Below are 144,179 nucleotides of genomic sequence, written 5' to 3'. Positions count from 1 at the left end.
CAAGTGGAATCGGAGGTAAGGCTTTTTCCTTATGATGTTATTCCGTATAGAGTAATAAATAAGTTACAAGACAGTGAGCTACTGCAACGTGACCTCGATAATGTTGTGAAATTGACAGCAGGCAAAGGTATTTTGATAAACGCGGTTAAAAGTCAGGTTGTGCGTTTCAAAAATGGGAAAAGTTTTAATTACTGCGTTGATGGGGTGAAAGTTCCTTTTGGGGATCATTGGAAGTATCTAGGTATTAATATAAGGAAAGATGTTCATTGGAGTAATCACATAAATGGGATTGTAAATAAAGGGTACAGATCTCTGCACATGGTTATGAGGGTGTTTAGAGGTTTTAGTAAAGATGAAAAGGAAAGGGCAAATAAGGCTCTGGTAAGACCCCCAACTAGAGTATGGTTCCAGTGTATAGGACCCTCATCAGGATTACCTGATTCAAGAACTGGAAAAATTCAAAGAAAACATCTCGATTTGTTCTGGGCGATTTCCATCAAAAAGTGGCGTTACAAAAATGCTGGGAAGAATTGGGAGAAAGAAGACGAGCTGCTCGACTAAGTGGTATGTTCCGTGCTATTAGCGGAGAGATGGCTTGGAATGACATTAGTAGACGAGATAAGATTGAGTGGCGCCTTTAAAAGTAGGAAAGATCACAATATGAAGATAAAGTTGGAATTCAAGAGGACAAACTGGGGCAAATATTCATTTATAGGAAGGGGAGTTAGGGATTGGAATAACTTACCAAGGGAGATGTTCAATAAATTTCCAATTTCTTTGAAGTCATTTAAGAAATGGCTGGGATAACAACAGATAGGGAATCTGCCACCTGGGCGCCTGCCCTAAATGCAGTTCAGTATTGATTGTTTGATTGATTATTATTACTTCCAGCGCAATACAGATACAAAACTAACTGACCTGATGAAATTGCCACGAGGTAATCGGGTTTGTTTGAATTAAGATTGGTTTGTATTGTATGTGTTCAAGCGATTATTTTGTATATTCAGTAATGATACAGTTACTTATGTTAGTGATTTGGTTGTTTCTGCTCGAAAAGACGTGTGTTTGGTAGACGAAACTCCGTTTACAAAACAAAAAGAAACAAAATATTTAAGGAAAAGACTCGTATCAACACCGCACGGTGCGAAAGACAGTATCCACTTATACTATTCAGCCAACTGAGCGACGCTCACACCTCATGCACGTTAATAATCGTTTCTGTGTCTGCTATATTTGCCCTGGCTGAGATCCAACTGAAGCGTGCGTCGAGATGCTTCGAGCGTAGTGACGTCACTCTCGAGTATCTCAAACGAGAATTATGCCCAACCGAGACCAACTACAAGGTGTTGGCCGGAGCCCCACCGTCTCATTCCTAAATACTTCCTGCTCTAAGCTATGCGGTTAACATGCTGCTCATCGTGAGCTCTTAGTGTCACAAACCTCGCCTAGGGGCGCCATTCTACGCACCCAACTTATCTCCGTACTCACGTAGTTGTGTTCCAGTGCGTTTGCATGGAGCATTTATGTTATGTGTCTCTGGTTGTAAAATGATGAATTATTGTGTTCTTCTCTGTACATCATAGCAAGAAATCCAAATTCTTCAGGTGTGAGGATTATTGAAATCCCCCAATTAAAGAACTTTGGGAAAACTGGCTTACGCTATCTAGGCAAGAATCAAACAAGACTAGTCAATCGATTCCATTCGATGATTCTCGTGTTTGTAGCCTGAAGTTTAGAGGTGGAGATAAAAACTAAAACAAAAATATATTGAAAACAGAGAGCGTGTCTAGTAGGTCTTCGAATTATCCCCATTACCTTCAAACCAAAAAATAGCTCCACGGAAGACCAGACAGCGACAAGACATTTCTTCGGAAGAAATTTTTGATGAAAAAAGCTCTTCAACCGCAGAAAATGCATTGGATGACTAGTACGAAATTCATATGTACAACGATGTTTCAATACTAGTCAGTATTCCAACGAGTAAGGATGAGAGCAGTGATCAGAAAATCAGACATTAGAGGCTCCAATCGAGAATTCTGAGACTGCTATAACAGCTGATGACTGACCATAATGAAGTATAAAGACTACATTCGAAGACAACCAAGAAGTCTGAATAAAGGAAAGGAAGCAGCTAAATATAATAAAGAGACCTCTTATCCTTAAAATCAAATCGATAATTTTCGAAAGACAAATAACGCACGGTCAGAACAAATCACACGGTACAATGTGGCGCGGGAAATAGTATCCCAAACGGTTACGAATGTGGCAGGACCCTTGGTCGAGTGTCAGCTCCGTCACGAAGTAATCTGGATAGGTAGCCTAAATGGAGAATGTTGATATTGTTTGTCGGGATTTCCCAATCAGTGAAGAAAAGTCTTAGAGCTGAATGTAAAACTCTGAAGCCAGCAGCGAGGAGTGTAACAGTGATTGCCTATTAAATGGCTAATTAGGTACGGCTCCTCTACGCCCGAACCAGCGACAAGTTCGTTTGCGTGGTCAGTGTTGAAGGTGTATGAGGCACATATATTGGAAAATCTCCTGCTCTCACGAATGAAGTGTTGTGTTTTCCTGTAAACGGAATTTCCTTGTTAAAGGCAAGAAGTCTCCGATCTATCCCTTTTTGTTCAGAAATGATTAATGCAGCTGACTGACAATCATACACCACTGTTTAAACATTTTGGAGAAGGAAAAGTGAGAATCTGTGTGACTCATGCATGTTATCCTATTCGTAAATTTCTTTTCAGTTTTCACTATTACCATTTGACAAATGAGAGGTGCCAGTTCCTAGACAGTGAAATGGCAGCAATGGCAACATCATCACCTCCAAATAGGTGAAAGAAGTTTATCGCCTCCAGAGAGACTTGACATCCAAGCCTGTTCGGCTTTCTGCTGTACAAATATTTCCCCAGCGGTCACTGCTGCTATTCCATTCTTGAAAGAAAACCATGTCCGTTTATAAAAACATGTTTAGACTCTTTATACGCGGAGCCAACGGGGCGTTTAGTGGAATGAATTTACAAATTTTTCACATTCCACAACGTCATTGACAGAACTCAGTATATTCGGAAAAATAATACAGACTGTGTGCATTTCTATTCACCAGCAGATAAAATACTTACAATGGTTGAACGTTGACTTGAGCGAGGTACGTTAAAATAATTCAGTTAAAATCAAAATGTGAAAGACTGAAGTGTCTGTCTAATGATACGGTAGATGATGTCACGCTAACAGTGAAATCTATAGTGGAATGTGTGCCTTATCTGTTACAAAATTGGTTATTTTATATTCTCACTGGATTATTATTTGGAGACGCAATAGAAGTCCTATTTAGTGCAGTGAGATTGGGTGGCGCATATAATGACATGCCGGACGCACGCACTGTATTATGTGCTAAACATTTTATCCTGAAATCTGTTCATGAACAAAGGATCAGCGAAATATTGATAGAAAATATTTTGCGTCCACTGCTGGTAAATAACAGTAAGAAAAGGACAGAAAATGTGCTCCGTTACCCGTATCGAGAAAATTCTGAATTTGTTATGTACCATGATGCAGTGGGATGATCCTTGTATATCTGCTGTAACTGGTAAGACTTTATACATTTTAGGTTTCTATATTTTAAACCAAGCTCAAATGTGAAATGTCAGTTTTTGTATGTGCATTATCTACTCAATTAGTAACATGTTAAGGATTATTTTTCACTGCATATTGGTGTTAAGGACGAAATCTTATTTTACCAACATGTGCTCTGGGTGCGGTAGGTGCTGCCATCTCCAATGTCGCTGTAAACACCAATTCTCGCGGCACTGAGCAGGCAGTATTTAGAGATTGAGACGGCGGTGGGCCAGACAAACGAACATCATCCTCGCGATTTCATATCCAACCTCCTCAAATCAGGCTACCAACTGCCTTTAAATATTTCGTGTTTGGTGTACCATCCGACAGTTCACATTGCTGAATTAGTAACCATTTTTTAAGCGCATGTAACATTCAATTTTAACTTTTTTCCTTTCAATCACGGTATTTACATCAAAATCCCATTCCTTATTTGTGGTACCGAGCTCGATAGCTACAGTCGCTTAAGTGCGACCAGTATCCAGTATTCGGGAAATAGTGGGTTCGAACCCCACCCTCGGCAGCCCTGAAGATGGTTTTCTGTGGTTTCCCCATTTTCACACCAGGCAAATGCTGGGGCTGTACCTTAATTAAGGCCACGGCCACTTCCTTCCCAACCCTAGACCCTTCCCGTCCCATCTTCGCCATAAGACCTATCTGTGTCGGTGTGACGTAAAGCAACTTGTAAAACTTATTTGTGGTCCGGTCTAGTTCATTTTCTTAGTAAGCCGTCGTGACGGATCGCACAGACGTGAAGACTTAGAACGGGATGTCCCAGTGTTCTGTGTAATGTCCAGATAAGACAAACGTAATAAAACATTTATTAACTAATTTAATCGTTTCCCGCTGTGAAATAGTCTCACTAAAAAGGCACACCTTCCCTTATATTGTGCACCGTTCATTTTCATGTTGGCAACCCGCAAACCAGTGATTGGACGGGACGTAGCGTTTGATTACGATGTCAAAAGTTAATCAAGAAGAAAAAAAAGAAGTTAGCTCGTATCCTTCGCGTCACGCGGTTGACATGCTCTCGCGGTGAAGTGTGTAGCAGTTAACGTTGTTGGTTGAAGTTACTCACTCGGTTACGTTTATCAGTTCTCGTGTAAAGTGAAGTGATCTAATGTGGAAGACAGTGATGGAGATGGGTCTCCTGGCCCAGCCTCAAACAGAAATGTTGGTCATGAAGAAGTTGTGAGATTACAATCAGATACGTTTAATAGGACTTCTCTGGATACTTTCTTAAGGGCTCAAAATAGTAACACTCTATCTCCAGGTTCTCTTGCTACCCAAACTGACAATGTTGATATTGAAACCTATCATATAAATCACCCCGGACCGTATATTGTCTTTGTTCCTGCACAAGGGTCCGATAATATAGGCAATATTCACCCCATGGCCCTCGATCGATTGTTCTATGAATGCGACATAAACGTAAAATGGATCAAGCTCAAAGGACGAAACCGCAATTCAGGTAGAATTTGTCAATGCTCTTCAGGTAAATGCTTTCTTGAGGAATTCCTTTCTGTCTAAACATAAACTAACAGCATTTATCCCCCATTCTAATATATATCGGTTTGGCATTGTACGCGGTGTTGACAAGGATTTATCTGAAGCTGGTATACCTATGCTCCTTAGGAGTGATATTAAGGTAAAATCCGTTCAACGTTAAAAGAGAAAAGCCCTTCAAGATGGTGAGATCATATACATTCCCACTGGATCTATTAAGATTGTTTTCTGCTCAAAGCATCTGCCTAAATATTTCTCTATCTATCAGGTATGCTTAGAGGTGACACCTTTTATTTTTTATCCAATAATATGCGCACATTGTCAAAGGTACGGCCATACTCAAAAGAATTGCCAAGCTACGTCCTTCCGCAGCCGTAATTGTGCATTAAACCATAACACTGCTGACTGTCTGGAAAACGTTCGCAAGTGCTTACATTGTCAGAGGGAGCATTCGATTGGGTCTTCTGTATCTACCATGCAAAAACAACAAATTTAAATCAACAAACGTATGTCATTAGGAAACATATCATTTTCAGAAGCTTCCTCTCGCTTTTATCATTCGGAATTTAATACCGTACTTATGACAATACCCCAGCATTTCCCCCCACTTCCTCAATAACTTCCCTCAACAATAGCGGAAACTCCTCGAAAGAGGAAATTTACACAAGTAATTTTAAAAGAGCCCCCTCCTATTCCCACACCCGGATATTACAGAGCTGGTTATCTCCAGATAATACAACCCTCCTCTGTCTCGAGACAACCTCAGGTACATTCCCAAATTCCTACTACACCCTCTACACAGCATATTCCTTCATCTTCTAGGCAGGGTGTCCCTATGCAATCTGCACAACAATCCATGCCTGCCATGAATATGCACACGCAAAGAGAACACATACAAAGTAGTATCAATAATTTACTTCTTCAGCTACAACAGTTATTGGGCTATCATGCCATTGTACTTCCTGTGTTATGTCAACTTAGAGATAGTTTAAATGTAATGTTTTCTATCGATGGTTCCCATCCTCCAATGGAATACTAGAAGTTTATTAAACAATCAATACGAACTAAAATGTTATTACAGGAAACATTTCCGCAAATTATTGCAGTACCAGAAACATGGTTTTTACATGCAACCTTTTTCATTTTAAAGAAATTTCAAATCGAATGCCATGATGGAAATGGTTATGGTGGGGTAGCCCTGTTGATACATACAACACTCTCCCATACCCTGATGCCAATTCAGTATAAAATACCGAATACCTATGTCATTGGCATTATATATCAACACACATTATCAATATGCATTGCCCTCCCGATATCTACATTCCATATGGTCACTGGATGATATTTTTTCAGCAGTTCACAAATGTCCATAAACTACTTATCCTCGGCGACATTAATATACATCACACCCAGTAGCGGTCCAGTGTTGATACCAGACAAGTTTCACACTTTTTAGAGGCGGCTCATAATCATGATTTTGTAATACTCCATGATGGCTTCCCGACACGGCTCACTCCCCCGGTTCCCCACCCAGCGCAGTTGATCTTTCCCTTTGTAGATCTACTAATCTATCTGTTACCACATGGCGTATATTAGGCGATACCCATAATAGTGATTACATACCGATTATAATTAACTATGGTATAGGGCGTCCTATCCCCACTCTACCACCCGCACCTTCTACTGGATGTGTTATGTCCTTATGTAATTTTAATGACAAGTATTTTCATGCAATCATGGTACAACTGGAGAATATGAAAGGAGACGAGTGACATTATAATCCCTTATTATAAATTATGTACAACTATCTTGAATTCCATCATTCGTTGAAATCACCACCTTCCCACTCCACTCCTCACCAACATGGTTTAAGATGGTAGGATTCAGAATGTCATCAGCTTGTTCAAAATCGACGTCATCTGTTTCGTGTTTATCGCAAAATTTTAACTCCATTTCATTACTTCAGACTGAAGCGACACATCGCTCATACTACACAGATCTTTGATCTTAAGCATCGACATGCCTGGAAAATGTTTATATCCTCTTTCAATGCACATCTATCCGCATCATACTTATGGAATGCTGTACGTGGATTTACAAGAGTTGCTACGTACATACCACGTCCTACCATACCTCCACGTATTTTATCTGACTTTCTCACGCCATTAACCCCTGACTAAGTGGTCCCAGCCTTCACCCCTCTCCATTTCCCCCGTCTACTAATTTATCTGTACGTCTACAACCTAGAGACAGTTTCGATTTTGCATCAATACTTCAACGAAGTAAAAATTCCTCGCCCGGATCAGATTACATCTCTTATGCTATGTTGAAGGCAGTACCTACAAGAACTCAAACTGTGTGATTACATTTATTTAATGATATTTTACGCACCACCATTCCCCCTACAGACTGGAATGATTTTCTTTTTGCTCCCAGTTCTAAAATCCCGTCTACTTCCGAATGATCCTAATAAGTTTCGTGGCATTGTTCTTGGCTCCTGCATACGAAAAACGTTTAAGAAAATCATGTTACAGAAATTTGTATGGGCGTTAGAGTATTATTCTCTCATGCCGAAATATCAATACGCATATTTTAAAGGTAAGCGCGCTCAGGATGCTATAAACACGCTAATTATTTATATCCTACCAGAAAAATCACGTAAGCAAAGTACAGTAGCAGTTTTCCTCCACATAAGTGGTGCTTTCGAATAGATTCCCTTTCATATACTGTGGAAGATACTTTCTTGCAAAGGACTACCAACTTCCCTTTTAACGATCTTACACAATCTCCTCAGCTATCGTAACCTCATTCTCAAACCTTCTCAACTTGCCCTGATGATACGTACATCGACAGTCGGTGTCCCTCAAGGAGATATCTTCAGCGGCATACTCTTTGCGGTAATATATGATTGACTTGGAACATCTGGTAACAAATGTTGTGCGCATTTTCATGTACGCAGACGATGTCGTCATCTATTATACACATAACGATATTGTCATGTCCAGGCACTGTATAGCACACTCATGACTCAAGTTCAGCAGTGGCTTTCTGTACACAGGTTATACTTATCCCCCTCTAAATGCTCTGCGATGATATTTCCAATAAACGCCAATTCAAGTCTGAACCTATAAAGTTTGATACTCATGAAATTCCCATATGTACATGGCATAAGTATCTTGGCGTCATGATCGATCGTAAGTTAACTTTCAATCAACATCTTAATAGACTACGTCATAGCACCACTGCATATATAAAAGTATTGAAGGCCATCACACGTAGATCATGTTGATCCGACCCTGCTATGGCTAAGTTGCTTTATCGTGCTACAGTACCCACAAGGTTTGACTATTGTCCTCATGTCATTGGTTTTGCCCCACACTCTTCTCTCTAATCTATGAATACTTCACAGTATCAAGCTCTACGTATCTGTTTCGGCGCGTTTTTCTCCACCCCAACCAACGCTCTCTTGGTGGAAACTGGAGAGACTCCACTACATCTTCGCCGTAGGCTTCCCTCATCCAAGTAACTCTTGAAACGATTTTCGGTTGTTACGAATTCCTTGTTACCCAAACTGCAACTACTATATACTTATTATCAACAGTCACCAATAAGGAGTAGTCGAGTCCCTGCATTACTTTGGGCATATACAACTATACATACATTTCAGGGCTCCATTATTCGAAACCTGACGCTCCCTATTACACTGTATCATACGATGTGGTTCTGTTTGTTCATACTATCATAATCTATCGAGCTTCTTGTTTTGATATGTTACCATATAAACTGCGATTATTCCCCTCATCTTTCAAAAATCCCGTATTTCCAGTTCCCCTATCGGACAAAACGTTTACACTGATGACTCAAAAAATGCTTGTGGCGTTGGTGCAGCTTTCTATCATGGACAATCTAAACATGTCGATTCGTATCATTTTTCCTCTTATTTTTCAATCTTTTCTGGTGAACTCTTAGCCATTCGTCAAGCATTATTGCACATAAAAACTCATCCATCAGATCTGCAACCATTTACACTGATTCCCTCAATGTCTTACAATCCTTACGATGTACCAAATATGCACTAAACTAGTATTCATTACCCCCGACAGGGGCATGATCCAAGGACTTCTGGTCAAGACTGGTCATCTAAATTGCAGACGTAAAGTTATTTTGAGGAGAGAAATTTTGAAATCAATAAATATCAACATCATTGCAAGAGATGAAACAATTCCTTAAACTTATTTCTGAAAATATTCCGCATTTGCGATATGTTGCACAAACTTTTCTTTGTCCCGCGGTAAGCGAGCGGAAGATTGAAGCCTGTGATATCATGGGTGGGCTGAGTCGGTAATCCACCACGACGGAACTCAGGAGAAGTCACCCCCACCTCACGTTCAAGAAAAGCGGCAAAGGCAAACTTTTTCGAATCGAAATATGGAAGCAATCTTTAAATCAGAATGGCAAACTTGATTGTCTACCCCGTGAGAATTAATAAAATCCATATTCCTGCGTTGCATTTTGATCCAGAAGAGCTGGTTATAAATGGGGCATTTATTTAGAGCGTGTGATGTCCTTTTTGTTAATAACTTACGGATAGAGAAACAATACTTGGTTATATAACCATGGAAAACTACTGGCAACCATCTGGTTTGTGTTTCCACACCTCAAAGGCGCCGCGATTCTCCCCAAAGAGGGGAGAGAGCGAGGAGAACCTTTCATTCATTACAAGAGATTCTACGAACAATGATCGCACGGATGTGTATCATTTACATCAGGTGAATACTGGTCACCCAATTGTCGCACTATTTACCTCTATTGGGCCGTGGATAGGTCATATGCATGTTTTGAGTGGGGGAAAGCCTCCTTCTTGTTAAAAGGACTGCAGAGGGTGCGCCTACAAAGTCGGACTTTTATACTCACGGAGGGCGAAACTACTGTATGTCAGTCGTGCTCCTAGTTTTTCTTTGTTAAATGAATTGTAATCTAAAATCTCAAAAGAAATTGAGTAATTCGAGTGAATAGCGCATTATGTTAACGCATGCGACGTAAATAATTAAATGTTTAAACTGTGTCGACTTGTGAAACACTTAGTTTAACTTGTAAAAATTATTATCATTATTATTATTATTATTATTATTATTATTATTATTATTATTATTATTACGCAAAGAACGGGACGCGTAGTGATAAATGAACATTGGCTGTAAGGTACGGGGTAACTCGGTGTTGAATCGCGGACTCCAATGTGCGCCCGTATCGTAATACCCAGTATCAGCACTCTTTGATTCGGAACTTTGATTATCAAAGATCGCAGCCAGTTGTGCGCGGTGAAGCAGTCGTACGTATCGTAGAATTAAACTCGTGACGTGTTCTGTGCCCAGGTAACTAAAAGGGTCATCATCAACCAAGGACCATGGAGTTTCATCTCAGCAGTGAATTGGTGCTCTCAGCGATCACCTTAGTGCTGATGGAGCAGTACTAAACTCCGACGTGGACCACCTAAGCTGACGAAGGTGTAACCAAGGATGTAGGCTGAGTACTGTCAAATTATAATGCATGGCTATAGGGGACGGGAATTATTGTTCGTAAAACTGTAGCTATAATGTTAGGGTTTTAATATAGATGTGCCAAAGATGATCACGTAGTTTTTCCTTTGTAACAAGTCTGAGTGGCTTTATTTGTAAATATGGAAAATTTAATTTTAAGTATGGGAAATTTATCTACGGGAGAAGAAATTCATTTTATTATATAATTCGGGAACTTCACAGTTTATTATTGCTTTATAAGACCAGTACTTTAATGGTTTCAAGGGTGATAATTTAGGATAAGCTGGAATTGATTCGGCGTAGTTAGTTCTGAATGTGTAGTGATATGACTGTATGTTACACTGCGTGAGGTGTGACGGAGCTACAAGAGACGCCCAACAGGACTGAAACTCCAATCCCTCCACAGATATATTTAGCTAGGGATTATTTCAGTTTAATTTGTGTCGCCTTAATCAGTGCGTGTGTTGCTTTAAAATGCGGCGTGATGATTTAATTATATTACCGTGTGATGATATCATTATGGTTTAATTATGAGTTAATTACCGTGTGATGATTAGATATGATTTAATTACTGGGGGATTATTTAATTTTTTAATTATCATGTATGTGGCACAATTACTGCGTGTGTGAGAGGTAGATCACGCAAGCACGTCAGAGGGCATATAGACTTAATAATAATAATAATAATAATAATAATAATAATAATAATAATAATGATAGTGATAGCTGAGGTCATTAATAATAGTAATACTGATTGCTGAGATCATTAATAATAATAATAATAATAATCATGATGATAATTGATATCATGAATAACAATAGCAAAGGTAACAGGATCATTGATAATAATAATATGAATATTAATATTACAAGCCGGTGTCTTGATGTTTAGAGGAATGCGTGGCAGTAGCTGCCAGTGATTCAGCTGTGTATGAAATACGTGCGGAAACGAGGTTTCTTTTATTTGGAAGTCTTGATGGTTTGAAGTTTGTCCTCATGGTGTGAGATATTGTAATTGCACCTGAAGAGAATTATGAATGAGAAATTGTCCTCATTAATATAGTGTGCGCTACGGTAGTGCGACATAGAGTTAAAGGGACGGTTTGTTACGCCCTAAATGCGTTAGGCGAGGCCATTGATCAGCCGCTATAGGGGATCGGTCGCCCTCGAACCAGATATATTTTTTGTGTGAAGGTCTTGAATGTAGGGACTTGGAACCCAATAGGGGCTTTGCCTGACTGAATGTTTGCTAGCACGAAGCACGTCGATGGAATTATTTAGCACGGTCTGTTTGTTTGTCCTGGTAATGCGACTCGGTTGCTGATATCCAATATTTTCGTTAATATTATTATTGATTCGAATTTAAATGAAGTTAGGATTTTCAGAGCCACCTGCAACACTGGGGTCAGCAGTTCAGTCGTGGGCGTGTATACAGTCATTCCACAGTGGTGGGATGAAGGATGTGTATCTCACCTGATTCATGTATGTAAATGTGTGATTATCTTTTGATATTTTGTGTACCATGTAGTAATTATGTTTAGCGTCGACGATGGTTCTGCCCCATCCGTGCGGCGAATTGTGTATTCAAGTGAGGGTTCGATTCAAACCCCCATGTTTGATCCGTGTACAGATTGTATAATATAAGCTTCAGTTATTCCGTTGGGAAACAATTGTTGTTCTAGAGTAGGCATCACTGTCGCATTGAGTGTAGATTTTATTTGTCCCGTAATATGGGATAGCTTCAGTGTTTATGATCAATGATTTCCGTACACGTAAAGTCATGGCATTCTGCATCGCGATAGTTAGTATTTTGTCTTATCCCTCAACACCAAGTTCTTTTAAACAATTCACAACGAAATGTAGAATCAATTATGCACCTCATTTGTATATACGTTTCATTCCCACAATCATCAGGATTCAATAAACCAATTTGATTTATTTTAAACTTTAAATGAATGTGTTCTCATTCTAGTTAGGTTATGCCCCATCTTCTCCTACCCTGTATGCCGCTAAGTTATTTTAATTTATACGCCCAAGTGATTGAAATCGTTAGCGACACTGTAGAATTATCGCCGGAGCCGATAATGTAGGGGGCGGGTTCATTATACAGTATAATGTCAAACACCTTTTATATACTTTAAATTAATTAGCATTTACTATAACACTTGTCTGGGTTCCCGCCCATAAAGACATACCTGGAAATGAACAAATATAAAATATATAAAATATAATATAATACGGCTTCGATTTAATCATGCGTTAACACCACAGTATAAATTTAGATTTAATTTCATTGATCATTCCCAGTTTATTTGTGGTTTCTCCGATGCAGACGCCAATCATTTAATATTTCAATGGCCTAAATATGATGCTGCACGTCGCCCCTTTTATTCGCGCTTAATCAGCCAACAATAATCTCTACCGACGAATGTGGCTTGTCTCTTACTTACACCTACTAGCAAGCTCTTGCCGAGGATTAATACATATTTGGACGATACAAAATTACAGTATAATGTTTTATTTCTCGTTAGATATTACTTTTACACCTCACGAAACGTAGTCACTGTGTATTCGACAGCTATCTTATTTCATTTGTTTAGAAGTAGCAGGTCAATCCTTACAGGTCGTTTCATTGATTTGAAGTCTTTCCGACACTATGCGTGTTTCAGTAATTCATTTGTTGCTATCTTGTGTTGTATTACACTTCCTTTTGACGTAACCCAATAGTTTCCGTTTCTCCTGTATTCGTTCCCTTCTTTATATGTTGATCCGGTCATGCTTGTCTTGTAGTAAGTCGCCGAGAAAATCACTTTGGCGTGAAGATTTGAACCTTGTGTCCTTGTGATATTCCTGTGTATATATTGTATAGGTTAAGTAGGGTTTCCTTTACATGTTTGTTAAAGTGCCACATCACAGTGTCTTCCTTCTCTTGTTACAGAAATTATCAGGTAAACTTATTATTGAAGCGTCCGTTTCAACCACTGCCGTCTTGATCCTCCTATACTGCCTGCTCTATGCGAGTTTTTTTGCGACTAGGCCGCGAGAAAATTTATACGCTAGATGGCAGGCATAGAAGCACAATGTTCCAAACTTATTCTAATGACGAACACTATGCAGTATGGTAAATGAAAATGATATTGCGTGTGGCTTTTATTGCAGGGAGTGTCCGAGGACATGTTCGGTTCGCCAGGTGCAGGTGTTTTGATTTGCTTCCCGTAGGCGACCTGCGCGTCGTGATGAGGATGAAATTATGAAGACGACACATACACCCAGCCCCCGTGCCACGGAAATTAACCAATGGTGGTTAAAATTCCCGACCCTGCCGGGAATCGGACCCGGGCCCGGTCAGACCAAAGGCCAGCAGGATAACCAATTAGCCATGAAGCCGAACTATGCAGTATGGTCATATGTTCACTGAGGATCGTAAATTATATAAGTAATGTTAAATATCAGCAATATTACCTTTATGAAATCTCAGTTGACTTCTTCGTGCACAACTTGAAGATTTTCCTGGACGAAGGCTTGGAGTGGTACCGTACTTTTTGTGTTCTTGCCAATGCGATACCAGTTAATAGAGGTCTTACGAACTAGGTTAGGATAACATCACTAACAGTTTGCTGATGTTCTTTGACCTCACACTGTAACAAAACGCATTCTGAAAGGAAAAACGTCGCAAGCCCTCGTATTACGCTCGTACGTTTGAAGGACTTCGACAATAGGGCACAGCAGCCTAAACGAACTCCTGCAGATACTTCACCAGAGCAACAAAACAAGGTTTTGGGTATCGAACTCCTCCTCTGTCCTGATGCATAATCAGTTCCATTTAGCGGTTTCGAAGCTCTAGGCCGTGAGATCTTGCTGGCGCAAATGTCACACTCAATCCTCTCTTCAACAACACGAACCAAGTACCCGCAAATTAGTATGTGATTTCCTGTTTCTAGTTTGATTGGTATATTATCGTCTGGATATTTGAGATTGTTCAAAATGTCTAAACATGATAACGTTTGTTTTGTGATTGTCCGTCACAATTCTTATCACAAGTAATCCACTACCCTCCACAGCTTTAATCACTTTCTGAAGAAAACCGCAGCCTGTTCCCGTCATTCGACCGGGTCAGGAATGCAATGAACGATGCCCCATCTAGCGGCGAGGATAAGACCTGTGCTGGCTGCCGAAGCCTGTCGCACTCCTCTGGGGCAAGGATTAATGAATGACAGGTAAAATGAAATGATATTCAAGAGTGTTGCTGGAACGAAATATGTCAGGGAAAACCGGAGTACCCGGAGAAAAACCTGTCACTCCTCCGCTTTGTCCAACACGAATCTCACATGGAGTGACCGGGATTTGAATCACGGAATCCTGAGGTGAGTGACCGGCGCGCTGCCGCCTAGGTCACGGAGGCACCATCACCTTCTGATATAAGGTGTAATGGCACGGATGCGATTGCAATCTGAAGACATCCGAGTACTTCCTTTATTAGGCCCTTGCGTAGATTAAGCCGACAGTCACTTTTCTCTTAATTCCCTTCTAGAATGTATTTCATGGAATCGTATTTTTTCTGGGTGCGAACGACCTTGCCGAGATTGGTAAAATGGTACACTACAGTTGAGTATTTCGGGGAAAGAATCTGAAGTTTTAGTTCTACAAAGAAATATACCTTGAACAAACGGAAGGAAACAAGTACACCTTAAAATCACTTTTGAAATATCTATGAGCATAACATGATTAATTCATTTCACAGTTCTCTACAAAATATCTCTTGTAGGAACGGAAGTGACCAGACACGTTTGCTCATTGTACGAAAAACTCAGCTATCCACACACATTCATGCACCAATAACACAGTTCTACACCCACACTGGCAGCGAATATTGTGCGTCTACTACTGCACTCTTACGGCGACTTGAAGAAATATTGGTAGTCGCGCTTTCCTGTGTTAAACTAGTGGCATAGAGCAGGCACTATAGGAGGATCGAGACGGCGGTGGTTTCAACCAAGTCTAGAAATTGTGGGAAGATAACGGTGATTATAGGTGGGCCGGCGTAAGTTTGCACATGACAGCTGCGCACAATATTGGTCACACTGCAATGGCGCACGAAGCGATGTTGCCGCCGTAACAACAGCTGATTGCACGACACATGGGTTTTTAAAAATATGGGAGAAATGTTTTTAATGTCATCGCGATGATACACAATACAACAGAAATCTGCCGATAAAAATTGAACTTTCAACTCACCGATTATTCATCACACAAAATTATACGAGATTAATATTCTAAGAAGTTCTTATTATCGCGATGTTAGAAAACACGGAAGAAATCGGCCGCCAAGGATCTCACTTCATATACACCTACACCGATAAATGTTAGAATAATATACACCGGTGCTAACACAAAATGTTTCAAGTAAATTCTATAAAATTAACGAAAATTCAGAAACCTTATTTTCATACCCGATTCACAAAGGCAGAGGCTCGATACCCTCCAGTTCACTGCCATCACTACCGTCGCCTTCGTTGTCATTGTCATCATCGTCTAGGCAGATCATCACTTCCTGAGAGTCACTGATGATGCCATGTATTGTCATTGCTGAATTAATGAATGCTGCGACATGGCTAAATTTCTTCCTGCACAAAGCCGCATATATTCGAGCAATACTCTCCCGGAACAGTCCTTCCACTTCAGTAACTGTGAAAGACTTGTTATAAGTGCGTACGTAATGTTTTACTTCACCCCATACCGTACCACCTCAATGAGGTTGAAGTGACAGTGGTACGGCGGCAACCTAATAACCTCGTGCCCTTGTTCGTTCGCTACCTCGTCGATTATTTCTTTTTTTTTTTTGCTATTTGCTTTACATCGCACCGACACAGATAGGTTTTATAGCGACGGTGGGACAGGAAAGGCCTAGGAATGGGAAGCGACCGTTGCCTTAATTAAGGTACACCCCCAGCATTTGCCTGGAGTGAAAATGGGAAACCACAGAAAACCATCTTCAGGGCTGCCGACAGTGGAATTCGAACCCACTATCTCCCGGATGCGAGCTCACAGCTGCGCGCTCCTAACCGCACGGCCAACTCGCCCGGTGTCGACTAATTTAGTCATACACATATGCGCTGGGATATCTCTTTACTGCAGCCATTCCACGTACAGTTCTTTACCATTATTACGGGGTGGTGACGTACATTGTCCATAACAATGACAGAAGGGACTTTGAGCTGTAAAAATCGTACTCGTGTCTTCGTATTGCATCAGCCTGGAAGGAATTAATTCATGTTACAGGAGATAGCTTAATTCGTTTCTTTCCCGGAGTGCTGTGAAACAAGTCCCTACTATCAGCCCCGTTTTTGCTACTGCTATGTACCCCAGTCACTTTTTCCTTCTGTTCTTGGAGGCGAACACCTGTTTGAATGAAAGTACGCTTTGAAAGCCTTAATGTTTGAGATATGCGATCCACAACATGATCTACAGGAACGGAGAGACGGCTATACAAGCGTACGAATTTCGTCTCCCTCTCGTAAAACTCACGAGTTCTCCGCACTAATTCTAATGCCTGACTATTAAGGGACACTCCGCGGCTCTAAGGACTATCACTTCGCGCTTCATGACTATGTTGTCATTTCCGAGACATCGCACTGCATTCGTTAAAATAAAATTTCACAATTATCTCACAATGAAAACAAAACTTTCATAAACGCGCGAATCACACCTGACCACGTGCTAGCGGCAACAGACAAAACGGCAACACTTCAATACAGTAGTCAAGCTACTTATAGATGGCACCACTATACTACCTATATTGCCAACAACAATCAACTGAAAATAGTTCGTATTTATTTTGTAGCTCGCTTAAACCTTACAATATCTTTTAAATGCTCATATTTGTGTAAGCAAATAAAAAATTATGAACACGATACGGAATGAAGTAAGAATTAACATGAATAAAATGCGTAACTGTATCTGACATAAAAAGTAGTCGATTGGGGATTCTGACTGACGGGTGACGTTCTTCATTTCATTTTTGTAGTGGTGCCAACATGACTTAAAACTGTCAAGTGCAACCTTGTGCCGGCCCACCTTATAATTACTCCAAAATATAGTTGCAAGATTCCCCTAGTTAACGAAGTGCATCATTGCAGATTCTGTCCTTCACAAATTCCACTCAAAGTGGTTGACAATTTTCTTATTACATTTATCCAAAAGATATGAAGAGTTAATAAATTTTGTACAAATTTGAGTGTTGTTTGCGAAAATGCTGCTAAATACAGTAGAAACAATACGCGACACTTTCGGATTTAGCCTTGTTGAAATGGGAGACAATTCGCAAGTGGCGCTCCTAGTGGCGTGACCTGGAAATTCGCGCTAAATTCAAATATCAAAGGAAAAGCATATACGGAAATGGATAAATAAATTACGTCTAGAAGGAATGTGTTATTAAGATATTAACTTCAAAGTTCATAAAGCTATTCTGGATAAACGAATGAAGAATTATTTAACAGGTTATTTAAAAATCAAATAAAAAATCAAAATCTCTTTATTTGCAAATGAGGTGTCTACCTCGGTGGCAAATGGTACTTTAAATACATTATTGTCAAGCACTAAATATTAAATTAACAAGAGAAGAAAATTTTCCTATAATACAGTATTATACAATTTACGCTACCCATTTTTTTTCTATTAAACACACAGCTCATCCTTAATAAAGTTATATTGTTTACAAAATTCTACTTATAATATTTCCTGTACTACTTACAAATATAGTCAACTGATATACAGTATGTGGAATTACTTCAAATGATACTATACAAACTCTACATTGCATTTATTTATTTATTATTTTTTACCCATTCTGGAACCTAAGTAGCATAACGACCTGCTGCGTCTTAACCAGAGCCCCTTTTGCCACCACTTTTCAGAGTTCCTGAAGGGCCTTCACAGCTACCGTAGCGGTCCCAGGGCCCTCGAAGTCCCCACTGTCCTTCACCCCTACAGGCAGTCCCCTACTTTGGGTGTCCAATCTCCTTAGACCAGGGGATGGAATTAATTTATTCACACACATTTTTATTTACATTAACCTGCAGTTGTCGAGTGCCCTCTAACATTTCATTTATTTTCTCTGTTGCTGTTCATTCTCTTCTTGAATATCTGTACAGATTTTGGAAAAGGATCAAACACTACCCCTGGTAAACTGTTCCACTTCTTGACACCCTTCCCAATGAATGAAAATTTACCCCAATCGCTTTTGCTAAAATTCCTTCTAATTTTATATTTGTGGTCAGTCCCACCGATGTAATTATTTTCCAACTGAAGCCTCTCACGGATATCTCCCCATGCTTCTTCTCTTGTATAGGCTCTATATAATCCTATAAGTCTAGTTTTCTCCCTTCTCTTACTTAAAGTTTCCCACCCAAGTTCCTTTAACATTTCTGATATACTACTCTTTCTCCTTAAATCCCCTGTTACAAATCTTGCTGCTTTCCTCTGCACACTATCTATTTCTTTTATTAGGTATTCTTGGTGAGGATCTCAAACACTGTTTGCATATTCCAATAAAGGACGAACCGTACTTAAGTAACTTTTTCTTTTAATTCTTTATTGCATCCTTTAAGTAGCCTCATTATGACATGTAACGATCTGAATGCTTTCCAAAAATGTCATCAACATGACCCTTCCAGTGCAAATTACTTTCAAATCTCACACCTAAGTATTTGCTCTTGCCATCTTTTGGGATAACTACCTCATCCAAAGTATATTCAAATTCAGTTTTAAAGCTCCTGTTTGTATAAGTTGTAACAGTTGATTTGCCTCCATTAACCTTCATATTATTTTCTTCAACCCATTGTTGGATACTTTCAAGGTCCCTTTGTAATTCTGAACAATCGTAAATGTTATTTATTTCCTTTTAAACAATTATGTCATCTGCATACAATATTATTTACGTATATTAAGAAAAGTAACGGACCGATTATACTACCCTGCGCAATTCCCTTCCAAACTTTCTCTTCCTGCGATACATTATTTCCTACTTTGACTTTCTGAACCCTTGAATTTAGAAATGTTTTTATCCAACGTGTAACGCTCACGTCCAATCCTATTCCCTCCACTTTCTTTAATAATATTCCATGTTCCACTCTATCAAAGGCTTTGAAAGATCTATGGCTATGCAATCTAATTGACTGAAATTAGATACATAATTAAGATGTGAATTTGACTGCTGTAAAAGGGATCTTTCATTTATGCATCACTTTTTAGCTTTAGCAGTCCTGCCTGAACTTTCATGCCTTGATTTGTCTTCTTTCTCATTTAAAAACATTGTACCATCACATTAAGACACTTGTCAATAACAATATCGACACACTCCTGACACACATGATTCAATTAATTAACATTTAGGAGCTGGGCAATTTTTCTCTGAACTTGAAGCCTACTAACTGAAAGAAAATCTATAAATTTTGCCTCAAAATTTCAAGCAATATCTGCCATTACATTAGGATAAAGCATATTTGCAACAACATTTTGTTTCAACAAAATATGTACATTTCTTTAGTCACCCATATTTTCTTCAGTGCTTGACAACGCATTACGGCATTCCAAGTGGGGTAACTTGGAACACAAGCAGCCACGCATATAAGTACATACATTTTCCTGAATTAAATCAAACCCACAGATAGCACCTGCAACAACACATCGGTATTGAAGGTTAACGGTTGCATTATACAATAAAATAAGCTTATTATGTTTTAAGCCAGTTAAAATATGGGTCACGCATGTCAGAAGTTTAGGAAGTACTATAAAAATCTTTCGTCACTTGAAGAATATGTATGCAAACACAATATTTACTTACGTTTTCTTGTCAAGAGGGAAACGGAAGAAATACCGCGAGTCTTTCTGCACTTAATAGTTATTGCAGCCAAACACAGCACATATCATTCCACTCATCTTGCGAGGAGATATAAAGGTATAACACACGCTGCTGTTTACTATGTCAACTTACTGCAAACGCATAAATATCGCCAAAAACTTCACAAACAAATACACGTGCTCTTATGACAGAATCATTAACTCAGGTCATTCCGCTAGACAGAGCTCTAATCGCTGTCCCTCGATATCTCGCAGAGTGTCACGTATTGTCTTTACTGTATTTTGTGCTACTTATCTATATATATAAGGGAACATGTCCTGACTGACTGACTGATTCATCATCGCCGAGCCAAAACTACTGGACATAAAGAAATGAAATTTTGGGGATATATTCATATTAAGATGTATGTGCTCGCTAAGAGAGGGTTTTTGGATATTCCATCGCTAAGGGGGTGAAAAGGGGGGTGAAATTTTAAAATAAGTGTATATATATCTCAAAACTTTAAAAGTTTACAGATGTAAAAATTGGTATTTAGAATCTTCTTTAAAAATAAGGAAACACGTATTTTTTGTTTTCGGAAAATCCCAATAGAAGGGGTGAAAAATGGGTTGCATGGCTTTAATCAGAATTCCGGTACTTATATCTCAGAAACTGAAGATATTACAGACCTGAAAATTGGTACTTTTTATCTCTTTTAAAAATAAAGAAGCACGCATTTTTTGTTTTTGGAAAATCCAATTAATGGGAGGGTAAAAAGGGGGTTGAATTTTTAAAATGAGTGCATCTATATCTCCAAACTTTTAAAGTTTGCAGATGTAAAAATTGGTATTTAGAATCTTCATTAAAAATAAATAAACACGTATTTTTGGTTTTTGTAAAATCCCAATAGGAGGGGTGAAAAGGGGTGAAAAATTGGTTGAATGCCTTTAATGGGGATACTTATATCTCAGAAACTGAAGATATTACAGACCTGAAAATTGGTGTTTGGGATCTCCTTTAAAAATAAAGAAACACCTATTTTTTGTTTTTGGAAAATCCAATTAATGGGGGCCTGAAAATGGGGGAATTTTTAAAATGCGTGTATCTATATCTCAAAACTTTAAAAGTTTAGAGGTGTAAAAATTGGTATTTAGAATCTCCTTTATAAATGAAGAAAACCGTTTTTTTGTTTTCGGAAAATCCCAATAGGAAGTGTGGAAAAGGGTGAATAAGTAGTTGAATGCCTTTAATGAGACTACTTATATTTCAGAACCTGAAGATATTACAGACCTGAAAATTTTTGTTTGGGATCTCCTTTAAAAATAAAGAAACACGTAATTTTTGTTTTTGGAAAATCCAGTTAATGGGGGGGGGGGGGTGAAAAGGGGGCAAATTTTTATAATGAGTGTATCTATATCTCAACACTTTTAAATTTATAGACGTAAAAATTGGTATTTAAAATCTCCTTTAAAAATAACGAAACATGTATTTTCTTTTTTTTTTCGGAAAATCCCAATAGGAAGGGTGGAAAAGGGTGAAAAATAGGTTGAATGCCTTTAATGAGGCTACATATATTTCAGAACCTGAAGATATTACATACCTGAAAATTGGTATTTGGGATCTCCTTTTAAAATAAATAGATATTTTTTCGTTTTTCGAAAATCCAAATAATGGGGGTTGAAAAGGGGGGTGAATTTTTAAAATGAATGTGTCTACATCTTAAAACTTTAAAAGATTACAGATGTAAAAATTTCTATTTAGAATCCCCCTTAAAATAAAGGAACGCGTATTTTTTGGTTTTCTGTAAATTCCAATAAGACGGCTCTAAAAGAGTGAATAATGGGTTGAATGTCTTTAATGAGGATACATATATCTCAGAAACTGAAGACAATACAGAACTCAAAGTTTGTTAAGGGATCTCCTTTAAAAATAAAGAAACAGGTTTTTATTTGCTTTTGGAAAATCCAATTAATGGCGGTTAAACAGGAGTGACAAATTGTGGTGAATTTTTTGAAAGACTATATCTACAGAATATCTGAGAAACGTAAAATGTTACAGACGTAAAAAGTGGGTATTTGAAATCTCCTGTAAATGTAAAGAAACATAGGTGATTTGTTTTTGGAAACTCGACTTAAGGGGAACTAAAATGGGGTGAAATTTTAAAATGAGAATTTCTACAGTATATCTCAAAAAACTTAACATGTTACAGAAGTGAAAAATTGTATTTTTTATCTCTATTAAAAATAAGGAAACGTGTATTTTTAGTTTTCGGAAATACCACTTGGGTGGAGGGGGGTGGTATAAGTGACTGAAAACGGTGTTGAATTCTTTTAATTAGGCTACTGATATCTCAAAAATGGTGATGTTACAGACGTGAAATTTGGTATTTGGAAATTCCTTGAAAAGTAAAGAAACACGTATTGTCGGAAAATCCAATGAAAGGGGGGGGGGGTGTGTGTGTGAAAGGATTGAAAAATTTATTTACTTAATTGTATGAGAATACACACATCTAATAAAAACTAAAGTTGTTACAGACGTGAAAATTGGTATTTTGATCTCCTTTAAAAACAAAGAAAAGTGCGTTTGGGGGGGGAACCATCTTGGGGGGGGGGGGCGGGAGTGAAAAGGAGTTGAATTCCTTTCATGAGGACACGTAAATAAAAAACTGAAGAAGTTAGGGTCGTGATAATTGGTATTTAGAAGATCCTTTACTATTAAAGAAACAAGTATTTTTTGCTGGAAAATTCACTTGTTTTGCGGGGGGGAGGTGGGGGGGGATTAGTGTGAAAGGAAGTGAAAATAGTTAGTTGTTTTGTGGGGATACTTATATCTCAAAACTGAAAGTAATAGACGTGAACATTGGTGTTTGGAACCTCCTTTAAACATAAAGAAACACGCCTTCTTTTAATTTATTTGGGGGGGGGGGGGTGTAAATCAACTTAACGGCGGTGGGGTGTAAAAGGTGGGGAGACCAATTGATTTTACTGTTCATAGTGTACTTGTAAGGAGCCTCCGTTGCTCAGGCAGCAGCTCGCCGGCCTCTCACAGCTGGATTCCGTGGTTCAAATCCCGGTCACTCGATGTGACATTCGTGCTGGACAAAACGGAGGCGGGACAGGTTTTTCTCCGGATGCTCCGGTTTTCCCTGTCATCATTCATTCCAGCAACACTGTCCAATATAATTTCATTTCATTTGTCATTCATCGATCATTGCCCCAGAGGAGTGCTTCGGCAGCCGGCACGATTCCTATTGCCGCCGCTAGATGGGGCTTTATGCATTCCATTTCTGACCCTGTCGAATGACTGTAAGCAGGCAGTAGATTTTCGATGTACTTATTCTGATCATAAACCGATCATTTTTAATCTTTCCTGGGTTCGTTTACAACAGCCATCTTTTCCTTCGTACAACATTCTTAGATTACCGGTACAGTAGATTCTCCTGGCATATAAATAAAAATGTAAACACATTTGAAATAAACGATAGGAATGAGATTGACCGTCAAATTGTTCACCTCGATAATAAGGGCAATAATGCACGGAAGTATGTGATTCGTATCGCCAGAAATCCCACACACTTGCCTACGCGCGAAAATGTTGCTGGTCACATTGTCAACAATGACAATGGCAGTAGACTTAATTTTCCGCCAAGTAGCGGTCTTGCATCTTGCTGTGGAGTCCAGAACATCTAATAATAATAATAATAATAATAATAATAATAATAATAATAATAATAATAATAATAATAATGTTCTGGACCGTTGTCAAATGTGCGGACCGCGCTGGAAACGGTTTCTGGACGGGTAATGACTAAGAATGCAGTCCGGCCGCGGGTACAATACCGCCAAGGCACCCAAGACGACACCACGCCGGATCCCTTGAAGGATTTTATCCATATTAAAAATGCTTATAGGAAAAGATGGCAAAGAATTAAGGACCCAACTGACCGGGTTTAATACCTGAACCTAGCTCGGGAAGTACGAAATCGATTGCTGGAAAGAAAGATTGAAAAATGGGAGGAAACTTGCCGTAATGTATTAGAAAACGAGTCAGATCGCGTATTTTAGCCGATTCTCGCAGAAAACGAGTCAGATCGCGAATTTCGGCGGATTGTATATATCTAAAACAATAAGCATTGAATTATAAATTTCAATATAATACCGTAGCGAAGCACAGGTATCTTGCTAGTATGTTTTATAATCCTTAATGTGACTGGGTGAATATAAATTGCCCATCTTCTTTGAAGGAGAAGAATAAGTTGGATACGGAGAAGAAGAACTGTGTCTGTATTCACTTGGATTGTGAGAGGGGCGCGAGTGGGTTCGAGGTGGTCGACACTCTTCTGTGTTGAACAAGTGTAGTGTATGTGAGGCAGCTGAAGTGTTGTTGTAATTTATAAAGGATAGTTTTGTTAATATGGCTAAGTTGTTGGGTCTTGATAAGGTTGCGCGACTATTCGAAATTATTCGAAGCAATGGAGGTATTAGGGGGACACTTTCTTCACTGTACAGGTCAGTCGTCTAGATTTGTTTGATATATTGATATAAGTTAGAGAGAACAACTACAGTGTATTTTGCACGAATTTCAGTTTTGCTTGTTAAGAAGTTGTAGCCATAGAGCTTTTCATTGTGCCGAGAGTTGTCTCTGGAAGATTTGTGTGATTATGGGTCAGAAGTCTGCTTTAAGGCTGCAGGAAATGCAGGTACCGTAACCTATTATATGTGACCTAGGGTTGGGAAAAGTCTCAACATTTTTAATAACTGGTCGTGACAGTGGTCAAAATTGGTTTAAACGTAGTTTCAACGGGTGGAAGTAGGTAAATTAACGTGTTTAGTCTCCATTTGAGGTATATTACTTTTATTAGTTTAAATTCAAAATGAAATTGGTTACAAAATACTGTTATTATTGCTGAAATTGTTTTAGGTGTTTCAGCAGTTAACTGACTGAGCTCACTTGTAAATAGAAAAAGTAGCATTAACATGACTCTTGAATTTACTTATTGTTTGTGGAATTAAATTCAAACTGTAATCTGTTACGGTCATTGTTAATTGTTTTATGTATTGCAACAGTTAACTGATTCAGTTCACTTGTAAAGCTATTCAGTATTCGTAGTGATTATTGGTGAATACAGAAAAGGCGTTGATTAGTAAGGACTTGTTACAAATATCAAATAAGAAATGAATTCTAAGAAATTGCATCTTATTCTGAAGGGAAAATGAATCTTCAGAAATATAAGTGGTAAGTGCAAAGGTATAAAGACAAAACAAAATTCATACAATTAAATATAAATTGGAAGCTGAAAATGTATTATTTCAGGAGTGCTCCTGTGCTAAAAATACGCAAGGTAGGAAGTTGAATGTTGTTAATGTTATCTTAGGATAGGTAGTAGTGTTCATTGTGACAGCTGGAAACCCACCAGCCTGCCATAATTAGTATCGTATTTCAACATTTACCATTACCTACCAGAGGAACAATTTGGTTTCATACAGATAATATCAACAGTGTTGCTGTGGAGAATTTGTTGGATCACATTCAACTTACCCTGGAAATGCCAAGAGGCAGATTATATATAGTACCTGTATTCATCGACTCCGCAAAGGCATTTGACCCGGTGAATAGGAGGCTCCACATTGACAAGTGTGAGACGTTAATCGGAAAGTCTGAAATTACAACACTTAGGCTTATATCGAACCTGCTGGCCGAAAACTACATACAGTTTGATGTTTTGAGTGGGAACGTCAAACTGGATGTCGCAGATGATTGGAGTAACTTTCTTCATGGGGACCCACTCAGTCGTAAATTATTCAATGCTTTCACCTCTGATCTAGGGGCAGTACAAAAATGTACATTTATGCAGTTGACATGGCAATAGCGGCAGAGTATATAACAGAGCTGCAACTTACTAGCAGAATCGTCAAACAAACTAAATTATGATTGAGTAGAAAACAGAACTAGTGGTATTCAGAAAAGGTGGGAAACAGACAGACACTGAACAAATATGTAATAATGTTCTTCCTCCAAGAGTCATTATCATCGGATACCTTGGTGTGACCATTCAGACTACAGGCCGAATCTTCTCAATCCATCTAAGATCTAGAATGGTCGCAGCAATAAGAGAATGAATGACATAGAGAAAATTATTCAAATTGCAATTAAGAGAGCTATGGTGCTCTTCAGGGTGAAAGTGTTACCAGTGTTAGTCTATGGGCTTGAGATTGTAAGAAAATTCCTGAGCTTCAGAGATTTAGAGGACTTGTTAAAGGTAAAGTCAAGATAACTAAAACGAGCTTTGGGTGTTTCAGAGTCTACAAAATCGCGGCTTGTTTACGAACTTGTGAGGGATCCTTTTTTATCAAGGATCTACGATGCGGACTTACGCTACCAGCTAGTACCGCATATGACACAGGCTATTGCTATTTCTTCTCAACTGAGTCAAGATTGGCTGGAAGAGATGGACACAAGTAAACTATCAACTGAGGCACGTTGTCACCAGATTGGCTGTTCACGGATTTCATTTCAAGCTATGTGGGAGCATTATATTTCATGAACTGAATGTACAGAGAGAGAGAGAGAGAGAGAGAGAGTTTGTGTGTGTGACCAATTATGCAAAAGATATATTAGTAAATGTAGGTTGAGACTGTTCAATAAGTGGGCTTATTATGGACTAACGCTAATGCACATTGTGCACACTGTATGTATTATTACTACATTTATAATAAAATAGGTTAAACTTTACTAACTAGTTCGCAAAAGAGAGTTTAAGAATCCAACATATCGTGGCTCACACGATGTCGTAGCGTGCAACACATGGTTGCGAACGGGAAAAATAGACACCATGTACCCCAAGCTTTGTAACATTATTAGGCAGCAAATCTTACTTTGAATTCCATTCAGAGGAGAGGTGTGTTCATTTCAATGTCTGGGAATCCTCCATCCCTCCCTCAGAAGAACATTTACTTTCATAAAAACTAGAGGACTGAGGCCATGTACCCAAAGTTGTAATTCAGCTTTCCACCTCTAGCCCGCATAGAATGCGCTGCTATTGCCCTAACACGATCTTAACCAGTGTAGGCGAATGGTGTTTGCACAGGGGAAACTGGAGGTCTAAGGCCTTTTACCCAAAGTTGTAATTCAGCCTTCCACCACTAACCCACATAGAATGCTCTGCTATCGCCGCAACCCTACGTTAACCATTGCAGACCACTGGTCTGCTCGCCTACCGGGCGAGTTGGCCGTGCGGTTAGGGGCGCACGGCTGTGAGCTTGCATTCTGGAGATAGTGGTTTCGAATCCCCACTGTCGGCAGCCCTGAAGATGGTTTTCCATGGTTCCCCATTTTCATACCAGGCAAATGCTGGGGCTGTACCTTAATTAAGGCCACAGCCGCTTCTAACTAGGCCTCTCCTATCCCATCGTCGCCATAAGACATATGTCTCGGTGCGATGTAAAACCACTAGCAAAAAAAAAAAAAAAAAGAAAACAAACTGTGGGCTGCTGCAGCTCTAGCCTTTGGACTTGCGACGCCAGACCCCCTTTGGTTGTCCCCAGATCACTTGTCTTGTCAAGGCCCTACCCTAGCTTATTATAACCAATCGGATTGTCCAGCCCCTTCCATAACCAATCCAGACCAATGGTTTTGTATTACTGTAACTTCCATCTTTTCCTCTCCTGAGTCTTCCTCCCCCAGCCTCCTCCACGATAGATAGAAGATAATCCCCAGTGAAAGTATGGAGGGTGATCATAGATTATTAAATGTGGAATTAAAACAAGTAAAAATCCCTAAAATTTTGTTTCAGAAGAAACCACAGATCAGGATATGGGAATTGGAGGAGGAGGATGAAAGAATAGGATTCCAAGATTGTATAAAAAGGAAGTTGCCTAACACTGAAATACGAAATGAAGAAGAAGAGTGGGGCAATTTAAGACACACATTTGTGGAAGCAGCAATTGAGGTGTGCAGAAAAACAAAAGCAAAGGTTAAGGGAAAGGAGAGACGGTGGTGGACAAAGTAAAATAAGAAATAAAAGGAAGGAACAAGGTGAAGAAAGAAATGGATAAGGAAAAGCAAAAAACGTATCAGAGGGGTGAGAATAAGATAGAAAGGTTACATGTGGAATACAAAAGATTGAAACTGCAAATAAAGAGGAGTATCAAGGAAGAAAAGGATAAATGTTGGGGAGAGTTTACCAACAAAATTGGGCAAGATAGTCGAGGAAATCAGAAACTATTATACAGAGTAATAAAATCGAAAAGAAAAAATCAAGGCATTAGAGAGAGAAGATGGATCCATAGTACATGACGAAAAGGGTCTTAAGAAGGTATTTTGAAAAACTTTATAATGAGGATTACTGCTCAGAAGAAGGAGGATATAAGAAAATGGAAATAACAGATGGAGAATAAGAAGAGAATCCGATAACGTGGTTGGAACTTGAAGGGGCAGTGAAAGCAATGGCCAAAGGTATAGCAAGTGGAAAAGACAAATTCAATGCTGATATGATTAAGGCAGCAGCAAGCAGTGGACTACAGTGGCTATACCGAGCCGTCAGTGTCATATGCAAGGATGAAAGGGTACCTGAAAATTGGCAATAAGGAAGCATTGTACCATTGTTCAAAAAAGGAAATGGGAAGAAGTGCGAAAATTATAGATGTATAACCCCCTTTTATCACATGGGCTGAAAATAATGGAGAAAGTCATGGACAAAAGACTGAAGGATATAATAGTAACACAGTTAGAGGAAGAACAATATGGCTTTAGACCGAATAGATTAACAATAGACTTGATATTTATAGTGCAGACGATAATGGAAAAACATCTGGAAAGGAACAAGGAAATCGTCTTCGTATTTTTGGATTTGGATAAAGCTTATGATATAGTTAAGAGAAAACATGTATGGGAATGGTTACTGGAAAGGAATGTACCAAAATCATTAATTAACATGATAAAAATGTTGTGTCATGAGAGTAAAAGCATTGTATAAGTGGAGAGTGGTGACTCTGAAACTTGTTATCCTACCAAAAAAGTCTCAAGCAAGGAAGTGCACTGTCGCTGTTATTGTTTATTGTATTGATGGATGAAGTCATAAAACGTGTAAAACAGAGTATCAGTACGGATGAAGTGAATGCTGTGGTGTTTGCAGATGATGTGGTGATTTGGGGAATGGGAGAAAAGGAATTACAAAGGAGACTGGACATTTGGAATGAAAATCTGAAGGAGTTTGGAATGGTAATTAGTAAGAAAAAAACTGTAGTCATGCACTGTGAAAAAGAGAAGCGAAGTGAACATACATGGAGAACGGTTAGAGAATGTAGAACAGTTCACTTATCTGGGTAGCGTTAATGGAAGTAATGAAATCAACCCTGAAATTAATAACAGACGAAGTAAAGGTACAACATTTTATCAAGTCAGAGAAGTTTTATGGGATGACAAAGTACCCAAGGGAATGAAATTAACATTTTATAAACAGAGTTTCATACCAATTGTAACATACGGACTAGAAACGCTGGTAACTAATAAGAGACAAGATAGTAAGATCTTGAAATATTTTAGAACATCGGTTAGAAAGACGAGAAGAGATAGAATCCAGAATATTAAAATCAGAGAAGAGCTAAATATAGAACCGTTAGTACAGAAAATACAGAAAGCAAGAGTGAGATGGTTCAGACATGTAAAAAGAATGGGAAAAGAACAGGTAGCAAGAAGGGAATTGGAAAGAGAATTTAAGGGAATGAGACCAGTTGGAAGACTGAGAAGAATGTTGATGGATCAGATTTAGAAAGATATTAGAGAAGTTGAATTGGACGTGGCGGAAGTAATGGAGTAGGAAAAGTGGAAGGACAGAAAGGAGTGGAGGAGGCTTGTTAACCACACCTGGGCAACTGGAGTGGGACATTGATGATGTTTACTGAATCAAATGCTCTTTTGAAATCAATGAATGTCAAGTACAATGCGGCTTGCCATTCATTACTTTGCTCTAGAATTATTCTCAGCGTATTAGATGAACACACCTGAGTTGTCTATGGAAACCATCTTGTTCTTTTCAGTGCTGCTGCTCAGTTGAATCCTTCACACTATTCAGAATTATTCTAGAGAGAATTTTACTTGGTATGCTCAGTAGTGTTATTCCTCTCCAGGTCTTACCCACTGTGGCGTCACCTGTTTTTGAGAAGTTTCACAATCCATCCCTCTTTCCAGTCAGATGGAATTCTTTTCTTTCCATATTAATGGTGGCCTCTTCATTCACTTCTAGTATTTCTGGATCTATATTATCTATACCTGCTGCTTTAACATTCTTTGTTTGCTAACCTAACTTCATCCATTGTTGGGATCTAGCTTTATTCTTGAGTCTTCACTATCTAAGCCTTCATTTACTTCTTGCATTTCCTACTCGTTTCAATTATCTTTGTTTAAAATTTCTGACAAATGCTCTTGCCATCTTCTCAATTGATCTTCTTGTGATAACATCTCTCACTGGTTTACTCTTCCTATAACCTCCCCTTGACAACATCCTTGTGAGTTATTTCATATCACCCTTCTTCTCAGCTTCCTCTGCAATTTGTGACTGCTGGTCAATCTTCTTTTATCACTTCTAACACACCTTTTAAACATTTTGTCAATTTCCGAATATTTCATTTGAGCTTCTGACTTCTGTTAACTTGTCTTGCTTTGATTTACTGTAACATGTGCTTCTTTTCATTTTCCAATTAAGTCCCCTTGTTTCGTCAGACATCCAGTCTTTCTATTGATAGCTCCTGTAACCAATTACTTTTTCAAATGTTTGTATATAAGTATTCTTAACATTTTCTCAAGTTCTTTCCACACTCAACTCTTCCTCTTCATTGAGATTTGAAAGGATTTCAAACTGATTTTTCAACTCCAAACTAAATTCTTCCCGCCTCTTTTCATTGTTTAACCTTTGTATGTTGAACCTCTTTTTTTTCTAGTTGCAAACTTGTTTTATGCAGCCTTTATTTTCGATTTAAGGTCAGCTACTACTAGATGTTTGCTGCCAACATCAGCTCCTCTTCAGTTCCTCACATCTGTCAATGATCTTCTAAATTTCTTACTAATAGCTACAGGGTCGATCTGATTTTTCTATTTTGTAATCTTGTGATAACCCATGTAACTGTAAGACACCTTTTGTGAGGAATGAATGTCCCTCCAATCACGATTTCCTGGCTGGCACACAAATTTACAAAAATCTATCCATTATCATTTATTTAATTTAATTCATATTTCCCAATCACATGCTCTAGTCCCTCATTATTTGACCCAATCTTCGCATTCATGTCACCCATAATAATAGCAATATTATATTCTTCATAGTTTCATTCAGCTGGTGGTAAAATTGATCCTTCATATCGGCATCAGATCTGTTGTTGCTTAACAAATTCCTCATTCTGTCTGAGATGGGACTCCATCCAATTAAACTGTTCATGGATGTCCTACTTAGCTACATACCCACTCCATTTCTCTGTCCAGCATTCTCACCAGACTGTCCAGAATAAATGTGTTCCCATTTTGCATCGTAATCTCTCCAAAATCACACCACTTCACTGAAGCCAGGAATTTCCAAGCCTTAATTTTGCATATCTTTCTCAACCTTCTTTAGTCTACCTTCCTCTGTCGAAGCTCTTACATTCCAAAAACCAATTCTCGTTTTCTTTTTCGGGCCAAAGTTTGTCATCGAGGTATCCACCTGGTTTCGTTTCACTTCAGTTTCTTTAATAATTTAAGTTAAGATGTGCAGGTTATTGGCCCACAACACCCGAGCTTGGTGGTGGGGCCGCTATCTGAGCCTCCAAGTCTGCTGTATTCCGTAGGGGTCGTCTCCCTTAGCATTTGAAGATCCCTCTTCACCACAAGGCAGTGATTCCCCCTATTTCTTTAACCCCATGGGAAGAGGGTTGCCTCGTCTGCCAGCTCTGCCGTTCCAAAGGTCTCCTTCTCCGCCACAACAGTCATTGAGGACTTCATCAGAGCCCTGTTAGCCATCACTTTTCCGGGTTCCTGAAGGGCCTTCACAGCTACCGTAACAGTCCTGGGGCACACACAGCCCCGCTGTACACAACCCCTATTTCATGCCGTTGCCCACCTCTCATGACTTGGACGAGGGGTTGGGCTTATGGGAGGCAGAGATTGACAGAGTGTCGGTTTTAATTTTTCTATATAAAGAAGATTACTTCTAGTCTTAGGCTGGTGAGTCCCTGGCAAACATAGAAGAAGGATCACTCCTCCCATCTACTTTTAAGTATCATTTCACATCATATTTGCACTATTTTCACCTTGCCAAAAATGCGAACAACCTGGTAAAATGTAACCATAGAATACCACTAACCAGTTAATATTTTTTTATGAAATAGGCATCTGAATGAATGCTGATGTTGGCTGAATAATTCAATATGATGTGATGACACTCCCATAATTCGGTACATGTGCTTACCTAGATAGCTGTCATTACGAACTATGGCACAGTGAAGACTTCAAAACCAGTGTTTATAAATGAATATGCAAACACTTTCAAACAAAGTCTAACTCCCTTATGCTTCACCTCACTTGCCATATATGCTGAAAATAATCCACTGGTGATGAATTTTCTAACCTCTTCTGTGTCTATACTTGGCATAATGCTAAAGATAATCCAGTAGTGATGAAGTTTTCTAAAGAAACCATTGATGATAAATTATACAAAGTCTCACCCCTTATGCTTCAGTTCACTCAGCATATATGCTGTAAAGAAACCAATGGTGAAAAATTAGCTTCTCACAAACTCTGTGTACATCTGCAATTGGTAGCATTGCTTTCTGACCTCATTAAGCCGCTAAGAACAGCGGACTATATGTAACCGTCACAGTGCTCTCTGTCGGAGCTAGTTAGGAGTCGTCCTGAAGTACTACAGTTTCCACATACAGAATTTCTGTGCTTTTCACCTCAGCCTCTTTATCCAGCAGTGCAACTCTTCTGGAACCATTAGTTTGACAGCCAAGTGATTTTCACCCTGAAAATTCAGTGGTAGGATGCAAAAATTAAATATGCAGATGACAAGATTATTTTATTCATGGAACAATCCTATTGGTTCAGAACAACCAGAATTTGAAAAACTTGTTCCAATGTAAGACCTCTTTATAGGTTACCAGTAACATTTTTCTATCTGGCACTCAAGCTTAATAACATTATATTGAAGGTTAACTGATTCAAATCATAACAGGAATTGCTTTCAGAGGAGAGATGTTTTCATTACGATTACAAGGGATATACTAGCCCATCCCCAGAAGTACATTTACTTTTTTAACGTAATATAATGATGCTTGCGCCATTGTCCATAAAGGTGCGGTTTCCTATGTGCAGCGGTCGCATGCGTCTGCTGCCGACCGCTACTGCATCCATCCCCTCCCTGACTCCTACAATGGAATGCTGTAGGACTGGTTTCCTTCGTGCAGCTCCTAGAAATCATCGCATGCAGTAGACGCAGGCAGTGCTGAGTATACCAGTCGGGTGCAACGGACGCGTGCGTGTATTATCTCATGATGAGCTTTTCTAAAGACGAAGAGGCGAGATTTATTGAGTTTGTTTCCAGAAGATGGGAACTATATGACTGCTCCCATCAGGACTATAAAAATATTGTGCTCCGAGACAAAATCTGGGAAGAAATAGCCTCCAATTTCAATGATAAAACAGATGAGTGATTATTTTAAACTGCCCCACAGTTTCATTTTTATAAAATGTTTACACAATGTTTTTACAAAAGTTTTCAAGTCACATGGCATTTTATGAATAGTGGGAAACAAAAATTAGTATATTATTTGCTCTTGAACGGATATTTTTGAAAAAACACTATATTTATTTTAACATCTCATTTTAATTAATGACTCATATGCTTATAATAAATATAAAAATTACAAATAATCATACCGTACAATGGAAACATTGCTTTGTGAATACCAATTGATATGAATATTCTCTATTTTGAATTATTTTGACAGTGTTTACATAATTTCACAACTGCTTAAAATATTGAAATGGAACACGTTTATACAAGCGGAAAAGTGCGTTATGTACAAAACATATATACAGATGAAGGCGGAATTCCAAGGAACCGATTTTGCTTTCCGATAGATTTGTTTCTGCATTGCATTTGGAAAAAATGGAAAATTATGAAAGAAAACATTAACAGCATATCAATATCTATTCTTGAATGCCACTCGAATATCTTGAGTGATGTATGCAAGTGATCCACGGATTTCAATAATAATAATAATAATAATATTTCACAACACTACACATCCACGCACTTGGTTTTTCTTTCTTGTTATGAATACACCCGTGAACTGGGTACGATAATTTAAACAGTTTGGAAGAGTGAGAATCAATGAATGGTAAATTGGTTTGCGTCACTTTTGCACCGAAGTTCGTGTATATGATCATGGTTTGAACATAATGTGGCCGTCATGGCCAGTATTTGCTCGTACAGTACAACACAGAACTGAAGTGATTTCATTGCCACAATAATTTTATCCGCATTATACGATAATATTATCCGTAAATAAAATCTTTTCCACTCACGTGTTATGCAGATTCCACTTTACTCAAATTTCATAATGCAATAAAGACTGTTATAATCACAGGAACTGCGAAACGTTTCCACTTCGGACAAGCTTTCGCCTTGAAGAGGTTTTACTGTGTAGTGAAAAATATAGCTGTCCATACCAAATCCCTGGTCTAATTATGTGCCTTGAATTGCTCTCTCTTGCCATTCAACTTTGCCTTCTGCTACAAAAAAATCCATGAAAGAATCTGGAACCTGGAATCCTTCTGCCTGGGCGAATCCTCCATTTCTACTAAGAGGTGTCATGTTCCTCACAGCTGTTTCACTGTTTTCTGTCAGAAGTCATTGACAATATTCCCTAATTAAATTGTGGAGGCAGCATGCAGCTAATACTAACTTGTCACAGGTTTCAGGTTTAACTCTGATTGGGGAGTAAAACAATCTGAAAACTTGGCACAGTAAACCAAAAGCATTCTCAGAAACACGCCTGGCTCTGCATAGACGGTAATTGAAAATTGCCTTTTCAAAATTTTCCTTTGCCTGGGACCTATTAAATGGTTTCAGAATGTTCTTGTGAAGCCTGAATGCTTCATCCCCAACAATTACATCTGGCAGAACCTGGCAAATTTGCTTCTGGTGGAAAGTCGAAATTGTTCGAATACAACTTTTTGCCCATATTCGACTTGGCAAATATTCCACTATCACTTTCTTTTCCATACGATCCAACGTCAACTGCAACGAACTTGTAATTCGCGTCCACGATTGCCAAAAGAACAATGGAGAAAAGGTTCTTGTAATTGAAGAACAGAGACCCGCTCTTCGAAGGGCATACAATCCGGATGTGTTTCCCGTCAATTGCTCTGACACAATTAGGAAATTGCCATCTTTCCCAAAATTCAGTGGCCTTCGACTTCCATATACTTTCTGTTGGTGGCGGCATCAGGACGTTGAGCAGTCTTGTACAAATTGCAGAAACAATCTCTTTAACTATTAAACTTACGTAACTATGAGAAATTCTAAAAGCGTACTTCAGGGAATGGAAGGCTTCTCCTGTTGCTAAGTACCTGCAAAAGAGGATAACATTACAGTATAGGTGCTGTATTAATTATTATTATTATTATTATTATTATTATTATTATTAATTCAAATACATTTAATGTAACTGGAAAATAGAATTGAATAGGTAATAAAAGTAAAGTCTCATAAATAAGAATTGCAATCACACATGATATGAAATGAAAATTACGGAAAATTAGTATTAAGCACGCAAAGAGGTTACTGGTGTGCAGTATTATTTATTGCTTTATAGGTGAATTCTGCAAGAAGAGGTGGTGATCCATTCGAGATACCTGGAAGAGGCAGAACAAGGAGGAGGAGCTTGGAACGGGATCGGGGGCACAGACAAAGCGGAAGTGGCATTTGGCTCCATTTCTCGATTTTTTTAAATTTGTGGAGTCGGAAAGGATGACTGTTGGAAGCATTGAGGCTGCGGATTCTCAAGATATGGAAGAAATGGCAAGGCCATTCCAAGAAGACGTGCAATCTGCACCAAACGAAGATCCGTCCCTTGAAACACCGAGCAGTGGCAAAAACAAAAGAAAACTGCCAAGAACTGAGAGTAGTTTTGAGAACTTTTTCGACCAATCACGTAAAGAAAGGCTGCAGTTACTGGAGTCTATTAACAATGTACAAAAGGATGACGAAATAGACCTCTTTTATAAAAGTTTGGCATTGTCAGTAAAATAACTGCCGGACTATTTACAGTCTGAAGCCAGGTGATGGAGCTGGAGACTAAAGCTAGGGCACCTACCAATAATGGTGTTATTGTATTCCCTTCAACAAGTCAATAATGAGTATTTTTGTTCAATTTTAATATGCTAATTTCATTATTTACCATATAATTCCAACTCCTGTCAAAGCAATGAAATATAACAGGGTGTCCACCCATATGGGGAAACGGGGAAATGTCAGGGAATTCAATAATTAACGGGAAAACCTGGAAATGTCCGGGAATTCAGGAAAAAATCTGGAAATTTATTCTTCTGCCAGATAAAATTGACATACCATATTTATCTGTGTAATACAAACACATTTTTCAGTTTTTATAACATTAATCTAGGGCATGTGTTTTATGCCAGAAATAAATTTTAATGAAAAGTTAGTGTGATCTCGAATGTGAAGTAATCAATAATATCAATAGCTATATGATTGATCGATCGAATTTTCATTGTTTTGATCTGCTTACTATTGAATATTCTGTGTTGTTGGGGAATGGTGAGCTCGATGAATTAGACCTATATTACGTTCTCAGTTTTTTCCAGTAATGTTTCCAGACTCTGAAACAGCTTCGAAAGTTCAGCTGCACGGAACAAAAGTTGCATATACAATCACTCGTGGATTGGCGCTCTATTTCCATAAACAAGTTCTTGAGATGGGTAGTAAGTGCACACATTTCACCGTTGGGTTTGACAAGTCACTGAATAAAGTTTCTCAGATAGGCCAAATGGATCTTGTAGTTCATTGTTTCAATCCTGATACTAATGAAGTATGCACTTCTTATTTTGATTCCATGTTTCTTGGTCACTCTACCTCCTCAGATTTGTTAAATGGTTTTTTGCAAGCACAGCAAGGACTCTATCTAAAAAAATTACAAATTTCAGTGGATGGTCCAAATGTTAATAAAAAGTTCCTTCAGGATTTTGGTAATTTATTAGATGATCTAGATGTTCCTATTTTGTTGAACATTGGATCTTGTGGCTTGCATAGTGTGCACAATTCATATAAAATGGCAGTAAAAGAAACCCAGTGGAATATTGCAGAATTTCTTCGTGCTCTTCACTTCTTGTTTTGCTACGCTCCTGCAAGTCGTGCTGATTATATACATTATTCAGATTCAAACGTATTTCCTTCGAAATGTTGTGCTATAAGATGGCTTGAAAATTTTCAAGTCATTGAACATGCTATAGATATCCTTCCTAATGTTGAAAAATATGTGGAAGGAACAAACAGAAACAAGAAAATCCCAAGCTGTAACAGCTTCAAAATAATATCAACTTCACTTAAAAGATAAGGTTCTTAAGGCCAAGTTGTCATTTTTATTATCACTTGTTGGAGACTTGGAACCATTCCTAAAAGTTTCAGACAGATCTCCCATTTGCATCACTCCTTTATGAACCTTTCATTGATGATAAATATCATGACAAGGTTTGTTAAGTCTGAGTCACTGCAGTCTTCAGAAGATCTCCTAAAATGTATTTAGACAGTAAAGAAAATCTTCTGCCTGCATCTAAAATTGACATAGGTTATGCTGCTAAAGGAGCACTTCGTGGCAATCCTGGATTAAATGATAGAGATATATTAGTGTTTTGCACAGCTTGTGTAAGAGGAATGGTAGCTTTGTGCAAATAGTTACTGGAAAGGTCACCGCTGGCATATCGTCATCATCTGCAGTTTCCAGCTGTTGGCCGCATCTGCTCACCGCTAGCATATAAACTGACTAAATTAATTTCTTGTTTCGATCCAAGTGTAGCCAAGTAGCCTCTAAGCAGCAGATTGCTAAGGATAGCTTTAAATGCCTTTATTGAAAACAAATGGATCTCGGGTAATGAATCCATTCATGTACAAAGGGAGTTCACTTCTGTTTGTGAGAATGATACTTTGAAAGAAGTGAATTCTTTGTATTCTAAAGACGAGAGGTTAATCACTTTTGGCTTCGCACTGTTCTTCCAATAGTAAAATTGAAAACAGAAAAGTTGCCTTCATTTCTCAAAATGATACTAATATTGTTTCATGGAAATGCTTCACTTGAATGTGGTATTCCTGTTAATAAAGAAATTATAGTAGAGAACATGCTACAAGTATCCCTTGTAGCACAAAGAATAATATATGATTCTATCCCAAACCCTGGTGGAATTGAAAAGGTCTCCATTAATAACATGCTCCATCCTGCAAGGAGTGCTCATGCTTTGTACGTTCAAAATCTAAAGGAGAAACGTGAAATATTGGAAGTAGAAGATTCATTGCAAAAAATAAGAGAAAGGCCGCTTTGTTGCTGAAAGAATTAGAAGAAAAGAAGTGGAGGGTGATGGCAGAAGCTCGAGTTGTTGGTGGCTACAAAGAAGTTTCTTCGCTGAAGCAGTATTGGTAATACATGTAAAAAATACTTAAAGTGAATTTAATCAGACTAAATTAAACTTCCAAGTTTTAATATGCACATTGATTGCTCATTTATTTTTTTGGATGTTATGTTTTAAAAATGTATTTTAATATTACCGACACTTCCTTTATAATTGTTTTTTCTCATCATGTGTCAGGGAAAAAACTGGTTTTTATGTCTGGAAAACAGGGAAATGTCAGGGAATTTTAAAATCTGGATTTGGTGGACACCCTGTATAAATATAAAATAAGTCATCACCAGACATAATTAATTCACAAATTGTCATATAACTGTATAAATTAACCACTCTGAGTTATAAAGTCGATTTTATGTTTTTATGAACATGTCTAATATTGCATATTCTATAAATAAAAGCAGATAATATTGGATTAATTGCGTGTGGTGGTGACTTTAAAATAATGTATTCTCTTATTAAAATTTCTTACCTCAGGGACACAGCAAGTTTCTCTTTGGGTGAAATTACTCTTCTCACTCTTCTAGACGGAAGTTTCTCTATGTCACTTTCAATTGCAGACAATACAAATTGAAACTGATATCTCGTTAAAACGAAAAAAATGATGAAACTTTATTTCATCGTCCAGTAGGTGCTTGGAAATTAAATTGGAATGATATCCTTACTCGTTTCTCCTTAAATACATATTATCTACCTTCTTCCTTCTCTTTCTTTCTATTTCCATCATGATACTGTCTTCCATTTCCTGTTGTTTTAAAATGTACAACCAAGCTTGTGTCACAACACTCGCCATTGCACGAGTAGACTGGCCCTTCTGAGGCGCGCGCACCAACTGCGCGATGGAAACTGACAAGGCCATACGTCCAACGCATGCGACCGCTGCACATAGGAAACCGCACCTTAAGTGTTGCACCGACTACCACTGCCTCATTGGCTGAGATATAATGGAAAATGACATTTCCAGAAATCAGTGCACACATTGTTACCAACCCATGCAGAAGAAACTAATTGTTAGTCAGGAGGTAAATAAAAGCTGTAAAGGAAATAACGGCGAAACACAAGAACAAGATATTCCTATGGAACATACAGGATTTTCCTATCAAACATACCTTAATGCCGGGGATGGTGTAGTTTATTGATTTACCTTTTTGCCACTGTTAAATGTAGAATGCTCTTGCTGTCGCCTTATGGCAGGAATGGCAAACCTTTTCCCAGTAGCATGTCATTTAAGGTATTCTTTATTACTTTTTACTTTCTAGTGTGCCATCGCTGATTTTCCTTTAAAATACTCATGAAACCTCCGCATTTTACTTTATTTAGGTTTTGCTTTGTATATAAATCCATTCGACTGAGTGTTTCATGATTTTATTTCGCAAACATCGTCCAGCTCTATGGCTAAATGGTTAGCATGCTGGCCTTCGATCACAGGGGTCCCGGGTTCGATGGTTCGATTTCCGGTAGGGTCGGGGATTTTAACCACCATTGTTTAATTTCGCTGGCATGGGGCTGGGTGTATGTGTCGTCTTCATCATCATTTCATCATCACATCGCGCAGGTCGCCTATGGGTGTCAAATCAAAAGACCTGCACTTGGCGAGCCAAACATGTCCTTGGACACTTCCGGCACTAAAAGCCTTACGCTTTTTTTTTTTTTTTTTTTGCAAACAACACTGGAAATTGCATTTCTGAAACAGGTAAGTTTTAAGAATAAGAAATATTTTTTGCTTTAACCTGATAAAATGTTTAAAAAAATATGGCCATAGAATTAATTGTGACATACTTCTTTATTAAAGCGTAATGTTGGTAGATTTTCGACCTATTTATTGCATGTTAAAAACACGAAATATGTTAGTGTTGTGCGGTGTGCCACCGCCATCCCTGCCCTAGGGGATACTATTGCTTGCCCCCAGCCCAGTGGTCTTGTCACTAGCCACACCTAACCAATCCAGACCAATGGTTTAGTCAAATTTACTTTTTTGTAGCTGTCAAGCATAGAATGTGCTGCTGTCACTCTGGGGGATTGTAGATGCCTGTTGGTCACTTTGCAGCTCTGATCTGCCCCTTTGCTATCCCTCAGAGTCCAATGGTCTTTTCATTAGCTGAACCTAACCAATCCAGACCAATGGTCTCGTCATTAGTTCCTAAGTTAGTAGCCTTGTGCAGCCCACTGTCATGTCATCCGAAAGAAATAAAGGACAGTCGTGCCACGGCTAGATATGTGCACTTCAAGTGGTACCTGCAGGTAGTAATCTTAAGTGCCGAATAGTAAAACTTTAATCACAAAGTTTATACAAGGAGTAATTTTAATACTACCTATTCAATACAAATTTATTCCACTATAGTGTGGTTAAATATACATGGAAATTATCAGAAATTTGAAGGGTACATGTTTCGCCCACTATTTATTGGGCATCATCAGCCTCAATCAATCTTAAAACACACATGGTCTAAGGAGTCATAATAACTTACGTAAAACGTATTGATGAATATTTACAAGTGTTAATACTGTGGATGCAAAATGTTTACAGTACAAAAATACTGAATAAAACAGAACTTACACTAAAATCACTTTGAAAAATGGAAATGTTCATCTAAAAGTAATAGTCACACATTGTTTTTAAAAGTAATCCATGTCTGACACTGAAATGGATCTTTTTGATGAAAAGCTTGAACAATATATATTACATTAGGAAAACAGAATATCAAAAATAAAGCATCAACAGGATAAGAACAAGATGGTTAAAAGATACAGTATATAGTCATGTTTGAGGCCAATATTTAAAATAAGGATGGAAATAAGTAGTTGAATTGAAGGCGGTATAGTTTAAGACGTCTTGGAAAGTTGGATAAAAATCGTGGTATGTCGTGAAGTGCTAAAAAACATCGAAGAATTTGCTGTAAAACGCTGCTAAAATATCAAATAAAAGAAGGTAGGCCGGACGATAATTTCGTGTAACCAGAAAATGCCTCCTGTAGACGTGGATGTCCGTTGTAAACAATGTTGTCAATTTATTCTCAAGATGTAATAATGTATGTCCTAATGTATCTGCAGCGTTACATACATTACATCTTGAGAATAAATTGACAACATTGTTTACTACGGACATCCACGGCTACAGGAGGCATTTTCTTTTTACACGAAATTGTCGTCCAGCCTACCTTCTTTTATTTGATATTTTAGCAGCGTTTTACGGCAAATTCTTTGATGATTTTTAGCTCTTCACGACATACCACGATTTCTATCCAAGTTTCCAAGACATCTTAAACTATACCACCTTCAACTACTTACTTCCATCCTTATTTTAAATATTGGCCTCAAACATGACTGTATCTTTTAACCATCTTGTTCTTATCTTGTTGACGCCTTATTTTTTATATTCTGTTTTCCTAATGTAATATATATTGTTCAAGCTTTTCATCAAAAAGATCTGTTTCAGTGTCAGACATGGATTACTTTTTAAAAACAATGTGTGACTATTGCTTTTAGACGAAAATTTCAATTTTCAAACTGATTTTAGTATAAGTTCTGTTTTACTCAATATTTTTGTACTGTAAACATTTTGCATCCATAGTATTAACACTTGTAAATATTCATCAATACGTTTTATGTAAGTTATTATGACTCCTTAGACCATGTGTGTTTTAAGATTGATTGAGGCTGATGATGCCCAATAAATAGTGGGCAAAACATGTACCCTTCAAATTTCTCATAATTTCCATGTATATTTAACCACACTATAGTGGAATAAATTTGTATTGAATAGGTGGTATTAAAATTACTCCTTGTATAAACTTCGTGATTAGCTATTTTTCAATACGGAATAACGACGAGAATAATGGTTTGTAGTAAAATTTTGCCATTTTCCATCTGTAATTCATGCAGGCTCTAACAAGAGGACTGCAGGCTGTTCCTTACATTTAGCAAAAGAATGAAAGACAAAGGCAGAGACAAACTTTTGTGAGCAACAACAACAAAAACTCTGTTCTATCTATGAGGTTATAACTTGAAAAATAATTTGTGCTTCACATTATATGAACTTAGTTGGAAAACATGTTTTCAAGTGTGTTCTGACTCATTCATGCTACATGTAACTGCAGTACAAAAGTATTTTAGTAATATCAAGAGTTTGAATTTTAAAAAAATTAGCTTTATGTTGCACCTACACAGAGAGGTCTTATGGTGACAATGGGATAGGAAAGGGCTAAGAGTGGGAAGGAAGTGGCTGTGGTCGTAATTAAGGTACAGCCCCAACATTTGCCTGGTATGAAAGTGGGAAACCATGGAAAACCATTTTCAGGGCTGCTGATTGTAGGGTTTGAACCCAGTATCTCCCAAATGCAAGCTCACAGCTGCGTGCCCGTAACAGCACGGCCACCTCGCTCAGTAAGAGTTTGAATATTCAGTTAAACCTCAACATTCTGATGAAACACAATGGAATATTAAACTTTTTTTTATTAGAAACTATTAAGTCTTGAAAAGTTTTGATGAGCACAAGGTTGACGGTTCAATTTACATTCGTCCAGTAGACTCTTTGCCTATGAACTTGCATACTATAGTTCTGTTATATTAGGATAGTGACATTCAGCGTTCAGAACAGTTTGTACTGAGTATTATAATTTAAACTCATTCAAAGCGCATAGATATGCATTCTTTTATTGACAAAGTATAGAATAACCTCTGTGTATTAACTAGCCAAGAAATCTCTAGGATAATGTGCTTCTTTCATTCGGTCATTCTTCTTCGTCATTGGCTTAAGAAAGTTTTAGCCAATCGCCGTTCATGTGAGTGTACATAAAGGATGCCAGCTTTGGCCAGCGAGATTCCTTTCACAGCCATTCTTACATTAATTGGTCATGAACTAAATCCAGTATGACCGGGCGAGTTGGCCGTGCGGTTAGGAGAGTGCAGCTGTGAGCTTGCATCCGGGAGATAGTGGGTTCGAACCTCACTGTTGGCAGCTCTGAAGATGGTTTTCTGCGGTTTCCCATTTTCACACCAGGCAAATGCTGGGGCTGTACCTTAATTAAGGCCACGGCCTCTTTCTTCCCATTCCTAGGCCATTCCCATCCCATCGTCGCCATAAGACCTATCTGTGTCGGTGCGACGTAAAACAAAATAGCAACAAAAAAAAATCCAGTATGTGGAGCACAGTGCAGTTTAGTAGACTTCCAGTTGGTGAAGTAGTGATCCCCTGTGAGACAGGCCTTGACAACAGAGAAGAACTCTTCTGCATTTTTAGAGGTCTTAAATAATTGATCTCTGTGAGAGTATGGTAAAGTGTAAAAACTTTACTAGGGGGAGGTGTTCAAAAGAGAGGTTAGAAATACAATCCAACATGGCGTGACTCTCACGACTAATAACACTCCTCACAAGTCTACAAACTTATGTGTGGCTAGTGACTAGGCCATTGGTCTGGTTTGGGTAGATATTTGGCTGGTAACAAGACCATTGGTCTCTGTTGGTTGGACCATTGGCTAGTGACAAAACCATTGGTCTAGGGGCAAGTAAAGGGGTTCTGGGGGCATTTGGCCTAAGGTTAGAGCTGTTAAGCAGCCTACAGACACCTAGTATACCTTGCAACAGTATTGGGTGGTGACAAGACCATTGGTCTGGATTTGTTACATCAGAGTTCCCAAGCTGTGTTCCCCAGAACATTAGTGTTCTGTGAGGTGTATGTAAGTATTCTGCAGTGGTCTGGGTGGAATTACAATTGAACTTTTTTGGAGACCAACCATTTGATTCAGTGTTTATTATTGCGACAGCTAATGTCTATGGTTTGCTGTTTCTCTTCAGATACAATGACAAAATAATATTCTCATGTTTCAGTTTAAAAGTAATTTAGCACAAAAATTGCACAGGGAAGAATATGTTATTAGTTTGCTATAGATTGTGGTTGAAACACAGGAGTTTAAAAGGAGAATTCCCTTCAATCAAATCAATCAATACTGATCTGCATTTAGGGCAGTCGCCCAGGTGGCAGATTCCCTATCTGTTGCTCTCCTAGCCTTTTCCTAAATGATTTCAAAGAAATTGGAAATTTATTGAACATCTCCCTTGGTAAGTTATTCCAATCCCTAACTCCCCTTCCTGTAAATGAATATTTGCCCCAGTTTGTCCTCTTGAATTCCAACTTTATCTTCATATTGTGATCTTTCCTACTTTTATAAACGCCATTCAAACTTATTCGTCTACTAATCATTCCACGCCATCTCTCCGCTGACAGCTCGGAACATACCACTTAGTCGAGCAGCTCTTCTTCTTTCTCTCAATTCTTCCCAACCCAAACATTGCAACATTTTTGTAACGCTACTCTTTTGTCGGAAATCGCCCAGAACAAATTGAGCTGCTTTTCTTTGGATTTTTTCCAGTTCTTGAATCAGGTAATCCTGGTGAGGGTCCCATACACTGAAACCATACTCTAGTTGGGGTCTTACCAGAGACTTATATGCACTCTCCTTTACATCCTTACTACATCCCCTAAACACCCTGATAACCATGTGCAGAGATCTGTACCCTTTATTTACAATCCCATTTATGTGATTACCCCAATGAAGATCTTTCCGTATATCAACACCCAGATACTTACAATGATCCCCAAAAGGAACTTTCACCCCATCAACACAGTAATGAAAACTTTTCCCATTTGTGAAACTCACAACCTGACTTTTAAACGCGTTTATCAAAATACTTTTGCCTGCTGTCCATCTCACAACATTTTCGAGGTCACATTGCAGTTGCTCACAATCTTGTAACTTATTTATCACTCTGTAGAGAATAACATCATCCGCAAAAAGCCTTACCTCCGATTCCACTCCTTTACTCATATCATTTATATATATAAGAAAACATAAAGGTCCGATAATACTGCCTTGAGGAATTCCCCTCTTAATTTTTACAGGGTCAGATAAATTCTCTGATATCTATTTTCTAGAAATATAGCAACCCATTCAGTCACTCTTTTGTCTAGTCCAATTGCACTCATTTTTGCCAGTAGTCTCCCATGATCCACCCTATCAAATGCTTTAGACAGGTCAATCGCGATACAGTCCATTTGACCTCCAGAATCCAAGATATCTGCTATATCTTGCTGGAATCCTACAAGTTGAGCTTCAGTGGAATAACCTTTCCTAAAAGCGAATTGCCTACTATCGAACCAGTTATTAATTTCAAAAACATGTCTAATATAATCAGAAATAATGCCTTCCCAAAGCTTACATACAATGCATGTCAAACTTACTGGCCTGTAATTTTCAGCTTTATGTCTATCACCCTTTCCTTTATACACAGGGGTTACTATAGCAACTCTCAATTCATCTGGTATAGCTCCTCCGACCAAACAATAATCAAATAAGTACTTCAGATATGGTACTATATCCCAACCCATTGTCTTTAGTATATCCTCAGAAATCTGATCAATTCCAGCCGCTTTTCTAGTTTTCAACTTTTGTATCTTATTGTAAATGTCATTGTTATCATATGTAAATTTTATTACTTCTTTGGCCTTAGTCTCCTCCTCTATCTCGACATTATCCTTGTAACCAACAATCTTTACATACTACTGACTGAATACTTCTGCCTTTTGAAGATCCTCACATACACACTCCCCTTGTTCATTAATTATTCCTGGAATGTCCTTCTTGGAACCTGTTTCTGCCTTAAAATACCTATACATACCCTTCCATTTTTCACTAAAATTCGTATGACTGCCAATTATGCTTGCCATCAGGTTATCCTTAGCTGCCTTCTTTGCTAGATTCAATTTTCTAGTAAGTTCCTTCAATTTCTCCTTACTTCCACAGCGATTTCTAACTCTATTTCTTTCCAGTCTGCACCTCCTTCTTAGTCTCTTTATTTCTCTGTTATAATAAGGTGGGTCTTTAACATTCCTTACCACCCTTAATGGTACAAACCTGTTTTCACATTCCTCAACAATTTCTTTAAACCCATCCCAGAATCTGTTTACATTTTTATTTACCGTTTTCCACCGATCTTTATTTCTTTGTTCCTCTGAGGTGGCTAAATTAGAAGAAGAAAGTGCTGGTAGTAATAGGTAGGGAGCAGATTTTTTTATGTAATTACATATTATTTTTGCACATGTTTTAACACAATTTACAACGTTTATTATTCATATTGTGTATCCCCAAGCATTAAAACCTAATCTTATTTCACATAAATACACATATTTTCACAATTTTCCGATGTGAATACATATTTTAAGAAAATCTATTATAATAAGCACATAAATCACCAATATTTGTTACTCAATACAATTTAAAATGCTACTGTTATAAAATGGTGTTCATATTCTCATTTTATGATTACAGTCTTGTTTTTTGACGGTGAATCTTATACGTCATATTTCTGAATGTTGTGGCTATTCATGGACTTCCCTCCGGAAGTTCGAAGATACGCTGGTCACTGACTAAATATACCTTAGCTAGCATTCTTACTCGCTCTTATTAGTCAGCCAGCTCTGGTTTTGTTTATAGAATGTCAGCGAAAGACAATCGCAGAGAGATAAGGTGATGGGGTATAGCGTAAATTAAACTGTGTTCTGGGGACTGGAAAGATATTCTCAGTGGGATTATGTCACTCCTAAGAGTAAAGTTAGTTGTTCGGGTCCATATATCATTCCCATGGTCGTGTGATTCTTTCTGAATTTCTAAGAGAGCAGAAATATTTCCTTCATTGTCTGCTGCTATTTAAAAAAAAATTGAAACTTGATTTGCTCTAAATGCATGTGTAATCTGCAGAACAATGCCAAAAGTAAAGTTCAGTACAAGATCGCATCTTCAACAATACGCAGGGGAATTTAAAAACATTTTCACTACAGTTGGAAAAGTACTGTTTTGCCAACCATGTGTTAAAACAGTAAGTGCAGATCAACGTTGTCAAGTAACGCAGCATTTATCGGGAAATATGCACATTGCGGTTGCGTTGCATGTACGTTCGCGACAATTACTAATAGATGAACCAGCTACTTCAAATGTAGGCCTATCCAAATATTCCCATATTATTTAGATTTATGCAGAGCATTTGTTTGCACTGACATTCCTCTTGGCAAATTAAATAATCCAGGACTGAGAAATTTCCTAACAGTATATATTAATTTTGAGCTGTGAGACGACTCCACATTAAGGGAAAACTATCTTCCAAAATGTTACGAAGAAACTTTACAAAGATTTTGGGCAGTATGTGATGGCGAGAAACTGTGGGTGAGCATTAACGAAACCACTGATTCAAGAAGCAGAAAATTAGTTGGTGTGTTGAATGGTAAAACTGCTTGTGAACATTCGGATTAGCTAGCATGTAAAGAAATGCCTGCTGCAAAACATGTTACTGTAGCTAGGTTGTTTAATGAAGCCATGCACTTACTTTGGCCAGAAAGTGTAAAATACGACAATGTATTGCTGTTACTTACTGATAGTGTAGCTTACTATAAAAAAGCAGCCGGAGGCCTTTCTGTAAGCTTTCGGAAAATGATACACGTAACTTGCGTATCACATGCTCTGCACAGGTTAAGTGAAACTACAAGGGCTCATTATCTTAAAGTGGATAAATTAGTGTCTAATAGCAAAAATGTCTCTGTAAAAGCACCCTCAAGAATTGATCTGTTTAAAGACAAAAACCCAGGTCTTGCACTTCCTCCTCTGCCTATTGCCACACGGTGCGGTACCTGGCTTAGCGCAGTGGTACACCACGCAGCCAAGTTTGAAAGTTTTGCATCCATTGTGAATGCACTAGATAAAAAACGACCAGTCTCCAATTGAAATTCTTCAAGAGTTACTGAAAGTCAGCTCTTTGAAAAGTGATTTGGCGTTTATATCTGCCAATCTAAGCTTCTTGTGTAAAACCATAGACATACTTGAAGAATCCACTAACCTGTTGTCCGAAACAGTGAAGGAAGTGCGTGCCGTGGAAAAGAAATTAGATTCACTCTCAGCTTTGCAGGTACATGGGCTGTTAAAGACCAAATATCAAAATTTGTTCTGAAAAACCAGGGTTTGAAAAACTGCGCGAAGTTGCTCTAGTATTGGAGGGTGCTCATGTTTGTGAAATTGAAGGAGTTAGTGTTGGTGACATTCCTCTTTAACTATGCACGTCTGACGTGTTGTGATATGAAGCGAACGTTTTCACAGTATTGAAGATTCTTTATTAGTCATTAAGTAACATAGTTACAATAGACTTCATCGTTAAGTTCACATGTACAAAATAATCATTTAACATAATCACTTTACTTTAAGATCACCAAAATCTGAATTAAAGAAACCATTTATATCATAAACCTTTGATGTTATCCATGTTTTAAGAGTAGTTTTAAATTTACTTATTGATGCTTCCACAAGAATATTTGGAAGTTTATTAAACAACTTATATTGTAAATATAAGTGGCTATTTATACATTTGCTTAAAAAATTACATTAATGTATTTCTGAATGTTTTTTATAATATTGCATATTTTCTTTGACATATAACAGATTACTATATATACAGGGTTCTTAGTTACTCAGGTAATTTTTTCATGAATGTAATCAGTGTAAATAATAAAACAAATGTTTCACAATTTAACATGCTGTTTCCTTTGGAAATTCAAGTGATCCATTAATTTTCCCAGTCAGTGTATTTAGGATGTGTATTCTCCCAGGATGGTAGGATAGTGAGTGAGATTGAATCAAAGCTAATGCATTGAGCTTGCGGTTGCAATCAGCAGTGTTCTGTAGGAACTGGCCGGAACTATCTTTACTCCGGTTTGTTTTCAGACATATATCGATATATCAGAGTGAAAGCTGTGTGGACTCAGGATGTGTTATTCATAAGTTAGTAGTAACAGACATGAAAATAGGGAACAATGGCAAAGGAGTACTCAGAATGAGGAGATAAAGGCTGAGTTATGAATGAAATTGATTGATGTAGCTGTACATACAAATCAGCTTTGGTGGTGGGGTATGTGAGGCAAATGGAGGACAGGTTACCGAGGAGAGTAATGGACTCTGGTATGGTGAAGTAGAGGGACAAAGACGATTGTTAGACTCGTGGTTTCTAATGATTCGAGGATAAGAGGATTAGAACTAAATGAGGCCACAGAGCTTGTTGCAGATAAGGGATTGTGATGGAGTTTAATAAATTTGCAGAGGCTTGCAGACTCAATGCTGAAAAGCATAATAGTCTATAATGAAGATAGGCTATATGGATATGCATTCTGTGTTGCTCCATCAAGATATCAAATTTTGACGTCATGTGTTTAAAAATACTTATTTGCATGTAACTCCAAGCTTTGGTTATGTAGCAGCCTATTCTGTTACTGATCTAATATTCATACCCTTCCAAGTGTAGTGGGATATTATTTTATGTTTGTAAAGTCCTTTAAGCATATTTCATTTTTTTTATCTTCTCCCAACTTGTATCCTAGTGTTTTATTTCCTATCATGACACTCATCTGCATTATGCTGTTGTGTTCAAGGAATTCTGGATGTTCTTGACTGGTGAGTATTCCACTATTCCATTTTCAGTGGTGATGATTATTAATTTTTTATTTTTTATTTTTGCTATTTGCTTTTTGTTGCACCGACACAGATAGGTCTTATAGCGATGGTGGGACAGGAAAGGCCTGGGAATGGAAGGAAGTGGCCGTGGCCTTAAGGTACAGCCCCAGCATTTGGGAAACCACGAAAAACTATCTTCAGGGCAGCCGACAGTGGGGTTCGAACCCACTATCTCCTGGATGCGAGCTCACGGCTGCGTGCCCCTAACCGCATGGCCAACTCGCCCGGTGTGATGGTGTTACTCTCCCTAGTTAGGTCATGACCATCAGAAGCGACTAGAAGTAGGATACTACAACAAAGTAGAGAAATGCTTCACAGACATCTGCTGTTCTTTGAACTGTATGGAGAAAGTGCTTTTGTGAATACAGTAATCTTTTCAGTTGTAGTTAGCAGCGCACTGTTATACTCATTGTCTAGTGGGATTTTTAAGTGTCTTTTATTTTTTTATAATCGACCCAACACAAACACTTTTGTGGTATACTGTGGCCTTTCGCAGGAATGGTGCTTAAGCATTCAACTGTAGAGGCTCAAACAGGCAGAGAATTGTGTTTCTCCAAACTGAGACAGTGTCCTGGTATCCAGCTGAAATTTCCTCAAAATAGTATGCATAACTACATGCTCAGTTATTGGCAGGATTTGGTGCATTTGGAATTTCACTTTGTTCCAGTCTCTATAACTTTCTTTAATGTAGGTTTTTCAGTTGTTTGCGCATAATATTTGACTTGTAAGATTGTGTTCATTCTAAATGTATATTACTTTCCTACATTTCAGATATGTATATTTAGGTTACCAGTTATAGGAATGCATTTGATTTCAAATACTTTTCTTGTTTTCAGAATTGACGATGCGAAGGTTGGAAAACTTGTAGGAGAAGACAAATATGGCAACCGATATTATGAAAATAATATGTATTTCTATGGTAAGTATGATTAAACATTGGGTTCTTTATTTATTTATTTATTTATTTATTTATTTATTTATTTATTTACTTTTTTTTTTTTCTGCTTTACAACAGGGCGAAATCACTTGAATTATAGTAAATCTACACTAATTACTTTCAGCATCATATTAACCCCTTGATTACCAATTTGATTTGCTGCACCATAACACTGAATACTTATTTAAAATGGAGGCTGTAATACAAAATGCCCCATGCGACAAAGAACATGACATAAATCATACAATTCACTACATAAATCATTGAAATCTTGTGAACATGTTTAAAAATGTTTAGATATACCTGGAAATGAGTACGAAGCATACAAACGGCATTGTTTTGCTAAATAAAGGAGTTTCAATAATACTCCTCTTCAACCAGTACATTTTACACAGGACTTTTTTTACTTGTGACATAATAATACATAGCGCAAAATAAGCCTTCAATTCATCATTGCATGTGTCGAACCACTTATCATCATAAAGTTTCTTTTCATAATCTGGGTTTTCTAAGCACTGTTTAGCGTATCTGTTCATTTCTGTCGTAATCATAGTCCAGAATTCGTCAGTCAGAGCACACGCTAGAACGTCTAGCGCTGAAGGTCTCTCGCCCAAATTACGACTAATTACGGCACTGAGAGGTGATACATTACTAAACTTACAAATACCTGCTACATTGTCTTCATCCTTCCAATTCCAGTCACTTTCAACTGATCGTGTTCCAGCATCAACATAGCGTCTTTGCGATGTGGATGGCTGAGCTACATCTAACACTTTGTCGGAGTCTACATCACTTTCCGACATAGATTCCTCTTCATCGCCTTCAGATTCACATGACACTTCACTCTCACCACTTTTACATAAATAATTACTTATATCAAGCCGAGTCAAATGTTTATTGCTGCGCGCGGCCAGCTTGGCATGGAACTACTGTAGTTGAAGACATCCCACCTTATTTTCAAATATTTCAGCAATTTAGAAGCTTAGATGTGGATATTCTTTTAGTAGGAAGTCTTAGAAGGTTTACAGAATGGCACGCAAGTGCCATCTATGAGTGACATGCCGAACTACGAGCGGGAAAGTTCATCACATCTGAGAGACGTGGTTGGGCTGTTTGGTCTCGGCGGAGGACCACATCTCCGAGATGATGTTTGTCGTCAAGTGGTTAAGTTAATTCTAATCTATCCTAAAACTATTTCTAGTATAGGCCTACCTACATTGCAACAGTTCTAGGTATAGTATATAATTGTTTATGATTATGAAACTAACAGTCATAAGGAGTGTCCTCTGTCAGTCATGTTAGTCTTGTGTGAGTGTGGTGAAAATATTTAAGAACTGTTTGATAGGCAAAGTTAGGTCTAGTGTTTGCTCCTTCAAGACAGCTCTGTTGTTGCTATTACACAATTTGTAAAGTGGTGAATTGTGTGAGGTAGTGGGTGTGCTTGCCTATACTTGAATGTAGAAACAAATTTAGTCTTGAATTTATATGAGGTACGTGAAAATATGTCCTGGATAAAAAGTCAGGGTTGTCTATGGTACTGTTAAAATTTTGTGAATGAATTATCACTAATTTTTCTATAGTCTTCCAGGATAATAATTTTCATCTTCTGTGACAGCCGATTGTACAACACCATAATAGGATTAACTCATTTTATTTTACAGTCTAAAAATTTCAGAAAAGTCTCTTGACCATTTTCAATTAACCTGATGTATTTTTCACACCTCGGGCTCCACACTACACTCACATATTCTAGTGCTCTTACATGTGTATTGCAGAGTGCCTTGATCGACTTTGCCTTGTGAATGGTCTTGTACTTCTGATTTTAAATCCTAGAGCTCGGTATCCCTAAGCTGTTATTTTTTTATGTTGAAAGTGAAAGTAAGATCCCTGTCTAGCATCACTCCCACATCTAATTCCCTCCATGGGAACTTAGAATTTCCATTCGGAATTGCTAGGCGGGCATTAATTCCATTGTGGAGTTTTATCTGCCATATGCAGTTATCAGACTGTGCCTCTTAAATAGGCTTCTGATAAGTTCACCTGCATACACCCCAGCGTCAGTGGGTAGGGTGTGACACATCCCACTGATGAGTCTAGTGTCAGACCTAAGACGAAACGCTGGTTAATAGAGCAAACACCTGAAATTTTTGGGCTGAGTAGCTCGGATGGTAGAGCACAGGCCTTCTGAGATCAACTTGACAGGTTCGATCCTGGCTCAGTCCGGTGGTATTTGAAGGTGCTAAGATAAGTCAGCCTCGTGTCAGTATATTTACTGGCATGTTACAGAACTCCTGCGGAACAAAATTCTGGCACCTCGGCGTCTCCAAAAACCTTAAACATAGTTAATGGGACGTAAAATCAATAACATTATTATTTATAATCACCCCGGGCCATTCACCTTATTAACTTCCCTTATGTGTCTTCACTCCCAACCTATGTGGGGAAATCATTTGATTCTTTTTCTTAGTGAAAGACGCTGATACACATTTCGATATATTTTGTTCGTAAGCCTCCACTTCTCAATATCGTCAAGATCACTTTGCAGTAGCAAGCAGTCATAATTTGAGGTAATTCGTCAAAATATTATAGTCATCAGCAAACAAAAGACGTTTAGAAATATTTATACATGTAGGGAGATGTTTATGAAGATCAGGAACATGATTGGTCCCAGGTTTGAGCCTTGAGGAATTCCAGAATTGATGTTGTATATCATGGAGGAGCTCCCAAGATACTGAACACTGAACATACTGTTGCCCGCTTAATAAGGAGGTTCTGAAAAATATGAGCATTGCTTGCGAGGATACAAATCTGTTTAACTTTTCTAAACCAAGGTGCCAGAGCACAAACTTGAAATTACTTGAATAATTTATATCTGTGTGTAATTTACTTTTTTTTTTTTTTTTTTTTTTTTTTTTTTTTTTTTTTGTCTGGCCATTTGGCTGCAATAAAAGTATTATTATTTTAATTTTTCTAACAGTATGTCATGGTGTACACTATCAAAAGCTTTTTTAAAATCTGTGAAAATAGTGTCTATTTGTCCCCCAACATCTGTGTCGAAACATCCTGACAGAAATTAACAATATTTATCACCGTGCATCTTTTCTGAACGAACCTGTGCTTCTGGACTGAAATTATATTGGTTGTATGTGCGAGATGATCTTGTGTGTAATAAATTCAAGAACTTTATGCCAACTGAAGATATAACACAAACTGGTCAGTCGTTTTCAATTAATTCTTGAATGGGACGTACTTAGGTTTTCTTCCGGACAGATGGATGATTTTGGTTTTAGTTTTTTTTAGTGCCCTATCGCCTTCTTCCATAGTTATTTCATTGATGTACAAGGTAATTGAACTATGAACATTGAGCCCTTATTGACGTGCTCATTTAATTAATCATTCAAATATTTGAGAGTACAGAGAATATTTCATTTTATTGAGTATTGGCAACTTGAAGGGACCATCTACACTCGCAATACATTTCGCAATTTCAACAGGAAGCTTGGAGCCGAGGTCTATTTGTTTGCAAGCTATGTTTAGAAGGAGGAATTTCTACACGACACACCCAACTAAGAACAAGGAAATAATGTCATTCCAACAGCCTGGACCAACGGAAAACCTTTCGGAAGCCCGGCGAGAGGCTAGGAAATCATACGAGACAAGTTTGAAGCAAGCGTCAGGTACGCGATGTTTGGAACCAGTGATATTGTAGCGTTATTTTGATATTGGCTAGGCATTGGTTAAAGTAAGAGATGGCCCTGAATGAGCATACAATGCCGTCTGTGAGGAAGAGTTAATAAAAGCGACCAGCCTGTGGGCTAGCTACCCTTATTTTTCGGCTGGAGTCTGCAAAGGTAACATCGTGAGAAGAAGTAATATTTACGTGTGTGCGGAGTCCGGACTTATGTATTGTGATCATGTGGGGACTTTTAACTTTTGTTTAAGATGCTCAGACTGCACGTAACTATTCTTATTAACTTTGATGGATTGGCATTTATATTTTGATTTGCAGACGGAAAAAACAGTTGCCAAGGATCATTTACATGCATAGTAGCCTGCCTGTTTGAGTAGATTTTTCGAGAACATGAACATTACAATTTCTAGTCCAGCATTTATGTACAGTTGCAGATCAGATGGAGTATGGAGCGAGTGAAAAATATTTGACCTAGCTACGGGGTTAGATAAGCAGAGTTGTCCCGCGGCTGAAGGGAACTGGTTCTTCAAGGTCTGTGGAAATTACCCCGCTAGTAGTATAATAGTAACTGCCAGGTTGTTTTGACACAGTTTTCCAAATCCGTGAATGAATGAATGTTTTAGTCAACCTCCGAAGCAGCAGAAGCGGCAAGACAACGAGACCGCTTTTTTACGTCAGTATGAAGAACCAAGGACTGGCCCAGTTCAGTTCTGAAGGCATCACATTCAATATGGCTGGCTAAAAGGATTGGGAGTCGGCTGTCCAGAGGAAACAGACTAGTACTAGATTTGAAATGTAATTATGTGTGCACGTGTTTTAATGCAGCAAAGGGGATAGGTTAGTTTTTTAAATTTAATTTCAGTAGGTTTAGCTGTTGTTTGGAAGGAATACATCCAATTCCAGTAAATGTTAAGAAGCTTGTAAATATTAATAGCTGTAAAGTACATGTGGACCGATTGCATGAGGTCGCAGCTTGCCTTTTCATTTTATTCAGATTTTATAGCTGAGTGGTTAACATCATTTCTTTCTATAAGTCAGTTTCTTGCTTTAGCCTTGTATAATATTGTTTTGTTTTTCATTGATGTTTGAGGCACAGTGAACGTCTCGGGGCTTTTAGTGTAAATGTAAAAGGACTTAAAGTCAGAAAGGACTAGTTTAAATTGTTAATGGGAGTTCAATGTGTACTAAAATATACCATCACGTTTTCTTGGATTTATTGCATGAAGTGTGAATGAGAATGTGTAAGAAGTTGGATTTGGACCCACGAATTTTGGTAGCGTCATCTTCATGATTATGAGTGTAAATTAGTGATTGATTCAAGAGTTCTTTGAACGCAAGTTTCTTATTCCAAGTTCCGTATATTAGAATCAGTTTCCTTTAAATCATCATATTATTGTTATTTATGCAAGTTTCTCAAGTTGTAAGGATGAGATATTTCAGTAACTTTCAGGTTTTCAGACATGATTTATTGTCTATGTGGTTATTTCTAAGTTTCAAGTTATTGTATTATCACAGAGTTGGCTGGTTTATTTAAGTGTAACTTTACATTAAACGTAAGGAACTTCATCTTTTGGTCTGTATTGAACTGAGATCACAATTAGATTAGAATCTAGCGGGTTCCACCTTTTCAATACAAAATACAATGTTGTTGGATGGTATTTACAACATTATTTATTACAGAACATGTTTCGGTGCTCTATTTTTGACACCATCATCAGCTGCTCAGAAAGTGCGAAAAAACTTGGCAATCTAAACATGAAACAACATATTGTCATACGTAACTCCTTAAAATACATATATACAACAATAGAATATTGCACTAGTTAAATCCTAAAACATCTACAGTAAATTATGCTATATTAAAACTCTAATATGTAACAAGAGAATTCTTGTAAGTCATAAATATAAAATTTCTCGTCTGTTTGATGAGTTGTCTTCACATTCCTTAATGTCTGTGATTTTGTACTATCGTACTATCGAATTCAAATGCAAACTTGAGCTTGAAGCTTTAAAATTGTATGCAGTCCATTTGATGTTAAAATGTTCATTTCATGTATATAATAACCACTTAGATGGATTAAAAGCTCGTTATATACAATATGATTGTTAAAACTTCTTAAATTTATTAAGTACAAAAAACTTCGTATTTTTAATGCTGTATGTGTGGTTGGAACTGTAATTTCATTTGTCCTACAGTTCTTAGGCGGACATGTCTTCTCAGTTCAATAGAACCCTGCAATAATGAAACCCAATGTTAAGAGAAAAGCGAGAATATTGATAAAGAAAACTAATTGAATCTAACTGTTGATAGGGCTGACTCGCCTCTAAAGCTGTGTAATTCGCGTGACGGCTGCGGCGCGAGAATGTGTCTGCTAGTATCTTGTGCTCTGTGATGAAGCACAGGGAAGGAGAAGCAGGGGCGGCAAAGGGGAAGTTTCTAGAACGTTGAACTTTTTGCGAGAGAGTCCGGGGGGCGTTGTGGACGAAGACAGTAGTAAGCAAAGTTGTTATGTAGAGTTCAGAATACGCTCGAATTTTCTGAAATCTTTAACTTGTTAAGTAAAAGAATCAAACAATCAAATAAAATCTTGGGTTTTTCCGAGATTTCATTCAAATTCAGGTTAGCGTTATAGTATTGGTCTAGATGTATTAGACATGCCTCCGTAATGTCAAGCTTCTGTCCCTTAGACAGTGTTTCCATGATCTCGAGGTCTTTATCTTTGTCTGTGAATTTATGTTTGTACTCATGGATATGCTGGCCTACCGCTGAGAATCTGTGATATTTTACAGCGTTAAGGTGTTCTTGATACCTAACATTAAAGCTACACCCAGTTTGCCCTATGTATCCGCTTTCACAGTCCCTACATTCAAACCTATATACCCCTGATTTAGAATATGGATTGACTTTGTTGACAACCGAAACATTATGTAAAACTGTTGTACTTCTATTATCTGTCTTGAATGCGATCCTAATGTTACGTTTCCTGAAAATATTTGTAATTCTGTATACATCTTTATTAAACGTGAAGGTTGCAATTTCCTTTGCATCTATTTTATTTTTCATCAGACTCGTGTGAGGGCGATATTTGGATTTGCTTATTATTCGTTCTATAAAGTTCTCTTTAAAACCATTAACTTTAGCCATAGCTCGGATAATGTTCAGTTCCTTGTCCAAGTTTTGTTTGGACATTGGTATACTAAAAGCGTGATTCATCAAGCTGTTATAGGTCGCGCATTTATGAGCTAAGGGGTGTATCGAATCATTACGTATTGTAACTGCAGTTTGTGTGGGTTTTCTGTAAATACTAAAAGAAAATGAAGAAGCATGTCTATTGATCTTTAGGTCTAAATAATTAATGGATTTTTCTATTTCGGATTCTAAAGTAAATTTTATATCCGTATTTATTGTGTTAAGATTATTAAGAGTCGTAGAGGCGTTGGTTATGCGTTCATCCAAGATAACAAACGCATCGTCTACATACCTAGACCAAAATAGAACATTCTTGAATTTTTCATTATTAATTATTTGCGTGTCCTCTAGAAAATCTAAATAAATTTCTGCCAAAATTCCTGAGGCCGGAGACCCCATTGCAAGGCCGTTTTGTTTATAAATGATCTGGTCGAAAGTGAAATAGTTATTGATCAGCAATTTTAAAACCGTCATGAATTCATCAATTTCAAGCTTGCTTAAGCGATTGTATTTTTTCAAATTTTTGGCAATAATGGGGAGCAATTTATTAGTTTTGATATTAGGAAACACATTTACTATATCAAAAGAATGTATTGTGTGGTGATCCTGTAATCAAAATTTAATTAATTCTTTAGTAAATTCCACGGCATTCTTTACGGATTTATTTGCAGTGAATCTGTAATGTTGTTTTAAGAATTTTTGAATATACTGCGCTAATTTATAAAGGGGGCTAGGTCTGTAATTGATAATTGGTCTCATGGGGACTCCGGCCTTGTGGATTTTTGGCAGCGCTTTAGCGATAGGAAGGCCGGGGTTCATGCTAATTAATTTCTGCTTCTCATGTTCATTAAAGAGGAAATAAGATGTCTTCAATGTTTGTTTCAATTGCTTCTGCAATGACTGAGTCGGGTCCTTCTTAATAATAGAAAAAGAGTCATCATTAAAAAAGGTTTTTGTTTTTTGGATGTAATCAGCTTTATGCATGATAACGGTTACGTTGCCTTTATCTGCTTTAGTGACTATAAGCTCTTCGTTTTTTATTTTCTTTTTAAGTTCAAATATTTGTTTCCTATCCTTGAAAGAATCTTTAGGGATGACAAACTTATTATTATTAATATTATTATTATTATTAGCATTATTACTATTATTATTAACCGTTTTGTTCAGCTGTTTCTTTACTTCTATTCTGACTTCATCCTGTAAGTCGGGTGGCAATTTTCCGAGCGCGATTTCTGTTTCTATAATCAGATTTTTAGTTACTTTAGCTTGATCGAAGGTCGGCCAATTATGTTTAGGACCTTTCTCAAGGATAAGTCTTTCCTCTTCGTTGAAGTTGACATTGGAAAGATTAATGAGTGGAGTATGAAACTGTTTCAGTGGCTCTGTGTTATGTGTAAAATTGGACCTTTGAATCGGGGATGAATATTGGGTTCGACCTTTTTCTGCTTCCTTCCTTAGTCTTTCTAGCTTTTTCTCCAATGTTAATTGTTTACTCGCAAGTACATTAGATAATTTGAATTGAACTTTATTTTGAAAAAGGTTCCATTGTGATGCAGAGAGCAAAAATGTAGCTTTGAGGTGAGTCTCATATAACTGCTGATTCAAAAAGGATTTCTTTTTGTGGAGAAATTTTAATTCGTAATTGAGCCATAGCCTTTTTGACTTTACCCAGTTTTTACTTCGATGCGGCACACCTGGGTCCCGTTTTAAAACACTTTTCAAGAAATTTGGAGTCAAATCATATGCTATACATTGTCTAATAAATTTAATATCCTTACCAAGTTTTCCCACTTTTATTCTTAAATTCATATATCGATGAGCTATAAAAAATGCCTGGTGGGCTTCATCATTAAACGTAAGGAACTTCATCTTTTGGTCCGTATTAGATTAGAATCTAGCGGGTTCCACCTTTTCAATACAAAATACAATGTAGTTGGATAGTATTTACAACATTATTTATTACAGAACATGTTTCGGTGCTCAATTTTTGACACCATCATCATCGCCCTCACACGAGTCTGATGAAAAATAAAATAGATGCAAAAGATGAAGTTCCTTACGTTTAATGATGAAGCCCACCAGGCATTTTTTATAGCTCATCGATATATGAATTTAAGAATAAAAGTGGGAAAACTTGGTAAGGATATTAAATTTATTAGACAATGTATAGCATATGATTTGACTCCAAATTTCTTGAAAAGTGTTTTAAAACGGGACCCAGGTGTGCCGCATCGAAGTAAAAACTGGGTAAAGTCAAAAAGGCTATGGCTCAATTACGAATTAAAATTTCTCCACAAAAAGAGATCCTTTTTGAATCAGCAGTTATATGAGACTCACCTCAAAGCTACATTTTTGCTCTCTGCATCACAATGGAACCTTTTTCAAAATAAAGTTCAATTCAAATTATCTAATGTACTTGCGAGTAAACAATTAACATTGGAGAAAAAGCTAGAAAGACTAAGGAAGGAAGCAGAAAAAGGTCGAACCCAATATTCATCCCCGATTCAAAGGTCCAATTTTACACATAACGCAGAGCCACTGAAACAGTTTCATACTCCACTCATTAATCTTTCCAATGTCAACTTGAACGAAGAGGAAAGACTTATCCTTGAGAAAGGTCCTAAACATAATTGGCCGACCTTCAATCAAGCTAAAGTAACTAAAAATCTGATTATAGAAACAGAAATCGCGCTCGGAAAATTGCCACCCGACTTACAGGATGAAGTCAGAATAGAAGTAAAGAAACAGCTGAACAAAACGGTTAATAATAATAGTAATAATGCTAATAATAATAATAATATTAATATTAATAATAAGTTTGTCATCCCTAAAGATTCTTTCAAGGATAGGAAACAAATATTTGAACTTAAAAAGAGAATAAAAAACGAAGAGCTTATAGTCACTAAAGCAGATAAAGGCAACGTAACCGTTATCATGCATAAAGCTGATTACATCCAAAAAACAAAAACCTTTTTTAATGATGACTCTTTTTCTATTATTAAGAAGGACCCGACTCAGTCATTACAGAAGCAATTGAAACAAACATTGAAGACATCTTCTTTCCTCTTTAATGAACATGAGAAGCAGAAATTAATTAGCATGAACCCCGGCCTTCCTATCGCTAAAGCGCTGCCAAAAATCCACAAGGCCGGAGTCCCCATGAGACCAATTATCAATTACAGACCTAGCCCCCTTTATAAATTAGCGCAGTATATTCAAAAATTCTTAAAACAACATTACAGATTCACTGCAAATAAATCCGTAAAGAATGCCGTAGAATTCACTAAAGAATTAATTAAATTTCGATTACAGGATCACCACACAATACATTCTTTTGATATAGTAAATATGTTTCCTAATATCAAAACTAATAAATTGCTCCCCATTATTGCCAAAAATTTGAAAAAATAGTCACTTAAGCAAGCTTGAAATTGATGGATTCATGACGGTTTTAAAATTGCTGATCAATAACAACTATTTCACTTTCGACCAGATCATTTATAAACAAAATGGCCTTGCAATGGGGTCTCCAGCCTCAGGAATTTTGGCAGAAATTTATTTAGATTTTCTAGAGGACACGCAAATAATTAATAATGAAAAATTCAAGAATGTTCTATTTTGGTCTAGGTATGTAGACGATGCATTTGTTATCTTGGATGAATGCATAACCAACGCCTCTACGACTCTTAATAATCTTAACACAATAGATACGGATATAAAATTTATTTTAGAATCCGAAATAGAAAAATCCATTAATTATTTAGACCTAAAGATCAATAGACACGCTTCATTTTCTTTTAGTATTTACAGAAAACCCACACAAACTGCAGTTACAATACGTAATGATTCGATACACCCCTTGGCTCATAAATGCGCGACCTATAACAGCTTGGTGAATCACGCTTTTAGTATACCAATGTCCAAACAAAACTTGGACAAGGAACTGAACATTATCTGAGCTATGGCTAAAGCTAATAGTTTTAAAGAGAACTTTATAGAACGAATAATAAGCAAATTCAAATATCGCCCTCACACGAGTCTGATGAAAAATAAAATAGATGCAAAGGAAATTGCAACCTTCACGTTTAATAAAGATGTATACAGAATTACAAATATTTTCAGGAAACGTAACATTAGGATCGCATTCAAGACAGATAATAGAAGTACAACAGTTTTACATAATGTTTCGGTTGTCAACAAAGTCAATCCATATTCTAAATCAGGGGTATATAGGTTTGAATGTAGGGACTGTGGAAGCGGATACATAGGGCAAACTGGGCGTAGCTTTAATGTCAGGTATCAAGAACACCTTAACGCTGTAAAATATCACAGATTCTCAGCGGTAGGCCAGCATATCCTTGAGTACAAACATAAATTCACAGACATAGATAAAGACCTCGAGATCATGGAAACACTGTCTAAGGGACAGAAGCTTGACATTACGGAGGCATGTCTAATACATCTAGACCAATACTATAACGCTAACCTGAATTTGAATGAAATCTCGGAAAAACCCAAGATTTTATTTGATTGTTTGATTCTTTTACTTTACAAGTTAAAGATTCCAGAAAATTTGAGCGTATTCCGAACTCTACATAACAACTTTGCTTACTACTGTCTTCGTCCACAACGCCCCCCGGACTCTCTCGCAAAAAGTTCGACGTTCTAGAAACTTCCCCTTTGCCGCCCCTACTTCTCCTTCCCTGTGCTTCATCACAGAGCACAAGATACTAGCAGACACATTCTCGCGCCGCAGCCGTCACGCGAATTACACAGCTTTAGAGGCGAGTCAGCCGTATCAACAGTTAGATTCAATTAGTTTTCTTTATCAATATTCTCGCTTTTCTCTTAACATTGGGTTTCATTATTGCAGGGTTCTATTGAACTGAGAAGACATGACCGCCTAACAACTGTAGGACAAATGAAATTACACTTCCAACCACGCATACAGCATTAAAAATACGAAGTTTTTTGTACTTAATAAATTTAAGAAGATAGCCCAGTTTTAACAATCATATTGTATATAACGAGCTTTTAATCCATCTAAGTGGTTATTATATACATGAAATGAACATTTTAACATCAAATGGACTGCATACAATTTTAAATCTTCAAGCTCAAGTTTGCATTTGAATTCGATAGTACGATAGTACAAAATCACAGACATTAAGGAATGTGAAGACAACTCATCAAACAGACGAGAAATTTTATATTTATGACTTACAAGAATTCTCTTGTTACATATTAGAGTTTTAATATAGCATAATTTACTGTAGATGTTTTAGGATTTAACTAGTGCAATATTCTATTGTTGTATATATGTATTTTAAGGAGTTACGTATGACAATATGTTGTTTAATGTTTAGATTGCCAAGTTTTTTCGCACTTTCTGAGCAGCTGATGATGGTGTCAAAAATTGAGCACCGAAACATGTTCTGTAAAAATAATGTTGTAAATACCATCCAACAACATTGTATTTTGTATTGAAAAGGTGGAACCCGCTAGATTCTAATCTAATTGTGTAACTTTACAGGCGTGAGTGCGTTGATTGGTGGCCAGCGCGGTGTTGTTTTTCTTGAGAGTGAATGTTAGACAACGTCTTTTATATTTGTATCAGTTTTTGGCAACTTTAGGACATGTGGTATTTTGTGTGATAATGAGTAAGATGACGGGTTTCTCATTTGAAAGGCCTGCATTTTCATGTTTGTGTAATTTGCCTCGGATAGACTTGTGAGCGGCATGTTTTAAGTGTTAGACCCTGTATGTTTTTGATATTCGCTGCATTATTTTGCAAGACTGAATCTCTGTTTTGAGTCGTTCCACTGTGTGGTTGCGAGGATGATGTGTGTGTCTACTGAGGATTGTTTATTTTAGTGGCCTAGACTTCGTGTTGATTTTATTGGTTTTTGTCCATGTCATTATGGTTGTTGCAGTAAACAAGATTTTTATATCGCGACGTTTAGTTTTGATTTCCTTTCATGATATGACCTCGCTGAGGAATATTTGTGTCATGTAATCTTTTTCAGAGACTAACGTTGAGTTATTTGTTGAAAGTTAAAGCCTACTCTGTTATTTTCATGAATTTGTGTCGTGTTAATTTATTTCAGGAATCCACATTGATTTGTGAGTGCCGTTGTAAAGTCCACCAGTTGTTGGTTTTTGTGTCATGTAATTTATTTCAGGAACCTACGTTGAATAGGAAGTGATTGCTCAAGGTGTAAATTTATTTCCTTATATTTTCCATCCAGACAGTGAGTGAGAGTGCATAAATGAAGCATGCTTTTTCTTGGTGAGGCCTGAAAAATGACATTTTTTTTTTCTTTGATTGTGTATATTTGTCATTTATGTGATTTTATTGTGTGTGGTTTCGATCCACTATGTTTTGTTGTGCTCATGAGTTCTCATGATTGAGGTGTAGATATTTATAGGATGTTTACCACTCAGCGTAGTTTTATATTGTACAGTTAGATTAGTCTTAGTCTTCCCTACGCTCATTAAGACATGTCTTTTCTTAAGGTTAGGGATCCCCACTGCAATGCCAGGTGTGCAGGAATTGGGAATTATACTCATCTACAGTCAAAATAATTATCAAAAACAAAGCCAGGAGCGTGGTGCAAGCACGCTAGCCAAAGTGTTAAGGTAATAAAATTCCATCATTTTCCTTTGCAATGTTAAGTATGAGTCAGCATACGCTTGCAAATTTGTATTATATTTTGATTCTCAAGATGAACTTTATTAGCTGATCGAATGATTTGAGTCATGTAATTTTTGATCACATTTGATATCTTTGCTATTTTTTTTCTTATTTTTCTTAATTATTTTTTATAAATATGTATTTTTCCTTAACTGTTTCATGCTTCGCCTTGCTTTATTTATAACTTTCAATTGACCTCACCGTGTCTATATTAGTCATGTTTCCTTTCAAAATCCAGGGTGTAAATATTTTAAAGGTATTATTTTCATGCCTGGGTGTGACTTGGGTCAAATAACCTTCGTGGTGGAAACGGGGACATCTTTATCTTTAGGAATGCTGTGCGAGATGCTTTTTAGAGTATACTGACCTTATACATTGAACAAAGCCCTCCACAACTGTTTCACCACTTTTAAGCAGTTCATCGTTACGAAGCATGGTACTGCTTGTCCCTAATTTTCTCTTTCTGTTTTTTATGTATGTCCAAAAAGTTTTGCTATCTCGTACTATCATGGTATATACTGTAGTCTATAGACCACTCTGATGTATGCTTTGGTCTTTCTTCTGACAAGGGAGTTAGCACAACTTGTGATCGCAATTGCAAAAACTTTCTGGTTTGTATTTAAGTGTCTTACATGTACATTACAAATATGCGCACAATATTTGCCATCAACAATTACACTGCACTTTACAAACATGCGCATGTTCAGGCACAGAGTTCAAAATATGGGTTGTTGGTAGCTCATGGCAAAAGATTGGGAGAATGAGCACGTCCACAGAGTATAAAGTGCCGAAAACAGAGTTGTTTATCACAGTAGGAACCCTTCATGAATGCTTGCAATAAGCAGTCTTCTGAGTCACACGGCTTTTGAACATCAAAAATACGTTCGGGTAGTGATTGAAACCTCTCAGGTCTGAAGTTGTCATATCCAGCTACAAATGCAAAGAGGATAAGAACTCCACCTAATCAATACTTATTTATTATTATTATTTTATTATTATTATTATTATTATTATTATTGTTGTTATTATTATTAATAACACAGGACCGGTTTCGACCCTTACGGGTCATCTTCAGCTGGACATACTTATACGTATAATACATCGTACAATTGTAAACATTACCCTATTTAGAAAGGAATGTCCTGTGATGGTAACATGAGTAGGGCATTCGTCAAATTACGCATCTGAGAAAAGTGAATATTCTTAAGCTTAAAACTAACTTATAAGTATACATGAGATAAAGCAACATATGCATAGAACACTTTCATGTTTGTGAAAGTTCATGTTTATGACTTGCACTGTTTTCTTGGTTCTTCAATTTGACTAAAATTTAAAACTAACATATAAGTATTCATAAAATAATAACGTGCGTAAAACACTTTCATGCTAGTGAATGTTCGAGTTTCTTGCATTATTTCTTAATTCTTCAGTTTAAGTGTTTTAATAAGTCCACTTGTCCACAACTGCATTATGTTAAACTCAGTAGCTTGAATTGTGATATGAGTTACATTTAAAATACCAATATCACATTTTAAAAATATTTTGCCATATGTACACAAAGGATAAGAACATTTTGCATCTCTAAAAGATAAAATATAGACGTAGTGTAGAAGGCTTGGAAGGTAGTGTAGAAATTACAGCTTGTCGAATATAAAATCCAGTTGTTTACATTAAATATGATAATAATAATAATAATAATAATAAAAAATAAGTATTGATTAGGTGGAGTTCTTATCCTCTTTGCATTTGTGTGAATTATCAATACGGATATGAAGCTTATAAATTACGATATCCAGCTACAGTCCACGAGTATCGAACAAAGTCGGCAAAGACTGGAGAACATAACTGATTGTGTAGAATGCACATTAGCAAGGAAATGAATCCCTCGAGGATGGTGTGAACTGATAGCCTTGAACTGTCGGAAGAATAGCACATCAAGCGGCTGAATGTAAGGTGTGCACCCAGGGGGAATGGTCTTGACTGTATACACCATGTTTTGAGGTCGGATAGCATGGAATATGCGTTCTGTCACGTTCAAGGGAATCAACCAGAAGAAGAGACTCCTGTGCTGCATATGGGAAGTAGACATCTTGCAAGAATTGAATCATGATTTGTTTTGTGATTAGGCCGGACTTTGAAGCAACTTGAACCAGATTTTGTGGTTTCAGCATGTGTTGCACTACTCGCACTCCAAACTGACCATTAGGTTCCTGGTAAATAACCAGCAACGTGGGAAACACGTATCCACTTGCCGAAGTAATGGGTTGGATGGTGTGAGAATGAATTGTTACGTGATCACTCCGCACCAAACTTCTCTTACCGACTTCTCTCCCTTGTAATGCAGAGTTCGCAATGAGTGAAGTTCTTTTCGTATACCACTTTGATCGGTATTATAAATCTGTATACGTTCCATGGTATTCATTAAGGACATTACCTCTTTTGCGAAACCCATCACATTGTTCCTTCACGTCACCATCTGTATTCCAGGCTTTAGTGGTTACACATTTTGTTATTGTCCATGAACCAAGATGGTGTCTCTGTTTAAACTGTGCAACCTATCCATGGTTAGATCTACCGAATGGCGTCAGTCCTATTTCTCGAACCTGTTCTAAACCCCAAGCCCAAATATCCCTGTCGTTAACATTAGCCACTTTAAGGACATTAGCCTAGAACAGTTCTCGCCACCCTGAATTTTTCAGCTATATAATCGTTTTGAGCGCTGGCCTGGCTCCCCTTTTACTACTACTACTTGACATAAATATCGTAGATGATGTATGTCTTGCACCATACAATATTGTTTCTGTACTGTAATGAGGCTTAATCGTTTGGTTTTCCCAGGATCATGGAATGAAATTATCTCCTTTGCCTTTTCAAAAGATACAGCACCCCTCCTCCTCTCCGGTGGGCTTCGTAGATACGCAGATGGCTTCCATCACTTTTCATTAATGACTCTTCCTCACAGTCAGGTTCTGGATCGTCCACAGTGTTTTCACAATTGGATACGTCTTCTGCGTATTCATATTCTTCAATATAGTTTATTGTATGTTCTTGATGTATATTATTGCCATTGGTTGTCACGAACCTACTACGCTGGCGTAGCAGGGGGGGTGGTGACACTCCCACGTGGCCCGTCCCAGGTGACGGATGGGGGGGGTCCTAACTGGCTTGCCGGCGGACTTGAGGGAAATAAAATACTGCTCTCGGACCAAACACCGAGGGATGATCAAATTAGGACCATGAAACTACTTGTGATTAATACCACCATGCGGGGAACACCATGGGTCACGTTTACTTGCGCGTTATACCACTATGTTTTCTATGAAATAGGTTTGTGATTAGTAGCAACCGAGAGCGCGACCGCTTTTACAGTACCTGTGAGTAGTACCATAATGTGTGGATTACTGCGAGTCTACGCTACTCTTGATTAGTACTGCAACATGACAAATACCATGGTTCTACTTTCCTAGCCATAAGTACCATTGTGAGGGGCCGCTGACTTGGATTTTGGACCCCTTTCGACTACAAGTATCATCGATTCAGCCTTGTGCTCTAGAAGCAATCCCTTGGTCAGTAATACTACTGTTCTACACCAGCTTCTGTGCATGTGAGGCACTGTGGGTCGGTTCCACTGATCGTTTTTAATTTCATATCCATCTATTCATTCTTCGTCCTCACGTTTTGAATTGTGGTCAGTTGATGTTTTTGGGCTTTTAATTTGTCATATCATTTCACCTCATTTCGTACCATTAGGGGCCGAAGTGCTAGATGTTAGGCCCCTTTAAACAACAAGCATCATCATCAACTATTGGTTGCCATCTTTTCGTCTGTCACACTGATTATGAATGCAGCTGCATTTCTCTCACCGTAATTTCTCTGGATCTTCGTCTGTGTTTGTAATGGCTAACAGTTATACTCGCTATATTGACAGTATTCATTATCACACGATTACGGTGACAGTGACTCGCTACGAAATTGGAAACACCATAAACAGAAGGAACTTTATGAACGGTCGAAGCAGATACAACACAGGCAGAGGTCCCTATTATACTAGCTTCCTAGCTTGTATGCGGAATGTCTTGTCTGGTTCCCCTAGACGTTGCATCGGCAACTGTGTCGGGTGACGTTGGACACAGCGCGGCGTGTCGACCATAGCATACACGTAAAATAACTAAAGTAGCTAGAGAAAACGTTTACGATGTCTAAAGTGACTAAAGCCACAATATCATGTTCGATATAGTCTACTTTGAGCGGAATAGCGAATCTCCGTAACTTACAGTGTAATTGGCGATGGCACTTAAGTTATACAGTGTTGTAATCAGCACCTCAAACATATTCATACAAACCACAAATCACCTGCAATTGCAATCACAAGTTGTGCTAACTCCCTTGTGAGCTGTTTAAACCCTATAAATACTCTGGCGGAAAATGAAAGCCCAACACCAAGAAGAGCTGCCCTTCCTGTTTCCATGGAATTCTTTCTCTGTTAGATCTTTTATATGTTTTGTAAACCAAATGGGGTATTTTTTATATGTTTGAGACTTATCTAATGGAATATTTTTGTGAATTATTGTGTACATTTTTTTTACAAAAACAATCTACTGCTAAATTTATATCATTTAATGAATACATATCATCCCAACTTGTACTTTTTAAATCAGTGTACAGTTCATCAAGATTCTGACGCACCCTGACAAATATCCCTGGTATGTTTCGAATCACATCACAAGCAGCTGCAATTCTGGCAACTAATTCCATCTCCGTATCCATTGGGGTCTCATACACAAATGACTTCAGATATCCCCATAGGAAATAATCAAGGGGATTGAGGTCAGGTGACCTCGCAGTCTATGGAATAGGACCTCCTCTTCCAGTACAGCATTGAGATAGTTGTGGACATCTACACTGAAGTGAGACGGTGCACCGTTATGTTGTATCCACATCCTCGCACTAACAGCTAAGGGTACGTCCTCCAACAACTCAGGTAGAACTCTTCGCAAGAACCTCAATTACAAGTGGCCATTCAGGCGGCCAGCTAGAAGATAGGGTCCAGTGAGATTGTTGCCTCCAATGCCAGCCCCGATATTCACACCAAAACGTACTTGATGGCGTGACTCTACTACAGCGCGAGGGTTTTCCACAGCCCACATATGGCTATTCCTGCTGTTCGAAATACCATCCCGATCAAATGAGGCCTCGTCAGTAAACAGCAATTTTTGGAGGAAATCTGGTCCCTAAATCCATTGTTTGAGCAACCACTGATACAATGCGACCCTTGGTGCAGTCAGTCACAAGCATTGCATGGACGCCTGGTGGGTGATGCGGGTGTAATTGTTTTCGCGGAGTACTTGCCACATGCTAGTGTGTGCAGCACTATTTTATTGTAAAATAAGCACTCGTCATGATGGATTATGCCTGTAAGGTAACCATTCCCTCTACAGCCTTTCAGCAGCGAGAGCATTGCAATGTACTTCCCCATACACAAGGTGCATGTCAGTGAGTTCTACAAAACTGTACCTGTACCGCTCCATCGTGTTGTACTGTACTTCTCTAAATAGCACTGAGTAATGAATGGGTCTGTCGGTGATTCATAGCACATTCTGTCATGGGACAATGTAAATAAGATACAACAGAGCCACCGGTAAAGTAAACAAAACCTGCTTCATGACTTCCTAGTAATCAGGCTCATCCTCCATGTTTCCTTGCAGGAAATAATGTACATGTAAATAAATAGCACAGTATGTGTAAACTTGTAGGCATGTTAGTTGTAAATAAGCTGGAAAACAGTAATTCAAGACAAAGCGGTAGACAAGTTTACTTCCATATCTCCTTAACACTAGGATTACCAAACACTCTTTCTACCTACTTTTGCCGAAGCGGTCATTTTGACCGATAGTGGCACGTATTCGTTTCTTGAGGATATTGGTGCTGGAAAAAGGTTCGAATTGAGTATAAAAACATCATAGACCATAATTTAATTATTATCATGCATGATTTGTAAACACTATTATGAATAAATAAATAAATAAACAATTAAGTACACTAGTAAGGCAGAATGTTCTTCTTACACACTTTAGCTTACATTGTATACATATCTGCATGAATGTCACTTTCTGCTTTTCAACTTATTTGTCGCACTGTACACACACATTTTGCTTGGTTACCTTTGAAGTGAACTTAACCACAGACCAGTTACCTACAGATTGCATACCTTTCAGTTGTCTTGTTCCCATTGCACACTTCTTCCCTGATTGATGAAAAACTCAGCAAGACGCAATAATACGTGTTCACTTAGGGTCCGATCAGTGGGTCGCGTTCCATCTTTTCCAAGATAGGGAAAACGTTTACAACATACAGTAATTGGCTGCCACATCGACAGCCAACCAAAATTTCATACCAAACTTTTCTGGTTTATTGGCCATATACTGCATAAATGGGCATCTAGCTTTCGATGGAAAGAGTTGTTCATCCACGGTAATGTTCTCACTTGATCTGAAGCAAATAGTAAAATTAGATATAAATTTGTCCCGCACAACAGATACAAGCGCGAATCTATCAATTTTCAGGTGATCCCTGCTGGTAGATTTTCCATCAAATACAAGAAACCTCGTGATATCCAGGAAACGGTTTCGTGCCACAGTTTTGGGGAAAATTCCATGACCCCACTTCAGTGACAGATCGAGAACGTTCGTGTCAGCTCCATTAGTTCCACGTGCGTATAAAATACCAATGACAGCATCCAATTCTTCCAAATAAAGTGTCCATTCAAGATTGTTCAGAACTTCGCGGCCTCCAACATCATTATATCATTCGATGTGGCGCAGCTTGGATTTGTCAATAAAAAGACAAGCTGTAGCGGAACAAGTTCCTTCAATGTGGCGTTTTGCATGTCCTGTGGGACCTCGGACTTCCCTCAGTACATTTTACTGTCCTCGACGGCCTGGCAGGCTTTGTAGATCAACAAGAGTCCGCACTGTTCCATCCAAAGCGACTTCTTCCTTGCCGACCGTCATATGCTGAGCACGCCCATATGTTGACTTACCACAGCGTATGCTCGTCCTGCAGTTGATATCGTGCTCCTTGCCGAAAAATTCATTATCTTCCTTAGTGTTTCCTTCACCTGCAAAATATAATACCAAACTTACCTACACTGTGCACAGAATTACATAAATACAAAATGACTAACTTCAAATAGGCTTACCTTTGTCATCAGCTGCTTTGCTAGTGTGCGTGCGTCGCCATTTGGCGGGTAGTTCCCTAAGTTTTCAGGTCGAAGGCTGCTGTGTGATTTCACGTTCACATGGAAATTCTAAAGGCTCGATGCAACAAGAATCGCTATCCAAACTATTTCTGTTTGTCAAGTTCTACACGTCTTATTATCCAGGTGTAAATCAGTCAAAGATTCATCGCTTGATTGTGATGGGGAAATTATATGCTTATGCTTCAGAATTTCGGCATCTATTTGCAGTCTACACGAAAATATGTTTCTTCGGGGTAATTACAAACAATCGGGAAATCTAGTTTGAATGTTTGTAACGAGTAAACACGACAATTAACTGCTCGTTATGATTGCACACCTTTCATTACTGAACAAACACTGACTATACTTTCCTGTCAGTGTACTTGTATCATTGTTTGAAAAGAGCCAACAGCTGTCCCATTGCAGCACAACAATAAGTTCTATCCAATACTGCGGTAATAAAGTACACTGTAACGGCTTGTTAGAAAGATAACCCGTTCTAAATGAATGCCACAAAAGACTGATTGGGTAGCTACTGCAATACCGGTGAAAATGACCGTCCGGTAAAAGTAGGTATATGACCTCATAGCGTTAACTAGAAAGGAGTTACGGGTTTTTGAAGGAATATGCCAAAAAGTTCACTTAATATCAATAAAAGCCACCAAAGGGTTTGTATGCTCTAACCGTATAACGAGAGTGATAGAGAAAACAAAACTGAAAATGGTCATTTTGACCGCTGTGGTAAACCTAGTGTTAAGCCAGTTTCTCTGACTTCAGGTTCCCTACCTCAAATTGTTCAGTGGAGCATTCTCTACGTCCTGTTAATTTTTTGCATGCTCTTACGGAAACATCCTGTATATGTTACAAAATGAAAATACACTAAACTATAATATTGTCTGTTTTATCACTCTAATTTAAATTTAGGATGACCCAATAACTGCACATTTGCACACACACACACTAATTCTATTCAACCATGAATTACTGCCTATTTACAAGTCTCTATCCTCTTCACACAGTATGTAATCTGGCTTGTTGGTATTATCTGAAATGGCTAAAATCCTTATTAACAGGCTTGTCTTGCTTTCACTTTCGCTCGCAGTTGCAGCCACCCCGCACACTAGCTACAGGTGGACAGATACGAACCAGGGCTGCTGACTCCCACAACACACAATTGTTTTTTGATTTGACTCCAGAGAAAGTCCACCACTCTCACGTTCTAATACAGTGATACGCAACAGTGACAACTAAACAGTGGTCACACAACAGCAATAGTTCAACAGGACGAGCCAGCACTACAGTATTCCTCATGAGTTAACACCGCTCCAATTACTCGCGACAGGTGTTCCATATACTGACTCCAGGGCAGTCTAAAGTCTACGGTATTACACGCGCACTGTACTCCAATGCAGTACTGCTGTTGCCCCAGTCAGACAACTGAACACTGACTGTTTGCGGCTAGCCTCCTTTTTATAGCTTGGGTGATGAGTACCGGGGTATTTGTGATGTGGTTGGCGAGGGAAGTTTCTTGTTTCCCATGCCAGAAAGTGCAAAGGGGACCGGATGAAAAGAAAAATACAGGGAGAGGCCGGCAATGCCCTCAGGCTGAGAGCTCCCAGTTGACTCTCTAGTTCCTTCCAGGAAATACCGAAGGGAGCTGCAACAGGACTGGCACGGAACAATATGCACAACTTTTCCGAGCCTTGTAATCTCCTACATTCGCCTGTCGTGGCTCCACAGCACAGCTTCACCCACCAGGTTCATTCGTAATTTAACCTTTTTCTCTTCATTGTGTGTACCCCCATACTTTTTCTTCTCGTACCTTTTTGTGCTAGCTGCTGGCTACTTTCATGCCTATACTTCCAGATTTTTTAATAAGATATCCAGAGGCCACTCTGGTTTCACTCCTGTACATCAGTTTGTAAATGCATGCATGCAAGAATAGTTCTAAGAACTTTCTTCTTTCAAAGTATTTTTGATCTCTATTCCAAACTCACTGCATTGGCTTTGTTTCACCGTGATTCATTTTCTCTTATGGGAAAATGTGCATTTTCAGTGCTTGAAATAGTTATCCGGTTGTTCCAGTTTTGAATTCTCAACCTAGCATTCAGTCATCTTCTGTTTCTTCCTAATTGACATCACTGAATTTATCTTTTAGCTTTGGGGACATTTGAGTTAGTGCCAGGCCGAGTAGCTCAGACGATAAAAGCCAAAGTTGGTGGGTTTGATCCTGGCTAACTCTGTTGGTATTTGAAGGCGCTCATATACTGTATATCAGTCTTGTGTCAATAGATTTATCCGGACATAAAAGGAGCTGTACAACTGATTAACTAGGGCTCGGATGTTTAAGACCTATAAGTAGCCCAAATAAGCAAGCAAATATGACCTCAAAAGTGACAAAATATGACCCGAAAAGGATTAATCAAAATATGGCCATTTTAAAATGTTATAAATCGAAACGGCAATTTCCTTTGATACGTATTTGTTAACTAAATTCTTTATTCTTACCTTCATATTAATTTTTGGAATATACATGTTTAGCAGTTATTCACAGTCTATTTCTTGTCCTTGATTCACTTATCAAACATTTGTGAATACATACCTATAAAATACTAGGTTCGCTAAGATTATCAGATCACACAACATTTTAAAAGTCCATTGTTGTACTGAAAGCTCAACACTTCTCACAATTTCAATACTTGCATGAATTTATAAGCTAGCAGCTTCTAAACGAGTAGTTGCTGTCCATAAAATTCCAAAGTTCGACTTTAGACTTTCTGACAAACTGTTGGAAAAGAATTCCTGGGCAATCTTGATAGAAGAGGCAGAGTATTCCACTTGTATGAACTGCAGATGTGATACTGATAAGCAGTTTTGTGGATACTAGTTTGCATTTGATAAGATGAAGATGATTTTGCACAGCTACAGCTGTCATCAAACCGCCGACATATGACATTTCTACTAAAATAGCTCAAAATATGACATGACAAAAAATAGCAAAAATATGCATTTATATGACAAAATTACACTTAATTGTGGCTATAATCACCTGATTTGCACCAAAATACAATCAGCCAAGAAAATAGAGACAGAGAAAAAATATGACTTTTCCTAAACATCCAAGCCCTAATAATAACAATAATAATAATACTGTTAATTTCAATCTATGTAAATAAAAATGAATCGCTAAAAGTTTGCTAAGAGAACCCAGGACGGCTGGACCAATTTGGCTAATTGTTTTTTCCAAATATTCTTCCAAGTCTGAGTAAGGTTCTTACGAAGAGAAAAATTGGAAAAATTGCCAGGAAAAACATAAAAGCCCCATTTCTCTTTTTCCATTCAAACTGTTTGTGTCAATCCAGCGTGTTTGCCAAATGTCCGTAAATCTCAATGTTTGCAGGTTATAAATTTCATTTTTTGTCCGTATTGAAGATCTACTTGTGATACAAGTTCTTATAATTTTGTTAATTACCACCTATTCAATACAATAAAAACGTAATAAAAACTTACATATTTATTAAGTTGTTGATTTGGTACATGTTTTGCTCCTTTTTCATGAGCATCATCAGCCAATTATTATTTACTTAAGGTTATATAAGATCATGAATCCATTCTATTGTATTAAGATTATGCTTGTGAACCTGATTGACAAATCTTATAATATTTTATGAGTCATATAACAATAAAATTAGGTCTTTAAGTTAAAGCACATTTGTCTAAAATCTATCTGTCTAATATTTTATTGACGAAACTCATCTGGTGAACATCCTTAAAATTATTTTAGAAAACCTTTTGAGATCTGGCTAATTGTATTGATTCAATGTTGCTTGACTTGTATGATTGTCGTTGAAACTTCGTTAACTATATTAACAATTTTCTACAGTTGATAATTGCCTATGTTATGAACATTTAACTTGTTCTCGATGTTGCTGGAGTAACATTTGTACAAAATGTATTGGCATTAATTTTATGTTGTCAATACGAGAATATTGTTCATGAACAAACTTGTTGTTGAATAAACACTTTCTGATGTGATGTAGAATTTGAATTGTTCTCGTATGTTCCAAATTGGGCTTGTTGGTATATCTGTAATGAAAGATAAAATGTATGTTTATGGTTTTGATTATATTTCTGTATAAACTTCTTATAGAAAGAATTGTCACTTTTCTTTCTGCTGCATAATTGTCTAGTGTTACTCCTAGCCTCTTGAGAACTACTTGTTGTTCTGTTTGCACTCCTTGTATTATATGAGTGTGGATGAGTTTACGTTTTGGCGGGGAGTGGGAAGGGGAAGTGAAGATAGGCGGTGCATTGATGGCTGCAATGGATTGTGGAGGGGACTGCCTAGGAGAAGTAAGGGGAGGAGTTGAGTTTGTTTGCGTCAATAAGCCATTAACTTTTCTCGGATTAAAATGTTTATAGAATTTATTTATATCAGACTAGCTGATGTACCTTTGCTTCGCTACGGAATTCTACATTGTATACAGAATTTTAGGTTAGGTAGTGTACACCTTGTGAGCAAGATTGTATTATATTGCATAGCTCTTAACGTTACCCTAGAAACGCGATGGGGAAGTCACCGAACGTCTTTTCTCATATGAAGACTGGGTTAGGGAATTTTCATTGTAATTGTAGGCCTGCTTGCCTAGCATTAGTCACAGTAAGGTTTGGGAGTTTTCATTATAACGGCAGAGATTCACTCTCCACCTGCTTTTTTACATCCTCAGAAAGACTGTGTTAGTAGTTTTCCCGAGTGAAGTGAACATAGGTCATTACAATGACGTCAGTTAGGAATGGCACGATTAAAAGCAATAACGTATGAAATACTCGATCAAATGAAAAACCACGCATTTTCTCACTTTTAACGAATGGTACTTCACTGCCGATCTAACAGTCCAAAGTTCCAGAGCTGGAATGACCAAGCCGCAGACAGCCGTGATCCGTGAACACTCTTAGTCTTTCTTCGGCTTGGTGGTGGGGGGTCGAATAGTGGAAAGACCCGGGGCAAATCTATGCCCTTTTACTAATCTATTTCCTAGGAGTACCCGATGTGTCGGAAAATCTCATTTCACTACATCGGCGGCACAAAAATCTGATTTGGAGGCAAATTTTTCCTCCAGGCAAGAGGAGAAAACCCTTCTTCACTACTAATTTGGAATAAAATGAATGTAGAATTTAATAAAAGTGAAGAGGAAGGCGCTTTTTAAGAAACGGCTCTTTTCAGGGTTGAATTTTGAATTATTTAGTGAATTGTGGTGCTATAATTTGGAATAGGCCTAAATTGTAATTCTAGACCAGGTCATACTACTATTACTAAGTGAGCCTCTGCCGAATGTGCACACTGCTCATTCAAAACAGCGCGTCAGAGTAGGGATCGAATAGCTGGAATACTATGATGAACCAGTATGTTACGTACCAGCAGTACGGTATCAGAAAATGTTTGAAGCAGAGGACTGCCATGCTAAAGAAGAACTAAAGAAGGTTTTGTAACTCCCCAGCTATTTCCCACCAATATTCAGTCGGGCTGTTATACTTGGTACGCAACAGTAATCCCATCTATCGGAGTTGAGGGCACCATAAGAGGCAAAGAACATCACAACAAACAATGGTCAATGTATTGTTATTGTTGATCAATGTTGTGCGCTTTCGATATTGTAGGCCTTCACATTTAGTTTTCTTCCGACTCTGAAATACTGCTCTTATCATAGTCGGTACGGTAAAACTGAATAAAAGGTAATGATCGGAAATTGTATTCTCTATAACTTTTGTTATGTAGTTCTTTTCTATAGGACCAATAACACAGGTATTTAAAAATTAAATTTTAGGCGCCTACCCCTAAACTACCATTTCATCCAGAGTCAGTAAAATTGTCTATAGCTTAGACTATAGTTTCTTCTTCCTGACTCTATATACCGAATTTCATTCAATTCTGTTCACCGATTTTCTCGTGGCTCGGCGTCGATGGGGAGTTAGCAACAAAAATTGAAATTCATGAATATCTGTGTTATCATAGCCGGTACGGTAAAAATGTTTAAGACATAAATGATCGAAAATTGAATTCTATGTAACTTTAGTTATGTAGTATTTATCGATAGGACCACTAATAATATGAATATTTGAGAATTGAATTTTAGGCCTTCCCCTAAACTACCATTTCACTCAGCGTGAATAAAATGATTTATAGCCTAGATTGTAGTGGCTCATCCTCCGACTTCACATACCGATTTTCATTAAATTCTCTTCAGCCGTTTTCTCGTGATGCGTGTACATACATACAGACAGACAGAAATTACGGAAAAGTAAAAAGTGCATTTCCTTGTTACTGTATTAGTTCCAGTAATTGTACTAAGATGGGGTTCTTTATTTCAATTTCGTCATTTAGGTTTTTATTTTTGTTATATTGCTGATCTAAATGAATGTATATGTTTTCTAATTGTCATTTCTTTTCCTTTTTCTACTCTTCTTAAAATTCTTAAATCCCTTTCAATAGTTGTTAAACTGTGTCCAGTTTCTAGCATGTGTGCTCCCATTGCAGAATGTTTCTTGTGTTTGGCTGCATTTACATGTTCGAGATATATCATAAAGCTTCGGGCAGTTTGGCCAACATACGAGAAATTGCATTCTGCACATGCAAGCCTATATATTTCAGATCCTTGATATTGATTACTATTTATATTAACTTTATTGTGGTTGAAGAAAATATTTCGGTTCGTGTTTTGGGTTTTGAAGACAATGTTAATATCTTGTTTTTTGATGGTATTAGTGTCTTGGAATATAGCGGGGTTAGTAAATGTAAAAGTTGCAAATTTGCATTTCTTATTTTTATCTGGTATGAGACTTGTGGCCAATTTTATTTTCACCTTATTAATGATCTTGTTAACGCATCTCTATTTTATAACCGTTATTGAGTGCCAGGTCCTTTATGAAATTAAGTTCTTTCTTTAAACTCTTACTTGTTAGTGGAATTTTTAGGGCTCTATAAACTAAACTCAAAAATGGCGCCTGTTTGTGAGAATTGGGGTGGAGTGACTCATTTTTAATCGTTACTGGAGTAAACGTCTGTTTTCTATAAATTTGGAAATCAAATTTATTTCCTGCTCTCTTTACATTTATATCTAGAAAACTTAGCGAATTGTTACTTTTGTCTTCTTTAGTGAATTTTATGTTACTGTCTAATTTATTTAAAACATGCAAAATATTATCACTGTTATTCAGTTTACTGTCTATTATAACAAACGTGTCATCCACGTATCTCAGCCAAAGGTTTAGTCCTATGTTATTCAAAATTTTAACATGTTCTAGATGATCCATATAGATGTTAGCTAATATACCTGATGCAGGGTCACCCATTCCCAAGCACATTTGATGATATATCTTTTGATTAAATGTAAAGTAATTATTATTTAAAACAAATCTCAATACACTTATGAATTCTTCTATTTCACACCTACTTAATTTGCTGTGATTGAATAAATTATGTTTGATTATATTAATGGTTTCATTAATCGGTACGCAACAGTACATGTTAGTTATAACATATGAACACATTTTATGATGTGGTTGCAGTTTGAATTTATTAAGGTTATCACAGAATTCTATTGAGTTATTGATTGTAGAATTATTGTAAAATTTATAGTGCTTTTTAAAAAATAATGTATACATTTAGAAGTCTTATACGTTGGGCTATTCATGCAGTTGATTATAGGTCGAATGGGTATATTAGCCTTATGGACTTTGGGCATGGCTCTGGCTGTTGGTATCTTGGGATTCATATTTATCAGTTTCTGACACTCCCATTTCATTACAGATATACCAACAAGCCCAATTTGGAACATACGAGAACAATTCAAGTTCTACATCACATTAGAAAGTGTTTATTCACCAACAAGTTTGTTCATGAACAATATTCTCGTATTGACAACATAAAATTAATGCCAATACATTTTGTACAAATGTTACTCCAGCAACATCGAGAACAAGTTAAATGTTCATAACATAGGCAATTATCAACTGTAGAAAATTGTTAATATAGTTAACGAAGTTTCAACGACAATCATACAAGTCAAGCAACATTGAATCAATACAATTAGCCAGATCTCAAAAGGTTTTCTAAAATAATTTTAAGGATGTTCACCAGATGAGTTTCGTCAATAAAATATTAGACTTGGACAGATTTTAGACAAATGTGTTTTAACTTAGACATAATTTTATTGTTATATGACTTGTAAAATATTATAAGATTTGTCAATTAGGTTCACGAGCATAATCTTAATACAATAGAATAGATTCATGATCTTATATAACCTTAAGTAAATAATAATTGGCTGATGATGCTCACGAAAAAGGAGCGAAACATGTATCAAATCAACAACTTAATAAATATGTAAGTTGTATTACGTTTTTATTGTATTGAATAGGTGGTAATTAACAAAATTATAAGAATGTGTATCACAAATTGAATGTTATCGGTTAAAATGGGTGAATATCGGATTAAGTACAAAATTTCAAGCCGTATTTGATGCCGTTAACAAAAAAAAAAAGGTTTCCAAAATAATTGAGTGTGAAAATGTTAATATAATGGAATGTTACCTCAAATGCAAAATCTTCATTGCATAGAACTTATGTCATAACTCCTATTTTATATTCACTATATTTGTAATTTTTTCACTGCTGGGAAAGGAACATTTCAGCTCGACGTAGATAAGTTTGTTTTTAAATTTAAATAAGAACACACACTATTTGTGTTTCTTTTTAGTCACAGAGATTTTTATATGCAGGCATGCAAGTCATTCGCTAGCCAACTTCTTTGCTATTGAATTTGTATGGGAGGTCAAAGCGAGGCAAATGGTTTCGGATATGGAAGTTATTTTTAATACAAACACCAAGTTCTTATCTCTCAGTGTGTGACAGGAAGAATGCCTCCTTGGGTTTTGGTTTCGCACGGGCTGGCTGTCTGGTTACTTAGACCGCCGGTTCGGATCTCCCAAACATACGCTCTCCAGACAGTTGCATGCAGTGTCTTGTTTTGTTATAGTTGGAGACCTTTGTCTACCCTCATTGTTTTTAAATCTTCGCTTCTCAACAAACAAGTTCGATTTCTTTGGTTGATTGGTTTATTTTTTGTGTGCTTCCATATACAGTATACTCATTTCAAGACTCATGCCGCCTATAAGACGCAGGTGTAGAAACTTTGGTCGAAGAACTCAAAATGCTACAAGCCAAGCTAATTTTCAGTCTAATCGGACTGCACAGCAACGTGAAGAGCGAAATGAAACTGAAAGGATTCGAATATCACAAACCCATGCAGCTCGTTGTTCAGCTAATAATCTTGCAAGTTTGAATCGAGCTGTGTTCAGTTACGATGTTTCAATTGACTACAGTGCCTACCAGTGCGTTGCTATTGGACCTTTGCACTCAGTTTGTCAAAATTGTAAGGCATTGAAATACAAAAATGAAGCCGCTGGATTGTGTTGCACAAATGGCAAAGTGAAATTAGTGCCATTGATTCCACCGCCAGATCCATTGTATTCATTGGTTTCAGGAACAGGAACAGATTCCATACATTTCCTTACAAATATCCAAAAGTAAAACAACTGCTTTCAAATGACTTCATTTGGGACAACAAATGTACTTTGGGACAATTTCATGCCAACTTTCAAGGTAACATATAACATGGCTTTCTTTAAACACATAACAAACGGACTTATCCCCCATATTGCTTTGTTTATTTTATTTTATAGTTTTTGTGACAAAAATAATAAACCTGTCCTCAATTTACAGATTTTTGAACTCGCTGGATTTGCCAGGATTGCCGCCTCACATTTTTCAATTAAAGGTCGGATCAGTGGTCATAATGTTACGAAATATCAACCAACCGCGTCTTTGTAATGGCACACGGGTAGTGGTGAAAACATTACTGAACAACGTGATCGAAGCAACCATTCTAATGGGGAAGTACAAAGGAGAAGACTTTTTGATACCACGCATCTCTATGATTCCGACTGACATACCATTTGAATTTAAACGACTGCAGTTTCCAGTGCGGGTCGCTTTTGCTATGACCATAAATAAATCCCAGGGACATCATTGAGTGTTTGCAGCATTAATCTTGAAAACCTATGTTTCTCACATGGCCAATTGTATGTTGCTTGTTCCCGTGTTAGAAAACCATCAACTTTGTTTACGCACCAGGTAATCAAAAAAAATATTGTGTACTTTAAAGCTTTACAATGAAAAATATCTTCCTACGAAGAAAGGGGAGTAACTTTTGCCACATTATCTTCACGCCATCAACTTATTGAATTACTTGATTTGCAACGGGGGATAATTATGGCTCTGTGAGGGATTTGAAGACCTGCTGAACAGTTCCCATCTACGTTACAGTCAATCAGGGTTATTTCTGGGTAGTGATATGCTGTGACCTGTTTGAGCATTTCCTTATTCACGTTTTTCCAGTTGTTTGTTACTAACTTTTGGTAGTAGTAGAAAATTAACTCATTTGATGTTGATAATGTAGTCATTTGCATTATTCTGATTTTTGCGTGCAGTACAGACTGAATTTTCAGTTCGTTCCATTGTCATTTACGTGTTCAGTCTAGTTTAACATCTTGTTCACCTGGCGAGTTGGGCGCGCGGCTGTGAGCTTGCATCCGGGAGATAGTGGGTTCGTACCCCACTGTCAGCAGCCCTGGAGATGGTTTTCCGTGGTTTCCCATTTTCATAGCAGGCAAATGCTGGGGCTGTACCGTACTGGAAACCACGGCCGCTTCCTTCCCATTCCTAGGCCTTTCCTATCCCATCGTCACCATAAGACTTATCTGTGTCGGTGTGACGTAAAGCAAATAGAAAAAAATGCCATGTTGTTCATTACAACATGTAAGTTAGTCACTGATGTGCAGTAGGGAATGACATTGTTATTTAGCATTACAGGAGGCACATAACTACATTTTAGCTAATTCAAATATCTTCTGGTACCAATGATTATAGGTTGAAATTTATTAGCACTTATTGACATGCAGTTACTCACATGGTAGTACCTCCATAGTATATTGCTGGTTGTTGGAACGTTACAAGGCATTTCCTTCTGAAACTCCCTATATATCTTTCAAACAGATTGTTAGGAAGGGGAGATGTCAAAAACATATCAGATGTAAGGCTTTTCAGGCGTTTGCTCTATTAACCAGCGTTTTGTCTTAGGTCTGACACTAGACTCATCAGAGTGGGATGTGTCAGACACTACCGACTAATGCTGGGGTGTATGCAGGTGAACTTATAAGAAGCCCTTATAAGAGGCACAGTCTGATAACTGCATGCAGGAGATAAATCTCCACAATGGAATTATTGCCCGCCTAGCAATTCCGAATGGAAAATTCTAAATTCCCATGGAGGGAATTAGATATTTTTCACCAATAGAGTATAAAAGCAATAAAGCAAAACCAATAAAAGCAACTAACAAAGTTAGTAGTGAACTCAGTGGGCTGTGGTTGACATGTGCAGCAGAATCCAGGTGATGCTGAAAATCTTTTAACATCTCTTCAGATTCACTTATTTTCTTCTTCGCTCTCATTGGAGTCATGGTGGTGAACAGAACATTAAGTGATTTTTAAACTTTACCTAGCCACACTTGCACACACTTTTTGCACCTTATATTGCAATATAAGCTGGATCTTTATGGAACATTATTACGCTTACACACCTTGTAAGTCGCCATGACACCAATATTGGTATGCAAGACCAATAAAATTATTATTATTATTATTATTATCATCATCATTATTATTACTATTATAAGGAACAAGTGACAAACACAAAACAAAGACTAGAAAACACTGAATTTGTTTGCATAATGGTAGTGCTACAAGCTACAGTTTATTGGATCTCAAACTTATGTAGTAAAAGACCATAATAATGGTCTTTCGGAGTTAATCAGCAAGTGATAAATAGTGTAATGCTTTGTGGAGAACTGCAAATGAACCAAAATCTGCAAGGATTATCCAAGCTACTTTAAGTCACGCACTCGTCTGGTCTGGTGAAACATGGTGGAATAGTTTAATCGATACTATGAAACAAATCTGTCCATTATACTGTTACAATAGAGGCTTGCTTATTGTTGATACCCACTGCTGTAGTTCCATTGCTTACGGCCACTGAGTGGTATTACACAGTTTATAAGTTCATTGACCAGATTGCTACTTCTGCAACATCTGAAAGGATTATTGCCCCCTTTCAATGCAACATTCATTCAACATTTACCCATCAGATATGGTTACCTCTGTAGCTTGACTATCTACTTTACTGAGGGGCTGAAGTCTTCCCATCATCACAAAATCACATGGTTCACGTTTTCATTTCATGACATACAGGAAAGCATTGAAGTAATGGGAAGGGTGGTTTTTAGTGGTTTAGGAAAAGTGTAAGACCTTGCCCCATGTCCCATGTGTAAAATTTTGGGAAAGCTTAGAGGAGTAAAATATTTAAATAGAAACATTTTAAGTTGTAAAAGTAGTGTACACAAGAACCTCGTTTATCCGGCCCTCATTAATCCGGATCTCCATTTTATCCAAATCGAAAATAATAGTACAGTTTTTTACTTGTACAGTATTTCTTTTACGGGGTCAACTCTTCTTGATTGTCTTTGCTGCCAAGGATAGTTAAGGACAGGAATTGGAAGTAATTTGGTCATGGTCTATCAAAGGTACCGTCCCAGCATTTGCCTGGAATTGAGAATGGGAAACTGTGGAAAACCATTCCTGAAATCACGCTCTTCTGAATGCACTGCATTACTAACGTGCCTCAGCACGCAGAGCTATGCCACTCGGTAAACATTGTTTCAATGCGCCGTCTCATCCAGGAGTAGAAGAGTTTGTCAGTTTTTTATATCCGAGTAAAATTTCTGCCACCTAATGTAACAGCTCTGTTGCAACCAATGGTGTATTGGAAAACATCAAGCTGTTACACTGGAGGCAGCTGCTCAGCAAACTGATTGAAAAAGAGGGGTAATATGGTGTAATTTCAGTATTAAAATCAATTACTATGAAAGGCATTATTTATATGATCGCGTCTGCATGGGATCAAGTTAGTGAAATGACAATTAAAAAGTCTTGGAAACATCTATAGCCTTCTATCTGTGCATCTACCACCGAGGTTTGTGAAGTTGTGGACGCTTCTGCGTTCCTTGACACATTTGCATGCATTCCCGGGTGCTCGGACGTAGATGAGAACGACGTAAATGATTGATTGAAAAATGACTATTACAAGATATTAGAATCATTCCATATTGACGGTTTTCACCTTTGTAAAGTGAATAATGACTGTAAATCAGGCTATGGCATAGTGACAGATAAAGAAATTATTGCCTCTTGTTCCTCAGCAGGTAATGACAAGTGTGATAGTGAATTTGAAAATGAAACCAGTTTTCCATCAGAAGAAACAATGACTCGTGGAGAGACAGCAATGCAGCTGGACAAACTGATGGCCTATTTAGAATCCCAGACTGAAACTACACTGGCAGAACTGATGTTAGTAAATCATCTTTGTGATCGTGATGCACGCAAACGCTATACAAATGTAAAACAGAAAATACATTATTTTAGTGCATAAAACAGAGTCATAAATGTAAGAAAAGTGCCCTGATATTTTTTTGTGCGATTGAAGAAAGGTATTACTGTACAACTTATGTTAATAGATTATGTAAAATGTACTGTATTTTTTTCTCCAGATTATCTGGATTTTTGATAATCTGGATCAGTTCTGGTCCTACTTAATCTGGATAATCAAGGTTCTTGTGTATTTTAAAGTGTTGTTGTGTGGTGATGTAAGTGGACAAAGCAGGTTGGTGTGAAATTGGACTAGGACAGGAAAGTGTCCTGTAACCTTTACTGTTAATAATGTTGAGTAATGTGAAGGCTGCAAAAGTAATGCTTGTTCAATCCTATCTACTTTTTTTCCAATGCACTGTATGTACCAGTATGCACGTTTGTTTTAGCTACTGGTTTAACATTGTACCAACTCATTGATGGTTTTTGGTGACACAATGATGGAGAAGGGTTAGGATTAGGAAGGTAGCAGCTGTGGCCTTCATTAATGTACGCTCACAGCTGCACAACCATGATACTGAAAGAATTTCCTACATTATACTAGCCGAGAACTCTGAATGATGAAGTGAAGCTTTACTAATAGTTGAAAGGAACAACCCCCTTGGTTTTGGTGTAGTAATTTTTATTGCACCACCTCTTTAATTCACTGAAATGTTTCAAATTCTAAATACTATTAGTTGTTTGAGTTTTATTTTTAAGCCTTACTTGATCATTTTCCTACAGGTCGTAATCGCTGGGTAGTATATGCACCCGAAGTAGGGATGGATTATGATGGTAGCCAAGTACCTGCTGAATGGTTTGGCTGGCTCCATTACAAGACTGACCTCCCACCACATAAGGTTAGTACTAAATACAATATGATGCACCTTTAACTGTAGCAAATCTTTTCACTTGCAAGGTAGAATGTTGACATAGCAAGGGAATCAAATTATAAAAGATTTTACTACCTTACCAGTAGTTGCCTAGCAAAAGTAGGCAACTTGATTACATCTTAATTTGTTAAAGCTAACTTGCATGTTTCCAGTGTTTTCTATTAATATTTTCTTCAAAACTGTGTTCTGTGTTTTCTTATGGTAAATGATGGGTCTCATTAAAGTAAAACTTATGATTAACATAAGTTTGAAGGTGTGCTTTTGATGTGTGAATGATATTAGACATGTACAGTTTCTTTTACTGTGAATATGAGTGTCTTAGTGAAGTAATTTGTGTAATCATTATGTAGTAGCTGACTAAAATATCATGCCATGTAAAGTGAAACAAATACCAATAGAGGGCCTGGTCAAGCAAGCTGTAGTGGGGACCAAGGAGACTTTGGACAGTTACATTATTTAATTTTTTTTTTTTTTTTTTTAAGGTTATGTTGGGCTTTACAGAGAATTTTTTAAAATGTCAAAATGAAGCTACACGTTTTGACTAGAGTATGTTATTTACCCCTGCACTGGTCGCGCACCTGAAGAAACCTTTTCAGTCGCACTGAGTCTGAGAGGTTCACTTCTTTATTTTGTGAAATGTCTTCAAAATTTAGTGCCAACTATGCACGTAATTTTATTATTTTGATATTTGATCCCTTTTTAAAATAATTATGTGTGTTTTTATGGTTTTATTTACGATATTTATGCTTTTTAGTCGGTCAACACGATTGTACCAAATTATATTGGGTGTTATGCCTTAACTATGAAACAAATTACCTGGATCTATTATCCCATGTAATTTTTTTCAGGATTAGGGCATAACACCCAATATAGTTAGGTACAATCGTGTTGACCGACTGAAAAGCATAAATTTCCTATATTAAGGCAGTACTGAAAATGGCTTCCAACACAATAATGGTTTTATTCACATCATATTACATTCAGCAAACATTTGTTTAGTAAACACTCTCTTATTCATCAAAAGTAGTAAGACAATGGAAAAACAGATGGAATTAATGCATTTATACAAACCTTTAAAAAATCAACCCTCACAGGATTTTTCAAGAATGCAATCATGTTTGTGACTTACAATTTCTCTCAGAAACAAAGTCCACAAAGGAGATTTGCATGTTCCAAACATATGTTCTGTCCACAGTTTTCACAGTGGTACCTCGTGAAACGATTCTTTTTCACACCACAGTCTTGAAATCTTTTCCTTGATTCTGAGACTTTCGGCTGGTTTTCTTCCTGTTCTTCTTGTGATGATGTTGCCGCATCTCTCTTGAGTTTTTCATTGATGTGTTTGGGAAGAGTTTTTTCTGACCGTGTGAGCTTCTACTAGCTGGACTGGTAGCTTTCTTAGGAAATGATGCCTGCTCCCTACAGCAGCGTTGTTATTGCCAATGTATGTAACTTGTGAATTTATTCCAGCAATGTTTAGCATGGAAAAAAATACTACCATGGGCCGACGTCTAGTTTTCCTAGAAACGTATGTTGCAGAAAGCTGATCCACGGTGTCAACACCTTCCTTGGTGCAATTATAAAATGGAATGATTTCTGGCTTACGATCGTCTGCTGTGCTTTCGTTAATGGCACAATCGTGGTGTAAAGATGAGACCAGTAGAACGTTCTTGTTCTTTTTTGGGATGTAGGTAACCAATGTTATGTCCTTCTGGAATGCAAATTCACTTAATTTCAGTCTCTTTTTTTACATTGGTAAAACTTTGTGGTATTTCAGTCTTGTTTATACGGATTGTTCCGACAACTGTCAATTTTTCCTTCAACAAATCATGTACCAGTTTGATTCTAGGGAACCAGTTATCCATAGTGATGTTTCTACCAGTTCCATAAATTGGAAAACACAGCCTCTTTACGATATCGCAGGACTGTTGCTAAGTGAAAAAGGACCATCTGGTTGTTTCCGAGCGTATATCTCTAAATTCAGAGTGTAGAACATCCGTGCATCTGCTAGAGCAAATATTTTAATCAAGGTAATGAATTTCATGTTGTTGGTCTGTATTGCACTGAGAATAACACATGAATTATAACACAGTAGAGATTTCCACCTATTTAATACTAAGATATATTTACATTACATGGGACTAGTTTCAACCTTCCTTGAGGTCATCATCAGCCATATTAAAACATACACAATGTATTGTAAAATCCTAAAACATGTTTTTTTAATGGTAAGAATCTTATGGATATATAATTTACAATATGAAGTGTGGTTGAAATGTTGCAAATGAAAATAAGAGATATTCCATGTGATGCAGGTGAGTAATAATTAATACAAGTAAATAATACATACTAAGAAGTCGGGAATAAAAGTACAAATGAGGTGCTCTGTGTTGTAAAAATTTATGCACTAATGGAATTCAGTAGGTCCTGGTAATAATGAACACAATGTAAAATGACACATATAAAAATATACAAGTATGTACAATGTCTGGGTAGTAAAATGTGGTACTCTCTAGATGCAGAGCCGACTTTACACTGTATCAGCTTAAGCAGAGAATTTGGCAGTTGGTGTATTAATTAACCAAGCCGTGTTGATGGGCTGCATTGTTGATTGTTGGAGTTGTGCAGAATGTGAAGCTATTTTGAATTCTTGTTAAGAAGAGAGTAGACACTGCACATGAAGATATTAATTGGTGGAATTCTCAGTTCGTAGCGGAAACCAAATTGGACTTACGATTACCATAAAGTAAAAGGACGCTTACCTCGCGCTGTGGTGTGTGTAGTTTAGCTGATAGTGTGCGACTGGAAGCGGGAAGAGAAATATGGGCAGGGAGGAGGGCAATGAACCCGTCGTACCAAGCTGACAAAGGCAATGTAACAGTAATCATGGATAAAAAAGAATATATTGAAAAAACAAAAAACTGTTTCACAGACAGCTCATTTTCCATAATCAAATTGACCCCACCCAAAAAATTCAAAAACTACTAAAACTCTTAAAAACACTTAAATTTTATTTACTGAACTGGAAAAATCCAAACTCATACATATGAACCCAGGTCTCCCCACTGCTAAAGCTCTCCCCAAAATACACAAAGCCGGAGTTCTCATTCGCCCAATTATCAACTGTAGACCAAGCCCCTTGTACAAAATATCACAATTCATCCAAAGTTTCTTAAGGAAAAATTATCAATTTTTATCCAAAAAGTTTTTTAAAAACACATCAGAGCTAGTAGAAAAACTAAACAAGTTCAGTATGCAACCTGATTACTCAATCCACTCTTTCGATATTGTAAATTGTACCCAAGCATACAAGTATCAAAATTAATCCCGATAATTAAAAACTTAACCAAACTAGAGATACAAGACTTTATCACAGTATTAAAACTAATCGTCAACAATAACTTTTTCACTTTGGACAATGTCATATATCAACAGGATGGCAATGGGATCACAAGCCTCAGGCATCTTGGCAGAAATATACCTAGACTTCCTCGAATACACCAAAATTGACAATGAATTTGAAAACATTCACTTCTGGGCCAGATATGTTGATGATGTTTTCGTAATCATGGACGAAAAATCAATTAACACGTTGGCTGCCAGAGCGGTACATTGTACCGCTGAGTGAGTGTCTCACGAGGCCACGGCGGTACAAAGTACCGCTGACAGGTGTTGCTATTTGACTTTCCCTGCCGGGCCGGCGGACCGCTGAGCCGTTGAATTCGCTATGCTAGCGTGCCGCTATGGCCCCGGAGCAAATCCTGGCGTGCTTGGTTTCCAAAATATATTCTTTATTTTTTTAATAATCCAACCTCCTTTTATTGGCAATATTTGAGTATTTGTCCAATCAGTTTAGCTATGCGCTTAGGTATGCCGGGATAGCTAACTCGCAAGCTCAAGATTTTGGAGATCGTGGGCGTGAATACTACTGTCGGGAAACCTGGTTATGGATTTCTGTGATTTCCCATTTTCACCCCAAGCTTATGCTTACCTAATCAATAGGCCACACTGATTCCTTCCAAATTGTTGCACCCATACCTGAGCTGATTTCTACGGTTATCGCAATAAATATAGCGTAAAAATGAGCGTATTTGTATTTTCTAAATTGTCAACATTCATTGACAACATAGCAAAATTTTACATTACCGTTGAGCATTTGGCAAGGAGTAAACAGGAAATAAATATATTTCAAATTTAATTTGGTGAAGAGTTTTTTGTGTTGCAAAACACAATAGATCAGTTTGACATGGACACTACTTACCAGAGATCTCATACTGAACGGCTAGCGTCATTATCTTCCGAGTTCGAGAAGAAAATGGTTTCATTTTTATAACTAACCTCTCCGTTCACTGGTAAAATGACTTAGAAATATCTCGCAAGTATTTCACACACACCCTACTGTAAGAGAATGAGTGCCTTGCGATTGTAGTCCTAAGCGCTAGTAAACAAATCGTGGCACGCTCTGTTATCTACAATGTGTACTATCAAGCGATGCAAGCTTCTGGTACTGCTAGACTGTACCGCTCTGGCCGTCTAGGCAAAACCATGCAGTAAACTTTTCTGTGGGGCCACGGCGGTACCTCGGGGTGCTGAGAATATTTATTGTATTTCGTACGTACATTGAACACTTAAGTGAAATATTACTTCGAATTTTGCTTTACTGCTTATTTACTACATGCATAGTAGAAAAAATGCTTTGGCCACCGGGACATTTCTTGCTATGTGTCCTGGCAGTCAACGTGTTAACACTTCCACCACCCTCTTAAGACTCAACAGTATTGATCCTCATATCAAATTCGCACTAGAATCCGAATCAAATAAAAAAATCAACTTTCTAGATTTAACTATCACTAGAAACTCAGATTCTTTCAGTTATAAAATATTCAGGAAACCTACTCAAACAGCCTCCACCATTCGCCAAGATTCAGTGCACCCCCAGTCCCACAAACGAGCTACATACAATAACCTAGTTCATCGAGCCTTTAGCATACCTTTGTCCAAGAAAGATCTAAAGAATGAACTTAACACAATTCGCAGAATTGCAGAATTGCTTCAGCAATCATTTTATCAATAAACACAAACATCGCCCTAAAACTACCCTCAAAAAAGAAATAACTAAACCTCTAACATTTTCCACCTTCACGTTCAACAATGATAGTTACAAGTTAACCAATATCTTCAAGAAACAGGGCGTTAAAATAGCCTTCAAAACGAACAATAAAAACCTGAACGTTTTACACATTACTTTACATATCAACAAGACCAGCAGTTTTTTAAAATCAGGAGTTTATAGGATCAAATACAATACCTGTGAAAAATCCTACATTGGGCAAACCGGAAGAAACTTCAATATAAGATACCATGAACACACTAACGCTATAAAATACAATAAGTTTTCAGCTATCGGCCAACACATGCAAGATTATAACCATAATTTTACCAGTATCGAACAGGACAGGGACATCTTTGAATTAACAAACAAGGGCCCTTTACTGGAAAATTACTACATACACCTAGACCAATATTTTAACGCTAATTACAATCCTAATGAAATCTCAGAGAAACCCAACATACTTTTCGATTTATCACTTTTCTCAGAAACAATAATGCAGCCAACCAGAACTCGATCCTAAGTTTAATTAAAGGTACTTTTCCAAAACAATTACCCTTCCTCCCACACCCTTCAGCTCTGACTTAACTCCCCTTTCCAAACCCCCCCAAATCCCATCCCAAGCCACCACCACTCTACCTAACCCAAATGCGCCTGTCCTCCTCCTCTCCCATATTTCTCTTCCCGCCACCACTCGCACACTATCAGCTAAACTACACACACCACAGCACGATGTAAGTGTCCTTTCACTTTATGGTAATCGTTTCCTCTTTCTGCGTACTTTGCTTTTTACTGGCTTTTCTCAATTTTAAGAGGTCCAATTTGGTTTCCACTATGAACTGAGAATTCCACCAATTAATATCTTCATGAGCAGTGTCTACTCTCTTCTTAACAAGAATTCAAAATAGCTTCACATTCTGCACAACTCCAACAATCAACAATGCAGCCCATCAACACGGTTTGGTTACTTAATACACCAACTGCCAAATTCTCTGCTTAAGCTGATACAGTGTAAAGTCGGCTCTGCATCTAGAGAGTATCACATTTTACTACCCAGACATTGTAGATACTCGTATATTTTTATATGTGTCATTTTACATTGTGTTCATTATTACCAGGACGTACTGAATTCCATGAGTGCAAAAAAATTTTACAACACAGAGCACCTTATTTGTACTTTTATTCCCGACTTCTTAGTATGTATTATTTACTTGTAGTAATTATTACTCACCTGTATCACATGTAATATCTCTTATTTTCATTTGCAACATTTTAACCACACTTCATATTGTAAATTATATATCCATAAGATTCTTACCGTTAAAAAAACATGTTTTAGGATTTTACCATACATTGTGTATGTTTTAATATGGCTGATGATGACCTCGAGGAAGGTTGAAACTAGTCCCATGTAATGTAAATATTGTAAATACATCTTAGCATTGAATAGGTGGAAATCTCTACTGTGTTATTTTAATATTTTAATGCCATATTTATTGGGCTTGTTGGGAATAAACTGGCAAAAACTACACCGATCCCTGAAACCTTCATGTTTTTCGTGCATGGTAGCATATTCCCCAATAATGTATGCATTCCAATTCCCATGTTTCCTTGTTGTCAAATCGTAAACAGTGAAACAAAAATGATCTAGGATGTTTTCCGTTCGTTACAGGCTAAAACGTATAATTTTGTCAAATTTCAATTATCTTCTTTTTCTTCTGGCAGATTATGCCGCAATCTGGATTTTGGGCGAGGCGGGTAAAAATTACGACTTTCAGGAAACTAAACCAAAAATTATGGAGATGGTCATTATTACCCCTTAAGCGGAAAACTGTACGAAAATTTCGCTAAAATAGTCAGTGTAACAGAGGAGAAATTTAGGTCCAGTGATTCTTAGGTAAACAAATAATAAGAAGATGACTAATGGTGTTATTACTTAATCTATTCGAGGGCGGTTATAACATCCAACGATATTCCGCCAATATACCGCAGATAGGCCGATTGACGCCTCTCTTGCCTTCTACCCAAGGAACAACCACGAATTTAAAAGCATGAGGAGGAAAATGACAATAAGTTGCTTCCCTGCTGGCATGCAGTCAGAGACGTTGCCATGGTAACCTGTAGGTTCGATGTCGGTCTGTCGGTCACTCAATGCAGAGCATGATACCAGCGGAAAATTGTAAATTTCTCCGTCATGTGAAGAGTAAGGTAAATTATGAACATAACGAAAGTTGTTTATAATGAAGAGACGTTTCACGTACGGTAAACGAAGTTTACAGAAAATCAGTAGTATAAGAGAAAATGGAGGAAAACCAGAATAAACTCTATTCAAAGAGTTTAAAATGATATGCATATAGAAACCTTCCCCGGGATGAGTATACTCTAAATATGAAGTTTGGTTGAGATCTATCCAGCCGTTTCGAAGTGACGGTGGAAAAATCATTCTGGTTTTCCTATAAACCCCCGGTCTATTGAAAGATTTTAAAATAATATGCATATCGAAACCTTCCCCGGGATGAGTATACTCTAAATATGAAGTTTGGTTGAGATTTATCCAGCCGTTTCGACGTGATGGTGGAACAGACAAACAGGCAAACAGACAAACAGACACAAAACGTAAAAACCACCGATTCGGTCTTGAGTTGACCTAAAACGGATAAATATCTGAAAAATTGGCAAAAGAAAAGAAATTACAGACAGCGGACCCCCTACAATTTTATTTATATAGTTAAAATAACTTGTCCTGACTGACTGACTGACTGACTGATCATCACTGAGCCAAAACTACTGGACATAAAGAAATGAAATTTTGGGGATATATTCATATTAAGATGTAGGTGCTCGCTAAGAGAGGAGAAATATTAAAATGAGTGTATCTATATCTCAAAACTTTTAAAGTTTATAGATGTAAAAATTGGTATTTAAAATCTCCTTTAAAAATAAAGACATACAGATATTTTTTCATTTTTGTAAAATCCCGATAGGAAGGGTGGAAAAGGGGTTGAATGCCTTTAATGAGGCTACTTATATTTCAGAACCTGAAGATACTACAGACCTGAAAAGGTATTTGGGATCTACTTTAAAAATAAAGAAACAGGTATTTTTCGTTTTTTGGATGGTCCAAATAATGGGGGGTGAATTTTTAAAATGAGTGTGTCTACATTTTAAAACTTTACAGATGTAAGAATTGGTATATAGAATCTCCCTTAAAAGTAAAATAACATGTATTATTTTGTTTTCTGCAAATCCCAATAGGAGGGGTGTAAAAGGGTGAATAAAGGGTTGAATGCTTTTAATGAGGATACATATATCTCAGAAACTGAAGATATTACAGAACTGAAAATATGTATATGGGGTCTCCTTTAACAATAAAGGAACACATATTTGTTGTTTTTGGAAAATTCAATTAATGGCGATTAAACAGGAGTGACAAATTAGGGTGGATTTTTTGAAAGACTATATCTACAGAATATCTGAGAAACGTAAAATGTTACAGACGTAAAAAGTGGGTATTTGGAATCTCCTGTAAATGTAAAGAAACGTAGGCGATTTGTTTTTGGAAACTCCACTTACGAGGAACAAAAATGGGGTGAAATTTTAAAATGAGAATTCCTACAGTATATCTCAAAAAACTTAACATGTTGCTGAAGTGAAAAATGGTATTTTTTATCTCTATTAAAAATAAGGAAACGTGTATTTTTATTTTTCGGAAATACCACTTGTGTGGAGGGGGGGTAAAAGTGACAGAAAATGGTGTTGAATTCTTTTTAATTAGGCTACTGATATATCAAGAATGAAGATGTTACTGACGTGAAATTTGATATTTGGAATCTGCTTTAAAAGTAAAGAAACACGTATTCTCGGAAAATCCAATGAAGGGGGTGCGGGTGAAAGAATTGAAAAATTGACGTAATTGTATGAGAATATATACATCCAATAAAAACTACAGTTGTTATAGATGTGAACATTGGTATTTAGATCTCCTTTAAAAACAAAGAAAAACTCGTTTTGGAGGGGGAACCATCTTGTTGGGGCGGGAGTGAAAAGGAATTGAATTCCTTTCATGAAGACACATAAATCAAAAACTGAAGAAGTTAGTCGTGATAATTGGTATTTAGAAGATCCTTTGCTATTAAAGAAACGAGTATTTTTTTGCTGGAAAATTCACTTGGCGGTGGGGAGGAGTGTGAAAGGAAGTGAAAAAGTGAATTATTTTTATGGGGATACTTATATCTGAAAACTGAAGGTAATAGACGTGAACATTGGTGTTTGGAATCTCCTTTAAACATAAAGAAACACACCTTCTTTTAGATTTTTTGGTGGGGGGAGGGTTAAATAAACTTAACGGCGATGGGGTGTAAAAGGAGGCGAGACCAATTGATTTTACTGTTCATAATGTACTTATAAGGAGCCTCCGTTGCTCAAGCGGCAGCGCGCCGGCCTCTCACAGCTGGGTTCTGTGGTTCAAATCCCAGTCACTCCATATGACATTCGTGCTGGAAAAAACGGAGGCGGGATTTTTTTCTCCGGATACTCCGGTTTTCCCTCTCATCATTCATTCCAGCAACACTGTCCAATATTTAATTTCATTTCATTTTGTCATTCATCGATCATTGCCCCAGAGGAGTGCTTCGGCAGCGGCACAATTCCTATTGTCGCTAGATGGGGCTTTATTCATTCTATTCCTGACCCTGTTGAATGATTGGAAACAGGCTGTAGATTTTCGATGTGCTTATTCTGATCACAAACCGATCATTTTTAATCTTTCCTGGGTTCGTTTTCAACAGCCATCTTTTCCTTCGGAGAACGTTCTTAGATTACAGTAGACTCTCCTGGTATATAAATAAAAATTTAAACACATTTGAAATAAACGATAGGAATGAGATTGACCGTCAAATTGTTCACGTCAATAGTAAGGTCAATAATGCACGGAAGTATGTCATTCGTATCGCCAGAAATCCCGCACACTTGCCTGCGCGCGACAATGGTGCTGGTCACATTGTCAACAATGACAATGGCAGCAGATGTAATTTACCGCCAAGTAGAGGTCTTGCATTTTGCTGTGGGGTCCAGAACATCTAATAATAATAATAATAATTATTATTATTATTATTATTATTATTATTATTATTATTATCTGGACAGTCGTTAAATTGTGCGGACCGCGCTGGCCTGGTAATGACTACGAATACAGTCTGGCCGCGGGTTCAGTACCGCCAAGGCACCCAAGACAACACCACACCAGATCTCCTTCAGGATTTGATCCGTACTAAAAATGCTTATAGGAAAAGTTGGCAAAGATATAGGGACCCAACTCTCCGTGTGGAATACCCGGACCTAGCCCGGGAAGTATGAAATAGATTGCTGGAAAGAAAGATTATAAAATGTGAGGAACTTTGACGTAATCTCTCAGAAAACGAGTCAGATCGTGAATTTCGGAGGATTATATGAAAAACTTTAAGCATTCAATTATAAATTTCAGTATAATACCGTAGCAAAGCACAGGTATCTTGCTAGTCTATATATATAAAATAACTTGTTCTGACTGACTGACTGACTGATTCATCATCGCCGAGCCGAAACTACTGAACATAGAGAAATGAAATTTATGGGATACATTCATATTAACATCTAGGTGCTCGCTAAGTGAAGATTTTTGGATATTCCTTCGCTAAGAGGGTGAAAAGGGGGGTGAATTTTTAAAATGAGGATATCTATATCTTAAAAACTTAAAGGTTTAGAGTCATAAAAATTGGTATATGGAATCTCCTTTAAATATTAAGAAACTTTTTTTTTTTGTTTTTGTTGTTTTCGGAAATCCCATGAAGGGGGTGGGGAGGGGGAAGGAGTGAAAAATGGATTGAATGCCTTTAATAAGGATACTTATATCTCAGAAACTTAAGATGTTAGAGACCTAAAAATCGGTATATGGGATCTCCTTTAAAAATAAAGAAACATTTATTTTTTTGTTTTTGGAAAATATAATTAATGGGGGTTAAACAGGAGTGACAAATTGGGGTGAATTTTTAGAAAGACTATATCTACACTATATCTCAGAAACGTAAAACTTTACAGACGTAAAAACTGGTATTTGGGATTTCCTGATAAAGTAAAGAAACAGGTATTCTCGGAAAATCCAATGAAGGGAGGGGGAGGTGAATGTTTTGAAAAATTAATTGAATTAATTGTATGAGGATATTTACATCTAATAAAAACAAAAGTTGTTACAGACGTGAAAATTGGCATTGAGATATTCTTTAAAAATAAAACCGCGTTTTTTTGGGTGGGGGTAATCATCTTTGGGAGCGGGTGTGAAAAAGAGTTGAATTCATTTCATGAGGACGCATATCTCAAAAACTGAAGATAATCTGTATTTAGAAGATCCTTTACTATTAAAGAAACAAATATTTTTTGCCGGATAATTCACTTAAGGGGGGGAGTGTGAAAGTAAGTGAAAAAAGTGAATTATTTGTATGGGGATACGTATATCGCAAAACTGAAGGTAACACACGTGACCATTGGTATTTGGAATCTCCTTTGAACATAAAGAAACACTCCTTCTTTTTGGGGGGGGGGGTAAATCAACTTAACCGCAGTGGGGTGAAAAATGAGGTCCTGGACGTGTAATGACTACGAATGCAGTCCGGCCGCAGGTTCAGTACCGCCAAGGTACCCAAGACGACACCACCCCGGATCTCTTCAAGGAGCTTTTGTGGCTCAGGCGGCAGCGCGCCGGCCTCTCACCGCTGGTTTCCGTTGTTCAAATCCCAGTCACTCCATGTGAGATTTGTGCTGGACAAAGCGGAGGCGGGACAGGTTTTTCTCCGGATACTCCGGTTTTCCCAGTCATTAATTCCAGCAACACTCTCCAATATCATTTCATTTCATTTGTCATTCATTACTCATTGCCCCAGAGGAGTTCAACAGGCTTCGGCACCCGGCACAATTCCTATCCTCGCTGCTAGACTGGGGCTTCATTCATTCCATTCCTGACCCGGTTTGCTGACTGGAAACAGGCTGTGGATTTTCAGTGTACGTATTCTGACCATAAACTGATCATTTTTAATCTTTCCTGGGTTCGTTTTCAACAGCCATCTTTTCCTTTGGAGAACCTTCTTAGATTACAGTAGATTCTCTAGGCATATAAATAAAAAATTAAACACATATGAAATAAACGATAGGAATGAGATTGACCGTTCAATTGTTCAGCTCTATAATAAGGTCAATAATGCACGGAAGTATGTCATTCGTATTGCCAGAAATCCTGCGCACTTGCCTACGGGCGACAATGGTTCTGGTCATGTTGTCATCAATGACAATGGCAGCAGATGTAATTTACCACCAAGTAGCGATCTTGCATCTTGCTGTGGGGTCCAGAACATCAATAATAATAATAATAATAATGATAATATTGACCTGAATTCAACTAATTTCACCCACCCTAATAATAATAATAATAATAATAATAATATTATTCTGGACCGTCGTCAAAATGTGCAGACCGCACTGGAAACGGGTCCTGGACGGGTAATGACTACGAATGCAGTCCGGCCGCGGGTTCAGTACCGCCAAGGCACCTAAGATGACACCACCCCGGATCTCCTCAAGGATTTGATCCTCATTAAAAATGCTTTTAGGAAAAGATGGCAAAGATTTAGGGACCCAACTGACCAGGTGGAATACCTGGATCTTGCCCGGGAAGTACGAAATCGATTTCTGGAAAAAGATTGAAAAATGGGAGGAACTTTGCCGTAATCTCTCAGGAAATGAGTCAGATCGCGAATTTTGGCGGAATCTCTCAGCAACGAGTCAGATTGCGAATATTGGCGCATTATATATAACGTTAAAGCAATCAATTATAAATTTCAGTATAATACTGTAGCGAAGCACGGGTATCTTGCTGGTTCACCATATATCTGTGAACTAATCTATCATGTTTGAACTGCCTATCTGAAAAACTGTAATGCAAGGGAAAATTTATAGTGTGAGAAAACTGTGATTAAATATCTACAGGCACTGCATACACTAAAATTCTCCTGGTACATAAATGGGGCTCCCAGATTTCTTATTTGCCCCCTCTCCTGCTTTAGCAATCTTCTTCTTCCTCTGGTCCTTTTCACTGCTAGAACTTCACTTCTTGGTATAGTAGAATAGAATTCGCTAACTCAGACTCCCAATAACTGGACATTCCGTGCAACTCGACAGCTTTATGAACAATGTTTTTTTCTTGTTTAATCGCTAAATGACTTGCTGGTCCAACTGAACATCATCTTTGAAATAATGCAGTCTGTCAATAGGTAGACTGTAATTCTGTAATTTCTAGCATTGTCTAAGCAGTAAGTAGGTACATTTTAATTACAGTTCTGTATTATTGTAACTGCAATACTGTACATAAATGTGTGTGTCTTGAATATCCACGTTTTTTCGTGTTCAGTTCAAAGATTTGTTGCAATGTTAAATTTATATCCCTTTCCATCTGTGACAGAAATTCATAGAACTGTCTGACAAAATTGGTGACAGGTTTAGTTCTTTTGTTGGAAATTGCAATGTACTCAATTGCCCCTTTCTAAAGATGCTGAATAAAGGTAGGTAGCTCCTGTCAGTCGACACTCACATTCCTTTCTATTCTTATTATCTATTACTATTAGTGTTTAGAGTTTAGGTGTTGGATGAAGTACTATAATTTGGTGGATAAAGAAGGGGTCCAAAAGTAGTCTTGGTGTGTGGAAAGAGCTTGTACTGATGGTTTAAATGAAAGGAGAATTATGGAAGGTGGCAAATACGAGAAAGTGAGTGAGGCATTTATTTGTCGTTTAGGCAGCAAAGGGAAAAAGGAACATGCATTTCAGGGCCTATTTTGCAGGAGAAAGCCCTCAAATTTCATGAAGGTGAGCCTGGATTTACTGCTAGTGTTGGCTGGCTTGAGAGGTGAAAGAAGCGCTAGAGCATCCGACAGTTGTACGTATGTGGCGAAGACTATCTGCTGACTTGGAAAATGTTAAGAAATTGAAGGAAAATTTCCACAGACTAATTGAGGAGGAGTGTGTATCTGGGAATCAAATTTATAAGTGTGATGAGTCTGACGTGAATTTTCTAATGTTGCTCTTGAAAACACTTGCATCCAGGAAAGAAAAAAGAAGAAAGGTGAGAGTTAGTCTTGGCATGAAGCAAAGCAACAAGCAGCCATTAGTCCACAGATGGGACTGACACCATCTATGATCTACCTTTTGGTACAGGAATCGGTCAGATGCATTTATAAAGACTGATTTTATAAGGAATTTGTACCTTTGGTAGAGAAGTTTCCAAAATTGAAAAATCTGCCAAGGAAAGCAATTCTCATTCTTGACAATGCCTCGTCCCATCCTGATGTGGAACAGTTATGAAACTAAGATATAAGAGCCATATCTTGCTGGACTGATGACTCAAACACACATCTTCCAGCTAACATGACTATGGTGTATCACCCAATAGACCACGGTATTTTGTAATCACTGAAAAAGAGACACAGACTTAAACTTTGCTTCTTTTGTGTTAGCGGTGGAGGAAGTGTGTGACATGATTGATGAACTGAAGAAAGTAGACATATTGGACATAATGTGGAAGATATCTGAATCTTGGAATGAAATAAAGCATATAATCCTTGTTCGTTCCTTGAGAAATTTGTTGGACCATTCAGGAAACATGTTTCAGCAACTCAGGAAGGAGACAGGAAATTGTGAAATAGTGGACCCATTGAAGAAAATTCCACACTGCGAAGAGTTACTGGTGGTGGTGGTGGTGGTGTTGGAAGATGGATGGGGCAGGATGAAAACTGTGAACTTCTAGAAAGTAAAATAGTTTGATTAGTGAAAGAAAATGGAGGTAAAAATGAAGATGAAGGTATGAAAGATAATGGAAAATATAAAAAGATGACTCACAGTGAAAGACTGTAGGCCACTGAAGGAATGCTCAGTTATATGGAGGAGCAAGATGAACCTCCTATGGATATTTTGTTTCTCCATCATCTATGCGACAACGCTGTGCGTAAGACAGTCAGCAGTACATTTTCTCTTACAAAGAACTAGCCATTTCTTCAATTTTGTTTCTAATTTTCTTATAAATTTGTAACTGTTATTGTAGGGAAGGTTGTACTTTTCTGTGTCCTGTATTGTACTAGAACTAATAATAATAATAATAATAATAATAATAATAATGTTATTGTTTTCACATCCCACTAACTATGTTTGACTGTTTTCGGAGGTGGTGCCTGAATTTTGTCCCGCAGGATCTTTTATGTACCAGTAAGTCTACCAACATGAGGCTGACATATTTAGGCACCTTCAAATACCACCAGACTGAACCAGGATCAATCCTGCCAAGTGGGGTCAGTAGGCAAGCACTTCAACCGTCTTGAGCCACTTGGCCCAGTGGTACTAGAACTTTCATTAGAGTAATATGATGTAAAATGTTATAGATTGTGTATAATCCACTCCTTATTCCATAAAACTCAACCTTTCGGAAACTCTAAACATCTCGGTGCACATTAGGCAAGGTCTGTATGTTGGTCATGCTCCAAGAATTCTTAGCAGCAGTGGCCATTTTAAGATTATAGAGCTCTATTTTCTGGGGTCTGCATGTTATCGTGTGCAATGAGATTGAAATTATAATGGATTATTGTCACTCTAAATTGTAAAAGTCGCTCATCTAAAAGGACTAGATTATTTAGATTTCCAAGACATACGGATAGGAGGGCAAAATGTGTGTAGAATTGCTGACATAAGTGGCATCCAACAGGACATTCACAGCTATGCGAGGTTAGTATAACATTGCTTAATAAAAATTAAGTAATAATCACCCAAGTGTTCACCTCCAAAGCATAATGGTTAGTTCTATTAGCTGCCGTCCTTGAAGGCCCGGGCTTGATTCCTGGCATTGCTAGAAATTTTAGAATGACAGGAAGGCTTGGATGTGATAAAAAATGGTACATGCAGCACATTTTGAAGTATGATTAATACACTAGCGGTGCTTACCAACATCTACTCTAGCTGCAGGAGGTGAAAAGGCGGCTAAAGGGTTTAATGCGTAGTAGATAAATCGCTTTTCTGGCTTATCTAATACGTCCTCAATTATCTTTCTCATTATCTCAGTTCCATCAGGCAAAACTACCCCCCTCATCTAGAAAGTGGTTTCGAAGGAGCTTCAGTAAGTGTGGCACGTCATAAACCCAGATCTTTCTTTCCTTGTCTGCTGGATTTATGAAAAAAGTTCTTGATGTGTTGACACAGAGTTTGTTCCACACTTTTGAATTCTTTCCCCCCCCCATATCACACGTTACCTCCACGGCATGTAGCCCTAAATCTTCAACTCTCATTACTATATCTCGGAGCAATTTGCTGTTCATTGTCACATCAAAATCGTAATAAAGTGGTTGCTTCCAAGATTTACACAAACCGCAAATCACAACTTGAACATTGCTGTGAGGTCCTAAAATCCTGTCTTCCGAGGCATCATAGCAGATATGACCATCAATGTTCATTTCGTCAAAGCACAATACAGTTTTCTTCTAACTCGCTAAATGTACGGGCCTTAACTTTCAAAATTGACAGAACTCCTTCCGAAACACCCGGATTGCACTTAAAATTCCTAGTCCAATTCTGAAGCGTAGCACGACACGGCAAAGGAATGTTGCGCTTTCTTAAATAGGTATAAGCCTTTCGAGAAAGGGCATTTAAAGTCAGTGCATTGGCAATATCCTCGTAGCTCCATGTTACTCGTTTGTTGCCTCGTAACAAGCAGCGAATTTGTCCGGGAGTGAAACACTTAGATAGCACGCTTTCCACTTTCCTCATGACACGTTCTTTCAGAGTTCTGGATAATTTTCTCTTGTTTGGCAACATGTGCCTTACAGCTTTGACCTTTTTCGGGGCTGCATCACACTTTCTTAAGGGAATTTCTTGGACTGCATTTTTCTTCCTTAGGACTTATATTTCGGTTTTCAGTCTTTTAATTTCTTTGTCTTTTAGTCTCATATCAGAGAGTTCACAGATGGGCTCTGTGTTTGTGACTTTGTCCACTTTCTTTTTCATCGGAGATATAGACTCCTAGGTTGCAGTTGCTCTCTTTCGCACTTCTCTACTTTGATGCCGTTGAACACGATCACGTACAGCCTAAAAGGAAAAAAGAGCAACTTGTAAAGAATAGGTAGGTAATTGTCACAGTTCCAGGTTTCCTGTTGTATTCCTAAGTAAACGTAACACGTGTAACCCCATGGGTCTTATACTTCGATGCCGGTGATGTTCTACGTGTCCTAATCCACCGACTGACCTCACGAGGCTGGTGGGACCCTGTACCAATCCCCCATGCCAGATTAAATTACTTGGCGGGATCGGGGATCGAACCCTGAACCTCGGGGATAGTAGTTAATAACTCTACTACTACACCAACGAGGTCGGCTGTTTTATTTCTAACAAATGAGGAATCATAACTACCTATGAATAAAACAAAAGTCATTCGAGAAGATAAAAGTTAACAGATGAATACTGTAAATCAAGGTTAATCAGTTCAACAGTACTTATGTGGAAAGATCTTTAGCATCCTTACCTCTTCGACTGCTTCGCTATTCATGCCACATTCAGCTGTACGTAGGCCTACTTCTCCGCGCCAATTTGGTAAATGCTCTGATGGAACTGCATTTGCTTTTAGTTTCTTATTTTGCGGTAAACCGAGCAGCTCATTCTTTAAATCACACTCGTAATCCTCCAGAAGGAAATGAGCTGAACATATACGTGCATTGTTCACGTTGATTTCATCGGCATGCTTACACCGCGATAACCATTCTTTCTGCGTCACTGCATCTTTAGGGAAACGATGGTACATTATACCACTCGTCTTACGGCCATAATTGTCGCAATTTGCAACTGCACAATTACTGTTATTTTTACTTATGGATGACAGCTTCTCCCACAACACTTCCTTTATACTGGTTTCTCACACACACACACACACACACACACACACACACACACTCACTAGTTACCACCCCGGTGAAAGTCTAATGGGGCTTATGGTTCCAAAGCGATAGTTCCCATGATGCTACAGTATTTGTGTTGTTTGAATTCCAAGTGTCCACGTGCTTGTGCTGTAAATCTTTGTTCCTTGTGCCTGTTTATTAGAAATATATCTTTGCCAGTCCTCCTGAAATCCTGTATTTCCTGTTTGAGTGAGTGGTTCTATTAATGTAGTTCTATATATTTCCTATCTCAGTGCATTTAATTCTGTTATTTTTATTTTCATGTGGTACTTGGATATTGATGTGATACCCCATTCTCTTGCATATGGTGTGCTCTGCTGTTTTGCTTTTGAAGGGATTTTGTATTTGTTATATCAGTTTTGTGTTAATGTGTCATTCATTTGAAGTTAAAGCTGCTTTGAGGTGTGTGCTTATGTTCTCAGTAACATAGTATGCCATACGAACTAGGGGTATCAGATCATTATTTACAACATAGTAAGTACTTGGAAATAAAAATATATGAATTACAACGTATCGGTCATGGAAGTAGTAGAACTGCATTGTTATTGACGGGGAAGGAGGGGGGGGGTAGCTGTAAGCATAACCGAATATGCGTCACTGCACTGGATGTCATTCCTCTGCACTATCTGTTGATAATAGCAGTAAGGTATTGCACAAAATCCGCATTGTGTCATTATCTCTGATCGGGGACTGAAACTACTAGCGCCTAGTGGCTTGGTACCGAAATTTATCATTGAGTTACATCTCTATTCTGTCCTATCCTCTTTGCTAGTTACCTCATTTTTCACTCGCTCCTAAGTCAGCCGGGGCCTCAGTTATCGGCCACATGACGTCACAGCACGCAAAGCAGTGTGGGTAAATTCTTCGCTGAACGGGCGGGAGTGGCCTACCTTATAATAGTCTTACCTTGACAGCCAACAATGTCAATTGTGTGTAACTATAGCAGACGCATAGTGGACACTTCCCGGTGGTTTCGAACCACACTGTGCTCTTTAACTGTCACAAATGTTAAAAAAAAAAAAGTAACATTAAAAAATCCTGGAATGGTGCCGGACCATCGGGCGTTCCGGACTGTTAGATGCCAGACTAATGTAATTCTACTGTACTTCAATTTTCTTTCTATGACGCGTTTGCCACAGTGTTTCTGCTACATCCTTTTCAATAGCATTGGATGAACATGACTGGCTTTTCTGGCAATGTCCATTACCAGTATGGTCCTCATACCACTTACTATATTCCAGAGAGTCCTCTCTTAAGCAGTCAGCAGCAGAAACACACATCACACATAATTTTGAAAGAACTTCAGAATCTACCACAATTTATGTGGGAACATCTATTAAAATTCTTACGTCATAATTTGAGGTGTGTCCATGTTTATGGAACATGCCATCATAAGAAACTCAAATATTTTAAGATTACTTTCTCTTTTAATGAAGGATCAGACTGTAAGCATGTGTGTACAGCTTTACAACTAAGGGGAAGTACTGACTTCAATATCCTGTCCTTGAACTGATCTATTCAATAGCCATGAATAAGGCTATGATCCCATAGTATTCATTCCCATATTCATTGAAAATATCTGCATAACAGAATGCCTCCCTCCCCGTGGATTAAAAAAAAAAGTATCAACCCTACTTTTGTTGACATCAAAAAGTAGCCTCTGAAAATCTTCATCTTTTATTCTAGGTGATCTATATTCTTGAGATAGAATTTTCAAGCAGGCATTACGCTTCACTGCTAGTTTTGAGCAATAACCTGAGTGTTCAGACATGCAAACATTTATACTGTCAGATTTGCAATCACTGCACAGTAAAACCCTGAAATAATATTTTCCAAACTGCAGTATGTACAAGTGTATAATCAACATTGTATACACCGAGCAAGTTGGCTGTGCATCTAGGGGCACACAGCTGTGAGCTTGCATTCAGGAGATATTGGGTTCAAACCCCACTGTCGGCAGCCCTGAATATGGTTTTTGTCTGTTGCTTCCCATTGTCACACCAGGCAAATGCTGGGGGCTGTACCTTAATTAAGGCTATGACCACTTCCTTCCCACTCCTGGCCTTTTTCCTGTCCCATCGTTGCCATAAGACCTATTTGTGTGACGTAAAGTCGGTTGTAAAAAACAAATCTAACCAGAATAGGGGACTCGCTCTCACAGTTTTCAGTAGTTTTTGTGTGGAAGGCTATGAATACTGCATTGCTTACATTATTATTATTATTATTATTATTATTGTTATTAAAACATATGATGCTGTAATCCACCCACTCTTGTGGACGAGTCCCAGAGATATGTTAGATGGCACCCTCTCTCACCCTTCTGTTTTTCATCAAAGCCAAAGCATTGGGAATACCCAAATTAAAAGCTGGGCCCTTACACTTGCACTAATTATACCTATATTGGTAACCAGTCCTTCCCTATTCCTTGAAGTGACTTGTGAAGAAGGCTTTTCTTTCCAATCACCTGTAAAACTCCCTGAACAGTCGTAATGCTCTTGTGGAACATGAATGGTTGATTAGGCTTAAATCTCACACATAAAACTTTCAGCAATGCAGTGACCTCAAACTCTCCCTGCCTCATCTAAGACTTTTATCTGGCATGAGGAAATATCTTCCCTTGGCACTTGTAAATTTGTCATAAATTCACAACCAGGTGTACGGTTGGAGGAATAAATTCTGGCCAGGCTCTTAGCTTCTGGAATTCTTATCCTCAAGTCTTTTATGGTGCTTCATAAAGCCAGTCTGGTCCAGCACACTGTGGAGTTTCCCTAGAAACTGGCACTTCGACATTATTTTTTAATGATAATTATGATACAGAAATGAAATAGGTGTAAGCCATCAAAAAATATTCCTGTAGTGCTTTATTCTATCTGTTCATTGAATACTTGACTTCTGCGAGAGTTAGGTTCATACTTCACATAGTCATTGCCAGGGTGGTTTGGTTCTGTAACATGCTTTGCTGAATTGATTGGGCTCCTGTGCACTGGACCAGATTGACTGGCCTTTCTGTATGGCATGTTACACGGTAAATTCTGTATCAGCAGTTGGCTTCGTTTTCTTGTGTGTCCATGGCTTTTCTAAAAAGAAATAGTCTTCAAAAGAAAGAAATTCAGAGTGACTTTACAGTCCAAACTTGTCCCAGGTTAAATGTCCAAAGTCTCCCCAGTGGTAAATACTAAAGAAATTTTAACAGAATATTTTTAACCTGTAAGCAATTAGATTGTCGGTAATTATAACTAGGCCAGTAAACATCATTGAACCAGCAAGACATATTAGTCAGCTTTAAAAAGATTATGGTACACACATTCTAAATATTTTTTATATCACGTTAAAAAAAACAGAAAATTTTGGTGTAGCACTCTTCCTCTAACTCAGTTTCTGCATAAACTACATAGTGATCAGTGTTTGTCATTAGAAGTATTGTTTGCTAAGATTAAGGGAAATAAATTTCTCTAATTACAGCCAGCAGATCTCTCCTCAAACATCACCTAGTCATATTCCTACCTCACCTTCCTATACCTCTGTTAACTGTCCCACCAACATCCTTTCCCTACTGCCTGGCTCTGTGCAGGTGAGCCGCTTCAACACACACAGCCTACTCTCCCATTTTTCTGAATCTCAGGAATACTGTATATAAAGAAATAATTTGCACACCCTAATTTTAGGAGACAATTTAAAGGTTGAAAAAAAGAAGTAAATTAGCTTTAATTTGTGTTTTATTTTCAAGAAATAAAACCTTTATAATGATGAAAATCCACAGGCTGTTTCCTGTCATTCGACCGGATCAGGAATGGAATGGATGAAGCCCCCATCTAGCGGCAAGGATAGGAATTTTGCCGGCTGCCGAAGCCTGTTGCACTCCTCTGGGGTAATGATTAATAAATGACAGATGAAATGAAATGGCATTGGAGTGTTGCTGGAATGAAAAATGCGACAGGGAAAACCGGAGTACCCACAGAAAAACCTGCCCTGCCTTCGCTTTGTCCAGCACAAATCTCACGTGGAGTGACCGGGATTTGAACCACGGAACCCAGCGGTGAGAAGTTGGCACACTGCCACCTCAGCCACAGAGGCTCCCCTTTATAACGATATCCTCCAAAATTGAATACAATATAAATTTGTTTTAAGAAACTAGTCGTTATCTTCACATGCTTTTGGGTAGGCAACCTGATTGTCAGAATTGCCGTACCGTTTGCTTACCTTCTCTGATATTTGTAATTGGCTAGTTTCGCTTATGTTGTAATGAGTGTGCTGTCTGTAATTAGCTGTATAGGAACGTCTGGTGCGAAATGTCTGGCGATTACTTTTTTTTAATGATATAGATGGTATTCCATAGGGAATCTGAAATATTTGTTCCGAATAAGTAAATTTATAATACCAATATAAATGGTCCGTTATTGGACATTATAAATTTTTCAGCTAACTCATTCCTGGTTGCCAGCGTTTTACCCCCGTGTGCTAGGCTGGGCTCATCAGTTGGTACCTAGCACACATACCAAGACGCATGGCTAGTGCATACCATGGAGGCCACTGCGTAGGCTAATAGGAGCCACCGGCAGTGCCAATGCACTATGAGAGACTCCGTCTCACTACCAAAAATTGATGCCTGCTTGGCCGTTCTTCCATAGGTTAACGGAAGAAGAAAAATAACGTGGGTGGTTTCAACAAAATTCAGCCCCTGCTCATACAGCAGAAGTTTCCCTTCTTACAATCTTGGAAGTGTTTGCAAAGTGATCAGTGCTGGTCCATTTCCCCCTCATTCTCTAGATCTAACAGTGTGTGATTTTTATTTGTGGGCTAAACTGAAAGAAAACGTGTATCAAACAAATACTTCATATTACATATGAAATCTGAAACGTTACAGTGGTTGAACTCGCTCTCGTCAGCCAGAATGTGTTTACCAGATACAGTGCATGTATAACCCAGGAGGGATGACACTTCCAGCATAATTTATAAGGTATGATTTCATACAAGATTGTGTATACGCTTAAAGCAGGGCGGCCGCGTGCGACATAAGTTAGGCTGAGGCAGCTGCCGTAGCGCAGAGTACAAACACCGTGTGTTCGGTCTTAGTTTAAATGAGAGACCCTGTAGAAGAAATCTATTCATAGGTTAACTGCACAACTAAAATAAAGGAAGACTTAATGTTAGGAGAGTTTAATTCAAATAATGGGCTAAAGCAGGGATGCAACCTATTACCAATATTGTTCATTATGACAAACCCTTGTCTTAACAGTAAAGAAATTCCTGGCTTGGTTTTTGCAGATGGTAGTCTTCTACTCTCTCTAACTTCAGTTGGTATGCAAAGCAGCATCTTAAGGCCTGCTGAATATTGCAGAAAATGGAGTTTAAAAATTAACATTAATAAAACAGAAGTAATGGTATGTAAAATGGGAAATACAGTAAAGTAAATAAGAAAGGTGGTAGTTAGATGATAGTAGTCAATAAAATCGAATATTTAAGAATTATACAAGCATGTAATGGTAAGTGGAACGAACAAATTAAGGTGAGAAAAAATGAAAGTGTACTGAGCAAGTGGCTTTGTGTTTAGGGTCGTGAAGCTGTGAGGTTGCATTCGGGATATAGTGGATTCAAGCCTCACTGTTGGCAGCCCTGAATATGGTTTTTCATGGTTTCCCATTTTCACACCAGGCAAATGCTAAGAGCAGGACCACTTCCTTCCCACTCCTCGCCCTTTCCTATCCCATCATCACCATAGGACTTATCTGTGTCGGTGCGACGTAAAGCAAATTCTAAAATTAAAAAAAAAATGAAAAGCCTGGCAGATCTATCTAGTGCAAGTTGTTTGGAGAGAAAGATGCTGAATATAAACTGCACAAAAAGATTTTAAATTTGGTTGTAAAATCCAGAGTCTATGGGTTAGAGGTATGGGGCTTTGAAGAAAGCTGTAAAAGAACTGGATGTAATAGGCAAAACATTTTACAAAATAATGGGTCTACCGGAATATACAGCTAATAGTGGTGTTAGAATTATATGCAAAGCTAGAAGTATGCAAGCAGATATAGCTAGAAAGATTGTAAAATATTGGTTAAGGTTATGAAGGGGAAACTGGAGGGAAATATTGAATTTAGCTTACCAACATTAGATGAAGCATTTAAAATATGATTACTGGCTAAGGAAAGTTAAAAGATTGCTAGACAGAACAGGAATGGGAGACTGCTGGGATAGAGAGATTCTTAATGAAGATAAAGGAGATGTAAGAAAGTAACTATTATTTATTTATTTTATTTAGCATCAACAACAGCATAACACCGAATTATAAAGATCTGAGATATGTGCAATAGATATTAATCTAAAATGAAAAATACACAGACGTTTACAAAGGACACAAATATACTGAAGAAAAACTGTACAATCCTATATATTATATACTGTATTTACATAAACAATTCCATAAACATATGAAAATACACTTGAATACAAGAGAAAAGACGGGAAAGAAAAAGAAGCAAAATTAAGTTATATGAGAAATGTCATGACGGAAGGATACAGTAGGAAGATATCAAGGTTCTTGTTGATAGATAAGGTATTAGACATTGCTGGAAGACGTACAGAAGTGGACCTTTGGGTAAGAGAAAGCCAGGAGTAAGGAATATGGAAGAGGGTCTTCATTCTAGTAGTACGGGATGGGATCTGGAGGGGGAATAAGGAAACTAATTCTGGTGACCTAAATAAACAGCTGCTTTGTACAGCAGCTTTAGGTCGGCTACTTTCCTCTGATCAGAAAGAGTTTTGAGTTTTAGTTTCCCAACCACTTGGTTAGTGCTCAAGTTGCGACAGGTGGGGACCCTCGCTCTGACGATTGCACGGAAGAAAGATTGTGGACCGTCAAGATAGGTGGAGATTTGAAGAAGCAGAAATGGACCAGACTGGAGAGGTGTGTTCAACAATCTGTAAGATACAGGAAATGTAGAATGCTCTGACAGCATTTACGTCTGTGATGTCAGAAAACCTATAGAGTAAACCAAGGAGTGACATAGCTCGTGAGGTGTCCCTGTTTGGGTAAGAAACAATTTACTGTCAAACTGCACTCCCAATTCTTTTTGATTATCAACAATCATAATCAGTTGGTTTAGCAGGTGATATTCTTTCAGTACAGGAGACCTGCAAAGTGTGAATGAAATGGTGGAACATTTGGAGGCATGAGGTTTAAGATGCCACATACTACACCAACGTGACAGTGAATCAAGTGCATTTTGCAAGTTGATTGTATCTGTGGGAGAATTTATCTGCTTGAAGATTTTACAATCATGTGCAAAGAGAAGGATTTCACATGAATGATGGGAAATGGTATCGATAAGATCATCAATAAATAGGACAAAAAGAAGGGGATCTGCAGTTCACCAGAGAGGATGGTGGTGGGAGAAGAACTGCATCAAGGACCATGCGCTGTAATTTTTCACTCATTAAACTATTAATGAGAGCTAGGAGTCTCCAATGCATGTTACACCGTTCAGAAAGTTTGTGTGAAAGAAGCGCGTGATCCACAGTATCGAAGGTCTTAATGATGTCGATATAGCATACATGAAGTTGAGAACCCGCGTGAATGGCAGATGTGTCATGATGGAGGAGTTACATAAGAGCCTCCATGAAGGAAACCATGCTGCCGGCGGGATATATATATATAGAATTGTAAACAAAAGCAAACGCTGGTGGACGATCCTTTCACAAATGATTGATAAAGTAGGTAATATAGAGACTGGGCAATAATTTGTGATATCGGACCTCTTTCCACACTTAAGAACGGGTGTGATATTGCAAGTTTCCAGGAGCTCAGAAAGTAGCCGACTGAAAAGCAACAATTGAATATCATGCTAATAAGGTATGAAAGAGCTACTGCTGTATTCTTAACACATTGCGGACGGGAGACGAGTTAACTCGTCTTCGAGACTCGTATGTTCTGTCACATCTGTCGAAACTTCTGAAACTAGGTGGCGGTCAAGGTTACTAGAATCTCGGTGTTGAAGCTTTTGTGTTATTCCATGATAGCTTTGCATTGTTCTTCTTCTGTTTTATGATTCATTTGCTTAGTTTTCCGACCTCATGTTTACATCGTTCAAGGAGCCGTGTGGTGGGTAAGATGGCGCTTCCCAGACTGAACACGAGCTTAGATGCAGACGAGATTTGTAATTAATTATATCTGGATAAGTACCATATTGCCTCAGTGATGTTGACGACTGCGAGTTCGATGTTGAAAGCTATTCTAACAAAAGTGTTTCTGTTGATAATAATGATGTACGCCCTCCAAAACAACATGACGTAGAGGTGGTCGAGAACAAGGCTGAAAGTTATATTGTGAGCGTAAATGGAAGTATGTGCTTATTTATTATGATGAATGGGTAGAAAATAATAGTTTGCCGACTTCAGAGGATTTCCCAGGAGTTCCTGGAAAAACGGTAAGACTTGATGCACCTTAAAATATTGAGTAGTAGGGCTTACTTTTTGTGATGATTTCTTTGGACTTGTTGCTGAGCATACGAAATTGTATCACGAGCAAACTTCATCACACAAAATATCCCCTAAGAGCTTGAAGTGGCCTGATGTAACGATACGACACGATTTTTTGCTTTGTTTATATTGATGGGACAGGTAAAAATGTCCTGTTGGAAAGACTACTGGTCAACCGATCCCCTCACTTAAACCACCATATACAATGAGTAGAAATAGATTTGAGCAGATACCACACCAGAAAACGTTATTAGGACTCTTACCAAAGGTCTCCTGTAAATTTCACCATAATCAGTACAAGGTTAGTGAAGCTTGACTCATTTGTTTATGTGCATGCGCTGTAGCAATATGTTACACAGAAAATGGCCGGGCACAGGGTTTGAGCAGTGTGATGATCACCTGGTCCACAATGTGTTAACACATTCACGCCCATCATCTGAGCTGGCTATTTAAAGGGCTGGCCCAGCTATTCCAGCTGTTAGTGGCAGAGCAAACAACAATGAATTCTTTTCACAATAAGTTCTAAACAAGATATGGAAACAAATTTTTCCTCATACCTTAATGAAGTCCTCTAGTATCTCTGTAGGGTGTGGTAGGTAATGTCACACTTTCCACAAAAATAGCATGTTTCACTAGTCATTGAAGCACACTTTGCACCTTCTTGAGGGGAACTTGACTTTATTTGATGGTGGAAACTTGAAGAGAATATGCTCTTTTCTCTTTCCATCTAACCTAAATGGTGGATCCTTGGCCGGTGCCCTTTTTGGCAGCAAAATCGAGGGACGTTGACTTGGATCTCATGAAGTAGATGGAGCTGAGATGTCAGAGAGAGGTGACTGTACTTGTATGTCTGGTTCACTTTTTTCCTGGAGCAAGTTCCTAACTACTGTCCGCATGAAATTCTGAAATGTTTTTGATTTTTTTGGATTTGAGTTCTGGAAGAGCCGAAATGCATTAAAAAGTGAGCAGTACAGTAAATTAAAAAAAACTTTTTTGGCCACTTTATAGTTAACCTCATGAAAGGATAGAGTGCAAAGTACTGGTCTGCAGTATCAACACCATGCATGTGTTGATTATAGTCAAGTCACAGACTGATTTCATTTGTATTTTTCCAGATTTGTTTGTTTCGACCATTTCTGTTGAATGGATGGTAGTTACCATAGTAATAACCTTTTTGTCCCTCCAAGAAACACTCAATACATTCTCGTCCCTCTTGAAAGTCATTTCCCCCATTTGAGAATTGCCTGGTGTTCCTTTAGATCCTTTGGTACACCCCTATTTGACCTTATTGTTCCACATATGGTAGTGTTCTGTTCCCGTAATTGTTTCGCGAGTCCAACGCTATTGTAATAATTGTCCACATATACCGGGCGAGTTGGCCGTGCGCGTAGAGGCGCGCGGCTGTGAGCTTGCATCCGGGAGATAGTAGGTTCGAATCCCACTATCGGCAGCCCTGAAGATGGTTTTCCGTGGTTTCCCATTTTCACACCAGGCAAATGCTGGGGCTGTACCTTAATTAAGGCCACGGCCGCTTCCTTCCAACTCCTAGGCCTTTACTATCCCATCGTTGCCATAAGACCTATCTGTGTCGGTGCGACGTAAAGCCCCTAGCAAAAAAAAAAAACCGCCATGGTTACATTTCAGAACGCGATTATACACACGCTTGTGCAATCACAAACCAACTATGCAGCTAGTTGGGCCAGCGCTAGGCTACCTTCAGAAACAAAACAACACGAAAAGTGTATTTGAAGGGAGAATCTCCGTGTCCATGTGGTTTCTGGTGAGTAGAAGCATTCATAAGGGTATTACCTTTATCTCTCTCGCACATATTTGTGACCAAAATACATCCCATCTGCGTAGGAATGGCTCCAGTTCAAGGTTGCGCTTATCCGGGCTAACTCGGATAATGTCCACAGCATGGTCACGTGCTATAGGCAGTAACTCGGATACGGGCGTGAATGTGTTAAGGAAGATAGGACAGAGACCATCGGAACCAGTGCGTTTATTTTCTGACAAAGGGCCCGTTCAGCAAGCGGCTGGTAAACTAGATGGCAGCTTCATGTAAGGTAAACTACTTGGAGGGGTAAATCAGCTGATACTTTGGCTTGATTGCTACCACCTTCGTGCAAGCGCTACGTAACTACCCGGAGCTAGACATCGATATACAGGGTTGGCTAGACAGATTTCCAGCGGCTTCTCCTAAACAGTTTAAAAGAATTTGGAAATCTATCGAACATTTTCTTTGATCAATTGATAGAGAATCTGCCACCGGGTGACAGTCCCAAATGCAGATCAATGATGACTGGAATTAAATCATAACATCACTCTCTATAAGTACGTCTAGCACACACACGAAACATTTTTCTTAATGGACATAATATTGTGATTAAACATTTCACTGAAATACATTATCAACAAAGGAACATATGAAAAGAGGCATGCAGATAAATACAATAGCTAATTATGAAAATAAAAACATTCGACACAATGACTTGAACGTACGTAGGCCCTACCTCATGTTACAAAGCCAGTGCCTTAGCTTTAACACTACAATAATGCTCAGGAAGATCTGGGTGCATACAATAACTTATACCTGGTGTTTGAAAACTGAAAAATTAAAGCTCATTTGAGTTGATTTCAATATAGGTTTTGATTTTGTATCCTTGTAGAGTTTCTTCGCAAAAGTTTGACATTTAATGTGTGTCCCGGATGTTGTACACGCGAGAAGCTGGTATGACTGCTGCAACTCGAGGGAAGCTTGATGCCTAAAATCCTGCAATACAATACCAATAACCATTATGGTATTATGCTTTTATCAACATACTATGCTAATTTAAGCTGTTTGACACAAAAAATACAGCTAATAAGGTTCAGCTCTCAAAACTTGCCCAGCAACAAACTCTTATCGGAGTCTCAAAGCAGCCGATAAATTGCACGCCGGGTAACTAAGATTTATGCTGCTGATAGCGCTATGTGGGAGTGGTTGAACGGAAATATCCCTGCTGCCTATTGTAAAGAAAGAAAATGAACATCTTTGTTGTCCTTCCATTTAAGGCACTGAATGTTGTTGGATGAACAAGTTTGATACCTCTTTGCAGTACTTTAGATGAATTATCAGGTGGGTTTTTTTTTTTGGGAGTGCTCACAGGCTCAATCATGCCATTTCCTGTATATATAGGGCAGGTGTTGCAGTAGCCTGTATTTGCATAAGTGCAAAATTATAGGCCTGATTTTCCTCAGTTTGTCACTAGCATCACATGAAACGTCATCAGTGATGTGGAGGTAACGAGAAATGAGAAATATTTCCCTGCTCATCGTTTCTGAAAAGATAGGAGTTTCAATACACTTATCTTTACTCCAGTACAACTGGATATGAAGTTTCCGAACCTGGGTCATTAGGGTACACAAAGCAAAGTATGCCTTTATTTCATCCTCTGTTATGTGAAACCATTTCTCGTCATCTTTTTGCTTTTTCTTATTCTCCTTTAATTTGCTTCTGAGCATGATTGTACCAATTATAGAAAATAAATGGTCCATATAGTCTAAAAAGATGAAGAGCTCTGATGGAGCTGTGGCCATGTATTTCCAAAATAAAAACTCGGAAACACCACTGTGTGCATTGAAGGGGTGAATGCCAGGATTATCATCTCCACTTATCCACACCCAGTCATCCTGTTTGGCATGTTTTGGTTGTGGAGGCCTGGCACTAAAGTTATGCTCATCATCACTCTCTAAGTCACTAGTGATATTTACATTTTTTGACTAGTTTGCACTATTTACACTCAACAGTTCCTTGTACAAATTATCATCTTCTAATTCCTGAAAATCTTCACTTACACTATCGTTCGAATCACTATGATGATGCTTGTTGTTTTAAGGGGCCTAACATCGAAGGTCATCGCCCCGAATCACCATGTAAAACACTATTAACCAACTTCACTAACTCCTCGTGTTCAGAAACGTGCACGCTGCTAGTTGCCATATTGGCTACAGGCATGAAGGGAATCTGAAATATTTCCGAGTCACCCTATACACGTGATGTTAAGGTCAAACAAAGGTAAACTTTGACATACCCTCACATCAACCCTCTAGTATAAAAAATTCTTAACTCAAGAATCATCTGTTACAAACTGGTTGGATTATAGGAAGCTATCTGAGCATTGGCAATGTGTGAGCCCACCTTGTAATCAGAGTTGTAGGACATGTGCTCACAAGTGGGCATTTCTCGTCATTAGAGTTCATTGGATTAATGATGTAAATGCATGGTTACAATGACGATGGTTGTGGTATTATGATGGATGACAAAACTATCGCTGCATGTGCATCTGCAGATAAGGAAGCTGGTGATAATGGAGCCTCAAAATTAGACTGGCACACCATCAGAAAGGCAATGCCTCATTCAGAGACTGGATGGAGTGAGAGGACGGTTTCATAGTTTTACTTCCTCTTAACCTCTAGCGACTCCTGTTCAGCATATATGATATGTCATGTGTTTTATCTTTTTTCTGACTCAGACAATTAGTGTAACTTGTGGCGACCTTTTGTATCATACGTGATACCGGTACATTCTGCGTTTTAGGTTTGTAATTGTTGTCTCTTCTCCTATTTTAAGTTATACGTGGTTGTACGGTGTACATGCCAAATCTTTGGTATAGTTCTGGACGTATCGTATTATACAACCAAAAGTAATCCTAGAACCCCTCTCCAAATATTTAAAAATTACTGTTTGTACAGGTAAGTGGTACTTTGTCCCGTAATTTTAAACTGAACAGAAATGGAGTTAATGTCAAAATCTCTTCTCCCCACCTCGCAGAACCCCAAAAGGCCCCATGCCAAAATATCCCCCCACCTAAAATATTTTAGCAAATTTGTCATATTTTGTTATCAAAGAGCCCATTAAACACAAAAAATATTGTAATGTCTAAATTTGGCCTTGGGTTTGAGGTTAAAACAATAATCAACACCACCTGATGGCTTACTTAGAATGTCACGCAGAAACTATGTCTGTTGGACGGATGTTAGTGAAATGGTTGTGTGATTGTGCTGCATGTAAACGATATACAAAATTAACATGCCTTTAGTGGTTGATGTCATACAGAAACAGCAGAACTAATGGTGTCTAAATGTTTTCTATTGTTTGCAAAAATAAAGGTATGAACTTGTTTATATCATGTGTAATTTGCTGTAGTGTGTGTACTGTATTCTGTTTGATCTTCCTGATTATCTGGATTTTTGGTAATCTGAACGGTTTCTTTTCCCAGATAGTCTGGATAAACAAGGTGATGCTGTATTTGTATTTTGAAGTGTGTGAAAATTTTTCTTATTGCTTGGGATCACGATGGTTTGTTTAATTTCTTTCAGGATCCTAGCAGAGTGAAGTACCCATGGATGGCAGACCATGAAGAAAATAAATCTGGTACAAGATATGCATATATGCCATATAGTACAACATTACCAAAAATACAGCCTTATGAACCAAACTCAGATCAGAAGGTGAAGTAAATGGACATTGAAAATGTCAAGTTGGTTCATGATTTTCAAGGTGAAAATTAAATTAAGTGTAGTTATCATGTTTATCTTACTGTACAGAGCAATGTATTTATTAACACATTAAACAAATTTTGTGATATATGAAAGGATGTGCAATTTGTTTTATGATGAGCCCCGTTCTTGTGGTAAACATTTCAAGTTTATGCTGTTGCAGGTTTTTTGTTTAAGAGCTAGCCGGTAAATCTGATGTAGAGGCTGTTGGATTTAAACACAGTTAAATACAAACTAACTGGTGGGGTTCAGTCAGCTTATCTTGAACATATTTTATAATCGACTTTGCTGATCTGATCACTTAAAAATCTGGCTTAATATGGATATTAATTTCATTTTTGCAGTTTTATCTTCAGCTGTGGGTATTTTCTTTTGCCTCTCCCTTTAAGCTATTTTATGTGGATTTTAATCATGTGTTGCCTAAGTTTGGGATCAAACCTTCTGACACTAAGGCCATGGCTACTTAAACGGCACTGACCAGTAGCTGCATTGCTGTTCTTTTATAGGCTCCTCGATACTTATAATATTCAAAATCAAGTACCGGTTCATTTACTGGGATAAGTTTTTTTGTTTTAGGCATCAGAATGCACTTGGTAAGAGGGAAACATTTAACAGAACATATAGGAACAGAAATAAAGTTACTTGTTCCATTTTTATTACTGGTATTAAAACTAATTGGTTCTTTTTTTCCTTCCCTGTCTCGTATTCCTTGCCGTATACTATGCTTTTCTTTTTCTTCTCCCTTTTCTTGTATTTATCCTGCTTGCTCATTATTTTACACTCCCCTCATCTAGAAAGAAAAACTCTCAGCAATAGACCCATAAATGGGTATGGATACCCTGATGAAGCTTCGAAGCAGAAATGTCCCAAAATGGTCATTTCCATAGAGATTCTCACCACCATGCAGCATAAAAGCAGGGTATTCCTATGATACTTCAAGAGTGAAGTGACTTTGTAAAGCCAGGCTGAGTGGCTCAGATGTTTGAGGAGCTAGCCTTCTGACCCCCACTTTGCAGGTTCGAACTTGGCTCAGTCCGGTGGTATTTGAAGGTTCTCAAATACATCAGCCTCATGTCTTTTGATTTACTGGCACGTAAAAGAACTCTCGCAGGTTTAAAATCCAGCACCTCAGTCTCCAAAAACCATAAAAGTAGCTAGTGGGACCTGAAAATCAATAACATTATCCTTTCGGGGGTACCCGTGGAACAGCAGAGGTGAAAGAAGGTGCGGGCTGGAATGGGTCTAACTACAAAGCTAAGATATTGATTAAAATTGCATTAAAGGTTATATTTTCAAAAAAATAAAAAAAATAAAAAAAACTTAATAATTTTCACTTAGAATTTGAACATTCAACAAATAATCGGGTACAAGACCAGGAGAGACAAATTAACGATCTGGGCTTTGAGCCCCACTTTTTACAATTCCTGAGCTCTCAGCTCACAACCACATATTTTTTATTTTTTTTTTGCTAGGGGCTTTACGTCACACTGACACAGATAGGTCTTATGGCAACGATGGGATAGGAAAGGCCTAGGAGTTGGAAGGAAGCGGCCGTGGCCTTAATTAAGGTACAGCCCCAGCATTTGCCTGGTGTGAAAATGGGAAACCACGGAAAACCATTTTCAGGGCTGCCGATAGTGGGATTCGAACCTACTATCTCCCGGATGCAAGCTCACAGCCGCGCGCCTCTACGCGCACGGCCAACTCGCCTGGTACCACATATTTACCAAAGGGCAGAAAACCCCTAATAACATGGAGCACTTGCTCCCACCTAGCAATGTTAGGCCTCCTAGAGGCACATATCGAGATACTAGAAAGAGCTGACCCGCTCTCAATTTTTCAAGCCTATTAAAGGCAATACCAGACTTTTACACAAGATTGCCATCAAGGCACCACTACCCTACTGGGCCTTAGTAGGAAAGTAATAGGTTAAGTTAACGGCCCAAAATGCAAAACTGAATGGAGGCGTGAATCTGCACTCCTACATGAGACTTCTTAAAACCTAAGAGGCACTAGGCCGATGAATCAGGGGCTATTCCCAAACTACGGAGGTGACTCGTATACAGAATAAATTTAACACATTAAGGAAGAGTAGAAAACCAGTTACGAAAACGTAGTCGCCTCAAATCCAACATGAAGGGGAGCTCGAGAGGGTAAAGCACTCTCTATCCCCGAATTACAGTTAAAGATATTTGAAGTTTTACAAAAAATATGGGAGATTACATGTTTATTACATAGCAAAGGTTTCAGACCTTCCCCGCGGATTAAACTGCTGAGCTAGCAAGAAATAAAGATGTTAAGTGGCCATTACCTTGTTGAAGAGCTGCTGCCAGATGAAAGAGGCGCTTCCCGCCTCCTGCTACACTTCCATACACTATGCTAGATGTTGTTCGAGTGGCCCAGAGACAAGAAAATCAGCAGTTTTATACCCTCGTGGAAGATTTGAGACCTTTCATGAATAATCAAGCCACGCCCTCTTTCTTTATTGGTCTGTCTTGAAAATACACTCGAAGTCGAAGAAGAAATACATGATTGGTTAAAAATTAATTACAGAAATTCTGGATTGGCTCAATTCAAAACAGGTGGAAAGGAAAGATTAATATTGCTAACCCACAAATGAAGGAACGAAATTTAGTAAAGAGAAAACTTACGAATACAAAATTTCTTTAAAAGGTTCCTTAACTTCGCACCAGGGGGGCATAATCATAGTTTTTTAGTAGACATCTATAAGAGAATGTCCACACTTCTTGATCAATGGAAAACAAAACAAGTTGAACTCCACACAGTACTGACAACTTCGTAATCACAAAATTTACTGTAGTGATATCTTCTGAGAAAGTAAAGAGTTGATCCAGTTTTTAAAGTTCAGAGTTTCTCCTGTAGAGGAGTACTTATTGGCGCAATATTTAAACTTGCGGCGTTGAGGTGTACCTCCCGGTACAATTATTATTATTGACTTTGTAAGCCATTATTATTATTTATTGACTTCGTAAGCTATCAGTTATCCAGGAGATGCACTTAATGCCATGTTCAATGACAGCGACTAAAACCACGTTCAAATTTCAAGCAACCACAGAATGAAGGAAACTGCTGCCTCTCTTTACATTCATAATACCATACACAGAATTGTTAAGATCCTCTACAAGCACAGTACAAAAACAGTTTTTTCCACTGCCTAAAACATTAAGCATTAATTGGGTTGCCTGCTTGCCAGGCTTGTCTGTTGGATGTAAGAAGAAAAGTAAGCACTAATGTCAACTGTAAGAGAAAATTTTATTTTATCTTATCTGTTGGCGATACTATTGAGTTTTAAATAACTGCAGTATGGTTTTCTGTAGTAACCAGCAAGCATTTTCATCAATAGCTAGGGTACGCAACGATTGGCTCGCCCGGCGTTGATTCGAGGTGACTCATGTATGGTAAGCGCATTTGGTAAGCTGAAGACTTATCGCTGCCCTGCTTGACCGCCTTATGTAGCACTGTGAAGCAACATTGTGCATTAATTCGTGATTTACAGTGATTTGGTTTAATGCTGAAACAGCGTTTGTGAGAGACAAGTGATAACAGTTAAGAATTTTGTAAAAGTACGAGTTAATTTCATAATGCAAAGTTAGTTTCATTTTGTATGTAGCACTGTGAGAAAAGCTTGCCTAGTAGGTGCTGGCATTTTAGTAGACCAAGTGATGTGTTTGTAGCAGCGTACATTCTCATGATTTTGGAAACAATAACGTGCAACGTGAGCAACGCGTATAATTAGGCTGTTTCATGAGTGTGTTTTTTTTTTTTTTTATGTAGGAGTTTCCAGTGAAATAGAACTGCTTCTATGTTTCATCTATCGTAATATTTGCGATAGCTTACTTAATTTGTATCATAAAACAACTTTTGGACAAAGTGTTTCATTTTAGAAGCTCACATGAAGGACTAGAAATAGTTCCATCTGCAAAACCTTCTCCAGAAATGCCCAACCTTAAGAGATGCATAAAAATAAAAATCAAGTGTACATTAGTCATTTTCAAACTTCACAGTACAGTAGAATAATGTATTGCAGGAAGTTCAAAGCTGAATAAACTGTTTTGCTGGCCATGTTTACTGGTCGTAAGAGAACGAACTGTTTGGTCCGCCACTGGTTACGATAATCTGAGTAACTTCCACAATGCCATTAAAAAGCACGAGAAGTCAGACACACCTTTGTGCTCTGCTACAGTTGAGAATATTTGGAAAATTTAGAATTAATATTCAACTTGAGGTTCAGTTGTGTGCAAGCACCTAATGAGACCGTTAGGAAAAACTGTGCTTAAACTATTTGTTGATGTGGTGGTGTTTTTTTTTTAAGGTACTCAACAAGTTTCCATTTTGAGGGTGAAGATTCTTTGAACAGGGGTGCTTATTTTGGTCCACGAAACTTACTCTGCACTTATGATGTGACATTAAGTACACACCTAGAAACATTGACCGTGTTTCTCTGAACTTCAAACAGGATACAAAATGGCTGTCAGTGATGTAGTTTTAGAAACAATAAAGTCAGAAATAAAATGCACTATGTTTATTGTCCTTTTTGACGAGACTTCAGATATCATGAATTTGTTTCAGCTGTCAACCACTTTTGAGGTAAGTTGTTTTCGAAACTGGTAAGTTTCTCGAAAGATTCATTACTTTCACAGATGTCAGTACAGACTGAACAGCCATTGGTTTGCATGAACATGTGAAAAACATTGTTACTGAATTTTGTAACGACCATTTTGTTAAATTATGTATTAAGTCTCCTTAACACCAGTGTTAACACTTAACATTCATTGAAGAAACTGGGCCTTAGTTACCTTAATGAAAATAACTGACAACAATACAACCATAATACAAAATGTTGACTTTGTTTGCCTTCTTTTATTCTCTTTTGACACATGATTTTTCCTATCGCGAAAAATCTTGTTGCCCTACCCGGTGCGATCCATTCTTTAACAATTTTATAATCGTATGAAATTCTTTCTCGTCCTATTTTTGCTTTACAATCACTACTCAGTTATTTGATCCTAAGTGAGCCTGTTTCCCTACATATTCTCAGCAAATGTGCTTCCTACATTAATTCTCCACATAACAAATAGCAATTTTCTTCATTTTGCTCTCTTAACCCTCTACTGCATACTGTTGCCATGAGGCAACATATAACTTTTCACCTGTGTAAATGGATACAGATTGTGGACAGAGGTAGTATTACGGCACACCTTCAACTGTACAGTCAATTAAACATATATACCAGTGATTTTTTTTTTACATACCATTGTGCCGTCAAAAAGAACTTTCTTCAACCCTCCAGAATATTGTGCCGTGCGTATTCCCCCTACCTTTTCCTTCCTCCGACCACTACATAAGCCTGTGATATTTTCGTAAAAGGAGAGTTCGTCAACAGTGCATGTCGAGGTTGTGGAGTGGAAGCTGTTTTAATCCTTGGAGCTGATCTCAATGTAAATTTCCTCATATACGAAGGTGAAGGGGAAAGAAAGGGACTTTTAGTTGTTAAGCTTTGCAGACATAACCTGGTAAATGACTCTGGACTTTAATCATTTCTGAAACGTTCACTGAGGCAGAACACTTGTGACAGGAATAAGCATTACAACCTTGGCTATTCGCTAGCACTAATTCTTGGAATGAACTTTTTCAACTTCTAGTATTTTCCACGATCACCGGTGGATTACTAATCATGAAACTTGTAAAAATTTCCTGTTTGTGAAAGCTTTGGTTCCTTGGGGACTTTTTTGGTGAATTATTTTGAAACTACGAGGGTCGAATCATAAGTCATGGCAACTATTTTTTCTCACAAACAAGAGACAACATGGAAAATCTAAGATATGCATTTGGAAATATAGGGCATGTACTTATGCATAGTGCCTGAAGACAAATTCTGACTTCAGGAGATTCTCATAGGAAAGTGACAGAACACAGGCCATTGGTAAACATTATTTTATTATGGTATATACACAAGACTACGTACAAAGGACAGGTCTCCACTGGTTACAAACCTTAGCTGCCGTCCTCGGGGGCCTGGGTTCGATTTCCGGAACTGACAGAAATTTTAGAATGGCAGGAGGGCTGGTATGTTGTTGAAATGGTACATGCAGCTCACCTCCATCTGGGGTGTGCTTGAAAAGAGGACACGAGTTGACCTTTTTTTACTGTCCAGTTGGTAATGTGTGCCTTAGTATCATGAAGTATCTATGACGTCGCACAGCAGTTGTAGCTAACCTAAAGTATCTGTACATCCTCTGCCAAATTTAGTTAATATTTACTCGGCTAACATAAGCTCACTTGGATACCATTACTTATTGTGGTGAACCAAATGTTACATGGTAGCAGAGTGTGGTTACTTCATTACACACCCAAAATTGGCTGTACGTGTGGTTGGTTAATGCCATTATTGAGACTTACATTTCAGCTACAGTTTGTTCCTGGGAAAGATAACGTGGTAGCTGATGCCCTATCTAGACCTTTTCATCAGCAACTGATCAAACGTCTAACATTCAAGATTCCGTTCCCTCTGCAACTATTAATGCTGTGTCTTCCTTCATAGATTTTCCTCTTGCTTTTTCTTCCTGCCAACATCAGAATAATGATCCTTACTGTAAACGATTGATGCAATCTGTAACTGAATTCGAGTAGAAGGGATCCTTTCGTTTGCATAAACAATTACCGATATTGGTCTTTAAACCAACTTCAAGAGCCACCCCTAAGGTTGTTATTCTTGAGGTGCTGCAACCAATTATTTTATCGCGCTACACAGATACACTTCACAGCTACTGAAGTGGTCATGGGGCACACAAGATCCCCACTGTATATCACCCCCACAGGCAATCTTCTAATTCATAATGTTGCTCAGCTTCCATGACATGGACCAGGGGTTGGTCCTACTGGAGACTATGTTGCCTTCTCCATTTCTTAAATACGTGTCGACAAGCAACTAGGGCGTTCATTTCTACCGCGGTCAATCTTGACGCAGTATAACATAACTGTAAAGGATACACATTCTGGCATTTTATGCACTGGTAGGTACAGTACAGTACAGAACCTGACGACTACTGTAGGTACAAGTTCTTGGATACTAGAGGCGAGCATTATTCGAACTCGAGACGAGGCAAGATGCGCCTTGCTGTGTATGCAACCACTATTACGCATGGGTGGAATGTGTAATCTAAAATGCTTCAGTTTGCTCCAATTCTTTTTGCTAGTTGCTTTACGTCGCACCGACGCAGATAGGTCTTATGGCGACGATGGGATAGGAAAGGCCTAGGAGTTGGAAGGAAGCGGCCGTGGCCTTAATTAAGGTACAGCCCCAGCATGTTCCTGGTATGAAAAGGGGAAACCACGGACAACCATCTTCAGGGCTCCCGGATGCAAGCTCACAGCCGCGCGCTCCTAACCGCACGACCAACTCGCTCGGCCCAATTCTTTCGACAGATAGGTGCACATCGTTATCAGACCGCACATTCAATAACATATGACCATTGCTTGTGTTTACCGATATTTTGGTGACAAAGGAAATAATTCCTTACAATGTTATAGAGTATTCCCGTCATAATTTGGTACTTCGATATATGACGGAACAATGTGAAATTGTACTAGTTGTACGCGACAACTTGAAGACGATGTCCGAAACGCAACGTAAGTCGTGGATGTCGGTTATTTTGAAGAGATGTCACATAGCACAGCCTGCTGTGTTGCTTGTTCAAAAGAAGTAAAATACGTCGGCAGAAATATTTCAGGGATGATCCGGCACTTACAAACGCATAATATCAATGAAGAGGAATCGTCACAGAACACCTCCGGTCCGGTCTGCATCACAAGAAGCTACCCTGTCGACTAGTGATGGGCAGTCTGAGACGAGATCTCGAGAATTCCCGAGACTAGCGCAGACACCATTTCTCGCGAGAAATTTCGAGAGATCTCGAGAGCGTTGTTTTCGCCGAGTATACGAATAGCAAACCACGCATCTTCTCCATTCCGTAAATACATGTCAACAAGCGACTAGGGCGTCCATTTCTCTCATTTCAAGCGAGGTCTATTTTGACGCAGTAAAACATACTTATAAAATGCAGTGGTAAGTACACGAATGAATAGGCTAAGTACAGAAACTGACGGCTACTGTAGGTACACCTACCTGGATACACTACTAGAGGCGTGCATTATTCAAACTCGAGACGAAGCAAGATGCGCCCTGCTGCATATGCAACCACCATTACGCATGGGTGGAATGTGTAATCTAAAATGCTTGAGTTTGCTCCAATTATTTCGATAGGTAGGTGTACATCGTGATCAGACCCCACATTCAATATCATATGACCACTGCTGGTGTTAACCGATATTTTGGTGACGAAGGAAATAATTCTTTACAGTGTTACAGAGTATTCGCGTCATTTGTAAAGTTAGCACAATTACCCAACAACAACAACAAGCAATTCCATGGAAAGACATATTACAAGAAGTACTACTAATTTAACATTCCAAAATTCGGCATTATCATAAACAATTTCAGTATTTCCAGTGCTTAACACTACCGCTTAGAATACTATAGGTTGAGCTTTCTACTAGCTTAACATTACAAGTGGTAATAAAGTGAAGTTAAACCATCATTACCCTATAACAACAACGAAAGAAAATATGACAAGAAATACTACTAGTTTAACTTTCTAAATCCGGCATCATTATACACAAATTCAGACACAACTTAAGTATTTCCATTACCTAACACTATGGCTTACAATACTATAGGTTGAACTTACTACTAGCTTAACGCTATAAGTGATATTAAAGTTAAAACACAACTACCCAACAACTACAACAACAAGAGTACAACAAGCAATTCCACGGAGAGAAAATATTAGGAGAAATAATACCGTACTAGTTTAACATTCTAAATCCAGCAGAAAATCGCAAATTCAGTGTCCGTCGTTTACAGCTTTTACTTTGCACTAGCACTAATCATCATCTTAAACGATTTGATACCGGAAAAAAAATCTAGCAAAAGACTGTTGCAGGTAATTTATTCCAATACCTTATGGTCCTGTTTACGAAGGAAAACTTGCCCACATCAGTATGCTGGTTGTTATTACACTACTGTAAGTGACCGTTGCCACCGGGATATTTCCCATTTGTGATGTATTTGTTAGTAATAATAATAATAATAATTAGGTACTTCGGTATATGACAGTGCAATGTGTAATTGTGTCTAGTTGTTCGCGACAAGTTGAAGACGATGTCCGAAATGCAACGTAAGTCGTGGATGTCGGCCATTTTGAAGAGATGCCACATAGCACAGCCCGCTGTGTTGTTTATTCAAAAGAAGCAAAATACGTCGGCAGAAATACTTCTGGGATGGTCCGACACTTAGGGCCGGAATTATAATGAGGGTTTAAACTGAAGATTGAGTTAAACTGTAACTTGAGTTTAAACCGATGTTGAGTCTTACAATGGTCGGCCTAAGTTAAACTGAGGTGAAGAAGGAAATATACGATCTTGGTAGCAGTGACTTGCGAGAAAAGATGACTGTCGATAATGTTTTACAGTGACTTGGAAGAAAAGATGACTATCGATAATGTTTTGTTTATTTCTTGTAGGTAAAATGGCGGATAAAAGCAATAAACGTTGTCCTAATTTTACTTGTAAGGAAATAGAATTGCTTGTGCAATAATTACAGAAATATTTATATAGTCTGTGAAACAGTGGCCTTATGAATTCCTCCGAAATCTCCCATTTTAATAAACATACCACGGGAGGCATAAAACCGCAATGCTATTAGTAGACGACTGAGGGGTTCTTCAGCATGATTTCTGAAATAGAAGGAAGTTACATTATTTTCTAAAATTTACACTTTTGACATTCAAACAGTTCAAAAGAGTCATTTTTACATTCTTACCTTTTTGTTGCATGTTTTATTCTATCACCAATTTGCTGAAATAGGGTTATGGCAGTCTGTTTTGTAAGTCTAAACCTATTTAAAAACTATTTTTCATTCCATATATGAAAGTGACGTGCCCTTGCTCGAAAAAACTCGTGGTGCCTGTGGTTGTTCAATAATTTGAACCACTTCTTCATCATCGCCTAGTATTTCTTCAAACACCTCAAAAATATCTTCGAGATCCATTCGTTCTGCGATGTTGTAAGCTTATGTATTCTTAAACTTCAGTTTAAACGGTAGATGAGTGGCAGTAAAATTAATCTCTAGTTAAACTTAAGATTAAGTTTTATAAAACAGGACTAACAGATAAACCAAAGTTTAAACCGAACCAACAGTTTAAACCTCTATTATAATACCGGCCCTTAAAAACACAATATAAATGAAGAGGAATAATCACAAAACATCTCCGGTCCGGTCTGAATCACAAGAAGGTACCCTGCCGACAACTAATGTGATGCATCCAGGTAGGTTTACATCCTAATAACAGTTAACAAATTATACGGGTTATTCAGCTAAGAAGTCCACCTGAAATAACTCGTGAACAGTTTAAGATACTGGCATTCGGTCTTCACTTTCGTTAATGGTATTAAAAAGCTCATACACACACGTTTCCATATGAGAACTGATGATGATAACTATCAAGCTTACACTCGTAGTTACTGGGACGTCGCACAGCTCGCAACACACGAGAATTGGTCTCGAGAGCGTTGCTCATCACCCCTGATGAAAGAATTGGAGCAAAGTCGGGCATTTTAGATTACACGTTCCACCCATGTGTAATGGGGGTTGCATATGCAGCAAAGCATATCTTCCCCGTCTCAAGTTCAAATAATGCACGCCTCTGGTATCCAAGTAGGTGTACATCCTATCTACAGTTATTCACAAATTATGCAGGGTAATTCAGCTAAAATGTCCACCTCAAATGAGCCGTGAACACTTTAAGATATTGACATTCGGTTTTCACTTTCGTTGATGGTTTTAAGGGGTTCATAGTTGATCATGCAGTAGGCCTACTTTTCCAGGCTTTTGACAAAATGTATTATCTTACACATTTTCATATGAGAACGTTATTTCACGCAAGAACTGCCAATGATATACTATCAAGTTTACAGTCGTAGTTACTGGTACGTCGCACAGCTTGCACTACAGGAGGATCGGTCTCGAAATTCTCGCGAGAGTCTCGAGATCTGCGACGTCAGTCTCGAGCGAGAGCGTTGCCCATCACTAATGTCGGCCATCACCGCAACAGGAAATAATCTAAAATTTAACAAGATAATAGGTAAGTCAACTTGAATAGAAGGACCAGTCAAAAGAGTATCATTTAAAGAAATTCCTTGATCATCCAGGGCTGAACCATTTAATACTACTCGAATCTTCTTAGATTTTTCGTTTTCGCTCTTCCATACGGGATGATGATTAAGATAGACAGAATCTGTAAGACTAGTGTCTTCAATTTTCTTTACTACTTCCATATGGTCTAAAGCTTCATACTACCGGGCGAGTTGGCCGTGCGCGTAGAGGCGTGCGGCTGTGAGCTTGCATCCGGGAGATAGTAGGTTCGAATCCCACTATCGGCAGCCCTGAAGATGGTTTTCCGTGGTTTCCCATTTTCACACCAGGCAAATGCTGGGGCTGTACCTTAATTAAGGCCACGGCCGATTCCTTCCAACTCCTCGGCCTTTCCTATCCCATCGTCGCCATAAGACCTATCTGTGTCGGTGCGACGTAAAGCCCCTAGCAAAAAAAAAAAAAAAGCTTCATACTCTTCCATGAATTGAGTATATTGAAGTTTAAGATAGGGATAATTCCTAAATTTCGATTCAATAGCTATCAGGGCCTTAAGAGCACGAGACTTAGTATTAATTAAGAGAGGGGGGCTGGAGACACGAGGAAGTTTGACCACGAATCTACCATCACAATTACGAAAAGTAGTTTGTTTATAAAGTTGTTCACAATCTTGCTCCTGCTCAGAGAGTTGAAGGCAATCTGAAGAACATTCTTCCAATTTCCAAAATCTTTCCAGATTATGTTGATCCTGAGCCGAAATGAAATGACATTGGGGTTTAATAGTCGTAGCATTCTTAGGAAGACGTCTAGTGAGAATCCAACCCAGCTTAGTTTTACGGGCAAACACATTAGACATAATTTGTACCTTCTCAGGTAATAATACTTGCCAAAAAATATCAGCACTTCATAAAAGGTCTATAGGCGCGCTCTCAAAAAAACTAGGGTCTGCTAATTTAACTTGATGGGGAATAGCCCAGTCTTGAATGTCAAAGGAAAGAGGAGGTGTATTACTGCCTATAACTTTTATAGCTAAACAATTCAAATTGAAAAGTACATTGCTTTGAATAGAATCCCTAATACAGATCCTCACAAAACTAGTAGAAGTTGTTTTGTTGTTATTGATGCCTGTGACTTCCACATCAGTAGGAATTTTTTGCAATCCTAGGCTTTCTATCAGATTCTCACTAATAAAGTCGTGAGTGGCGGCATTATCCAACAGACATCGAACCGAGTTCCATTGACCTCCAGAATCCTTTATTTGAACGACGGCTGTGGAAAGCAATACTTGAGAACCTCACAAAGGGGATGAACCTTGAGTAAGAGTTTGTGCACTAGCAGATGGAATACTGTTTTGAACAGAGTCTGCCGATAAAGTATTAACTCCTGTTTTGTTGTGGCGATGTATTAAAGAGTGATGCTTAGAGCCACAATGCTTACAAGAATTAGTAGAGTTGGATTTATTTAGCAAATGATTGCTGGATAGGCAGTTAAAGTAACGCTTATTTGCTTGACGAAATAGCCTCCTGTCATCTATGGACAGTGATTTAAATTTAGGGCACAAATACAACAAATGGCTTTCTGAACCGCATCCGAGTTTCGAAATGTCGGTCTGAACATTCAGCACCTGAGGTTTTGAAAAAGATTTAAAGTTAGAGACTTTTGGCGGCAGCGGAATTTTATTCGTCAATTTTAAAGGTTGGCCATTCATTTGAAAATCAACAGCTGAAAGAATCTGACATCTCTGCTTTAGAAATCGAATTATATTTTTATAAGTAACTGTTTGAGAATTGGAAATCTCAGACTCCCAGATTTTTAAAGTATCCTGATCAAATTTGGAAGAAATCAAATATACTAAAAAAGTATCCCAGTGTTCAACCGGTTGATTTAAAATCGCCAAAGTCTTAACATGCAGTTCGACAATGTCTAATAATGCTCTAAATGTTTGAACCTTATCTACTCTAGTAGCAGGCAAATTAAATAGGGCTTGCATGTGTCGATGTATCCTCAGTCAGGGGTTAGTATAACGTTCCTTTAATAACCCTAGAACAATTTTATAATTATCACCAGTAAGCGAAAGAGACTCAACGAGTTTCAACGCCGAACCTAGTACCGAAGAACGAAGGTAATGAAATGTTTGAATGTCAGGAAGTGACTCATTCTGGTTGACTAAAGAGTCAAACAATTCAAAAAAGGAATCCCATTCGTTTTCATTACCGCAAAACTGAGGAAGCTGAATTTTAGGTAAAGAGACCTGAGCGGAACTGTCAGGAGTTTTCAACAATCCTGAACGGGGAGTAGAATGTGAAAGTTCCTCCTGCTTCAAGGAATGAGTAAGGCGCCTAATGATTTGAACTGCTTGAGCGTGTCCTTCATAATAAAGGTTCTCAACCTCCTCTCGATCGACTGACTGCTCCGGGCATTGGAATTTCTAAATTCGTTTGGGCTTCGTCATAACGACTGTAAGCCATCTCGTAATTCTTCAACCTTTGGACATGATTGTCAACATTGCAATTCTCGCCTTCCCAGCTGGTAAGGGACTTACGAAGCAGGCTTAGCTGCCCCTTGTAAGCAGCACGAGCTCGTATCAGCTTGTCCTCGGGCAGCATGCTGGCGTCCGGGTTAACTGGGGCAACTGCAGGCTGCATCAGGAACCGATAGGAAGTAACTTCAAAATGATTTTCTGAAACAATAATAAAAGTTAGTACAAAATAGGAAAAAGAAATCCGTTGATCCCGGGTTTCGGCACCATGTGGAGAAAACAAGGAACGACCGGAGAGGGTTTCCAAGCTTCTCGGGAAATCAGAATAGATGGATCAGCAGTTACATTTTTATTAGAATTTCAAAAAAATAACAATAAATAATTCGAATGATTTTGAACATTATCAATAAGTAAGTTTTAAGATCAGAACAGTGTCCGCATATCCATGAGCCGAAAAAAGGCCACCGGATGTGCACAAGAGAATGAACATAAATAAGACTACTGTCTTATGAAATCGGAGACAAATTCGGAGTATCTGAAATAATTACATATATTAAGTTTGAAGGCTAGTCAAAGCTAGACCGATATTTACTTAAATAGTCATGACTAGATATTAAAGCTATCGAGAATTGTGAAAAAGTGGTCTCCAAGAGCAATAAATTAACAAAGATTCTAAATTTAAGCAAGATTTTACAGCACCAAATTATCCACAAGGAAGTGATGATTAAAATTAATGGTTTCCAAATATGAGACCAACAATTAAAGAGTCCTGCACTGCAGTGCTATTGGAATTCTTGAAAGGCAAACCAGCTGCATAAAATAGTCGTCTTCCAGAAATAGACATGGCTGGCCAAGAGTAGTACACAATTCATGAGTTTGGATCACAGCTTCGGGCAAAATACAAAGTCCATGCTATGATAACTATAATTCCATAGAAAATTAAACGCGCGGGTCATGCCAGACAGCTTCCGGCTTCAGTGTGTGCGGCGAAGTTCAGCCTGGACGGAAAGAGCCCATTCAAACTGCCGTGGAGCAGCGATTGCGGTGAAATCTTGTTGAGAGTAAGGGCTGCATTCCTGTAGAACTTTTTTTTTTCTACGGGGGGCCCCAGTAGCCCGCTCCCCCGCCGTGACCATCGACTCAATCTACATGGCCTCCGACATGCTATTAGTTTCTAAGAAGAAAAGAGATAGCTGGGTAGAGTGGGAAGTGATACAAGGAGTATCTGCCGGTTTCCGAGTCATACTCGCTACCACGGCAAAGTTTGTGTTGGTTGGATAGTGTTAAGGTGTGGTATTGAAGGGTCAGGGGAAAACCACATAGGCAGAAAGAAGAAAGAGCCTACATGTAAAACCTGACATCTTTTGATAGCACATGCAAGGATGTGGGCTGGAAAAAGACCAGAGGTTGTGTTTAGTTAGGAACAGGTAACATGCACAGAACATAAACCCATTCCTCGCCGTTCCATCGTCTGGGGATCAGTCCGTCTGGGCACTGCTGTGACTAGCACGGTCCTTGCCGGCTGCGGAGCCATGCGTCGAGTACCACTAGGGCCTGTCGCACAGCTCCACCTCCTTGGGGTACTTCGTACCCAGTCTCCGATCCCGGAGAATGAGGCCAAGCCCCCTGGAAGGGGGTGGGTCATGGCGCCGGGCCTCCTTCCTCTTAAGTGTTGCGCAGGCCGTGTAGTGGTGATGAACACCACAGCGGTTGCACTTCACTTGGAGTCCACAGCTAACTTGACGGTGGCCCCACCTCAGACAGCGGAAACACTGCAAGAGCTGCTGAGGGGGACGTTTTACTCTCACCTGACTGCCGCTACCCGCTGAGGTCCTCTCCTGATTGGTTCCTCGGTTAACTGCTGTCCTGGGAGCAGTCTTGGGTTGCGGCTGGGCGGCCATCTCCTGGTGGGCCGGCGTCGCCTTCTGCTTCGTGGTCCGGCGTCGTCTTCTTCTTCTTCCCGGGCGAGTCTTCTCGGCAGGGGAAGAGGCCTCGTCCTGGTGACCCCAGGGTAGCTGGTGGCTCCGCTGCGTTGCCGTCTTCTTCCTTCTCCTGGCTGGCGGCGGCGTCGGTCGGTCGGTGCTAACGCTTGACTGCGTTCACTGTCCTGTGGGGCGCACATCGAGGTCTGCAGCTCGATAGACGTGCTGGCAGGCTGGGCCTGGACAGCAGCCTCAGAACGCCAGGGGGCGTCCTCCTCCACTGAAGTCGCACAGTCGCGGCGCCAGAGGGCGTCATGCCACCTCCGTGGTGGCGTCGCTGGTCGCCGGCTGGGTGGCCAGGACTAGGTCGGTGTTAACCGCCCTATTCCTTAGCCTCCTCGGCGTCTCCCTGGTCTCCGTCGCGGCCCTGACTGCGCCGGCGTTCATCCCTGGCACCCCCGTCCCTCCCTGGTAGACGGATGACCTGGAACAGAGAAGAAAGCTCCCTCTCTGCGACGCGCATCCGCTCCTGGTCGTGATGCCGGATAATGAGGCCTCCTGGTAGGAAGCTCTCGACGGCCATGGTTGTCGAGATGATCCTGCCTCCTCGGCGAGGGCGCCGCATTCTGTCCAGGACGACGCCCCGTTCAGAAGTTACAGGGCGCCCCGGCCTGTAGTACACGAGCAGCGCTTCGTGCGCCGGGTCGGTGTAGCCTTCGGAGAAGAAGAAGCCGTTAGGGGGGTCACGCCCGTTCCTGTACGGCTCCGTCTCCACCTCGATCTCCGGCTCCTCCTGCGGCAGCTCCGGCTCGGGTGCCGGGGTCTCCGGCACAGGTTCCAGCGTCTGCGGCTCCGTGTTGCTCTACAGTGTCGGTGTCATGCCGGTGAAGAGATCTCGGAGCAGGAGCCCGATCGCCACCGCCCGTTCTTCGGTCGTCATCGTATCCGCCTGGTTGTCCATCCTGGTCCTCCTGTAATAAACTCTGAAAGAGAAAGAGCGAGCACTGAGAAGTGCTCAGCTCAGACAAATGCTCTTCCGAAGTCGTACTAATAAGTGCAGCTGCCTGGTTAGCACTTGAGAAGTACTGAGCGCCTGGCAAGGAGAGAGAGAGAGCGCAGCGAGAGGCACGTGCGTCCTTTCACTTCGGCAGTCAGCTCGTCCTTGTCCTGTAGAACTGAATTGAGGTATCCCTTAAATTGCGCTGCAGAAGTTTCCAGATAGGACGCAATATAGTGCTGTAAGACTAACGAAAATAATTACAAACCAGTACATGAAAATCTTTACAAAAAATACAAAATAGTGAGGGAAATGGAGTCCAGAAAGAATATATTAAAATTTTCCAATTAATTAATAAAACAAAGGCTAAAAACAAATAAGAAAAATGACCAATGAAAAGACAGAAAAGCGCGGAAGAATGCACTTTCGGTACCAATCAAAAAGAAAGTTGCTGGTGACGTAAATAGTCATGTCAAGGTGATGCAACCAATCAACAAGCAAGAAAGAATGACGTAAGGCAGCGAAGAGGGGAAAGAAAAATAGGCAAGCAGTGTTCGTGTAACCTGTGACATGATTGCACGTCGAAGGAGACTTATAAATTAACGAAAAGCAACCAAACCGAAACAATTAAGGTAAGAACAACATATAACATAAATTCAGACAAATAAAAGAGGTACCGAAAATAGTAAAAATTACCAACAAATCGTACGTTCATGGACGCATGAACCACAGTGCGACTGCAAAATTATATGTGTAGAGTGCAACGTTTGCATTCACATATTTGTATGAGGTTATGATTCTGCTATTAAATGGAACTGTGCAAACATATTAATTTGCTGTGTCCTACTTTTAAACCTTGTACAACACTTTCAATTTCAGTGAGTAACTCATTCCCTTCTCTAGTTATTTGCAATGTGAGCACAACAGAAGGAGAAAGAATCATCGTTTAGCTAAGAAATCAAAAAGCGACCATAAATGCAGATTGACAAAAAAGAAATCGTCCTTGGTAGCAAAAGTGACTAAAATTGTTGATTCCCATGAGGCGGAAGAAGAACTGAGTGGACTAGCAAAACACATAGCCCCTTTGTCTGCTGTTTTATAAAGGCACTTCGTCAAAGCAGTGAACCAATGAAATTTGTGTCATCAAGCAATGTCTCTCCAGCAAACAAAAAACCTTTTTATTTTAAAATTGGCTATGCGTCACACCGACACAGGTAGGTCTTTTCGCGGTGATGGGATAGAAGAGGGCTAGGAGTGGGAAGCAAGCTCCGTGGCCTTAATTAAGATATTTTCCCAGCGTTTGCTGATGTGAAAATGGGAAAACACAGAACACAGTCTTCAGGACTGGCGGCAGTGGGGTTCAAACCCACTATCTCCCGAATGGAAGCTCACAGCAGCGCGCCCCTAACCGTACGGCCAACTCGCTCGGTTAAACAAGGAAACATACCACGGCATTACTTTCTACTAAAAATACAACATTATTCCCAAGACCACATTAACGAAACCGACCCCAGCTGAGGCCCAAAAAAAAAAAAATGCAGCAAGCATTATTATTCTCAGTAGGCGTAGGTAGAACTGTAACAAATGCACGAAGACGCATGCAATTTTTGATGGAGAAGGGCCAGGCGGTACTGATATACTTTATAGAGGAAGTGTAAACATAAAATTAACCGAAAGTCATCCAAGTGGAAATTTAACTCTATCTTAACAGATGAAAATACCGTATGAGTGAACACTTGGAACACTACTGTGGACTGTGCCGCGTGCATTCGTCCGTCTGGTAGTCTCTTTAGTGTGTGTTAGTTTCTTAGTGTATAGTCAAATAATAAATGATTTTTAATTGCATAATTACGCCGTACTTCTATGTAATTGTAATAGATGTGTATGTTGTTCCTTTGGTGAAAGTTTTATTCTATAGTCTAATATTGAATTAAAATCTCAAACTATTATTACTGCACTTAAATTGGTAAAACCTTTACCTCTCTGTGGAAATTCGCTCAGAAAGCATAAAAAAACTTACAACTTTGTAGCTTTTTTTGTTTTTTGTTTTGCAGTTTTCATACATATACCCCGCCGCCTCCTCCTCCCACTGCCCGCTATATCCCGCTAATTCAAGTTTAAAAAGTTCATTTAAAATCCGCATTGAACTGAGAAAATAATAGGGTCCACCAATTCAGTACAAAGCAATGCTATAAGATTAATTATAACGTTTAATAATTAATGAGACTGGTTTCGACGTGTATTCTGCATCATCTTCAGATGAACTTGAAAGCAGACAATAACATACTTAAACTTACAAAACAATGGGGGATACATATGATTGTACAATAATCTTATGAATGATTGGTAGAAATTGATTAAAACATGATCTGGAAACAATTCTTATAACACTAGCTTAAAATTTTTCTTGCTAAAAATATAGCACCGGGCGAGTTGGCCGTGCGCGTAGAGGCGCGCGGCTGTGAGCTTGCATCCGGGAGATAGTAGGTTCGAATCCCACTATCGGCAGCCCTGAAGATGGTTTTCCGTGGTTTCCCACTTTCACACCAGGCAAATGCTGGGGCTGAACCTTAATTAAGGCCACGGCCGCTTCCTTCCAACTCCTAGGCCTTTCCTATCCCATCGTCGCCATAAGACCTATCTGTGTCGGTGCGACGTAAAGCCCCTAGCAAAAAAAATATATAGCACCATTTCCTTTTGAAATAAGTATGACCTTATATGATACTGAGTGAAAGTCCTCTTGATGAAAATTCACCGAGTCTTGAATTGTGAAATAAAGAATATTAGGAGCTTCAGTCAAAGTCAATTTTCAAGCACTCATTGAAATACCAGTTTTTAAATGTATGTAATGTTCTTTCTTAAAATGACGTAACACATTTTTCAAATCTGGAAAGAACATGAAAATTTCAAGTTCTGCTTTCCGTTAACAATTTTAAAAATATTGGATATGTTGTCTATTTTCTAGGATAAAATACAGGTCTTCTCTAAATGAAAACAACCATTAAGAAAGCTATGGCTGGAGTTGGTCTGCTGCGGATTTTCCATTTTATTGAAAGTGAGGCGGAAAAGACACCATTTTGCCCCAGGGTCCTAGAAGGTATTCTTAGTTCAAGGTGGGACTTGAATCAAAAAGAAAGATGGGGGAGAAGTTAGAAAAATTGGGAAGAAAGAAAACAACTTAAAGTTTAAGTAAATATGAGACTCACCTCTGGCGGCGTGTGTGAACGTATGTTAGAGAAGACTAGTGATGTGCGCGAGTAACGCTTGGACTCGCGAGAATCGAGTCTGGCGAGTCCAAGCCTCGCCGAGTAACCCGTGCGAAGTACTCGAGTCTCCACTAAGGCTCTATAAGATGGGTATGCTTAGCCGCCATTTTGGTTCATACATGCGCAATGGGCCATGTGATCAAACTCTAGTTTCTCCTACGTGCGCTCGCTTCGTCACATCGAACGTATTGCTTTAAGCACCGCGTGCAGGGACAGCATAGTGCTATATTTGTGTGGATATTTATTACATAACGGTGGGTTGTTCTGCAGCTAATTGCAGTAATGTCTCTGCTGTGGGATACAGGTTGTTTGGATTCCCTTCTGGTCTGCATTATGCCTCCACTGCCTCTGCTACACCTTCTACTTCAACTGTTGACTTAAACCTGCATCCAGCTCCCAATGACATTACTACACGCCTTAATTCAGTCAGACTGATCATTCCATATTCAGTTCTGCCCACAAAGTCCGGCAACAGGAGTTCAAATTCCAAACACCACAGTTGCATTACTGTATTTGTCAAAACTGACTTCATATGACAGAAATAATTTGTTTAACGTCGTTGGCATTGCAGCAAATGCATTATTGAAAACCGAGATCTGTGGTTGGCCTAGATGCAGACAGAACTATGAGCTTTCTGACTCAAGCTCTGAAATATTCGTATTTTTTATTTGGCTTGTCTAAAGAAACCAAATTGTGAAGTTATGAAATGAATTTGCAACTATGAGGACTTATATAGGGTCTATAAGCATTGTATAATACATAATTCAAAATGGTGCAAATCTTTTTTTTTGCTAGGGGCTTTACGTCGCACCGACACAGATAGGTCTTATGGCGACGATAGGATAGGAAAGGACTAGGAGTTGGAAGGAAGCGGCCGTGGCCTTAATTAAGGAACAGCCCCAGCATTTGCCTGGTGTGAAAATGGGAAACCACGGAAAACCATTTTCAGGGCTGCCGATAGTGGGATTCGAACCTACTATCTCCCGGATGCAAGCTCACAGCCGCGCGCCTCTACGCGCACGGCCAACTCGCCCGGTGATGCAAATCTTGTAAAGGGGATAATTTTCAATGACAAATGTACCAATACATGTTCTCCAACATGCTGTAATTTAAAAGAAAAATTGTTAGACACTTCTTCAAAATTCGATAGTATGCTGTTGTGTACTTTAACAAAAATGTACGGGATGGAATATTATTGTTTTTTAAATACTGTAATAAAAGGAGACAGTATATTTGTAAAATATTACTTAAATATATTTCTTTTTAAATGTGCTGCCTGGACAAGTTAACCAATGTTGCAGCCTTTTGAAGTATAATAAGGTGAGTTATGTTAAGAAATAATACTACTTCTTCTCAAACCAGAGGAATCTCTGTAAAGGAAAAAAGAAGTACTCTTAACTTTTTCAAAGTCAAAAATTTTCAATATTCTCCACACCTCATGGGTCACTCCCCTTGCAAGTCACTGGTAACTGGTTATCAGTGCAATATTTCAGGTTGGGAGAGCAGATTCAGCTATAGAAGTAGTTACTCTATTCCTGCTTACTTCCCGAATATAATTTATAATAACATAACATTTGTTTCATGAATGTTCGGTTGAATAAACTAAAATCCATTTTTTTTTTTTTTTTGCTATTGGCTTTACGTCGCACAGATACAGATATGTCTTATGACGACAATGGGACAGGAAAGAGCTAGGACTGGGAAGGAACTGGCCGTGGCCTTAATTAAGGTACAGCCCCAGCATTTGCCTGGTGTGCAAATGGGAAACCACGGAAAACCATCTTCAGGGCTGCCGACAGTGGGGTTCGAACCTACTATCTCCCGAATACTGGATTCTGGCCGCACTTAAGCGACTGCAGCTATCGAGCTTGGTAAAATCCTGTGTTCATTACAACTGCATAAGTAGATGAGATTCATAACACTCGCCAAAAATTAAGTTTATTTTACACATAGAATGTCTTTTTTAAAATACTGGTAAATAAGAAAAGGGACTAAATTTTAGAAGAAAGAAATAAACTTAAAGAATCCCAGTTACTTGCGTGTGTTCATCTTCGTACAGCACGTTTCAGCGTTATTTTTGTTCGAAGAATATTTTTCTTATTATTTCGACGACATTGAAAATAGCGCTGAATCAATTTCACGCAAGTATGAAATACCGATTGAGATCATATGGTATCACAATTTATATATCTTCGACACTGACCGATTACCACGTCAAATTCCACGATTTAAGAATGACAGTAGACTATATCAATACCACGGTGTCCCTCATTTCATTTGACGGTACGGCGGCGCATAGCGTACGAACAACTTATTCTACTTATCGATAATATAATAATAACCGATTTACTAGTAATCTATTTTTGCTAATATTTATCCAGTGAGAGTACATGCCTAGTTTGTTTGTTTATTAAAAGGCAAATTATCAACGACCTTGTTTTTACAGTCACCGTCTCGAGTAAAAATTACACAATAATGTACCAAATATACTAATATTTATGATGAGTAACCGTATGAGTAATACTGAGAATGAGTATTTGTATAATATGTTTGTTTAGCATTACTTTCTAGCGTGGTGAACAGTAAAAAAAGAGGGATATACAAGGCTAGGGCGGTCAACTGCCTTACCAACGCAGTGCAAGAATGAACCATAATGGCGGGCGAGCATACCTGGTCTTTAGAGAGCCCTAGTCTCCACTGTGACGTCACGATCCATAACAGCGACCTGTTGCCGAGCAGTCGGAGGAAATGCCCCAATCATTAAGTACTATTACAACAGCTACGTAAATGATGACCATAACGTGAAACACGCGAGTGTATGACCGTAACTTATTTGTTTCGAAATACCATTCGTTTAGTTTTTTACACAATGTTCTTCCTTTTCTCCTTCGTCTATATTTAGTTGGGCGCGCTCATTGCAGCACCTATGTAGCGTAACGGGTAGTGTTACTAACTCCCATCCTTGGAAGCCTGGGTTCGATTCCCGGTACCGCCAGAAATTTTAGAATGTCCGGAAGGCTGGTATGTGATTGAAATGGTACATGCAGTTCACCTGCAATGGGGGTTTTCCCGAAAGGAGCTGCACCACCTCGGGATGAGGATATGAGTTTGCATATTTGCATTATATCGCCCAGTAGGTTAGCCTTTGGTAACTTGAGATACGGAGTAAAGATTAGGAACATGATTTAACTATTCATTGTAGGCTTCCTTCCCTCTTCTTGTCTATCCCTCCCAATCTTCCCATCCCCCACCAAGGCCCTTGTTCAGCATAGCAGGTGAGGCCGCCTGGGCAAGGTACTGGTCATTCTCCCCAGTTGTATCCCCGACCCATTGTCTCACGCTCCAGGATACTGCCCTTGAGGCGGTAGAGGTGGGATCCCTGGCTGAATCCGAGGGAAAAACCAACCCTGGAGGGTAAGAGATTAAGAAAGAAAGATAGCAATCTAGCTGTATCCCTATTTCTTCTTCTTCTTCTTCTTCTTAATCTGCTTAGCCTCCAGGTTCGGTTTTTCCCTCGGACTCAGCGAGGGATCCCACCTCTACCACCTCAAGGGCAGTGTCCTGGAGCTTCAGACTTTGGGTCGGGGGATACAACTGGGGAGGATGACCAGTACCTCGCCCAGGCGGCCTCACCTGCTATGCTGAACAGGGGCCTTGGCGGGGGATGGGAAGATTGAAAGGGATAGGCAAGGAAGAGGGAAGGAATCGGCCGTGGCCTTAAGTTAGGTACCATCCAGGCATTTGCCTGGAGGAGAAGTGGGGAAACCACGGAAAACCACTTCCAGGATGGCTGAGGTGGGAATCGAACCCACGTCTACTCTGAGTGGACCCCGTTCCAGCCCTCGTACCACTTTTCAAATTTCGTGGCAGTGCCGGGAATCTAACCCGGACCTCCGGGAGTGGCAGCTAATCATGCTAACAACTACACCACAGAGGCGGACCATCCCTATTTCACATTAAAAATATCTTAACATAGTCGCTAGTTACGTAGATTCATCTGAACACACTGCAGACAATTGACAGTGCGAGACGCAAGGTTCGGTAAGGGGCGCAATGTTCACACAATTGTAGAGGTCAGATATACCACACACAGCTTTAAAAGCTTTACGGTCAGGTATTCTTTGTATAGTCACGAGCGTACAATAATGCCCTTTATAATATAAATAGATTAGTCGAAAATGTACATTTGTCCTGCCTGATCTCTACAATTTCACACTGTGCGCCGGTAAAATGAAATGGCGTATGGCTGTTAGTGCCGGGAGTGTCCGATGACATGTTCGGCTCGCCAGATTCAGGTCTTTCGATTTGACACCGGTAGGCGCCCTGCTCGTCATAATGAGGATGAAATGATGATGAAGACAACACACACACCCACCCCCCGTGTCGGCAAAATTAACCAATGATGGTTAAAATTCGTGACCCTGCCGCGTATCGAACCCGCGACCCCTGTGATCAAAGGCCAGCACGCTAACCATTTAGCCATAGAGCCGGACTGTAGCTCATAAGCACCTGAGTCCACACATTCCTTAGTTTACGTTACAATATGATTTTGTTGTGTAGGCCTATACATTCATGTAAATACGGCATAATGTACATCAGTTTGTACATTATATCACTGTGCATTATTTGGAAACGGACCCAATACTTGTCCTTGGCCTACCTAAAATATTAAGCACCGTGTTGTTTCCATACACGGCTCGCAGATAACGCTGCCAGCGTCCTCGGCCTCGAGTCCGGACTCGAGTACCTCGAGTTTTACGATCCCAGACTCGAGTCTTCGCGAGTCCATTCGCAGCCCATCACTAGAGAAGACGCTGAGAGTCGTAAGACACAGAGACCAGTTCGTACTTGTGTTGTGGTAGAAGGGAGGGGAAGGGCAAGATGGAGGGAGTGGGAGAATAAGTAGAGACGGTGGAGAGTTAGAGTAGGGATGGGGAAGGAGGAAGAGGGGAATTAGGTAGGGTGATGTGGTGAATGAGCATGACGTGAAAACGTATTATGTATATTTTGAAGAACTAATTTGCTATTGGAGATTTTTCTAAACGTAAAAAGTGCAATCAGGAAATCAAGTCATATTTTTGGTTTCTCAGAAATGTCATTGAGATTTAAACCTGACAATTCAGGTCAGGACAGGTTTTCTTTCTTTCAAACGTCTCCCCCATCTTTCTTTTCGCCTCAGGCCCCACCCTGAATGAGAATACCTTCTAGCACCCTGGGGCAAAATGG

The 144,179-nt window shown here is 38.5% G+C and overlaps 1 protein-coding gene across 2 annotated transcripts; it reads left to right on the top strand.

Moving 5' to 3' along the window:
- The first annotated feature begins 24,775 nt into the window (after positions 1 to 24,775).
- Positions 24,776 to 119,154, top strand: ND-B17.2 (NADH dehydrogenase (ubiquinone) B17.2 subunit). 2 transcript variants are annotated; one of them, XM_067141271.2, is made up of 4 exons: positions 24,776 to 25,010; positions 51,551 to 51,633; positions 86,782 to 86,897; positions 109,914 to 110,007. In XM_067141271.2, exons 1-4 carry the CDS (start codon positions 24,916 to 24,918, stop codon positions 109,968 to 109,970), a joined length of 351 nt encoding a protein of 116 aa, XP_066997372.2. In that variant the 5' UTR covers positions 24,776 to 24,915; the 3' UTR covers positions 109,971 to 110,007. The 2 variants fall into 2 exon arrangements, with proteins under 2 accessions (XP_066997372.2, XP_066997371.1); XM_067141270.2 differs by lacking the exon at positions 109,914 to 110,007 and adding an exon at positions 118,880 to 119,154 and having other exon boundaries at positions 24,780 to 25,010.
- The last annotated feature ends 25,025 nt before the right edge of the window (positions 119,155 to 144,179 follow it).

The sequence above is a fragment of the Anabrus simplex genome, chromosome 2 (genome assembly GCF_040414725.1).
Source record: "Anabrus simplex isolate iqAnaSimp1 chromosome 2, ASM4041472v1, whole genome shotgun sequence".
Taxonomy (NCBI): Eukaryota; Metazoa; Arthropoda; class Insecta; order Orthoptera; family Tettigoniidae; genus Anabrus; species Anabrus simplex.
This window is presented reverse-complemented; position numbering and strand designations above follow the sequence as displayed.

Coding starts and splice junctions, on each gene's coding strand:
- ND-B17.2 (XM_067141270.2), top strand. CDS start 24,916: ATGGCTAAGTTGTTGGGTCTTGATAAGGTTGCGCGACTATTCGAAATT. Junction 25,011..51,550: donor ACACTTTCTTCACTGTACAG/GTCAGTCGTCTA, acceptor TCTTGTTTTCAG/AATTGACGATGCGAAGGTTG. Junction 86,898..118,879: donor CTGACCTCCCACCACATAAG/GTTAGTACTAAA, acceptor AATTTCTTTCAG/GATCCTAGCAGAGTGAAGTA.